Source organism: Medicago truncatula, chromosome 4, assembly GCF_003473485.1.
Source record: "Medicago truncatula cultivar Jemalong A17 chromosome 4, MtrunA17r5.0-ANR, whole genome shotgun sequence".
Taxonomy (NCBI): Eukaryota; Viridiplantae; Streptophyta; class Magnoliopsida; order Fabales; family Fabaceae; genus Medicago; species Medicago truncatula.
The window spans coordinates 34,080,424-34,224,602 of NC_053045.1; the positions used below are offsets into that span (position 1 = coordinate 34,080,424).

General features: G+C 33.2%; 15 protein-coding genes across 18 annotated transcripts in view; 6 read left to right on the plus strand and 9 right to left on the minus strand.

The window, feature by feature from the left end:
• The first annotated feature begins 8,143 nt into the window (after positions 1 to 8,143).
• Positions 8,144 to 12,331, plus strand: LOC25492714 (4-hydroxy-3-methylbut-2-enyl diphosphate reductase, chloroplastic). The gene is made up of 10 exons (XM_013600914.3): positions 8,144 to 8,460; positions 9,376 to 9,572; positions 9,905 to 10,084; positions 10,205 to 10,336; positions 10,438 to 10,512; positions 10,594 to 10,699; positions 10,803 to 10,897; positions 11,154 to 11,339; positions 11,429 to 11,515; positions 11,796 to 12,331. The coding sequence occupies exons 1-10, from the start codon at positions 8,238 to 8,240 to the stop codon at positions 11,859 to 11,861; spliced, it is 1,347 nt and encodes a 448-aa protein (XP_013456368.1). The 5' UTR covers positions 8,144 to 8,237; the 3' UTR covers positions 11,862 to 12,331.
• A 56-nt stretch (positions 12,332 to 12,387) lies between these two features.
• LOC25492715 (cytochrome c biogenesis protein CCS1, chloroplastic) lies at positions 12,388 to 16,991 on the minus strand. The gene is made up of 8 exons (XM_013600915.3): positions 16,536 to 16,991; positions 15,546 to 15,765; positions 15,349 to 15,460; positions 14,920 to 15,192; positions 14,485 to 14,750; positions 13,351 to 13,507; positions 13,171 to 13,254; positions 12,388 to 12,914 (listed from the first exon to the last, which is right to left on the minus strand). Exons 1-8 carry the CDS (start codon positions 16,912 to 16,914, stop codon positions 12,756 to 12,758), a joined length of 1,650 nt encoding a protein of 549 aa, XP_013456369.1. The 5' UTR covers positions 16,915 to 16,991; the 3' UTR covers positions 12,388 to 12,755.
• A 2,781-nt stretch (positions 16,992 to 19,772) lies between these two features.
• Positions 19,773 to 32,384, minus strand: LOC25492716 (phospholipase A-2-activating protein). Its single transcript, XM_013600916.2, has 21 exons — positions 31,996 to 32,384; positions 30,498 to 30,601; positions 30,284 to 30,352; positions 29,875 to 29,935; positions 29,629 to 29,768; positions 28,824 to 29,013; positions 28,462 to 28,523; positions 28,245 to 28,333; positions 28,060 to 28,129; positions 27,911 to 27,970; positions 26,838 to 26,984; positions 26,632 to 26,670; positions 26,483 to 26,520; positions 24,483 to 24,569; positions 23,488 to 23,653; positions 23,248 to 23,325; positions 22,502 to 22,638; positions 21,964 to 22,040; positions 21,551 to 21,620; positions 20,901 to 20,966; positions 19,773 to 20,326 (listed from the first exon to the last, which is right to left on the minus strand). The coding sequence occupies exons 1-21, from the start codon at positions 32,382 to 32,384 to the stop codon at positions 20,192 to 20,194; spliced, it is 2,274 nt and encodes a 757-aa protein (XP_013456370.1). The 3' UTR covers positions 19,773 to 20,191.
• An 11,571-nt stretch (positions 32,385 to 43,955) lies between these two features.
• LOC25492717 (AT-hook motif nuclear-localized protein 16) lies at positions 43,956 to 44,957 on the minus strand. The gene is made up of 2 exons (XM_013600917.2): positions 44,581 to 44,957; positions 43,956 to 44,052 (listed from the first exon to the last, which is right to left on the minus strand). The coding sequence occupies exons 1-2, from the start codon at positions 44,955 to 44,957 to the stop codon at positions 43,956 to 43,958; spliced, it is 474 nt and encodes a 157-aa protein (XP_013456371.2).
• Positions 44,958 to 51,709: 6,752 nt separating this feature from the next.
• Positions 51,710 to 55,329, plus strand: LOC25492718 (probable 1-acyl-sn-glycerol-3-phosphate acyltransferase 5). Its single transcript, XM_013600918.3, has 4 exons — positions 51,710 to 52,003; positions 53,216 to 54,025; positions 54,357 to 54,487; positions 54,749 to 55,329. The coding sequence occupies exons 2-4, from the start codon at positions 53,454 to 53,456 to the stop codon at positions 55,162 to 55,164; spliced, it is 1,119 nt and encodes a 372-aa protein (XP_013456372.1). The 5' UTR covers positions 51,710 to 52,003; positions 53,216 to 53,453; the 3' UTR covers positions 55,165 to 55,329.
• A 4,573-nt stretch (positions 55,330 to 59,902) lies between these two features.
• Positions 59,903 to 62,155, minus strand: LOC25492719 (UPF0496 protein At4g34320). Of its 3 annotated transcripts, none has more exons than XM_024781576.2 (2): positions 62,030 to 62,155; positions 59,903 to 61,279 (listed from the first exon to the last, which is right to left on the minus strand). In XM_024781576.2, exon 2 carries the CDS (start codon positions 61,254 to 61,256, stop codon positions 60,132 to 60,134), a length of 1,125 nt encoding a protein of 374 aa, XP_024637344.1. In that variant the 5' UTR covers positions 61,257 to 61,279; positions 62,030 to 62,155; the 3' UTR covers positions 59,903 to 60,131. The 3 variants fall into 3 exon arrangements, with proteins under 3 accessions (XP_024637344.1, XP_013456373.1, XP_024637343.1); XM_013600919.3 differs by lacking the exon at positions 62,030 to 62,155 and adding an exon at positions 61,765 to 61,959; XM_024781575.2 differs by lacking the exon at positions 62,030 to 62,155 and adding an exon at positions 61,536 to 61,671.
• Positions 62,156 to 66,294: 4,139 nt separating this feature from the next.
• Positions 66,295 to 67,073, plus strand: LOC25492720 (putative lipid-transfer protein DIR1). Its single transcript, XM_013600920.3, has one exon. It carries the CDS (start codon positions 66,451 to 66,453, stop codon positions 66,763 to 66,765), a length of 315 nt encoding a protein of 104 aa, XP_013456374.1. The 5' UTR covers positions 66,295 to 66,450; the 3' UTR covers positions 66,766 to 67,073.
• Positions 67,074 to 73,692: 6,619 nt separating this feature from the next.
• On the plus strand, positions 73,693 to 74,007 carry LOC25492721 (putative lipid-transfer protein DIR1). The gene has a single exon (XM_013600921.2). The coding sequence runs from the start codon at positions 73,693 to 73,695 to the stop codon at positions 74,005 to 74,007; it is 315 nt and encodes a 104-aa protein (XP_013456375.1).
• Positions 74,008 to 82,428: 8,421 nt separating this feature from the next.
• On the plus strand, positions 82,429 to 83,127 carry LOC25492723 (putative lipid-transfer protein DIR1). The gene has a single exon (XM_013600923.3). The coding sequence runs from the start codon at positions 82,498 to 82,500 to the stop codon at positions 82,810 to 82,812; it is 315 nt and encodes a 104-aa protein (XP_013456377.1). The 5' UTR covers positions 82,429 to 82,497; the 3' UTR covers positions 82,813 to 83,127.
• A 3,348-nt stretch (positions 83,128 to 86,475) lies between these two features.
• On the minus strand, positions 86,476 to 91,396 carry LOC25492724 (dolichyl-diphosphooligosaccharide--protein glycosyltransferase 48 kDa subunit). Its single transcript, XM_013600924.3, has 13 exons — positions 91,069 to 91,396; positions 90,766 to 90,902; positions 90,080 to 90,205; positions 89,878 to 89,931; positions 89,661 to 89,774; positions 88,952 to 89,007; positions 88,808 to 88,849; positions 88,194 to 88,269; positions 88,002 to 88,073; positions 87,781 to 87,906; positions 87,587 to 87,691; positions 87,015 to 87,098; positions 86,476 to 86,688 (listed from the first exon to the last, which is right to left on the minus strand). Exons 1-13 carry the CDS (start codon positions 91,331 to 91,333, stop codon positions 86,641 to 86,643), a joined length of 1,305 nt encoding a protein of 434 aa, XP_013456378.1. The 5' UTR covers positions 91,334 to 91,396; the 3' UTR covers positions 86,476 to 86,640.
• Positions 91,397 to 92,940: 1,544 nt separating this feature from the next.
• LOC25492725 (probable NAD(P)H dehydrogenase (quinone) FQR1-like 2) lies at positions 92,941 to 95,305 on the minus strand. Its single transcript, XM_013600925.3, has 2 exons — positions 94,544 to 95,305; positions 92,941 to 93,428 (listed from the first exon to the last, which is right to left on the minus strand). The coding sequence occupies exons 1-2, from the start codon at positions 95,068 to 95,070 to the stop codon at positions 93,197 to 93,199; spliced, it is 759 nt and encodes a 252-aa protein (XP_013456379.1). The 5' UTR covers positions 95,071 to 95,305; the 3' UTR covers positions 92,941 to 93,196.
• Positions 95,306 to 99,127: 3,822 nt separating this feature from the next.
• On the minus strand, positions 99,128 to 102,308 carry LOC25492726 (arabinosyltransferase RRA3). Its single transcript, XM_013600926.3, has 2 exons — positions 101,919 to 102,308; positions 99,128 to 100,530 (listed from the first exon to the last, which is right to left on the minus strand). The coding sequence occupies exons 1-2, from the start codon at positions 102,114 to 102,116 to the stop codon at positions 99,415 to 99,417; spliced, it is 1,314 nt and encodes a 437-aa protein (XP_013456380.2). The 5' UTR covers positions 102,117 to 102,308; the 3' UTR covers positions 99,128 to 99,414.
• Positions 102,309 to 114,129: 11,821 nt separating this feature from the next.
• On the minus strand, positions 114,130 to 125,652 carry LOC25492730 (arabinosyltransferase RRA3). Of its 2 annotated transcripts, none has more exons than XM_039833064.1 (2): positions 125,273 to 125,652; positions 114,130 to 115,567 (listed from the first exon to the last, which is right to left on the minus strand). In XM_039833064.1, the coding sequence occupies exons 1-2, from the start codon at positions 125,468 to 125,470 to the stop codon at positions 114,449 to 114,451; spliced, it is 1,317 nt and encodes a 438-aa protein (XP_039688998.1). In that variant the 5' UTR covers positions 125,471 to 125,652; the 3' UTR covers positions 114,130 to 114,448. The 2 variants fall into 2 exon arrangements, with proteins under 2 accessions (XP_039688998.1, XP_013456384.2); XM_013600930.3 differs by lacking the exon at positions 125,273 to 125,652 and adding an exon at positions 117,868 to 118,213.
• A 10,110-nt stretch (positions 125,653 to 135,762) lies between these two features.
• LOC120579964 (secreted RxLR effector protein 161-like) lies at positions 135,763 to 136,296 on the plus strand. Its single transcript, XM_039832754.1, has one exon. It carries the CDS (start codon positions 135,763 to 135,765, stop codon positions 136,294 to 136,296), a length of 534 nt encoding a protein of 177 aa, XP_039688688.1.
• Positions 136,297 to 143,738: 7,442 nt separating this feature from the next.
• Positions 143,739 to 144,179, minus strand: part of LOC25492731 (arabinosyltransferase RRA2) — a 1,764-nt gene continuing 1,323 nt past the window's right edge. The window contains exon 2 of the mRNA XM_013600931.3: positions 143,739 to 144,179. This exon is cut by the window's right edge and continues 764 nt beyond it. Coding sequence (XP_013456385.1) covers positions 143,846 to 144,179 — 334 coding nt within the window. The 3' untranslated portion in view covers positions 143,739 to 143,845.

The window sequence follows — 144,179 nt, forward strand, 5'->3', positions numbered from 1 at the left end:
CAGTGAATTTGTATCCACAAACCATTGTTGTTGTGTGGAGATCCAATGTACATCCTAGTAAAAAAAAAACTTATATTTCACTATTGCAGTTTCATAAGAGTAATTTTTTTAAGTCAATTTGTTTTTCTAATTTATAATAATTATTTGATTTTTAGCAGATAATTTTTGTTGACAACGTTATGTTATTTTGTTGTTAACCAACAATTATTAGTATTATTTTATCATCAGTAAATTTCATAAAAAAAATCATTCACTCTGCTAATATTAAATTTTTCTTAAGAATCATACAAACTTTTCAAATCTTTAAAATCTCATAAAATCCTTTGAAATCTTAAAGTTTATGTTACAAATTCATTCAAATCTTGATTTGAAATTCCTGATTGTGAAATAAAGTATTTTAAAATCTTAAAAAATCAATACAATTACACAAAGTCTTTTAAAATCTTTAAGTTTTTTTTACCAAAACAATCCTTCAAAATCTCAATTCAATACACCCCTTTAATGTGTTAATCAATCTTGCTAAATAATGTTGAAATTCAAACCTTCAAGTTCTAAGACCAGACAAGTGATGAGTTAAACGTCTTTATCACGGGCAACTCAATTGCTTGCAACCTTAATTATTGCCATTATTTATTAAATCAACAAGGTTTAGGGACTTTTTAAAAAAACAAATTTTTTATATGGGTTTATTATTTCAAAAATTTTATTTTACAAGGACAACAACTCAAACACGCTTCATTTGTAAGGACTAAAAATATATTTTAACTTAAAATAAAATGAAACGAAACAAAGATAAATGATACAACATTTTGCACTCGATCGCACGACACTTATGCCGTTAGAGAGTTTTTCAAGAAAATTGACTCTATGCATGTAAGTCTTGATATGGAGTGACAATTAACTACTGTTGAAAGTAAGTATTTTGATCTTTTTCTCATATTTGTGAGCAATTTTTTTGTGGCGAGAGCAATTTTTAAAGATACATGGCCTTGTCAGTCTTATCTACAACATTTTTATATACTATATTAACTTGCATGATACACGAGAAATCCAAGCAATTTAAGAAAATCAATACTCATTACTGATGGTATTGCGGTTGGACCCAGGTTTAAATTGTGGCGAAGGCCCCAAACAGCATTGCATATCATTTATTTTAGGCTTAATTACATTTTTGGTCCTCGTGTTTTAGCCTACTCACGAAACTGGTCCTGCCCTTTTAAAACAGAACAAAACGGTCCTTCAATTATCATTTTTGTTGCATTTTTTGTCCTGTCCCCCATTTTATTCTCCAAAAACGCAGAGAAATGACAGTTTTAGACCTACCCCATATGCTCAACCATGAAATAAACAAGGAATAAAACATGTGGGTACAAAGAATCCACTTTATTCAACACACTAACCAAAAAAACCCTAATTTATAACATATGTTTCAAATTAGGGTTTTTTTTGGTTGGTGTGCTGAATATAATAGATTCCTTGTGCCCACATGTTTTATTCCTTGTTAATTTCATGGTTGAGCATAGAGGTAGGTCTAAAACCGCATAAAACTGCCATTTCTTTGTGTTTCTGGAGTTTGAAAATAGGAGGTAGGACAAAAAATGCAACAAAAATGATAATTGAAGGACTGTTTTGTTCTGTTTTAAAAGGGCAGGACCAATTTCGTGAGTAGGCCAAAACACAAGGACCAAAAGTGTAATTAAGCCTTTATTTTAATGGTGTGGAAGGGATCAAACAATTTATGGGTTTGTATAATTAGGGAAGATAATGGGTATCCAATTGGTAGGGTACTACAATGTCCGTTCCCATACCCGTATTTATAAAAAATATCCGTATCCGTGCCTGTATCCTCGTGGACAACAACTTTAGTCCCCTTCTCCATACCATGTGGGTACTTAAGTACCCATACCCGCACCCATTACCAGCACTTTAACTATAAAAAAACAAAAAAAACATCACAAATGAAATAAAATTACGATCCCAATTTTTTAAAATTAACTCATAAAATAATATGAACCGCGGTATTTAGTCAAATAGAAAACATCCGAAATATTTCTAAAAAATTATACACCGGCATGATGGAGTTGTTATTGTATTAAGTAGTTTTTTGGTTTAAGTTTAGGTTTAGGCTTAAATAGCTAAATAAATTAATTAATTATACATAAAAAATAAATAAATAATTTATGATATTATATAAATATGTATATGCGGGTCTGGGCAGTATAGTACCCTTACCCGTGCCCATACCCATTTAATTTTGTGGGTATTACCCGTACCCGTGTCCAGACCCATAAAAGCGGAGTTTTACCCTACCCATTGTGGGTATTTTTTATGGGTATCCATTGAATCTGGGTCCAATTGCCATCCCTATGTATAATAGATGATAGATCCAATATTGCATATGCTAGAGCTATTAAAAATATCAATTATTTTATATATTTAATAGAAAATACACAAGTTCTAATACAAATTTATTATTTATAAATTCTTAAATGTCCAAAGTTTTACATATAATAGGAAAACACATAATTTTTCTAGAAATGCTAACGAGGGTAGGGATGACATGTGATTAGTTCCAACCAATAAGGAGACCCATGATACATAGGAAACGGAGCTTTTAAGGAGCCCAAGGAAGCGGTGGGTCCCCCACTAAAAAAAATAAAATAAATTTTATAGGAAGATTCCAAAATACATCTTACATTTGAAGAAAATTATTAGATTCTCCCTCACTATTAACTCTTCAATTGTGTAAAATTGTATACGACTTTTATGTTAGTATTTTTTACTCCCCTAATATTTTAGGCAAGATCTTCCACTGTCAATGATACAAGTCTGGTTACGTTACCAGAAGACCCACGGCATGATTGAATACAATAAGGAAATAAATATGGACGAAGTATATGGGCGTTTCTCTTTGATCCAAATTTTCATTTTGTTATGTTTCAGTTCCTTTGTGTAATTTTCTTTTAATATCATTTTACTTTCAAATAATTGTTACTTTATTTTAATTAAGAAGTATTGCTTGTTCTTATAAGACTTTTCAGTTTAGATAAAGAAAAATGTAGATCTAAGGAGAGATTGAAAGGAAGAAAGAAGAAAATAATCGCATGTGCTAGTTAGCATAGCTTTCACCAAATCATGATCGATGAGATTTTTGAGTGAAATATTTATATATGTAATGTATGGATGCATGCATGCATGTATGTATATGTGTTTATATATATATATATATATATATATATATATATATATTGTCTTCTCTTTTATTTCTTGTGAAGTGGAATTTATCCATGTGTTCATTTCCTGAGCTTGCATTCATTCTCTACTTGCTTTTTTTTTTTTTTTTTTTTTTTTTTTTATAAGACAACACAATAACATAAGAATGGCTCCCAATTAAGTTGGTATCCTACTCAAATCTTTTGTCAAAATGCTTATAAATATTATTAAAAAAGGAAAAAAAAAAAATACATAAAAGCTGGGGGGACATAAACCTGACCCAGCAAAACCACACAAGTGTGTAAGTCGACCCAAACAGGTGATATAAAAATTTAAAATAACACACAAGTGTATCAACTTCTAATTAACCCTAAAACTAATTAAAGGTCTTCGATCGGTGATTGAACCCTCAGTCAACACTGAAGAGGTTCATGTACCTCAACTCCCTGCAACAATGGTAGCAAGCTAAATAACCCTTTCGAGCCTCACAGTTCAAACCAAACAAATAAAGTGAATGACGAATCTTAAGCTGGTGTATGAATCGTCTGCCAACACAGATGTCATTCAAGATTCATCACCTCCCCAACCATTTACTATCAAGCTGACTTTGGAGACGTTGATGACCACGAACCCAATCTACTCCAATCAACCTTTGGCCCCAACACAAGACAACTGCGAATCTCAACAGATCCGGATAAATCAGAGATCAGGGGTTGTGAACAAACCACGTTTGACGGCGTAAGAGAGGGCGTGAACTGAAGCGGTAGAACCATCTCTGTCTTTCTTATCTCTTTCATGAAAAAATGTTGCAAAATTCTTAACTTTGTGCTCAACTCGATCCCTGTCTTTCTTCTCTCTTTCATGAAACTGTCATTTAGTGTGTCGAAGAAAACCACTCATTTTTAGAGAGTTTCTTTGGCGTGGCCTGAAAAGAGGTAAAAAGATAGCTTGGGTTGGTTGGGATGTGGTGTGTAGGCTTAAGAAGGATATTGGCCTTGGGTGTGTGATCTTCGCAAGGTTAATCGATGACATGTCATCTTACGTTATTTTCAGAATGTTTTTCGGTCATTGTAGTAGCAATTTGAGTCAATAAAGATGAGTTTTAGTGAAGTTGTTCATGGTTTAAGCGACATTTTATAATGTTTTCACCTTAGTGGATAATTTTTTAAATAAAAATCAAAGTATTTTTTAGCCCTGAGCGCAATGTTGTAATGCATTATCCAAAAAATAGATGATGATGACTACGGTGATGGAGAAGAGAGAAGCCGAGAGTGTAAGATTTGGAAGGAGAAAATAGAACTATGATAAGTGAATGTCATCTGAAAGACTAAGACTATGATCGTGTGAGTGAATTGATTTAGGCCTTGGGTTTCTATTTATATAAAAGGGGTTATAAATTGATTTTCTACATCCGAGACATGTTTGGGTATGGGTTCGGGGTGGGTACCTATCTTCCCGTTACCTGTCCCGTACCCGTGTTTTGAAATCGGGAAAAACCCAAACACATGCCCAAACCAAATCAAAGTGGGGAAAACCCATTAAATTGAGTTTAGTTCAGATGGGTACTTGTGGGTATGGATTTTATTGCCATGTCTAGTCCAGATTGTCATAAAAGCAATAAAATCATTGCACATGCATGCTTGTGTTTGTGGGACATAAAGAGCCTAAGATTGTGTTGGAAAATTGTGGCAACATACAATGCCTTCACCTTGAAGTTGAATTGGTATCCCTTGGTTATTTAAACATGTTTTTTGATTGTGTGTGGTAGAGAGACTTACAATGTATTTTGTGAAAAGAACAGAGAGAGTTATAAGAGATCGAAGCTAATAAAATATAGTTTGGCTTTGATTAGAACTACTCTTTGCTAAAAATTCAATTAATATTGTGTTTGTTTTTGTTTTGAGGGAATTGTGTTTGTTTCTTATGTTTGCAAAAGCTTAATAGCATAAGAGAATGATATGATGATGCTAAAGAGAAATGAGAAATGTCGTGATTCTCTCTTCCATATTTATTTATCGTCAGTTTATGAGGAATTCAGCCGAAAAAATAAAAAATCATGTTTAACTTTTTTTTTATGCTTATTACTTTCTAGTTAGGAATGTGTTTATTTTGTATCACAAACACTTTCGATTAAAGACGTGTCCAACATGACACCGACAAATATTACATTTTAATTATTATATTTTTCAAATTATTATCCGTATCAACGAATAAATATTGTGTCTATTAAAAATTCTTACACTTTGGTAATCTTCTTAGAAGAGGTGTTTTGTTGGGTTCGTGAGGCTCTAGCTGTGTTTTATGTGGGGTGGGGGATGAATGTGCAGATCATATTTTCGTATCTTGTAGTCATCTCATTATGTACTCTGTAGTTAGGTGGGTTTAGGTTTCTCCTATGAGTCTGGTCTAGCGCTTAGAGAGTTTTCAGGGTATGGGAGTGGAGAAGCGGATGTGTCAAGGTTCGTTTTTAGTTTGGCATGTTGTTGTGCGATCCATTTGAAACTGTCACAAACAATGTTATTTTTGTTGGTGGTTCTATCTCGGTTGAACTAGTGGTCGAGAGGGTGAAGGTCTTCTGCTGAGTGGTTCCTGGGAATTCGCCCTGCTAGCCCGTGCTCCTTCTCCGAGTGGGAGTTTCATCCATCATGTGTTGGACCCGGTAGGATTTTGTTGTGGTTTTTCAGCCTGGTTGGTGTGTGTGTGGGTGCTGTTGTATATTTTTCCATAAAATATCAATATTATGCCCTCAACAAATTAATTAGTAGCAGGTAATTCGGTACCTATAAATTTGTTATAAAAAAATCTTACGAATACAACTTAGATAATAAAAGATTTTAGAGATATTTGACATACAAAACACAAATTTAAATTCCAATATATTACTTCACTATGCTTAATGTGTGTGGGTTTTATAACACACTATATTATAATCTCGTATAATATAAAATGTCATACACTAATACGAAATTGCTCAAACAGGACTTAACTACTCTTACACAACTAGATTTTAGTCTCAACCACAAAAGTGAAAGAAACTAAATACATAACATAGCATAGTTTTCACTCAAAAAAAAAAATACATAACATAGCATAGTGTTATCCCAACAACAACAAAAAAAGCATAGTTCAAAAGGCCACAGACATCTTCAAGAGACGTTGTCCTTGCTCTTGCTTGCTCATCTGAAAAACAAAAACTATAAGGAGTGATATTAGTGAGTCCTACAAAGCTAAGCCATAATCAATCCTAAACACAATATTTGAGTCATTTAATTTAAGCTTCCTAAGCAAGTACTCATGTATGTTTGTATTAAAAACATAACTATGTTTACTCTATTTCATAACGTCAATTTTAAATTACTCCTCAATTAATATAAATTTTATTTTTCAATGATTCTTTTAAAATTTCCATGAGGAATTTTATTTATTTTAAAAAAAAAACTACTTATAAAAAAATATTTTTGAAAATATACATATTTTTTTGAGATCAAGAAAATTAATTATAATTTTTCAAAGGGTAATGATGGATGGTACGGGATGGTAACTACGAAAAGCTACGAATTCTGTTAATTGCTTACACTTTGAATGTCGTACCACCATGTATTCCGTAAAGTAAGTATTTTCAGTATTATTCAAGTGATGATTGTCAAGCTTTAATTGCCACTGCCCCATGATTTGTGTTCCGGCATACTAAATCTGATTTTTTATTCCTTTAAAACTAGACATTTGTGCATTCGTCAGTTTTCGTACGTGAAATTAACCGTACCATATAGCATTGCTCTTTTTCAAAAAAATCATCATAATTAATAAAAAAAATTAATAATTTTGAAGTTAATTATATTTATCATGATTTTTGTGGCTTAATTGATTGATAACAAAGTCTTTAAAAAGTCACTTGGTTGCAGTCTTTCTCTACAATCTAGTGGTACTCGGTTCGAGACCGGCATTAGAGGAAGGATGAGTACAATTTTCATTAAAAAAGAACAAATTAAAGTCTTTAATTATTTAACTTTTTTATTTGGTTTTAATTATTTAAGTATGAGGAGTGCTAAATCTAGCGAAGAAATGTACCACGAAAACATCCTGACAATAATGCAACCAATTATAAATCAAGGTTGGGTGGAATTCAAGGGAGGATAGAGAAATAGATGTAAGCAAAAAAAATTGCCTAATGTAATGCTGTCGCTATACTCGCGAGAATATTTTCACAATGTATAGCATTTTTCTTTAAGTATAGTTATCTTGTAGGATTAATCTTAGTTTTATTTTTCAATAGAAATTTAGGATGAAGGGATGATGCTTATTTAGAGGTAAGAAATACCTCGAGACTTAAAGAATACATATAAAGAGATTGCACCTACCCCCTTTTAAAGGCCTTCGGGTTAGGGATAGCAAAAAAATTGTATACGTTAATATCATAGATAAAATTCGTCACAGATACGAGGAGTTGAACGGATATCCACTTAACTAAATAGATATTTCACCTACTTATTAGTTAATGGATACATAAGTGAAATTCATATCCATTAGTAAATTATTAAAATTATCAAAATATCATACTATTTAAATATAAATATTATCTACATGAAAGTGACACTAATAGCTAAGGTGTCAAATTAGAATTACTAACTCTATCTCTAAATATAGGACCATTTTGACAAAATTACGGAAATGAAAAAGGTTGATAATAGTATTAAATTAGTTTGAAATCACTGTTGCTAATTTAATCATGTGCAAGACATGTATTTTTTTTATCAAATAGGTTTAATGTTTCTTTTATACAGTGGTGTGGTAGTTAAACGCAAAGATACGGTTCAAAAAGTCCACAATAGAGGCTTTGAACGAATGAGCAGCAACGGTCTTCGAATCAACCTTAAAAAATAGTAACATGCAAATACGTAACAGCTTCACCTGCTATTCTAATATTTCTACTACTTTTGAATTAAATAAACTAAAATCATCATTAAAATACACAACAAGAGAACTTAGGAGTTAGGACCGCTGTCTTGTCTTGACTGTATCTTCTAATGGCTTTCCATGCCAACTTTTGCCGTTTTCCCACCACTCGCATCGACGTTCCTTCTCCGGATAGAATCCGGTGCAGGAAAGTATTTCCGGTCCGTTGTTCAGCTGACTCTGATTTTGATCCAAAGGTGTTCCGAAAGAACCTCGCCAGGGGTGAGAATTATAACCGCAAAGGCTTTGGACGCAAGGAAGAGACTCTCAAACTCATGAATCACGAGTACACCAGTATGTTGTTATGTTTCTTCTTTGATTTTAGTCTCCTTCGCCAGTTTATAAGGAATTCAGCTGAAAAAAATAAAAAAACATGTTTAACTTCTTTTTTTATGCTTATTACTTTCTAGTTAGGAATGTGTTTATTTTGTATTACAAACACTTTCGATTAAAGACGTGTCCAACATGACACCGACACATATTACATTTTAATTATTCTATTTTTCAAATTATTATCCGTATCAACCAATAAATATTGTGTCTATCAAAAATTCTTACATTTGGTACATGTTTAGTATCAAATATTTAGACCGCATGATCGAGCTTAATTTTTAGGAGGAATTGTTCCTAGAAACGCCTGTAAAGATTATCGAGTAATCATAATAGGGTAAGGAACGGATAAGTAAGAATATCTAATCGTTGTTAAGTACCAAATTACTTGGTACAGACGATCGAGCTAATACCCCACAGGAGAAAGGTGGAGGTGGCACTAAAGTCATAACAGGTGAGGTTAAGATATCTTTGATTCTAGGTATAGGCATAACCAATTTACTTGGTCCAACCAATAAGTCTCTAACAGTTGCATAACCTTCATGCACGGAATGATACACGCGTTCCCTTTCCGCGCCTTATCTGATCATTACAAATCACGAGGGAATATTCAGTGGTGACCATGCACCCAAATTAGGGTTGGGCCTGACGCATGAAGAGGGCCTAACCCTAAAAAAGGACCTGTATAAATACTAGGTTATCCCCCAACGTTGACGGTGACCTAGACTTATGTTCTCAGACTGAACAACACATAAGATGAAAAATTTGATGGCTACATTTTTGTTATTAGATTGATTTGTGGATATGATTTTCTTCTATTTATAAGTTAGTGTGTTTGCGGTGAGTAGTGATTGTGTGTACCCTTTTTTGTGATTGCAGGTGAGATCATTGAAACATTGAAGAAAAATAGGAATGAGTATACATGGGGTAATGTCACTGTGATGCTAGCTGAAGCCTTTGGCTTTTGTTGGGGAGTTGAGAAGGCTGTTCAGATTGCTTATGAGGCCAGAAAACAGTTTCCTAATCACAAAATTTGGATTACCAATCAAATCATCCACAACCCAACTGTTAATAAGGTATATACAATTCCTATTACCTTTAATGATCTCTGAATTTTTTAATTGATTAATTTAATTCATACACAGTTTTTTTACACTGTCAATCAAACTTATTGTCAGATCATAACGACTTCTAAAGTCACATACGTAATTGACTGTGATTTGCTGACATGGTACTCTTTTTACACAGATGGTGTATCAAAACTAAACTCTTAATTTATTTGTTATATCATACAGTTGATAATGTTGGTAAAACTTGATTTGTGTTATGAACTTAATTGACCGCTGCCTTGTTTTCTTTCACATGATTAATTTCTTGTATGTTGAGCTTTGATAAATTACTGATTCAGCGCCTAGAGGAGATGAAAGTGGAGAATATTCCTATTGCAGAAGGAAAGAAACAATTTGAGGTTGTCAACAAGGGTGATGTAGTCATTTTGCCTGCTTTTGGAGCCGCAGTCGATGAGATGTTGACTTTGAGTGAGAAAAAAGTTCAAATTGTTGATACAACTTGCGAGTGGGTTTCGAAGGTATCAACATATGAGAATGGCTTTATGCTTTGCTGGTTTACATGTATTCCGTTCATATATCAAATATCAATGCACCAACAAATACTCAGATTATTTGTCTCCTATGAATTGTTTTTGAAGGTATGGAATGTTGTCGAGAAGCACAAAAAAGGAGATTATACCTCGATAATTCATGGTAAATATGCCCACGAGGAAACTGTCGCAACTGCGTCTTTTGCTGGAAAATACATAATTGTAAAAAATATGGGAGAGGTTTGTCCCAAGTTGCTGCTAGTATTTGATTTAATGTGTGTTGAATGTCTTAACTTGAAGAAATTTGTACTAACTTTTGCATAACTGACAAACTTATCCAGGCTAAATATGTTTGCGATTATATTCTTGGTGGTGAACTTAATGGATATAGCTCAACCAGAGAGGCATTTTTCGAGGTACAGCATTTGTCCTATGATCATTCTTGCTTTCAAAACCCTGTGGTATTCGACGTCGTTTATTTAATTCTTCTTGTCCAGAAATTTAAATTTGCAGTTTCTAAGGGCTTTGATCCAGACAATGACCTGATAAAGCTTGGCATTGCAAATCAGACAACAATGCTCAAGGGAGAGACTGAAGAGATTGGTTAGCTTATATATTTTTTGGAGTTAGAGGTAGAGGGATTTTCTTGTGCCCTATTCATAAATTATAATTAATAGTGATATGTATTTTGCTGATCGGATCACAGGGAAACTTGTGCAGTGGACTATGATGCGCAAATTTGGCGTGGAAAACGTTAATGAGCACTTCATAAGCTTCAACACAATTTGTAATGCTACTCAGGTGTTTTCACTTCTCTAGTCCCTTTATGTTCTTGCTTATTTTGGATATGATAAAATGTGATTGCAGTTATTGTGTAATAATTTGTACACTGGCTTGTTATGAAATCTGTTGGGTATAAAATAGTCTATTTAAATATTTTACTGATTGTGCTCTATTACTTTTGAAATAATATTCAGAAAAATATTCCCTAATTCTATGATATATATTTTAGACCGTGGCCATTGTAATCAAACATTTGTATTGAATTTCCGTTCAGGTGAGACAAGATGCTATTTACAAGCTGGTAGATAAAGATATGGATCTCATGTTAGTAGTCGGTGGCTGGAACTCGAGCAATACTTCGCACCTTCAAGAGATAGCCGAGGAACGTGGAATTCCTTCTTACTGGATTGACAGTGAGCAAAGAATTGGTCCAGGAAATAAAATAGCATACAAGTTGAATGTAAGCATCAATAAAAGAGATTTTATACATCATCTACTATTATCTCTTTTTCACTATTAATAATAATGCTTTATCTTTTCATCTTTCAGCATGGCGAGCTTGTCGAGAAAGAAAACTGGCTGCCAAAGGGTCCATTGAAGATTGGTGTAACATCAGGTGCATCCACACCAGACAAGGTATTTTCTCTTACCTTGCGCGTGAAGTAATAAAAACTTGTGACTGGCCTTCCATATTCTTGTTATTTTTTTCAGTATATTCTGCTGGTGTAATGAATATACTTTGGAAACCAACATGTTGTTGCAATTCAGATAGTTACTTTCAGAGGAAGTAACTGGTGCAAATGGCTTGTGTCGTATTTATTTAAATTTCAAATATTGTTCCTTCCTTTCAGTTTTCGATGATAATATCCAATTCAAGTTCGTTTAATGACATTTTGCATCATTGGATTTCACACAGGTAGTGGGAGATGCACTTATCAAGGTGTTTAACTTGAAAAAGGAAGAAGGATTGCAACTCCCATAAAGCAGAGCTGAATACATACATCGTTAAATGTAAAAATAACAGGAAGGATTTCAATTTCAGCATCTGTTACAGTTCGACTTGTAGATTTTATCAAAGACAAATCTTAATAAGTGCTACGGTTAAGGGACTGATTTGTGTGAGATTGATAAAGTGGGAGGTAAACTCCTACAAGTCCGTATTGACGCTGTCAGTATTCAGATGTAATTCTCATCATTCATCCTATTTGTATCAGATAAGGAGTAAATGCTGTAATGCTAATGAAGTTGCTTATGTTACATTTCCTATCATCTTATCATTCTTATGTATATTGATTAAAATGGTACTATGTAATGCCCATATTGAGGCTTGGGTTTTGAGTTATCAGAACTATTTGTACTTTCGTAAAGTGTATGACATTTGGTATGTTGGTCTTACCAACATTTTGTTTACCAAAACATCTTCAATGTGCATTTATGTTGTGTGTTGTGTAATATTCTAAACATATGAGTATTGCATTTTTAGTATCAGAATGGCTACAAGGAACAGCTCAATACAATAAAAAGAGACGTGATCTTTATATAGTTGCGACAGCAAACTGTACATTATGAACATACCAGATAGCAAAGATACTATTCATCTCCCTAAATGAGGGGCATAAATGATACAAGACATAAGAGCTTTGGTATCTGGCCCTATCAAATCAAATAAAAACAAACGAAATATACATGTAATATACTATTAGTATGTAAACAATGTCTTATAAGATGATCTGCAAAAGTTTTGGTGATTGACTCATCCATCGCATCCAATTTGTATGTCGAAGTACTCTATCATTTCTATATAATCCATATATATGCCACCATCCAATTGAAGAGTCTTTTAATTCTCACCTTGCTGTCTCAAAAGCTACAAGCTCTAGCCAACCATGCTATCAGTTTGCTTAGATAGAGATGATGATTCAACTATTTCAGGGATTTTATCAAGCAAGAGGTTCATCTCGTCTGGAAACTCTAACTTTGATCTATTAGTCTTCCCTCCAATAACGACTGTTGTCCCATCTTGTAAAGCCCATATCTTTCATTTGATCAAAAAGTAAAAGTAACATTTTAATATATAATTGAACATGGATAATGAAAACACAACTAAGCTACCAATGTTATTTTCTCAGTTTTTTTAGGCGTCGTCTAATTATGCATATGAGATTTGTCTGGACTCTGGATTCTGGAAAATCTATAAATGAAAGCAATATTGGAGAAAGAATGATACAAACAAATATGCAAATGATAATTTCATATACTTAAGTGTTAAACATGAAAATGTAGAGATTCACCTGGGAATGAGATAAATAGCTGATGCATGTAGTGAGCATGAGAGCACCAAATCCAGCATATACAACTGGCACACCAGGGTCAGTCTGCATAACATAAGCATTAGGCAATAGGTCAGCGACAACTGTAACACAACTAACTGTATCTAAAGGAAAATAACCAGACTTGGCTTAAGCTCACACCTTCAAGTCCAAGCCACTACTGCCTATTGCATCAACGACGACAATTTCTGAGCCATCGATGTTGATTGGGAGCTTTGAATTAGGTCGTCTAACTCCTGCAAATTTCCCTTCCTTGTCATAAAGGACAATTGACTGCAGGTCACGAGCAAGCATAGATCTAAAATTCGACAACAGTTAGTAAAAGAACAAGAAAAGCAGAATATCAATGTGTATGTGCCAGAATGACCTATCATCAAGTCTGTAATGGTAGTCCTTTGCACTTAATTTGTAATTTAATCTTATATACATAATTTTGAGAATATGCTAATAATAAAACAAAAATATTTTTCCTTTATTGGAACCCCAAACTATTGCAATTATCGTAAGTCTTAACCTCCGATCCTAACTACTTCAAGGGTCTTGCTATCTTGTGCCCCAAGGGCACAAGTTAAGGAATACAAAATTAGAAGCTTTCCATAGAAAACAACAAAATTTTAACTTTAAAAGGTTGAATAAAATTGAATGCACAACTTGAGACAATTATTTCTATTTTAAATTTCTTAGCATGTGCCTTTGGGGCACATGTTAGCATTTGCCCTACTTCAATTATCTGATTGTTCTCCCCCAACTATGAAGCATGGACACTCCTCGGATTAGGTGTGTCTCGGTGTCAGATGCGTCTCAATGTCCTGCACCGACACGACACCAACACCTATGAATACACAGAATTATGTCATTTTTCAAATTATTATCGGTGTCGGTGTTCATGTTGTGTCCGGTGTCTGTGTCCGTGCTTTATAGTCCCCCAATCATACACTAAGGACTCGTATGGATGAACAGCTCAATTAAGTGCTTATTAGATAAGCATTCACAATATAAGTGCATATGTACAAGTTATCATCTGTTTTCATAAGCTATCTTAGAGAACTTATCAAAATTAACTGAACAAAAGTTTATAGACATTTCATAAGTTGTTTCCACAAGCTTTCGTAAACACTCAAGTGTTTATGTTAGTAGATAAGTGCAAATAAGTTGTTTATGTCACTCCAAATACAGCCTAAAAGTCATTGAGGAAATGCTCCTAAGAACAGTTTTCAAAGCTTCCAAATATTGAAAAGAATGTTTTAGTGTGACAGTCAAAATATAAACACTTACATTCCCTTAACATCAGGAGAGTTAACATCTCCAACAGGTAGAAAGGTACCATAAAGTTTCTTATCTCCATTGATCTTTAGAGGTGCCATAGCCAAGTTATAAGGTCCTTCATTGTCCTTGAGAATTTGCAGAGCTGAAATACTCCAATCCGTCTGGTATATAGTGATACCATCGTATCTTAAAGGGTCGTTTACACTAATTGTTTTCCTCATTACTTCTTTTCCATCCATGTCCAAGAGGGAAAGATCGGTGTGGAACTGTGAAACCTGTAACATGAGTTTAAAAATAAATATTGTACATCAAAGTAGCATAATTCAACAATGATAGAAATCAAAACTGCAGAAAACTATAAATACTTTGACCTATTCCAGTTGAAATTTCATGAATACAGTTGCAAGTATCATTACTTCAATTTCATATAAAACCAACATTTACCTCCCCACTTTCATAATAATCCATAGAGAATCTGTTGACATGAATCTCTGTATTAAAAGCATCAGTTGGAAGGGAAAGAAAGCCGGTAGGACCGAGAACGTCTCCTACAACAAAATTCAGCCCCTGAGGCACAGTGACTGAACCTTTAAAGCTCCCTGCAGCACTTAAAGTTCCTCCACCCATTATCAACAGCAGTGCTATATGAACACCAACAGGAGCTAGCCGACCGGCAAGTCCACGAAAAGCATACAAAGTTGGTCCTTTCAAGAATACCTATAATCCAAAATTACATTTTGTTAACGCACACAAAAATATTCAAGTCTATTGTTGGTCAGTAACTACAAATAAGCGCTTATCATTTAAGTGTTTGTGTATAAACTATTTCTATAACAAAATAGTTAAGTGTGAATCATGGCATAGCATTATAACCTCATATCCAGCTCCCATTAATATAGTACCGACGTCTTGAATTGATGCTCTCGGCAATGATTCTGAAAATTCTTGCTTACGTATAGCCTCGGCAGAGTGGATAAACGACCATCTACGAAACAAATAAGGCCTTCAGAGATCAATAAATGTCGCAAACCAAGCATTATGAACACAGAAAACTGACAACCAAACCAAACCTTTTTGAAACCTTGATGAGTGGGAGTTGTGTTGTGTAAGTGCAGGCTATAAGGGATGCACCAAGAAGGGCCAACATTGAAAGAAATATAGGGGCTGAATACATGTGATCAAAACCAAGGAAGAAAATCCATCTCCAAGTAAAAAATCCTAACACGGGATGATCTTCAGGGTAATTCTGGAAATAAAACTCAGGTTTCTCGCCTTGGTCAATAAAAGTGCCTGCCATAGAAATTTTTCTTTAGTGCATATTGGCATTCGCTTTTGGGAGAGCTAAAATTGATTTGAGGAGTTAAAAATGACTAAGATAAGTTTGGTGGTTCTCGAGTATAATTAATTTTTGCTCAAGAATTGATTCTAACTTGAAGCTAACGTTTGTAATTGTTGCCTTTGATTGTGATTTTTAGACTCAAATTTATTGTTCACCTCACTTTCACGTAAAAATAAATTATTTTACCATAAACACACTTTTGACTAAAATCAATTAAATCAAAATCAAATTTGCAACCGTAGAAGCAAACATATACTTATCATATGGTTTTATCAAAGCAAATTTGCAGACACAAAAAATTGAAATAATTGGATGGAAAGTCAAAATAACATCTCTTTAGCCATGATATATTAAAGTTCACCCGAATTCACAAACTTGAGGAGCATTTGCATCAGAATCTATCTTCTAAATAACAAAAGTACTATGGCCTGTCTTGATAAATAGCTTAATTAACTGCTTATGTTATTTCGATATCAAAAGATAAAATAAAGTCAAATTGAGTTTTCATCAAGTTATAAGTTGTATTCATACGCTATCTCGAGAGCTTATGAACAAGTCTTAAGTTGTTTTCATAAACTCTCTCAAATAGGTGAGTAGATAAGCTCAAATGAATCAATTCAAACACTTCCTATGTAAAATATTGAGAACTATAAAGGGTGAAAAACAACTTAATAATTCATACTAAAAAAATAGAGAAAAGAAGAAAATATTAAGCACATACCTAAACCCATTAAAAAAGCAATGATGAACATTTCTCCAATAGCCAAAGGCAAATTAGAGAGAATCTGCAACACCTTTTTACTCAACTTTTTGACCACACCATAAGGACCTTTCTGGTTCTTTGAGCTTGCTGGAACATTTCCATTGTTGATATCATCATTATCCTGTGTGAGTGGTGGAGGAGAAGATTCTGATAAAACAATCTTCTGTGACAACAAGCTATTATTCTTTCCCTTGTTTTTGAGGTTGCAGCTGATGGTGAATGAGAAGGTGTTATGACGATGACTATGAATTCTGTTGTATTTGAACAAAGGATGAAAAGTGGGAACTTTGAGAAGACATTGATTCATAGGACTCCTCAAAGACATCATGTGACACATACATGCAAATTGCAATGTTTGTGTTTGTGTTTCAGTTTCAGTTTCAGTTTCAGTTTGAGGGACTGTGTTGTGTCAGCTCTCTATTAACGACCACAGTTGCAGTTACTTTATCCTTGAGTAGATAGATATTTTAATATTTTTAATACAAAAAAGATAGATATTTAATTAATAGGAAACGAAAGAGATAATAAATAAAAAGAATGTGATAATAATAATATGATACTATCTTATTATTATACTATCTTATTAATATTTATTTATAAGGAGAAAAACTAGGAATTTTATTAATTTTGTGGAATGGTTTCTTTTTAAGTAAAATTACATTTTTCATCAATTGATGGCTTTTGAGTAAAAAATCAACTAATGATTTTGAACAAAAGGACCATAGAGAAGGATAACTTTCGTAAGAAGCTGTCTGAATTAAAATCTTTGTTAAGTTAAAAAAGATTTATAATATCTCATATAAACGCTCTTAAATTAAGTTAGTACTATTTTTTTGTATGAAAACTATGTAAGTAGTTTGGTTAGTTTTCTATGAGTTTTAAAGCCTACATTAACCTTGATAAATCTTTGAATTTGAACTCATTTTAAAAAATATATTTTTATGCAATTCACCTTAACTTCTATAAAAAATCATAGATAAACTTCTTTTGTTTTTTTGAACAAACTAAAATGATATATGATATTAACAACTGTGATTTATCTCGCACAAGGCGTGTAAAAGGCAAACCACCCAACAGTATTTACAGCAACAAGGTGTAAAGCAAGCACCACCAAAACAACAAAACAGAGAAAAATAAATTACAAGTGGATGTCCATACAGAGAAGGGGATGATTCCACCACTCATGATAATTGTAACTAAATAATCCTTGTTTTGATTTCAACCATAAGAAAGAGTTTAGTTTAACCTTTGCCATTAAAGTGGCGATATTAGAAGCGACATTTTGAAAAACACGGTCATTCCAAAACGAAAACAAAGAAAATCATGAATCTCTTGTTTGTGTTGTGTCGGTGCGAAAACTCGCCTTTTTTCTTCGTTACCGACCTCTTCTTCCTCCCAACAACAACATTGTAACGACTATCTCATAGATTATAACCCATCCATAAATATAGTATAACACCTCAAACCTTTTCTCGGATAGTTTATAAAAGACATTTAAGCAATAAAGTGAAAAACAAAATAAGCAAGCAATTCATTGTTCAAAAAATATTAAAACACGGCAAAAAACATATATCCACTTTTGTACTTGCGTGAGTTAACTCATGCGGCGTCAGTGGCGGAGCCAGGAATATTGTAAAGCCCGGGCAAAAAAAAATTTGCAACACATTTATAGGGCGTACATAAGAAATTGCAAGCAAATAATAAAAAATGTAAAGAAATTGCCCAATTTATAGGAGTTTATATAAGAAATTCATAGGAATTTACACAAGAAATTGCAAAAAATTTGGCCCGGAGCCCGGGGTCGCCGGGCCTTAGAACCGCCCTTGTGCGGCGTGATTTAAGTCACGCATGTGTAAAACAAACGTAATTTTAAGTCATGTAATTTTACACTTGCATTAATTAACTAACACAGGGGTATTTTGATCAGTTTGATTAGGTGGGAGCGAAACTTGCTGGGAGAAGAGCAGAAATCCGTTTTTTCTTTTCTTTTCATTTTTATGTAGTAACTCAAAAAAATAATAACATAACTCAGAAAAATTTGAAGTTCTTTCAAAAAAAGATTAAAAATGAGGTTGAGTCCGTCAATGTGAAGTTTTTTTTTTGTCATGTCAATGTGAAGGTTTTCAAATATAAATAATTAACTTAATAAAATGTAAAATGAAAATATAAATTTTATTAGCAAAAGTGCAATTTTGTCTATCGTTAATCATAATATAGCTACACTTCTTAAGGGGTGTGTAAAACTAATATGTTTTCTCTGGTTTCAATAAGCCATTGCTAACATGCATAAGTGAGACATATAGTATATAATACTTAGGTCCCTTAAAATAAATTACACATCTTTAGATTTATTTATCGACGCACTTATATGGTGACCTCTCAAAACACATTTCTATAAGAGATAAGATAATCACTTTTTAGAAAAGGTATCAAGTGCTGCTTGTGTGATCATAATGATGAGGCAATTGATCACTTATTTGTGGGATGTGATTGGTCCAAAACAATATGGTTTGTTTCAGCCCTGAGAATTAATTTTTCTGCATATAGTCAGGCTACATACTCCTTTTGTGATAGTAAGTGTATTCTGTTAGTTATGAGATATATATGAAAGAAAAGGAACAAACGGTGCTTTGAAGGGAGTAAACTACCAAATGCTTTAACTGATTGGAACAATGCACAGAGGTCTATTACAATTTCGGATTCTGCAATTCAATGGACGACACCTAAACCAGAATTTTACAAACTTAATGTGGATGCCTATACCGCTAACGATGATGGTAAATAGGGTGTTGCTGGAGCTATTTGCAGAGGGCTGTGTTGTCGCATTAGCTTGTTGGCGGAAGAGTCGGCCTTGCTCAAGGGAAGGATATGTTGTTTTCCTCTAACGCCATCACCACTATCGATGAGTTTCAATCTTGGGAAAAATAATTGAAGACCGCATTTTTTTCATTCTTCCTAGTATAAATTGTCTAGCTAAATTTGCTATTTCTTCTTGTTCTGATTTTATTTGGTTTGAAGAAATTCACCCTTGGATTTCTATAGTGGTGGACCTGTATTTATTGTCACTAGCTGATTAATAAAATCAGACATTTAAAAAAAATAAAAAATACTTCGGCCCCAATTATCCTCAAAAGAACTTGTAGTTATTTTTTTTGGAATGACATACACATATTCTATCTGAATAACACACGTCTATATAAAGTAACAGTTAATATTGATTATTCAATGTTTGAATAAATTGCCACGAGATGGTTCCCTCTTTGTTCCTCAAACAAACTTTGTCACAAGATTGATTTTGACCGATTATCCATATAAAATTAAATTTACCAATACTAAAGAAAAATCAATATGAGGAGAAAGAATTTGGTATAAGAATCTGAAGATCATAATGCTGTACAATGCATAAATTTCCGACTCCAACCAACTCTGCATTTGATGCATTCACCTTTCCCTACAAAGATATAAAATCCACTGAATAATGAAAGGGAACCATGTGTGCACGTGTCTGATTATGGGTCAGTAATCAGTACTCAGTAACATAAGCATGAACATTCCTTTTTCTTCATTTTTTTGAAATTTGATAGAAGAGATTAATAACCCAAAAGTAATTGGATTCAGCTTTGCTTTGATACTAGCTCGATGTCAGATCCAACTTCAGCAATCTTGGAGTCCTTAGAACCCTTTGCTGCTTTTGCAATGCTCAAAACATCAAAGTCCAGTGCTATTTTTTTCACAAGACCCTCAAGCATCTGTTTGAAAAGGATTTGACAATGAAAAGTTTGATAAAACATTTTTCAGAGGTAGATATGCCTACAAGCACATGAATTTATTAACACGAAATCTGTTGAGTGTCGCATTTAGTTGAATAGTTAACCTTCATTTTTATCCTATATTGATGGACTTTGCATGTAATTATATGTAATTATGTAAATATTTGCATACAACAAACATAAGTATGTGCATTTTGATTTGATTGTTTTTTATTTTTGAATAAACAATATTATTTCATTCTTGCAGCTTTTAGTGACCAAAGGGATGTCATTCCATTCCTTATGCAAATCATGTGCACCAAAACAAAGGTGTTCCACTGACTACACTACGAAACTCTAATCAACACAGCAGTTTTTACTAATAGGCCAGCAACAGTAGACAACGGTAATAAATGAATTGGATAATCAGGCTTCACTAAAGCAGATTATAAAAAACAGGCAAAAATGAGTAGTTACAGCTATAAAAATGCAGGCCAGCTTGACTTACATACAGAAAAACTAAAAGAAATTATCTGCCCAAAAAAATTGATGAGATACAGAAACTGAAACATACCAGTGATCCAACGGCAACTAAAGCACGAAATTTGGAATCAGGTGCCACATTTTCATCCTCGACAATCTGAACAAAAACAAAATGCATATTGGTATTACTCAGAAATGTAACATCTAAAAGTACCCAAATTCAATATTTTAAATAATGTACATATACTATGCACCTCTGCTTCTTGAGGAGCTTTAGGTTTGAATAATGGCTTTTCATTAGTCACAAATTAGCAATATTTAGGGGTAAAAATTATAGATTACATATAATGGATTTTCACCACTTCCCAACACTAACAATTCAATATTAGTTTCCTTAACAAGTGTGGGGCACCTGTTAGCATTTCCCTATTAAATATGTTTATCTTTTGTTACTTTTAGTTTTAGGGATCTTATCAAGATATTGTCCTTTTTCTTCAAGTTTTGTCTATGTGCCAAACGCAACATTAAAAGTTTCATTTTATCTCAAGAGGAATACTCTTGGAATACACATTCTATGTCGATACCGAAAAATCCTTAATGAGAAATCATTTTGTTCAAAATTATTTATTGAAATTTTAGCTTTTGATACAGCCTACTGCAATTGATGGAGTCGGTTAACCAAGTGTGCTAAGTTTTGGTGATGTGTTGTTTGAACCCAGGTAAAAATAGTGCAAGACATACCTCAAGTGCTGCTGATAGAACATGAGATTGACCTTCTTGATCCTTAGATTCAATCAATAGCACTGCATAACTGGGGATCACATTAAAAGTCAAGGTTATTGCATGCTTACATTGTGGACCAATAAAATTGCAGTTCTGAGAGCAAATCACTGCAAGGATGAAAATTATGAAGCAAGAACTGATATCAAAATATCTAAAGCCACCACCACCGCTTCACTGTCTATACTTAATGCAGCTAAATACCAATAACATGTATTGGTATTTTCCAAAAAAATTATAATACGTAAATATAAATGCAAGGGCAACTTGTGAAATTCTGCAGCTAAATACCAATAACATGTATTTTCCAAAACAAAGTTGCTTCAACCTAGGTCAAGAAAAGACTTGAGTGTTCGTTAAAAAGAATGACTTACTTGAGTATCAATGTAGAGTAGGATAACTGCAAATTTTTGTTTGTAGATGAACTACAACTTGAGAAAGCATCAAGAATCTGCAACTCAGACACCATAAGTAAATGACCAAGGTCCACCACCAGAATTAACCAAAAAAAGATGGACAAATTCAATTCACGTGATTCTTCAGAAATGGTTTTTAAATAAGAAAAGGGGCATAAAATGTATAGGAGAGTTGAATTAATCTAGTTAATTAAAAGCCAATGTATATATTGAAATAAATATATATGCTAGTAATACTTGAAACCAGAGCAATGAAAAGATCTATTAATTAGAGAAAATGTCAGTTAAAGCACTTTTTAAAACAAAAATGCTTAACAACAAATTTTCTACATATATGTTGGTTTTCTAAACAATTCTTATAAACTCCTTTAAATAATCCAAGTGAAAATAATAATAATAATAATAATAATAATAATAATAATAGTAATAGTAATAATAATAGTAATGATGATGATGATGATGATGATGATGATGATGATGATGATGGGATACTGACCTCACTGCGATGTTTCTGCAACCAGTTATAGAAGCATGAATTCTTAAAGAGATTGGAGACAGCACGAATACTGGTCAACAGATTTGCAGGAATCGTTGGGTTAATGGTAACTTTCTTAATCACTTCCATTAAAATGTCTGCATGTAACGGGAGAAAATCAATGAAACATTCAGCTCATCAGCAAAGTACAAGAAGAAAGAAAGATACAACAACAACAACAACCAAGTCTTATCCCACTAGGTGAGGTTGGCTACAAGGATCAAATGGCATTGGATTGTTCTATCATGAATCATCTCTCTAGCCAAACCATTGACCTTAAAACTTTTTTTATGGTTTCTCCTACAGCTTTTCTTGGCCTTCCTCTACCTCGAGCGATTTGGCCTAACCTTCATCAAATTTTCTCTCCTTACTCAGAATCTACAAGTCTACTCCGGACATGTCCAAACCAACCAAAGTTGAGATGCAACCATCTTTTCTACAATAATAATACTATCATTTTTAATTGTATCTCGTCTAGTATTAGCACACCTCTAGCACAACATTCCGATCTACGCTACATTGATTTACTCTCGTGTTGATTTTTATGGCCAACACTTCATCTCATACAACATTGCCAATGATATCAAACAATGCCAGGAAGAAAGATAAGTTTCAAAGTAAAAAGAGTGTCTCATATTGCACAGACGGAATTAAACTTATTATTGTCATAATATTGCGTTACAACAAAATGATGGAAATGCTGATACCTTTTTCAGATTCAACATGCTTCTGAAGTGCAATAGCCCCGTCTGGGTGAAGAACTACCATCCTTGTAATATCAATGACTGCATACAGAAAGCACTACATGAAGTAAGAAAACCATTTTCCTTAAGACCAGAGAAGTGTACTGATTAAGAAGCAGGCATACTATAAAACAAATTTGATCCAATGGTTTTACAGAGATAACAGCACAACACAAGAAATAAAATTCAGAAACTTCAACTAACCAGGAAATATCATTGTGGTTGGCCATGAAGATAGCATATTCAGTAGCAAAGCTATTTCAGATTCTGCAAATTTACTGGAATGATAATATGATGTATCTTTCAGTGTTTTAACAATGGCATCCAGTCTGGCAACATCCAACTCAGTCAAAGACAACTTCTGATTTCCCTATGAGATTGACAACAGAACCAGATACTCAGAAAATTTTATTACGAATTCATATATAATCATAACAGTAAGAAAAATAATGATGCTGCACACAAGCATGCTTTCTAAAACATGCAGCTCTATTATCCATAGACAAGGAAAATCCTGGCACTAATAATATCAAACACAATTCACTTGACTAGGGTTTATAATTTATATCAAAGGGCATCATCAAATGTAGATCCCGTATATCAAACATTAAATGTAGGTCATGTGTCTAACATCAAAAGGCATATTTGTTGTATGTGAAGTTAGGATGATCAATAGGTACATTGGATTTAGAAAAGTTCCCCAGTCCTTAACATTGTAGGTGAGTTCACCATCGTAAAATTCAGGGGGTGTTTGTTTGAAGGTTATGAATTCCACTCCTGGGAATACATGGGTGGGCAATGAGTATACCCATGTTTGTTACAAGATTGAGAAAAAATTAATCCTGGGTATAACGGTTCCTGGGAATGAAATAACTTCCAATATTCCCATGAAATTATTCCCATGTTAAAGGGTGGGAAAGTGGATTCCTTCCTGTGGAATTTTATATAATTCTTTAAATAAAAATAAATAACTTCCAAATTTCCTAGGAATGTTAGAGTGTGCCAAACAGATTATTTTAGAAATACCCAGGAATCAAACTCCCGACTTTATATTCCAAGGTATGTTATTCCTGGGAATAATTTTTGTGTCCGTGAACCAAACACCCCCTAAGTTTCTACTACCAAAAGGAGCCGTTTTAACATTACATATTAATAATTAAGGGGAAAAAAGAACAAAAATAACCAATCATGTAGCCTACCTGGTCGGATAATAAGGCATTATTGAACTCGGCAATCTTTTTAAGAATCCCATCAAATTGAGCAGTATCAAAAACAAGCATCCCTTTCTGACAATGGAAGTAAAAAACTGGGCATGAGCTATCAAATTAAACAATTGCCATGAAGAATGAATAACTATGTAACTCTGCAATAAGGAGGTTTGAGCATTGGTCATTTACAAAAATACAAAAAATCACACGATTTTAAACACTAAACAATTCCACAAGTTGGATCAAACACTTGTACATTGAGCAACACTCTATAAAGATGATATATTGACCTAGGTGACTGATGACATCTCGTCATTACGTAATTTTTATATGTATTTTGATCACAATTTGGAGTTCACAAGGCAACTTATGCAGCAAAAAGAGCAGAAAACTGAAGAAAATACAAGGGAAGAAAACGTGTCACTATTTGGTAAAAACGTGACACGATTTTAGAAGACCAAAAACATGCTTCGACATTGAAGAAAACGTGTCACGATGGCAAAATCGTGACACGATTTGAGGAAACCCTAATTCAGTTATTTATCGTGACACGATTTTAGGCGAATTTATGTGCCTATTTAAGCTGGAGTCTATTCCAAAGACAAGGGTTACGATTTTGAGAGAGCAAAGTGCGATTTTGAGACTACAAGACGGCGAGAAGGGCGATTTCTTCACTCTTTTACCAGTTCATGTATGTATTGATTCCTTTAATGATTATGTTATTTGTAAACACCATTATGAGTAGCTAAATCCATTAGAGGTTAGGTCTGAGATGATTCTTTGTAACCCTAATTGACACATGTTGCTGTGGAACTCTATTTATTGTGAATGACAATCTAGTTTTTATTCAATTCAATTGTTCTTAACGCTTTTTATATCCTGATCAAATATAAACATGATTTATTGAGAACGAATGACTACTGACCCTAGCTTTCGACTTAGACCTAATTGAATTGTTCTAATAAACATGGTTAGTCTAGGAATGGATAATCCTTTATTAGTGATATTAGGCTAACGTGCTTAAACCTTCAACGGTTATTAGACCACCTAAGGAATTAGGGGCTGTAACCCTAGAAGAGGGTCCTAACTCAAGGGATTGATTAGGAATATTTTGTTAACTATCGTAGAACTAGTGAATCATTCACAAGAATAGGTGCGGTATACCAATTAGGAGAACATCGATGATTCGAAAGACCTAAACTCATCTCTCTCTTATTCTTAAAACCAATCTTTATTTTCTGTTACTTTTATGCAAACAAACCAATCTACTGCCTAGTGGCAAATCAAAAGAACTTTTATACATCCTAACTTACAACGTAGTTGAATTATTGAAATTAAAACCACTCCTTGTGGGAACGATATTTTTACTACTTCGATAGTATTTGGTACACTTGCCAAAATTCTATCAATGACCATCTTATAAAAATAACTATTGTAGTAGTAAAATTAAATTCAGACTGCAAAAAAAATGCATGCGTTGTCAAGCAATTTTCCTGAAGAAAAAACAAATTTGCAGCAAAGGTTTTACCAAGTAAGATCTACCAGAATAATTTTTTGTTATTGAGCTCCACCTAGAGCCATATTGGCCTTGAACAGAATCAATTTATCCTTACCTCTAATACACAAGAATACATAGACCACAATGATACCAAAGTACAAAATCTACAATCTCCTTTCTTTTTAACATTGAACATATCAATCAGATGCTTATATTATAAATTTTCGTAGCCCTCGTGACAAAATATAGCATGTTAGGACTAAGGACATTGCACCTTTGCGACATAACCTGGGTTTGACTAACGTATTGGGCAAAAGTAAATAACAATGCATTCCTTTATTTTATTTTCTTCAAAATAGAAAAGCATATAACTACAGTAAAAGGCACAATCAGATCATCCACATTTTTTAGGCCTTAGAACTCCTAGAGCTAAAAAGTATTCCTCCAGACGAATATATCAGCAATTTCCAAAACAAAGTGTATGAAAGCACACCTTAGGAATATGCTTGAAAGTAGGCTTCGCAGAGATATCTGTTGTTAAAACAATAAACAAGGTTAATTGGGACTGAGTTGCACAAGCACGTATTAAAACATTAATGTGATGGAATTCATGCAGGACAAAATAAGGTAAGTTTTAATTACCAGATGTGCGAGAAGGTTGACCTGGTACGTAAGCATTGGCTGAAAGAAAAAAATATGACAATAAACATCAAGTAGAAAAAGAATGATTGCAAAGATAATAGACCTCATTGATCACCGTCAATTTATTATTATTATTATTATTATTATTATTATTATTATTATTATTATATATACATATATATATATATATATAACATTGTACTTACAGCCGGTGTACGGATCACGAAATGAAGCATCAAAAGTAATATCTTTTTGTCCAGAATTTTGAAGTATGAACTGTACGACTTGCTCACGAAAAGAAAGAGGAAGACCCTCCTTAAGTAGCCATTTATCAGCAGCATCATATGCATTATCTGGAGACATTTTTTCAATTTTCTTTTTTAGTTAGCAGATTATCAGTCACATGGACAAACCTTTTGGAGCATACAAACTATGAATATTGCAAACCAAAAATTATAGGGTTATGTAACAAGGGCAAGGTTTGATTCTCGGCACATAAATACAAGATTACCAATTGTAAGTAAGAAGAAAACCAAAAGTAGAAATTGAGCAAGAAAGTAACTGATCAGACTAAATGGGTTGGTACATCAAGTATAAAGTCTTTGAAACCTAACACATCATTCCTAAGCCCTAAAAATTGAAAACACTCATAAGAAAAGGTATGATATTAATGTCACGTCGCAAGAGAATAAATGAAAATATTATGTGAATAGCTTGAAAAATTCTCCTGACAAATTTCTCTCTGCAATCTAAAGTCCTAACAAATTTCTCTCTACAATCTAAAGTACTGTGACTTAAGACGTCAAGGAATAAGCAAAAGTGAAATGCAAAAGAAACAAAAATATGAATAGTCCGCACCATGTTTTATTCACAGATAGAGCCCACTAACTACTCTCTTTTTTATTACATTGAGCAGGCAAGCATGTATGCGTACACATATGCAATTTGCCTCCTGGAAATAAAAACAGCCTAACATACCAGTTGTTGGTTGACTTGACCCAAAAGTTCATTTTTGGAATATTAATATCTACTGTAATGATTATAAGAATAAATTCATCCACTGTTTTTAGAATGAATTTGAACAATGTGAGAAACTATTGAAATAATTCAATATACAGTAACATGTTTTTAACTGACTTCCCAAAGACCGTATAAATTCATTTTTTCAACGCACATAAGTGAACAAACAGACAGTAACATCAATTGTCGTGGCCCAAGATAGTCAATCTGAACATTATTAAATCAATTAAAGTTGCAACCTCGTGGGGAAAATTTGTACCTGATCGGTTGTATGGCAACTTCCTGATAGGCATACCATCTCCAATATCCACATCAAACACTGAATAGCCAAAAGTAAACTTTATTAGAATGAGCGTAAAGAAGGTAAACAAAGCGATCAACTGTCAAGAGAAAAATAAGGAAACTGACCATAATCATACTGAACACCATCGAAGAGAGGGCGATTTGATTCTTCCGGTCCATCAACAACTTCACCAATCTTTAGGAAACGATAAATAGTTAGTAAAATTACCGACTGTAAAATCTTTTAGATTTGTCACTGCAGAACTTGAGATTGACTAAGGGAACAAAATTACAGAGGTTAAGGGAGTTACTTTATCCCATTTCTGTTCTGCCATGTTCCATGCATACGCAACTCCGTTATCTCCCTCTCTGACAACTTTTGTCTGGCCATCAGAAGTTCCTGTTCACAACGAGATGGGTGGTCGGATTATGTATAAAATTATCAACACAATACAAAAAGGAAAAAATCACTCAAACCAGATCATCAGATATCACTAGTTATGTCTTAAAAAAGAGTTCAAATCAAACCTGGGATCTTCAGTGTATCCAAGCCTGGTAACTCCTCCAATTTCAATCCTCCAACCCTCTTTCTAGCATAAATTAACAGATGAAGCTGAGTTCATCAGTAATAGCAAGACATAACGTTTTCAAGTATGAAGTAATCTATAGAATATAATTTTAAAAACAAAACAAAAACAGGAATACATATGGATCTACTTTACATGAAGTAAAAGTTCCCAAGAAAATGAAATCAGTTATTCACGGAGGACAAATGAACCACATTTTTCAGACTGAAAACTAAGGTTAAGAAATTCACAGTATGGACAGATAAGAGAAGCTGATGAAACGGGAGTAACAAGTGCACTATGACAGCCCACAAAAAACCGTACCTACTAGACTTGTATTGAGAAAGTTGCGAAGTGTATAAATCAAGCTCTAGCTGGTCAGCAAAATAATCCTGATTTACAGTCCAGATGCGTGCAATTCCATCGGAACATGCTGTCACAATATCCCCATTTTCCATAAATTTTGTATCCCAAACACAACCAGGATGCTCTATGCTCTGGACACAAACTCCATCTGAAAAATGTTTAAGACAAAAAAAATTCACAATTTCGAGCAACAAGTTCCCAAGATGTGACGAAAAAAACTAAAACTATCGGCAATGTTAAATAAAACGGATGCCTTCGAGCTGCTAAAAAGTTAAAACCCTAGATGCTTCACATGCACGGCAATTTGATCAGTGATAATGGAAGAGACAGGTCTATTCATATGATATACGAAACAAAACTTGAGACCATTTTCTTTTTCTTATAAAATAAAATAAACAAACAAACTAGCTTATATGGTTATACCTCTATAAAATAGAAATAAGATGCAATAACAGTAAATATTGGAAAAAACCAAAATGTTAATCCTGAAGCTACGGATTGTGAAAGTTGCAGCTCAGCTGTGGCCAAAAACAAAGAGAATACAATATCAAGCAGATTCTTACAACTGTTGGCCGGAATAAGGAATGGGATGACACCCCCACAACAAAAAATTCTCACATGAACTTCATGAAGACAGACCAAGATTAATTCCTAAGCTCCCTAAGGACACTAAAAAAGAACAAAAGCCATGAAACTCAACAGTATTGAGTAGCATCACTAAAGCAATATATGCAGATAATATCAAATAAAAATAAATCATCACCTTTCCATATTTTTGCAAAACGGTCTTCGCTACCGCTGACAATAAGTCCTGATGCATGTGAATCAACTGAATAAACAATTGCAGTATGGCCAACCATCTCCATTAACCCTTCACCACTTACTGCCCATAATCTCAGAGAACTGTAGTAACAGAAACAAGTCAAGCAGATTATATATATTTCCTGATGCAGAACAAGGCATTCAATATTTATTAAATCTAGAGGAGCATGTGCAGAAATGAACCCACCCATCATGGGATGCAGATAGGATTCCAAGATCAGACATCACAGCCAAGCCACGAACAGTATCTGTACATTCCTCAAAGGTTGTCAGCATTTGCAGTGTTATTAGTTTATATATTAAGAGTTAAGACACTAAAACAGCAAAAATATGTCGCAGTCCCTAGCAGCATAAAAGAATATAATATGACTGCCAAATTATGTTCACAAGGAAACATTATTGCTAAAAGAAAACAAAAAAACATTATTGCTAAGATCGAAGGCACGGATCAAAATATAAAGAAAACAAGTCTACCATTCCTCACCACTCGTAGAAATATGAGGGAAATAGACCAAACAAAAAACTATAAGTTAACCATTATAAATCGATGACAAAATAAAAAATTAAAATGTGCGTCTAAAGATGGGAAAGCAAACCTGCATGTCCTTGAAAAGTATGTAAACATGTTTTGCCCTTCCAAGTCTTTAAAGTAGTGTCACTTGAACCTAATATATGTGAGAATATAAATAAGTTAACAAACTCACTTCAGTCCAATAACATTTCAAATGTTGTGAACTTCCTAAGAGACATGACTCTGAGAGTAACCCAACAAGTGATAATGAAAAGTTGCTACTAAAAATGTATAAATACCTGTAACAAGCTCTCCTGTGGGTAGCTTTATAACTGCTTGAATCGGCCCCTTGTGAGCCTCCCAGGTCTCTATGCATTGCCCATTTCTCCACCTCCTCAAAGTGCTGCACAAGAAATTCAGGTACTACATTATTAAGACTAAAAAATCAAGATGCAAAATTTTACATATACACAACCTAACATTCAGAAGTGTATCACCATGCTTACAAAATAATGACAAAAACATCAATAACTTAGTTGATCTGCAACAGCAACAACCAAGATTTATCCCACTAAGTAGGGTCAGCTACATGGGTAAAACTGCGCTATAATACTCAATCATATATAATATCTATCCAATTCGTTAATCTCTAGATCTTTTTTAATAGTTTCTCTTATAGTTATTCAAAGTCTTCCTCTGTCTCTAGTGATTTAACTATCCTTCATCTGATCTACTCTCCTTACTAAAGAATCTAAACAACCTCTTGCTACATGCCCAAAGAACTTAAGTCAAGATTCCACCATCTTTTCTACGATAGATACTACCCCGACTCTCTCTCTCTCTCTAATGTAGTCATTTCTAATCCTACCATGTCTAGTCTTACCACACATCCATCGCAACATCCTCACCTCCACTACGCTTATTATTCTCTTGTTGGTTTTTTACTGCCCAACACTTTTATCCCATGCAAAATCGCTGATCTTACAGTTGTACAATAAAATTTTAATAATTTAGTCGATCTAAATCAAAAAAGGTTGGCTCCCCTCATGACCCGACAGTTTCCATTTTCGTATAGTGGTGACCAAGGTTTTAAAATATGGTCCGTTACCGAGAATAAGGCTGCGACAAAAAGGTATAGGTAGCGGACGTTACCGTTTTCCACCGTTTTTACATACAGAGTGAACAAAAATCACGACGAAATGCCGTTACAACCGCGACGAAACACCGTTACGGCTGCAAAAAATTGCCATTCATGACAACAGACATAGAATTCGGATATTTTTTTTCAATTGATATAGATGATAATCATATTTTTGGTACATATTTGATAATAAATTACATAAGTTATCTTCTTATCTAGTTTAGAACGTCAGATCTTTCTCTAGTTTAAGTTATGTAAGTGACTATCATTATTTAAGAGTTGTGCAATGTTGTGATTAATTCACACCGCGACAACCGCAATCCGTATAGCAACACCCATAACGGCCGAAATCGCATTCGAAATCCTATACGCGACCGCGACTGTTATTTAAAACCTTGGTGGTGACTAATCTCTGTCAGTGAACCTGTGGAGCACAGAAAGTGGATTCTCCACTCCGAAACGAATTTTAACCAAATTTTCTCCCTAAGCAAGAGTCATGATCGTCATGATCGATCACTAACCACTTACTTAAGCACCCAAATCACTAACAACTAAGACCAATTAATTGTCGATGTTTGATTCAATACATTAAATTACAAATAAAAAAAAATCAAGTAAACATAGAATTGAAACTAAAATAGAATTTCAAAACCTACCAATCCATAGAAGACGAAACAAGATCACCATCATCAACCACAATACCAGTAACCTGCAATTGATGACCTTTAAGACTCTGCACCTTCTCACCACTATTCAAGTCCCAAACCAACACAAGAGTATCCATACCACCAGAAACAACACCACCGTGTGGCAAATCAGGGTTCGGTGGAATCCATGCTATAGGTCCCACAAAGCTTGTGTGACCTACCAGAACCTTGTCCAAGACGAATTTGCGATTATCTCGAGTCCATAACCTAATCGTTTTGTCACGCGATGAGGTTGCTATTCCGCCGTTATCGCCGCCGCAGATAGTTATTCCGCGAACGTCGTCTTCGTGGCCGTGGAGTTCACAGCGTAATTGGTATTCTTTGAAATCAATGTCCATTCTAGAGAGAGCGAGAGAGAAAAAGAGATGAACAGAACTTAGCAGCTGCCTTACACTCTATATACCCAAAGTCCTTTGCTTCTTCAACCTCCTTCCCTATATATTCTCTTTTTCTTTTCTTTTATATATATATCGATCGATAGATATAGATTTTATTTTATTTTTAATACTCTACAAATTTTATATTTTGTATGCTAATTTATAAGAATATTATTTAGGATTAACACTAGTGTATTCAAGATGTGGTGTGAAAGACCATTTTATTACATGATGTATACATTTTTTACTATCTCAGTCTTGGTTTAGACACACTCATTGCGCCTCTTAGCTCATTGGATCTCTCCTCCGGAAGGACACTCAAACTCGATATTAATGGTAGCTTTCTAGAAGATTTTGGTTGTTTAGGTGGTGATGGTGTTGTTCGCAATCACGATGGAGATTGGATAGTTGGTTTTTCTCACTATGAAGCTCGAAGCCATGTGCTATTAGTTGAGTTACGTACTATCCAGATAGGTCTTGATTTTTGTAGTAAAAGAGGTTATGTCAACATTATTTGTAAGGTGAATGTTAGAAGCAGTCGATCTAATTATTTTTTTTTTTTAAACTCAGTATCCGATTCAAGAATCGACTAATTCGAGGGACCAATCCCACCGCTCACTTACGGGGGCCCGTTTAAAGCCAGAGCAAGTTCTGTATGGACTTGGCCACCGAAATTGGCACCAGGGGGAATCCAACCTCTGGGACCTTGAGAGGAGCAAACTCCAAGATCCCCAAATCAACCAGTAGGCCAACCCCAAAATGGGTTAGTTGATTTAATTATTGATGGTCGTGACTCGTGATCATACCTTACACACTTATGCCAATGACGTCCTTCATATTAGAGATGTTTTACATGGAAATGAAAATACAACATTGGTGCATGTTCTTAAGGAACAAAATATGTGTGCATATTTTATAGCTGAAGAATCACATGCAAGGTGTTCTGCTCACTAGAACTGCCCTTCGCTTGGCATGGAATCTCTCATCCCGAGAGATAAGCTTGGAACTTAATTACGACTCTCCCTCTTTTTTTTATTTTTCTTTTTGCCTCGTTACAGTGTAACACTACAAAAAAAAAAAAAAAAAAAAAAAAAAAACTTCTTTTATAAATGATCTTAGGGTCCGTTTGGTGGACATGATAAGAAGACAAAATGTTATAAAACTGGTGGGGTTTAGCATGGGAAAGGGGAGTTGTTTCCCACCATGGGAAAGTTGATATGTCCATTAGATTAAATGAGAAACAAATCTTTATCATACTCTCTCACTAGATTATTGTTTTACACTATCTTCCACCATCTCTCTTTCATGTCCCACACACTCATACCACAACCACCACTATATCAGATTCAGCAACCACCACACACCACCATGTTGCTGCTGGAAAACTCAGATATTATAAGTGCTTAATTAGGCTATTTATCCAAAGAAACTCTAGCTCTTTTTAAACTTTTGTTTAATAAAAATGATGAAATTCATTCTTTTAATCTACCATAATCAGTGGTAACTCCATGCTAAAAGTGTGATGCTTAGATTTTGTTGAGTCAAAACTTAAAAAAGGCAATCAAACTAAGAAGCAGGTATATATTTAGGATAGGACCAATGGTCTTTCCTCCACCGCCTGAGACAACGCTGCAGTTGCAGTTTTGATTTTTAAAATTAAGTTGCAACTCTTAATTCTTTTGGGCGAGAATTTTAAAGCTTGTGTTAATGAGTTTAGGAGAAGGATTTGAGAAGCTATTTTATGATTCTGAATTCAAAAAACAAGAAAGAGAGATGGTGGAAGATAGTGTAAAACAACAATCTAGTGTATGAGAGAGTAGGATAAAGATTTGTTACTCATTTAATTCAATGGACATAATCAACTTTCTCATGGTGGGAAACAACTCCCTTTTCCCATACTAAATGCCACCTATAAAACTATCATATTTTGATTCAATATGTTGTTTGGTGCACCAATAGAAGAGGATAACTTAACCTCATTTCTAATCTTATGATACTCGCCCTTTGGTATTTGTTGTATCCTTAGCTTTTGGGTAGCATAAACTATTAAACGCGTGAATCATATATTCTCATAATACCTCCTTCGACTCCCATTGCTTCTACCTTTCTTTATGTTTTGTTCTTTTTCATTTTTTTTTCCCTGATTTTCTTCTCAATCAATTTCAACTCCAACGTGATCTTGTTGTTGTTTTCAACCTGATAACAAGCTCTAGAGGTTTCAACCATGCGGATCTTGTTGTTGGAGCGTCACAATATTGTTGGATCTCCATATCATGATCTTCTTCTTCTTCTATACCCCCATTTTCATTCATCGGTCTTCACACATATCTCTTTCATTTTCAATTCAATTCCTCAAAGCATCATAGTACTGTTGGGTTTTTTATTTTAATATTTTGTTCCCAAACTGATTTAACGACATCTGTTAGCCAAAGCCCAACTCCAACTGCAGCCCAACTGAACACTAAGCCCAAAAGACTCATCAAGAAGCCAGCTCACCTCAAGGACTATGTGTGAGTGGCGGTTCAAATGCAAAGGATGGGAGAAGTCACCGCTAGCTGACAAATAATGTGTCTGATTCCATCTGTTTGTACTCTATCTTATATTTAATTGCTGGCACTAGGCCGTTAGTTGTCTCCCTAAAGCAAGGGCAGCCTTATGATCAATTGTATGACAGCCATTAGATCAATACTCTGTGGCTATAAGAACCAAATTGAATCATGAAATAAAGGGGCAAAAAATTATTCCAGTCTCTTTCTCTAAATTCTTAAAGGAGGATTCCCTTGTCCTATCCCAACAAGGAACCAAACCCTAACAAATTGGTGCTTTCATTGCCTCTACTCTATTTCCATGGCACCCACAAACTCAGAACGCCTTGATGAACTATCAGAAAAGGTCGATACCATCCTCAACCAACTCGCCATACTCACCACCACCCCATCTCCACCATCACCACCACCTCCACCACCACCAAATCCACCCCCTCCTCGTATGAAACTAGATGTACCCAGATTTGATGGCTCTGATGCAATGGGCTGGATATTCAAAATAAACCAGTTTTTTGACTACCATCAGACCTCTGAGGAAGATAGACTCACCGTTGCTTCCTTCTACATGGAAGGTCAAGCACTGAGCTGGTACCAATGGATGCATAGGAACCAACAAATCACTTCTTGGTATGGTTTGTTGCAAGCCCTTGAAACCCGTTTTGCCCCATCCTACTATGACGACCCATCCAGTGCTCTGTTCAAACTCACTCAACGTTCTTCTGTCAACCAATATCTCCATGAGTTTGAACGCCTTGCAAATCGCATCGTCGGACTCCCACAACCGTTCCTCTTGAGCTGTTTTATCTCCGGTCTCACGTCGGATATCCGCCGTGAAGTTCAGGCTCTCCGACCGATGAACCTTTCTCAGGCCACCGCCCTTGCAAAACTCCAGGAAGACAAACTCACAGACCGCCGGCACCACTTTAAGGGTAAGCTCCACAACCCCTCACCTCTTTCTGTGGTTCCTTCCTCTTCAACCTTACCACCGCTACTCCCTGCTCCAACCCCTTCATGTGTCAATTTTCGCAAACTCTCAACGGAGGAGATGGCCTCTCGTCGTGAAAAGGGACTATGTTATAACTGTGATGAAACCTTCACCCCACAACACAAGTGCAAATGCCGATTCTTCCTCCTCATTTCCGATGACGGTTTCGACACCGACCCACCTACACAAACTGACACTACTACCAATGACCAAGATATTAACCCAACCACCATTATCCCTGAACCACCAGACCAAGAGGCTCACATAAGCTTTCACGCCCTTTCTGGCGGTACCGACCCAGCCACCATTCGAATACAAGGCCACATCTCAAACCACCCAGTTACAGTCCTTATCGATGGCGGTAGTACTCACAATTTTGTGCAAACTCGTATAGCAAAATTTTTAGAGTTGCCTTCACATCCAACAAATACCCTTAAAGTCATGGTTGGTAATGGTAGCATACTGGAATGTCATAGTTTATGTTCATCCATTCCCATCTCATTACAAACACAGACCTTCAATATTGATTTTTACTCCTTACCACTTTGTGGAGCTGACGTGGTGTTAGGAGCCCCTTGGCTGAGATCTATCAGTCCAGTCCTCATGGATTATACCTCCCTCACACTTTCCTACACCTCAAATAACCAAACAGTTACCCTCACAGGAATCAAACCAACTGTGCCCAACGCAATCTCAGCCCAACAACTCAAAAGATGTGTCCAAACCCATTCAGCTTCTGAACTATTCCATATCCAAGCTGTAACCCGACCCGCGACCCAAAACTCACCCGACCCACACCCAATCTCACCAATCCAAAACCTACTCCATCGTTTCCAGACAGTTTTCACTGAACCCACCAACTTACCTCCATCACGACCCTCAGACCACCGCATCACCACACTCCCCAACTCAAAACCAATCAATGTCCGCCCATACCGCTACCCATATTTCCAGAAAAACGAAATAGAACGACAAATTCAAACCATGTTGGCCGCCCACATCATCCGACCAAGCCATAGTTCCTTCTCCTCACCGGTGCTGCTCGTAAAAAAGAAAGACGGTACATGGCGTTTCTGCGTCGATTACCGTGCACTCAACAACATCACCATCCGCGACAGATTCCCCATGCCCACCATCGACGAGTTACTCGACGAACTTGGCGGAGCTTCATGGTTCTCCAAACTAGACCTCAGACAAGGCTTTCACCAGATCCGGATGCATGAGGAAGACATCCCAAAGACAGCATTCCGCACCCACCAAGGGCACTATGAATTTCGAGTCAAGCCTTTCGGCCTCAGCAACGCACCATCCACTTTCCAAGGCACCATGAATGACCTGTTCCGTCCCTTCCTCCGCCGCTTTGTCATCGTCTTCTTCGACGATATACTAGTCTACAGCACATCCTTAAAGGAGCATCTTCAGCATTTGGAACAAGTATTCCAGACCTTAGTAAATGACAATTTCTTCTTGAAACTTTCTAAATGCCTATTTGCTCAGAGACAACTTGAATACTTGGGTCACATGGTCTCCACTGATGGCGTTTTCCCAGAACCTTCCAAAATCCAATCAATACTCAACTGGCCCCTCCCCAAGTCAGTCACTGAATTAAGAGGATTCCTTGGGTTAATTGGATTCTACAGAAAATTCGTCAAAGGTTACGCATCCATAGCACTACCCTTAACCAATCTACTTCGTAAGGACTCATTTATCTGGTCCGACGAAGCTACTGCTGCTTTCCAAGCCCTCCAGAAAGCGATGACCCAGACTCCGACCTTAGCCTTACCAAACTTCTCCAAACCATTTGTCTTGGAAACAGACGCATCCGGCCTGGCCATGGGCGCCGTACTGATGCAAGATTCTCACCCTATCGCCTTCTTCAGCAAACCCTTTTGCCCTCGCTTACGACGGTCTTCCACTTACATCAGAGAACTCCATGCCATCACCACCGCCGTAAAGAAATGGCGCCAATACTTACTTGGCCACCCCTTTGTGATTTTTACCGATCACCAAAGCCTCAAAGAGTTATTAACCCAAGTCATCCAAACACCAGAGCAGCAACTCTACTTGTCAAAACTGATGGGATATGATTACTCAATTCAATACAAGTCCGGTAAAACTAACGTCGTAGCCGATGCACTCTCCCGCCATCCAGAGACAACCTCAGGTATGAATCTCTCTCTCTCTATGCCAAACTTCACCTTCTTAGAGCATCTTAAACTAGCATTGGCTGCTAGCCAACCATTCAACACCTTGCTCACTCAAATTCAACAAAAACCCCAATCTTTTCCACACCACAAAATTCAAAATGGCCTCATTTTTTACAAAAACAGAATCTGGTTGGACCCTGACCTGCCGTTCCGTTTAACCATCTTAGAGGAATACCATGCTTCCCCCTTGGGCGGCCATATGGGTATCACTAAGACGCTTGCGAGAGTACAAGCCAATTTCTGGTGGGAGGACATGCGTAATGATGTCAAGACATTCATTACTGAGTGCTTAATTTGCCAACAGATGAAATATGAAACTAGAAAAACCCCTGGCCTTCTCCAACCCCTACCCATCCCAAATGCCATTTGGGAAGACTTATCACTAGATTTCATCACCGGCTTACCACCGTCCAATACCCACACTGCCATCTTAGTTGTCGTTGATCGCTTCTCCAAGGGCGTCCACTTAGCCCCCCTTGCACCCAACTTTACTGCTCACCGGGTTGCCACTATCTTTTTTAACAACATTTGCAAATTACATGGCATTCCCCGCAGTCTTGTCTCCGACAGGGACCCAATTTTTCTCAGCAAATTCTGGCGTGACCTGTTCTCTCTATGCGGTACTAAGCTACGCATGAGCACCTCCTATCATCCCGAATCTGATGGTCAAACAGAGGTGTACAACCGCGTCTTGGAACAATACTTATGCTCATTTGTCCACTCCAAACCGTCCCAATGGTCGAAATTTCTCTCCTTGGCAGAATGGTCCTATAATACTTCAGTGCATTCCTCAACTGGGTTCTCTCCATTCCAAATTACCTTTGGCAGAGAACCACCTTCTATTCCTAGGTACCTTCAGGGACCATCTACAATTGAAGCTGTAGATTCCATGCTGGACAACCGACAACAACTCATTGAGAAACTGCGCCGCAATCTGCTGAAGGCACAAGATAAGATGAAACACTTTGCTGACAAGAAACGCAGGGAAGTTGAATTTATTCCAGAACAGTGGGTTTATGTCCGTCTCCGCCCTTATCGTCAGAAGAGTCTCTCAGATGCTGCCTACACAAAGTTATCCAAACGCTTTTATGGACCCTTCCGCATCACGGAACGCATTGGAAAGGTTGCCTACCGTCTTGAATTACCACCACAATCCAGAATTCACCCCGTCTTCCATTGTTCTCTCCTCAAACCACATCATGGACCTGTCACATACTCCAATGACCTGCCACCTTCTGCTATTGAGAACCACCCCTTGGTTGAACCGCTTGCACTAATTAATCAAAAGCTGGACACTACTACCGATCCACCTACTCCTATGGTCTTGGTTCAATGGAAAGGGCTCGCCCCTGAGGATACTAGCTGGGAGGATTGGAACATGCTTCAACAGAAATATCACCTTGAGGACAAGGTGATTTTTCCAGACCCAGGTGATGTTAGCCAAAGCCCAACTCCAACTGCAGCCCAACTGAACACTAAGCCCAAAAGACTCATCAAGAAGCCAGCTCACCTCAAGGACTATGTGTGAGTGGCGGTTCAAATGCAAAGGATGGGAGAAGTCACCGCTAGCTGACAAATAATGTGTCTGATTCCATCTGTTTGTACTCTATCTTATATTTAATTGCTGGCACTAGGCCGTTAGTTGTCTCCCTAAAGCAAGGGCAGCCTTATGATCAATTGTATGACAGCCATTAGATCAATACTCTGTGGCTATAAGAACCAAATTGAATCATGAAATAAAGGGGCAGAAAATTATTCCAGTCTCTTTCTCTAAATTCTTAAAGGAGGATTCCCTTGTCCTATCCCAACAAGGAACCAAACCCTAACAACATCAAACATAATTTTAATTAAAGGATATGAATTTTTTGTTTCCAATCAATTTTAATTGGTATTGCACATGAATTGGGGATTGGATTGTTGCATCATAAACTATTTGTACACCGGCAACACTGGACGACAGTTGTTATGCCAGGGACAGTGGCTTCGCAGTTGGTGGGGTCAAGAGGTTAGGGTGAGGTGCTTTGTCGGGCCGGAGATGAGGTTTGTAGACGGTGCTCAAAGACAATGAAACTGGTATGATGGAATGACGAAAGGGCAGACGGTATATCGTGTCAATAACAAGTTGCATGAAACGCCATGATAAGATAAAATAATGCTATCATCTTACTTATCATGTGTATACCAAACGCATGACACGAAAAGTTTTATCACGTTACTCTCATATCTTATCATTACCCATTTTTCTAATCCTATCATATCATTATTATATCTTACGCATTAAACGAGCTCTAATTAGTGAAAAAAGAGTATAAAAAACTTAATTTTGTTACCGATTTAGCATTTGCTCTTGCACCCTTTTAAAAGAAATTAGAAATCAGTTTCAAATGAGAATCTTCTATGAGTGGTTTCTAAAAAAAGATTGTTTATAAGAGAGCGAGAGAGAATAAGATAGAGATTTTTTTTAAGTAAATAAGATAGAGATATTAAAACATATATCTTTAGAAAAAATCGTAACAACTACTTTTGGGGAGGTTTTGTTGTATTTCATGTGGTGTCGTGTCCTCCAAAGGGGAACTTTTTCAGTTTCAAGCTATTATGTTTCAGTTGGTTCCTGTTAGCCTCGTTTTTCTCTGATTATCACTCCGACTTCGCCTCTACGCTTCGCTTTCGTCGTTAGTTGTTAGGGTTTGGTTGGTTTTAGCATGTGTTGTGCTTATCTGACTTTGGTTTCCTGGTCAAAATATGTTCAAATATGCATGCATGATTCGAAGCTTACAGGTTTGCATTCTCCACGTCGGAGAATTTTGGGATGGTCTTAAATATGTTTCAATCCTTCATGATTGAATATGTTCAGATTTTCCATAAATGGCTTGATTGCTTGATGTGATTTATCAAATAGGGGTTGTTGGTATGTGAATCGGTTTGTGTTTACAGTCATACACAAGTTCGTTGGTTAGTGTGTGTGTTTTCTTCAATTACATTTAGATTACTTTTGTTGTATTTGTACTATTTGTATCTTCCTTTGGGTTGATTATGTGGTTTGATTTGGTAGGTTTATATCCCTCAATCTTATGTATCCTTATTTTATGGTTAAATTGTATTTTTTGGTCCCTTAACTATCTAGGTACTATCGCTTTGGTCTCTCAATTAAAATTCAATTTATTTTGGTCCCTTAACTTCTCTCCGTTACATATTTTGGTCTTTTCCATTAGTTTTAATTCAAAAACGTTAGGTGTTAGAAAATTATTTCTCATATGTACCCAATTTGTTTTATAAAAAAAGTTTAAAAAGTGATTTTTTTTTCTTCATGAAAATAATGGTAACAAGCATCCATTAAGTAGGAAAGTCATTGTTAGACACTCAAACATCCAATCTATCATTAGCAAGAGAGGAAAAAAAATAAAAATTGTACAACCATTTTGTGAATTTTTTTTTGATAACTCTATCTCTTATACTCACATTATGTTCTGATTTTTTCTCTCTCTTTTATTATTGACCAATAAAGATTTATAAATGTAAGTGTTGATATAAGTATTAGACAAAAACTATACTTAACTTAATTTACATATTCCTTTTATATTTTTAAAATTAATTAGTATGCATTATGAATTTGTTTAATAGCCACAACAATGGTCCCCGTGAGCTTAGCTCAGTTGTAAGGACAATGCATAATATATGCAAGGTCCGAGGTTCGAATCCCAGACACCACAAAAAAATAGCCACAACAACGAAAGAGGAGCTTGGGTCGTCTTCATTTATTGGAAAAAATAAATATATTAGAGAGAGAGACACATTTTGTTAAAATAAGTGCGTTTGATTTGTTAAAAAATAAAGGACATGACAAAACAACTTCAATTATCCAGTGTTTGATTTGTAAAACTGTTTCAGGACATGACAAATTGGAGGCAATGAACAGGACAAAAACTGAAATTTTTGTCCCTCACCAAACCATATCACAACTTTTTGTCTCACTTACAAGTTGTCTGGAACACAATTATTCAATATCATAAAAATTTGTCATGTACTATATTTTCTTGTGTTGTGTTGTTTTGTCTTGTACTTACTGTTTTGTAAACCAAACGCACCAAAAACTCTAGAGGTTTGGTCTAATTGTATAAAAAACAATAGGTTTTGAACTAAAAACAAAACATAGGTTTCGAGTTCAAATCACGTTGGTGTCTTTGAAGGAAGTAAACTTAAATTTCTTTCCAAATGATCTTTGATTTTTATTTTAAAGAATTTCAATTAGAATGTTAAAAGCTTTTGTAAAAAAAAAACTTAGAATGTTGAAAGCAACTTTTTTTAGATCCCACTAACTCGTTGCATCTAATCTAATCTAATTTGTCTAAATCTTATCTAGCTATTAAATTAATTCATTGATTACAAATCTAATTGTCATTGGATTTAAAGAAAATATCAAAATCTTGTTGTCATTGCAACACTGAATCCCGTTGTCATTGCAACATTAATCCAAGTTGTTCGATATTTGATTTTTTTTTTTTTTTTTTGATTGTCGGGTTTGAATCCTAAACCTTGCATATGTTATGCATTGTCCTACAAACTGAACTAAGTTTACGATGACATATTTGAATCTCCAAGGTCTCTCATGACATAGAGACTTTGAGGCAGTATGCTTGCAAATGTGATGTTGCAAATATGAGGCCTCATGTTTATACCGATGAGGAAGAGAGACTGCTATCAAGTATTTGAAGAGCTGCTCTACTACTACAGAGGAGCCCTTCACGGAAGTGGTGTCTAAAACCACAAAAAAAAAAAAATTGAAGAAGGGTTTCCGTGTCCATAACCACCCGCTCTAAGGGTAGGTTACCGGATTGACTCATGATCTTGGTGTTTGTTTCATTTCTTTCTCTTTTTCTTTTCCTTTTTTTTTTTATTTTTTTATCTTTTCTTCTACTCTTTGTTGGGTTTGGCGTTTTGCCCCAACTTTTTAGCTTCAGAAGGTTTTGGTCTATGTTCCACTTCTCTTTTTGTTGTTGTTTCATTTCTTCTATATATTTTTATTAGCCTAAAAAAAAGAATAGGTTCATTCCATAAAAAAAAAAAATAATAATAATAGAGTGGATAACATGGACTCTAGGAGTAAATTTAAGATTAGTTATTCCATTTTTTTTAAGGAAGATTAGTTACTTCATTTAATAACTCATTATAAATAATGATGTTTTTTATTTTTTATTTTATTGATCCAGTCATTGCTTATTATCATATCATATCATAATATATTAATGATTAATCACACAATCTATTATATGAATGAAACTTTCTTATATGTAAATACATAATATAATCATGGGTTAATATATGTTTGTCCGCTTGTAATATGAGCAAATTTTGGTTTACTTCCTTGTAAATAATTTGGATTTCAACTCTATAATATGAAAATTATTTACAAATAAACTTTGATGGCACATGATTGTACACTTAAGCTCATTTAGCGCGTTGAGTCGGCATTTTTTATTTTGTGTCACGCTCAGTCAACATTTTTTTTTATTATATGGGACGCTGAGTTGGTACTATTAATTCTTTTAACTTTATTTTAATTCCACTTACCTTTTTCATTATTAATTCACCTCTCTCTTTCTCTAATTGTCATTTCTCATCCATCACAAAGGAAAAACCAAAGACAACATTCAACTCTTTCTCTAATTTTCATTCTCATTCTCATCCCCTTTCCCGAACCACCTGCCTCTCTATGCGCTCATGAACCCGTCTCAACGCCAAACAAATTAAAAAAAGCAGAGACGTTGATATCACAAAACTAGAGATGCTGAAGTCCTTAAACGACCAAATCTTTAAATCCTTGAAACACAGTGACGAAGCAAAAACACCCAACTCTGAAACCCAAATTGCAAAGAAAATGCATAAGTTCAAGACTGAAACAACAAATCAATTTTCTCATTAAGCCAGTCAAAAAACTCACAACCATTTTTTCCTTGTAAATGAAAAAATCACAAGACATTACAATCATGAAGACAAAAAATTGAAATTGATCAAACGATGAATTGCTTCTGACAAAAAAAAAACTTCAGAAGCCATGAATTGGTGAAATGATGAAGATGAAGGTGTGACCCTAAGAAGGTTATGGTGTAAAACAAATTAGATTGAATAATAACGATTGTGCAAAAAGAAGAATACATTTTGAGATTTAGGATTTCAAATCTGGAAGAAGATTATTTGGGTTTGTAGGACCATGTTAACGAAATTAGAGGAATCATGAAATTTGATAGTAGTAATCAATGGTTCATAGCCAATGTTGTTTTTATAAATTTATCCTTACCCAAAAACATTTAGATGTGATGGTGCGGGTCTCTTCTAACTTAATCAGGATTCTGGATTCGAAAATGGAAAAAGAGGAACATGGCGGATCATTGATGGATTGGGAGGGAACATGACCGGAATACATTCCAAAAAGAGACGTCATCTCAAATGGTCCTTCCATGGGGATAACTGGGGAGCGAGATTCTGGGTGGAGAAGGGTAACATGAGAGACAAACCCATTACCCCTCAACACTGTCATGTTGACTTGACGACGTCGAGCATACTTGACTAGTGCCCCCATAATATTTCTTCCAGTTGGGATCTCAATGCAAACAATTTCCATATGTGTATTTGTGTCTTCCTTGATATTGATTGGTGGTTTGGGTCTATTGTTAGACCCCAAGGGTCTACCCCTACGTTTTTTGGTGGAAGCTCGTGCAGGTGATGGTATAAGCACCATTGGTGTATCGTTGGTTGTGGTAGTGGTGTGAGAAACCATATTTGCTCTCATGGCTCCCATCATGACAGAGGAGTTACCTGAATGTGTTGAAAATCTCACAGGGTTGTTAACTAAGGACTCATTCTTGGAGTTAGGGGAGAAAAATGAGGGAGGGGGTTTTGTTGTTTGCCATTATTAGGGATAGGTATTTGATGATGAAGAATCAAGCAATGAGAAGGTGTATTTATAGTGGTCTCTGAATTGAGTCTTTGGTTGACAATGAGAATTATTTTATGTATTTTTCATTCTAGAAGGCATCAATCAATTTTTCAATTAGTATTCTTCAGAGTGTGTGTGTGTGTGTGTGTATATATATTTAACTGTTGATGAGAATTTTGGAATGTTTAAAAATTGCAGTTCGTATGTGTGCGTATATATATAATGTAATTATGACATTGTTAAAATCTAAATATTAATTAGTCAAAGGTAATTTACTATAGAAAATACTTTTTTTTTATACATCCATATAAATAAATTTAATTTGTTTGTTTTATTTATGCAAATATAAAGAGTAAATAAATAATAATAATAATAATAAAGATTGTCCAGTAAGTCTAACTCAGATGGTCAAATATTAGAAGCCGTTTGATATATGGGCACATGAATTTGAATCCGTAGTTTTCACCTTTCAACGTTTAGTGTGTGTGAGTTTCAATACTAGACTCTTTAGAATAAAACACCTTTTTATTTTGTTTTAAATATTTAAGATTGTTGTTTAGTTTCTCACGTGGCTTTCTTCGTGGTTTGTGATGCTTGGTTACTGATGACATGTTATCTTACATTATTTTCAACATGTTTTTCAGTCATTATAATAGATAATTGAGCCAATAAAGAAGAGTTTGAGAGAAGTTTCGCATGGTTTAAGATACATTTTGTAATATTTTCAAACCGAGTCATATAATTACGTTTCTTTCCTAAACCATGCAATTTCATAGGCGTTTTTGCATCTTTTAGTGAAAAATCATGTAATTCGGCTAAGAATGACACCACATAGAGGTTTGGGAGACATGAAATGAAGATTCAAGAGGCCTCTGGAGACATTATAAGTTTGGGAAATTCTGTTCCAAGTCCCAAGACTAAAGAGGAAAAGGAAAACTTCCAAAAGACGGAGAAAATGTGAAATGGTTTATTATTTATTTAATTGTTTTATTATTTATTTAATTGTTTGATGTGTTTGAATTGTTGGGTTAATTTGTTTTTATTAGAGATAGAGGAATTAATGGTATTTTGGTATTTGTTGAGGTTAGTAGTAACTTTATGGAGTTAGTAAAATAGAGGTAAATTGTAAAAGAGGATATTAAGTGAATTAGAATGAGTAGTGCTGTTTGTTAGTAAGAATAAGACTAATCCCAATAGGAGTAAGTGAACTAAGCCCAATTGGTGTGAGTATATAAGACTAGTAAGAGTCACAAACTAGGGTTGTGAAATCATTTGTTAAGTTTACAAATTGGTGGCTAGAGAGAGAAAGGAAGAGAAGAAATAAGAGCTAAAGGGGAGAAAATAATCAAAGCTTATGAGAATCAAAGTAGAGGGAAAGATTGAATATAAGTTGTTTTGTGTTGTTGTGGAAAGAGCCTAAATGATGTGTTTGAACTCTGGGAATTGATTTTAAGCACTTTGGGTGTATAAGGGTTTTAATAAGCATTTTTGGGGTGATTTTGGAGGTAATATGAGGCTGACAATATCGTTTAAGTGCTTTTCGCAACGTTGACGCTACAACTGGGGTGCTTGGAGCCTAGTTATAGAGAGCCAATACTTGAACCTGTCAAGGTTTGCGCCAGGCGCCCTGCACAGGACAAGATTTTTCTTGTCCTGTGTTTTGGGTGTTTGTGGGATGGCTTTGCGAGTTCTTAGGCGTTCCTTCAATGATGTTTAATTGTTGTTTTGATGAATCAATGGATGATATGTAATGCTTTCTTGAGAATGAATTGATTATGTTGATTTGAGACGGAATTGAATGAAACTTGAAGCATGAAAATGGATTAATCGAAGCAGGGTTTTTATCAAGTGAAATGATGTTGTTATGCTTGCATTATTGTGATTATAAACATAGAGATATCATGTAAGGATGTATGTGAACATGTAACTTGGTTTTGGTGAAATATGTGAAAATAGACAGACTTTGATAAATGATGAATCATGCTATGTTAACTTGTGAATTACTATGTGATTATGATAAACTGATGAATAATAGTTGAATTGGTGATCGATATATACATGATATGTGTAAATGATTAGTTGTCTAAAATGTTATTTTTACTAAATGAAGAGATATTTCTTCTTTAATGTGGTAAATGTTTGATGATGATGATTACGGTGATGATGATTATTGATGATGAATATGTATACATGTATAAAATGATGATGAATACATGTATATAAAGTGGTGATATCGATGTCTTGTATGAATATATGCATTTGATGAGTCTTATGTTCATGCATTCATGAGTCGGTAGGATACTTAAGTATCCAAGGTGGTGATGATAGGATGTTTTAGCATCCAAGTGGTGATAGGATATTGCAGTACCAAGTGGTGATGTGATCAATCGGTAACATAACTCCGACATCCAAAGAATGGTACCACATGTATATAGAGTAGTGTCTAGAACACTGCATGCATGTGTTTAGTTGGTAGTCATATGTTTGATGAATTTGTGTGATGTTGTGCATATGACTAATTGTGTCCATTGATGATTGTTATTTTGGTGATGGTGATGGTGATGAAGTATATTTACTTGATTTGGTGATAAAATGGTGGTGCATAAACTTGTAATATCTTGCGTTCATGATTTGAGAATTGATATGCTTGTTTAAGTAAAAGGATATACATGAGAATACTTTCTTGAATATTGAATTGTATCATATCCGTGTTGTTGTTGCCTCGAAACTATTCCTATGTTTATGATTTCCTTTTGTCATACCCCAATTTTTAACCTAAGGTCCCACTGACACGTGTCGTTTGACGCTGATTGATCTCTGATTTTTCAGTGAAAAATTCGACAAAGAGGTATTTTAAAATACCTCATGTTTGATTCCGAGTCGAACCCTTTTCTGTCAATTTCTATTTAATTTAATTTTAGTTTCCATCTTTTATTTAAATCTTTTTTAATTAATTAAACTCTAATTCTATTTTTATTTTATTCAATTCTTTTTATTAAGTCACTTTTTCCTTTTTATTTTCTTTTTGCGTCCAAGTTCCTTTTATTTATTTTTATTTATTCGAAGTCCATAAAAATCCAAAAAAGATCAAAGTCCAATCTGTCACACGCGTTCTTCCATCCAAATCCAGGAACCAGCTTTCACTCCAATCCAAAGTGCAGATTTTCTGCATCCTCCAACAAACCCTAATCTCAAATCCCTTCTCTATAAATAGAATCTGCAGAAACACAATTGAGGGGGCCGAAATTCATAGAACCGAGAACCAAAAAAACGGCCAAATTCATCAGAAAATGTACAAAAAATTTCCAACACATAAACCTGCAACATCAGTAACACGCACAAAAATTCCCAATTTCAATAGCCAAAATTCATCGCACAATTCCATTCAGAAACATAGTTATACACATAGACCTACAAACTCAAATCAACAAGAACCTGCAACATTCGAACCAAAAATTCCAAACCCAATCCAACAACACAATCTATCCATCCAAAATCACAACCAACACACAAACCAGTAACCATTCACGAACTCAACAACAGAAACTCAGTTACAAACCCACCTACATCGAACCAACAACCCATACACCTGACAAATCCGTACCGCGTAATCAACACAAAAGAAGAGAGGAGGACGTCACAGCCGAGGCCGTACGTGAACCACCGACCCAGAGGCGTCAACATCACCTTCAAGTCCAAACCGACACAAAGGTAGTAAATTTTACTTCTTTTTTTGTAGATCTAGGGTTGTATATTTAGTCCTTGGGGATTTTAGGTTGACAATAGTGTAGAGGAGAAGAAAAGAGTGAGAAAGAGCAAATAAAATAAGAAAAAGGGTGGCTCTAGCGGCGGCGCCGCCACCTAAGGTAATCGGCCACCGCGCCAGAGCCACCTCCGACCACCATCTCTCCAATCGGAGAAGATGAAGAAGTGAAGAGAGAGAACCGAGAGAAGGAAAGCAGAGAGAGAGAAAAATATTTTGAAATGAATGAAAACGGGTCTTACACCCTATATATATCCCCTTCGAACCGGTTCGGTTCTCTGGAACCGACCCAGGGTTTGAACCGAACCGGCCCCAGCCTGTCCTCTAAGTCCAATTCCGAAATTGTTCTTCGGCCAACTCTCTGCTGTTTTATTTTCTACTTGCTGTTTGCATCTACCTGAATATTGCTGCACCCCAATCTTGTGATTGAACCCCATTTTATTTTAAGTCTTACATGCATTTTATTTTATTCTGTTAACATTGCATTTGGTTGATGTAAATAATTAGAATGTAATCTAGGGTTGATGTAAATAATTTATTTTTTTCTTGTCATTTATTTTTCCGCAGACTTTAAATGTATCATAGGCTTTTATGTAATAGTTGTAGGTGCATGGGTGCGTGTGTGGGTGTATGCTTTATTTTTATGCTTTTTAGTTTAGGGTAATGGTCTTTGTGGTGATCCAACGTCACTACAAAGTACCTACGCTTCTACCTTCTTGCTCCGTTAGTTTAATTTTGGTCCAGTATTCAAAAAATACAAAAACATGCAAATAACAAAAATCACAAAAAAAAACATTTTCATAAACAAACCTTGATCCTAAATCAAGTGATCGTCCTTTTTTATTTTCCTTCATAAATCAAAATTGCAATCAACATTAATCATATTTCAAGTCATTTTCTTTAACATAAAAAATACAAACAAATTCTTATTTGCCACTTGGCTTTTCATTTTAAAACCTTTTTCAAAACTAATAAAAAACACTCAACCAATCAAACGTCAATTCCTACCCCGAACTACGAGGTTTTGATCCTTCACGGGTACGTAGGCAAAGGACCATGTCCTTCCAAATCAATAAAAAAATGTAGATATTTAGGTCTTTATTTATCCACTTTAATTCCTTCTTTTCAAAATAAGCAAGCAAGTTATAGCACATTAATTAAATAAAATCAAGAGGTTCCCGTAGAGTACTACGGACATAAAGGGTGCTAATACCTTCCCTTTATGTAACTAACCCCCGAACCCTAAATCTTTTCAAATAGGGGTAGTTTGAACTTTTTTCCCCTTTCTCTTTAAAAATTAAATGTTCAATCGTGAAATAATTAGTGAGTCAAAAGCTAATCAAATAGCCTCGATCTCCAAAAAATAACGCGACACCTTTGTTGAGTATTTCTCACCCTTTTTTGGGTTTCCGCCTATGCCATTGTGGTATAGACGTTTAGGTTGAGGATGCGTGATCGGCGTGAGTACCCGATGATAGCTTGAGACTTCCTCGCTTTTATGCTTTTGCATCTTGGAGTCTAGTTGTAGGCTCTGATTAGAATTTTGTCGGAAGATTGTTTATTTCATCTGTTGGATTATTTTTGAGAAACCTCTGATGTTTTATGATGAAATATATTGAGATGTTGAGACGATGGTTTTATGTTGTTTACTTTATGAATTCGTTGCGACCATTTTATGATTATGAAAATGATTTATGCATGATTTTGAGTTATAGATGAAGTAACACCTTGAATATATATGATTAATTGCTTTAATTGTATTAAATATTGTATGCGAAGTTCAAGGGTGTTACATCTTTTAGTGAAAAATCATGTAATTCGGCTAAAAATGACATCTCTAAGAAGTTTGGAAGACATGAAATGAAGATTCAAGAGGTCTCTGGAGACATTACAAGTTGAGGAAATTCTGTTCTAAGTCCCAAGACTAAATAGGAGAAGGAAAACTTTGGAAAGACGAAATTGGTTGAGGAGATTAAGGCCACACGCGAGACGCGTGCCCTAGGCACGTGAAACAGAGAGAAAATGCTCATTGTTTGCTGCCACGCGCCAGGCACATGCTGTTCCGGTAAAATAGATATTTCTGTTGTATTTTCTTCGCGAGTTTGAAGAAAAAACCCAGGTTTTAAGCCCAACCCATCAGGAAATATCTATACTATATATAAAGAAAACTACCCTTTCAGCACTTTTGGGTTGACTTTTTCTTTTCAAAAATGTTCTCAATTTTCAATACAAATAGATAAGAATAAATTTAAATGTTAAAAAAATGTAACAAACACGATATGAATATATATATGTTTTATTTTTTCTAACCAAAATCAAAATTTCATTAAAAGAACATAGTTCATAATTTTCAAATTTTAGCGCAGTAAAAAGAGCGGAAAAACGGACACTTGTTGGCAAGACCCTTAAAAAAAATACCAAATTTTTTTAACCCTTTATTGATAGACATTTGTATTTTTATAATTAATTTTAATTAATATATTGCATTTATTCTCATATTTATTCAGAAGATAGAAAAACTATTTGATTAATGACAAACAATTGCACAATGTATGAATTGTATCTTCCAAAATAATTTTGTTTTGTCAAATAATTTAATGAATAGAAATTCATATCAATAAATAAGGTCTCCGAGATGCTTGTTCGAAAAAAATAAGTGAAGTGTACGAAGTTCCGACCACCATCCTACCTATATATATTATGCAACGACCTTATGCAACAATAATTAATTCATCGGAGACAATAACATATGAATAATGAAGTGTCATAGGAAAGTTAAGAATAAGAAATGACAAGTTAGTTTAACAAGTGTAACGTTACAACACAAAACATTAAACACCGTTGAAAAACATGAAACACCGTAACGCAAAAGAAGGTGCTAGTAGTTATGTTCGTGCAACTTTGAAACAGTTGTGGAGGGTACTAATACTACTACTATGACTATCATCATTATTACAGCTCAAAAAGTATCCACCAAAATCTACACCTCACTTTCTTAATTCTATCTTCTAATACACATTCACTATTCATCAAAACGAGGCTTCACTATTTTCCTTAAAAGCTCATTTTCCAATCTCTCATCAAGCTTTGTTGTTGATCTCAATGTTTGTTTGTGGCATAGAAAATGCTACAAGCTTGATCAAAGGTGATGATGCTTAACCTCATTGTATTTTATTGCTTTCTCATTGCTTTGATGAATGCTTTATTGGGGTTTTTGTTTTTTCAATGTTGTAATGTTTAAACCTTTTTTTCTGTGGTAAAGATCCAAGCTTTGAAAGTAACTATGATGTTTTTGGAAATGGGGTTTCTTCTTCCATTTTTTTTCCTTATATGGTAAACCCCAGAAAGAAAAAAAATGTTTTGTTTTGTCACAAGTGAGCATTTTTTTTTTTTTGTGATCACACTTGGAATCAGATTTCTATGCATTGCTAGGATGCTGAATGCATAGTTTTTTATATGATACATATAGAGTTATATGATGTCTTTTGGTATGGATCACTTAAAAAATGATAGGGAAAGATGTTTCCTAGTCATAAATTTGAATAGATGTTTGTAACCTATGTAGTATCGACACTTCAGATCGAAGACATATCTGGGTTTTGACATTCATCGGAGTTACATTCAATCTTTTTACTTTCTCGGATTATTATTGGTGATGTTCGGTGTTTGTGTCTGTGTTAGCGCTTACTTTGTATGTAATTCAGTTGGCAGTGAAATCCACATTCTAGTCTATCATTTCTTTAGGATATAAAAGTTCACCCCACTTAATGGAAAAGGACTTTGGTGGTTTTTATTGTTGTTGCATGTCTTTAGGATGTGGAAGAGATGTTAATTTCATGTTCCTAATAATCCAGTAAATGGTAGTATTATCTTGATTCATGATAGCAATGCTGTTTGATTCTTACTACTGGAAATCCCTTTTGAATTTTGAGGTAATGATTCCAATTTCAATACAACTCTGACACATGTTGCACAATACTCTGATCTCATGTGCCAATGTCAAACAATTGAATGATTTTAACTCAGCAGAATAAAAATGATAACTCTGACATCATTCCTCTGAATTGCAATAGCCTTGCATAGTACATAATATCGTGAAAATGATGGTTTTCTTAAGAATACCAAACAAAATTTATTCACTCTTTGATCCTTTTGGAGTTAAATTATGTTGTACCCTTTATTATAAGCAATGATACATTTTCAGTTTTCATTTGTTAGGTGCTGATATATTTGACAAATATTTTCCCCTTCTTCTCCTGTTATATATGCTTAGGCTTTCTTAAACAAATATAATATTTTGTTCAACTCTTATGTTTCATGATACTTATATCATTCAGTCCTTCCTTACATTTTTTAGGGTGACTCGTCCAGTCTACTTTACCCTAGGTGCGATCTATCGTATCAGATACAAGGACAAAGCCACTGGAAGAGTGATCAGCAGAACAAACTTGAAGGCTAGAGCAATTTTTCATAAAAGATATTCCATTCTGTCAGTTGAAAATTGTTGATATATATTGTATGTCATTCACTGAGGAGGTGAATCTTGAAGAGCCAGTGCAGTTATTTCACTTCTACGCTTGTTTCTGATAGCATATATGGCGGTTCTTACGCGTGTAACTTCAAAACTTGGAGCAAAGTATCGTACTCTAGCTCCTTTTAGATTTCTAAGGGGTTTGGTGTGTCTACTGGTGCTGGTTTCATCAGCATTTGTAACATTGGTGTTCTTTGGTTTTATTAGTTCTGTTATAATGCGATTTTTTAGCATCAGTTACAGCAGGAAAACAACGTCCTTTTTCTTTGGTACTTGGCTAACTTTGTGGCCCTTTCTATTTGAGAAAATCAACAAGACTAAAGTTGTGTTCTCTGGAGATATTGTTCCTTCAAGAGAACGGATTGTACTGATCGCAAATCACCGAACTGAAGTCGACTGGATGTACTTATGGGACATTGCGTTGCGGAAGGGATGCATTGGATACATTAAATATGTACTTAAGAGCAGCTTGATGAGACTTCCAATTTTTGGTTGGGCATTTCACATACTAGAGTTCATCCCAGTGGAAAGGAAGTGGGAAGCTGATGAGTCAAATATGCGTCGAATGCTTTCTACATTAAATGATCCCCAAGATCCTCTTTGGCTTGCTATTTTCCCTGAAGGCACCGATTTTACGTAAGTCATTTGTTGATAGATTCTCATTCTACATTGAGAAATGATTTTTATACAACCAAATTTAGACAAACTTTCATACGTTATTATCTTTGCTTATGATCATCATGATGCTGGAAAAGTAGTCAGGTTTCTTGTATTTGAGAATCATATGATTTTGTCAGGGAAATGTTAATATGATGTAAAAGAACATACTATCACCCATACTTCAAATGGTGACTTTGTCGCACAAATTTCTTTATCCTCAGTTCGATTTGATGTAGCATATGTAACCTTTTCTGTTTGTGTATTTCCTTTTGATGATTTCTAGTCATCTATCATTTTCTTCTTGTAGTGAGCAGAAGTGCCTTCGAAGTCAAAAATATGCGGCTGAACACGGGTTACCGATTCTGAAAAATGTTTTACTGCCGAAAACCAAGGGCTTTTGTACATGTTTGCAAGAGTTGCGAGGCTCTCTAAATGCAGGTTGGTTCTCTCTATCTTTGATTTCCATGTATATGTAATTATTGGTTAATTATGTCACAGTAGTTTTATCTCTTGTTAGACTTTATACTCAACCAAGGATTATGCATCATTGCATGCACTTTTATTTTTCATTTTAGAGAAAATAACATATGTAGTTTGATAATTGCAATCATATCAAATTGATAGAAGGTTAAAAAGGTAGAAATCTCAAAATTCATATTATCTTATTATTAAGATGCTTCTTTAATTTTAAATTTTCAGTTTACGACGTTACCATTGGCTACAAATACCGCTGCCCGTCTTTCTTGGACAATGTATTTGGAGTGGATCCTTCCGAAGTTCATATCCATATCTGCCGCTTTCCCATCGACTGTATCCCAACATCCGAAGATGAAATTTCCACGTGGTTGATGGATAGATTCCGATTTAAGGACAAGTTGCTTTACAATTTTCAATTTGAAGGCCAGTTTCCTGATCAAGCAAAAGAGAGGGACCTCCCTGCTATGAAGGGAATTTTAAATTGTGTGACAGTGATTATATTGACCGGCTTATGCATGTACTTCACTTTTTCCTCTGTCTGGTTTAAACTTTATGTGTCTGTAGTCATCGCTTATTTGGTTCCGGCTACATATTTCAACATTCGGCCACAACCCATTCTTCGAGTTTTTAAGATGTGATTAAATTGCACAGCTCAAATACTTGAATATATGATGAGTTTGAGATTTATGTCTGATTTTAGTTGTAGTATTAACATTGTAATAATATCTGTTCCGAAGATTGTTTCCTTAGCCCTAATGTTGGAGAATGTTTTATCAAATGTTGTGATTTTTGAATCATGCAAACTGTATGAGTTCGAGGTTAAGACTAGAAATATTGGTTGTCTCTCTATTATGCTCTACGATACTCCCCAACCGCCAAATATGAATTAGAAACAGTCAGAGTTTATTTTTCTTGTGCATTTGCATCAGTTTAGAGGAGTGTTGGAGCTTCCCAAACTTGCTTTTTATGTTGAGCTTCTAATTCTCATTGAGAAGAAATTATAAGAGTTAACTTTCCCTAAAAAAAAAAGAGTTAACTTTTCCTATAAGTTGAAAAATACACGCTAAGTGGTGTTTGGATGAGTGTTTATCTTCAACAGAAGTTTAAAAAATGCAACTTTTGGATCAGGTTTCGGTGCTGTCAAAAATCAGTGCAGTCATGAGGTTGGAAAGTTTGTGGCTGTCCGATCAAGATTAAACGGTCCAGATTTTAATTTTGGAATTTTATATTAAACAAAAATAAAAATTGTTGAACCATCCGATTTTGATCGGACGGATTCAAGATATTGGCTGCACCTGACTGCACTTAATCCAATTCCGCAGGTAATTGATTGATTCCTTATTTTCAAAAGAGTAAAGTTTAGCAGACGTCACATTCGCCTTATTCACACCTCTTCTCTCTCCTTATGTTTTGTCTTAGAGAACGGGAATGTGGAATCCACCTGAGGTGTAGAATGGAGGAATGAGGTGTCTAAATATAATTACCCTTACTAAAAACACGTAGAACTTATTTTGTAATTTATAGCTAATGCACAAGCACAAAAAGTTCAAGTAATTAGCATAAACAATAACATAGTTTATCCATGAAACAAAGAACAGAACCAGTAAGATAATACCAAGAAGACCCCACTTCTTGTTGGTTCCTCATGCAAGAGAATCTTGATTGGATGTTTCTTAAATATAGTAATGATATCTATGTTGAAGTATGTTGAGTTGGAGTAGAACTGATATCCCAAAAGAACATGTTATGTTTATCTCTCATATCTAGTTGTCACATTTTTTATGCAAGGACTATTCTTAAACTTTAGTTTATTGCAATGAAATATTTTTGTCCTAATTCTTGGCTCCTTTAAGCAGCTATAGATAATTCAGCATCAACAGAATAGATGTTTAATTGATTTATTTGCATAATTGATTACTTTCATTCAGATATATTTTTTTGAAATATGAAGAACAAGTAGCTAAAATTGTGATTTTCTACGTACACATGGTAATTGATTACTATCCCTTGGCAATATATTTGATCCACATGATAAAAGAAAAAAGTTTTAAACATGCTGAAAACATTTGGATCCTTTTAGATAGCAATTTTTTTACCATCAAATGAAGTATTTAACTTGTTTTAGACTGGTTTTTATAAATTTGAGCCTCTTGACGCTTATCATTTTGAGTAAAAATCATACAAATGATGAATTGTAATTAGTTGACGGTGTAAAATATTTTACTCTTCCTAAAAAACAATATTTTACTCAAATAGTCATCAAAATTATTCTTATTGTAAAATGTTTTTTTTTTTCAAGATCAATCAAATGAAATGTTAGGCTTTAAGTAAAGTTTGTGATACCATTATCCAAGAGGTAAGATTTAAGTAAGAAAAACATAGAAAATGTAAAACTATCGTGATGCCTAAAATGAGAGTTTGTCCTTTGGACGGTCTCCCAGCCGTCACAAGAATAGTAGAATCATCCATTTTTGTATATAGGAGTGAATTATCAACTTCATATCTGAATTTGCATGAATCGGCCAAATTTATTTTCCAATTTAACGAAATATCAAAATAGTAGTCAGGCGTCTATCAAAATGGTCCCTCGGTCCAAATACTCCGTTACATGATGTGTTGTCTTGTACACGTGTCAACAATGAAGCCACGTGTACATGGACCAATTTGATGGAAATGATGAAAATTGCAGTTTTCACTTTTCAACTTCAATTTTTTCTGTTTTTCCAATTTTACCTCTCTTTTACCCTTACCTTCTCCACCCTTAGATTTCAATCTTTTCACATCAAACACGTCCCTAACCTTTCTCCTTCCCGCCAAAACCTTCACCATCTTCACCTCTCCAAAATCATCATCATCTTCGGCGATCAACGTTGAATTTTTGAAGGAAGAATTCATATGTGGTTAAGGTAACGTCGTTCTTTTTTTTTTTTTTTTTTTTTTTTTCATTTTCTATGTTCGTTTCCACCCATTTTTTTGTCCGTTTTTTATTTCCGTTTTCAATTTTTATCATTTCGTTTTCAACTTTAAACTTCATTTGATGATTGCTTTGTTGTTTGTTTGTGAGTGTTGTGTTTTTGAGACAGTTGTTTAGATTATTCATTTTAGATTTTTCAATGTAAGACTTAAAAATTTGATTTTTTTTCTTCTTCTGGTTGGTTACTAAAATTGATGAAGATTAACTTAGTAATGAAGAAAATTACTAATTGATTAAAACAATTTCTCAAAAGAGTTTGCATTTTGATGTTGTTTTGTTTGTGATTAAAACTAATCAAAATCCGTAGGATGGAAGACAATATCACGCTAATCCTGCATCATGGTGGTGGTTTAGAGCGAGATGAGTATCAGAGGCTGCAATATGTTCGTGGTGAATTCTGTGTTTGGGAAAAAATAGATGATGATGAGTTATGTTTGTGGGACATTGCAGAGGCTACTTCAAGGATCAAATTGTTTTCTGTTTATATAATTCAAGGACTTATTTAATGATATTTTAATATAATGTATGGATCAATTTGATTGTTAGACAAATAATTCAGGGATTAATATGATGATAAAATTATTACAGAAATACTACATTTAATTTATCTTCAAGCTCTTTTCATTACAACTCTACACACTTTCATAACTCTTTTTGCCCATATGTCCAATCCCCATCATTTTGGCTTCAATTTGAACAGTTTTGCTTGAAGAAATTTTGGGGATTCTGGTTTTCGGATTCAATAAAAAAAAAAAAATCAGGGTTTGGAGTTTTTTGAATTGAGGAAGAATGTTACCACTAATTATTGGAAGAAATTTTGAGGATTTTGGAGTGTAGATTACAGATTGTAAATTTAGAGTTCCAATTTTATATATTCGGGAAAAAAAGATCCGATGGGGAAGAAAGAAAGAGCCGTTGGGGAAGGAAAGAATATTTTCTACAAATCAGTCAATTTCGTCCTTGAAAATTTTGGTCATTATCGGCCAAATTAGTCCTTACTTATGTCACATATGACATGTGAGAGGTTAACGACTACGTCAGCAATGCTAACACTCCAATTGGACGGAGGGAATAAATTGATTGACATTTTACAAATTCAGGAACTATTTTGATATTTCGTTAAATTGGGGGATAAATTTGGCCGATTCGTGCAAATTTATGGACGAAGTTGATGATTCACTCTTCTATATAGTGTGTGGAAATAATCTTTTAATAATAATAACAATACTTATAATTTTTTTCTTTACCAACAATAGATTGGTCGAACGGGTAAGGAATGGATCTATCTGGTGTACTTTTTAAGGATCTTAAAGTTTTTGTGAAATAAATATATTCAATGTTTTAGAAATTGAAATATGATTTTTCATGAATAACTTTTTAATTTAGAATCCTTAAAAAAATGATACGAGTACTCGTTAGCAATATCTTTACTATAATTATCCTTATAATATTAATAATATACAGTGGAATGATATTTTACAACAATTTTTGGAACAACCATTTCTTCCTTTTCATTTGGAACAAAAGCAAGAGAGAGAGAAATGAGAAAGAGCCAACACAAATATGAGTATAAGTAAGATAATTGTCAAAAATATTGTCACAATAAAATGACGTATAAATATCATATCTCTAATATACAACATTAATCATAAAATATAACAAAAATGAAAGATCATCATACAAAGTGACCATATGCACCTAATTTGCCAAAATTACCATCCAAATTTACCTCTTATGATACTTATACTCTGCCACCTTCATTATCACTCACCAAATTCCGTGTCACATCATTTTCTTTTCCATCTTACCATGTTTTTCTCACGGGAAGGAAGTCATAACTTACAAGTTACATGATACTGGCCAAGATTCTTCTAACTCTTAAGAATTCTTACAGGCTAAGTTTATCCACATTTGACAATAATCAATGCATTTAAGAATATAGTGATATGATAGTAACAATATAATTTTATAAATTTTTATGCGCCTCTCTAAATATTTTTAAGATTTACCTCTCCTTGATTGAGGAATTTACTTTAGAAAAATCATATGAACTGTAAATAAAATATGAATAAAGTGGATTTTATTAAATTCATATTTATCTTTATGTACATATAATAATGCCAATTGTCAAAATTTTCATCCATCTTCATAAGTGTTTACTCATGCAAAGCACTATACAATTCAACACTACTTGTTCAATTACACTACTTCATAATTAATTTCTCAACATATTTTAAGATATATTTTTTTTAACAACAAAATCTATTAGACAAATCAGAAAAATACAAACGGTACTTTATCACAATTCGGAAAAAGTATAAGAGATACGCGATCCAATGAAAGAACTAACCTCCAAATTAGTTACTCATATCCAAACCAAAACTAAAATGAAACCATAATCATAAAAAGATAAAAATGCATTAGCACACTAATATTGCTTCAAAAGAATAAATAAATTTATATAGCTGCAAGTGTCACAAGACATACCGAATATATATGTCCTATTATTATCTTAAACAACAAGAACCCATTAATGCATGGATCCATAAATAAACAAATATATCACAACACACACATAAGAAAAATATGTGTTCTCCAACCTTAACAAACAAGACCAAATACCATAATTCTTCAAATGTTAGGATGCTTAATGATTCTTTGCAGAACAACAGTCCTAGCTCTCCTAATGTCACGGCTACAGTTATCAGCTTGAACTCCTAAATCTTCAACATTCTTCATAAACACACCAAGTTTCTTCTTAATATCCTCTATAGCAATCTTCACAGCTTCTTCTTCAATTGCAAAATCAACAGTATGAAGCAAAGATTCAACCTCGATTTCAAGCCGATCGATAAGCACGCGGATGTTGTCCAAATCCTTGATGGCTACATAAGTACCAGCTTGCATTGAGCCAATAACTTCTTTCTGTCCTTTCAATGCAATTTCATAGTTTCTCCAAAGTGAATCAATCCATTTTCCCATCGAACCGATAGGGATCGATGTAGCGGCTGCTAAAGCCGCAGCAACAGGTGGAGCTGCAATAGCTGCAGCCACAACAGAACATATTAAAACAGCTGCAAATGTTGCTACAAATATCATACTTGAAACTTTCCTCCATGAATGAATTCCTTTCAGCTTCTTATCAAGCTTGTTCTTTCTGATTTGAAGCTTTTCAAGCATTGAAGTCTGTTGCTTATAAACAGATTGAAAAATTTGGAAAAATTCCTCAGTGAAAGGATCACCAGCTGTTTTAAAATTCTTCAATTCTTGCAATGTTCTTGCATAGCATTTGTCTCCTGATTCAGATTCTTCCTCGAACCGTTGAATCGCAACAAGAATAAGCAATTGGCTATCCCTAGCTCTTTTCAAGCACTTCTCCAATGCAGTGCAGAAATCCAATGTTTGCAAACTGTTTTCAAAATATTCTTCAACCAGCTCAAACAGATCTTGGCTGTTCCATATGTCTTTCTTGCAATCCAAGATTACTTTCACAACTTCTTGATTCATCTCAAGGAGACATTCTGTGACCTGTTTCAGGGATTCGAACGAAAGGGCTCGAACTTCGACGCCAGAAGCAAGAGTGTTGATGACTTGATTTGTTCTGGTTTGAAGTGTTGAATCAAATGTCTGCAAATCTGTGTCAATTTTGCAGGCTGCTTCATAGGAACTTAGCTCAGTTTTGTAGTGCAATTCTGTTGTTGTGAAGTTAACAGCAGATGAAGTTTCTTGAGTCTTTTTGCTCATATTACTCCCCATTGCAACTCCAATGGAAAAATGATCTAACAAAAAAAGGTAGTAGATAGAGTCAATTTAAATTCAGATCTACAACTTTTGTAAAATGAATAATGAACAAATTTATGATTTTTAGGAGTATAAGAAAGAAAAATAAAAATAATATCAAAGTAACAAACAAATATGTTACAACAACAATCCCAGTTAACAAAAATAAAGATACGAAAACATAAACAAAGAAACAAACAATGTTTCCTAACGAAGTTCAACCAATTATGCCTCAATTCAACTTAAGGTTTATACCATAAAACATGTATTTAAATAATATGATCCGGTAACTATGAGCCATACTCAACAGAATATCAATACAAAAACCAAAGGATGCTATGTTATGCTATTATCATAAGAATTACATGCATCAAAAACATCATCATAATCATGATCCACATAAAAAGATGGTAAGATTATATATGAAAATGAACAACTGAAAAAAAAAGAGACCCACATAAAAATTTAAGAAATTTTTTCAAACCTTTGAAAGAGATGGAACTAGATTAGGAATCCAAGACAACGACAATGATGAAAATATATATATTGGATTGAGCTAATAACTTTGTTATTTTATTTTTTGTAGAAAAGTTTGATGAAAGAATTTGAGGTGGAAGATGAATGCAGAATCTTAAAGAGAGAGTTATTAAGAAGTAAGAATAGCTTGCACGCATGAAGAAAAAATAAAATGATGCATTAAATGAAGAACGAAAAATGAACATAAGAAGCAATAAAATGAGACTTCTCACATTTGTTTTTCTCTCTAAAAAACTCAACCTCGTTTACACTGACAGTTTTAAAGCAAAAAGCAACAAAGAGTAGCCAAGAGAATGAGTTAGAAGCAACACAATGAGCACAAGCTTCGGGTTATATTTATAAGTCGTTAATGACACAACATAAGTCATAGGGCACATTTATAATATGAGATTAATTGTAGAACAAGTTTTTTTCTAAAGGGAATGAATGGATTCATTACTACAAAACACGTGTTTTCCTAGCAACAGCTGTTATATGTGTGCCTAAATTACCCAAAGTAATCATTTTTTGGGTTCTATATGAGCATGAATTTCTAGCCATATAAAATTTAACTGGTTGTTAATAAATGCTTGGGACCCACTCTAAAATGTTTGTTAGCCAGGTACCTTATGATTGATTGATATTGAAATATGAGTAAAAATGACAAATGTTTGACACTCATAAGTCATAATAACAACGTCTTAAAGAAAAGTCATAACAACTTTTTATTTTTATTTTATTCTTTAAATTTTTATTTTATTTTATTTTATACGATGTTTTATTTTATCTTTTTACCTTACTTCTAGATACATGATTCGATCTTATCTTTATTTTTTTTTACGAACAATTTGATCTTATCTAAAACTCATTAATTTCTCTATTTATAAAATATTTGACGCAGAATGGAAAAATTAATAAAATAGTTTTAGGTTTACTAAAATATATTCATAGCATATAATATTATGTAATTTTTAGAATACAAATTTAAAATATCATCATTATACAAATATTATATATTTTTAATAAATTACTATGTAAATAATATATACTTCATATTAAAGACTCTTAAAAAAGTTTCCGTGAACTTAGCTCAGTTGGTAGGGACAATGCATAATATATATAAGGTTCCGAGTTCAAACTCCGACCACAAAAAAAAAAGACGCCTTAAAAAAATAAATATTAAAGACAAATTTTTTCATGTAGCCCTTCATCCAATTTTATTATAACAAAATGTGTCTTTACTTTTCTCGTTTAAACCTTCAACTTTTAAAATATTTACGACATTTCCCTTTTTTTCCTATTTTTTTTTTTTTTGGTTAAAATGCTGATATTTGCAAGGGCGGAGCTAGCCAAACAATGCATACTACATGGCCAAAATAAAACATAATTTTGGACTGATAATATTAAAATAAATAAATTATACCTATATAAAAAGTTATATAAAATAATTTTATATATAATTTTAAACTAATACTGAAATTAGTTGTTCAACAATAATTTTAATACCACGATATAAATTTTTGGTATGTTTTAATTGACGTATAGACTGAAATAAAATATATTAATTATTTATTTAAGGGATATATGTTATTTTATTAATTTTTTTTATTCATTTTCATTCTATATGGAGGTATGGAGGTTATCTTAAAAAATGATACTGATAGCAACATGGTAGAAACTAACACAATTGGGATAATACTATTGAGTTTAGGGAAAATGGTTTGTAGCCGAAAAGGTGTTAGAAGGTGATGTGTTGGGGTCAGGACGCCGAATGAGCTCAAGACATGATTAAACATCTCAAGCCTTTGTTCACCAAAGCTTCTATCAATAACAAGATGTTTAGCCAAGTCTTTGTTGATAAGGGCACAATCGTAAATGTTATGTCGCTAATATCTCTAAACTTCATCAAAGACTCACATTTTGGATACATACTAGTGGATGTCTTCCTCTACACTTCATCAAAGACTCGTATTTTGGGTAGACGATAAGGTCAAGATTGTAGAAGCTGATAAAAATATCAACAAAAGTAAAAATGTTTGAAGCTTTCTTCACCTTACCTAAGTCCTATCAATGTTCACGAGGAATATGAAGAAGGATCATTTAAGGAACTAATGCTCGATATTAGGAGAGGAAGTTGGAAGCAAGCATTATGGATCCTAATAGCCTCGACAGATGATGTATGCTCACAAAAGGAGACACATTAATTGCTGCTATGACAACATATTGTGAGGTTGTGATGACAATAGTAGGGGGGTGAAGTTGGGGTTTGTATTAAGACATTGAATCGATTTCTTCCTTAGGATACGATAAGGTGATTTTTGAGCTGGATTGTAAAATGGTTGTGGATGATGTGCACAACAATAAGCTTAATCTCTCTCAGTATGTTCGATTCTCCAAAATTTTAGAACCTTACTTGATCACTTTAAAGACTTTGTAATTTTTTTTGTTTTATTTATGGCAGCGCTCATGCTCTTGCACGAGTAGTCTTATCCCATACTTCTCAATGTACTTATGATGTAATTCCTCCTTATATTAATACTATTATTATTGTTATGTATGAAACATCTTAAATTTACTTGTTTTTTTTTTTATTTTAAAAAAAAAACATAATCGTATATAGTAAGGTGAAGATGGGACGATTTGGTGTGATGTGTCAATGAAATTATCAAAAGTTGAAGCTTTGGTTCCTTAACAAAAATTTGAATTTGCTTAGGAGTGATGTTGAGTTTGATAACTTTATTTATAAATATTTTTTAATTAATCACTCTTTCTCATAAAAATAATTTATGTTAATAATTCATTTATCAACCAAATATACTAAAATCACCTATTACCCAAGTAATTTTCGTGCATGGCTGCTGGAAACAAGATAATGAGTTTCATTTCATCAAAATCAGCAAGTCATGGCCACACATTCCAAACCATTAATTTTTTATTCAAGTAGGGGGCTTCATCCTGCTGCCACGTAACTGAAATAACACGTGTTGGCAACTTAGTGGTTATTGCCACGAGTACGAGTTTGAAAATCAAAAGTATAGTCCACGCTACGTTACCTCACGCACTTCTCTTCTCTTACGTGATTTCTTGCTCTTGTGCCATATCACATGCACAGTTTTTTTAGTTATACACTCTTTTCAACACTCTCTTCAACATTCATTCTTTTATTGGATAAAAGTAATGTATGATCCATCACTTTAAATGAAACTCATTTTCAAAGTGTGAGACCTATTATGTTTTAAGCCAATTAGAAAGTGAGTATTGGAGAGTGTTGAAAAGAAAGTGTTACTAGCACTAATATTTATTATGGAAAAAAAAACTGAAAGACATCAATTTGATGCGTAGGATAATAAAATAAGATACGATGACAATATTATATCACACTTAAATCCATTTTTTGTTTAAGATGATACTTAAATTCGTTGTTTGATGCATCAATATGAAAAGATAACATATTAATTATCCTATTTTATTACTTTATAATTTTGATCTTGTAACCATCTATCATCAGAGGCGGAACCACGGAGGGACATGAGATGACCATCGCTCCCCCAAAATCTCAAAAATTTCATATTTAATAGGTATATATTGACATTTTAGCTAAATGTTATGTTATATATAATATCACTTGCATTATAAATCATGTATTAACAGTCCAACATAGCGGTTAAGCGCCTCACCTCCAAGCTTTTGATCCCGTGTTCGACTTCTGTTAAACAACAAATGCCATAATAATATTGCAAAACAAGCAAGTATCGATCCCTAGTTAGGGAGCGAAATAAAAGCAAATGAACTACTTAATCTATAACTTTTGGCTCCACCATTATCTATCATGCCGAAAAATATGTCCTTATTGTCTAACACTTGCACATGTATTGTATAATTGAGATTACTTCTACGTGTAATTTTTACGACCCTTATAAATAATGTTTAATCTATTTATTTATTTTGAGTGATGTGTATAAGTGTGACCCACTTAGCTACTCAAAAACGAGTATTTATATCGTGGATGCTCTTAAGGTGCCAAATTTTTAAGAAATATTAGTATTGTATTTTGGCTAGTTGATAATTGTAAAATTTGCATTGATGAAGAAGAGAAATGGCGAGAAAGAGTTTCTCATTTCTGTGAAAATAATAATACATTAATTAGATCAGTAGCTACGAGGTAATATATAAGGTTATGGTATATCAATAGCATATATAAGGTTTTTTTTTTTGAAAGGAATAACATATATAAGGTTACAATGTAATAGTAGCTATCAATTAATTATAAGTAATACTAGTGTATATATTTTTTAATTTGTTCCAACTTTTTCTAGTATATTAGATTCTCCGATCAATGCACCTTTGAAACATCACATATATTACACTTCCTAGTGTTTTTCAATAATATTATTGTTCGTATTATAGTATGTTTCATGGCTTTTCCTATTCATTAGACATTATGAAATTTTCCCCACACGGGAATCTAACAGTGAAGACGTTCATTCACTTAATTAGAGAGCATATATAACCTATAGTATTGCAAATTAGCCACCGCACACTTCATAAAAACTTATTGACTATTGCAACAATGTTCAGTTTCACATCCTATCCTATATATATAACTGTCACTTTATGACAAACACTGATTAAGAGTGAAAGTTTGAGCAAAGAGATGGAGGCATACAAGAAGATTATGATTGTGGGGATATTGTTGATCATTGCCAATACCATGTTGTTGATTGATGGTCAGTCATTATGTCAGATGACAAACAAAGGACTGAAGGCATGTGAGCCATATGTGAGTGGTGTCAAAATTGCTGCTTTTCAAATTCCAAGTGATGCTTGCTGCCATGCTACTGCCAAGGCTGATCTTGAATGTCTTTGTAGTTACAAGGATTCAGGGTTGCTTTCTTTCTATGGTATTGATCCAGATCAAGCCATGGATCTCCCAGTTAAGTGTAAGCTTGTGGACTCCTTCAACTGCTAGACAAGGGCTTCTAAATTAATAATGTAATCCATGATTTTGCTCTTGTGTTTCTCCAATTTTTGTTTTTATTTTTGGTATGCAAATGTTAGTCTTTAGCATGTTTATTTTGCTAGATGCCTAGACAAAGTTTAATCATCTTAAACCCTAGACCTTCTTCACAAATTACGGATAATGTTTATGTTTGTATCATGACATGGTATGCCTTGTTTTCTTGTGAGCTATATGTTTTTCCGGTGGTTAGAAACTTCTTTACATATGCTTGTAATTTATTCTTGGCCAAATACCATTAGTGGTTTTTAAGTTAGATATTTATCAGAAGTTAACCTTTAAGTTATTTTTGTCATAAATTGGTCTTAAATTTATTTTTAATTTCAAATTGATAATTGAAGTCATAAAATATTTATTTGTTACCCATTTGTTTAGTCAGCTTTAACATTGAAGTAGTATATCTAAAAGTGCTTATAACATCTAACATGAATACTTACATGCACATTCTTCTTATTTTTGAATTCAAGCTTAATTTTACAGATAAATATTTCATCAACAATATTATAAGTAATCGATCAATTTAATTTCAAAATCAAGACTGATAATACACATATGAACCTTAGTTGTGAGAGATGTGAAATTGAAAATACCAACTTAACATTAAACTTCCACATAAACACTTTTTAACAGAGGACCGATTTGTAAAAAAAAAAAAAAAAAAAAAAACTTAAAAAACTAACTTATTATAAACATCTAACTTAAAGGATCACAAATGATATTTGACCTTAATTCTTTCAATTAAAATCTTATGCATGTCAATAAATCGATTTGCATAACAAAATGTGAGACGGTGAAACCAAATAATTTGATTCAAGTGATTAATGAACTTCATCAAAGACATCTTTTAAGGAGAACCTAACTTCAATTCTTGAGTGGAACAAATTTTACTTACCCTCAATGCCAAACTCCAATTATCAAAGTTTTTTCCCTCTCTGAGAATCCGATGGTTAAAAAAAACCTTGACGCGGTGCAGATAGAGAATAAAATAATTCTTTGGCCATCTTAACGGGAAGCTCTTTGCAAGATTTTAATGTGAAGAAAAATGTTTGTCTTTTCACTCTTTAAGTAGGCCATGCTGAATATCAGTGTGGGCAAAATGAACAATGTTTTGTATTGTAAATTTGAGAAGAGAAAAATGAAAATGAATCAACCTTTTCTTACCGTCCAAAATGAGTAGACATGAGTCGGTATTGCCATTTAACTGAGGAGATACCTGGAACCAACATGCATGATAAATCAGCAGTACCATTATTTTCAACGCCATAAAAATGATTACATTTAATACCTATTAATATTTTCAAAATCCGTGAATTGATAAGGACAGTGCATAATATATGCAAGGTTGAGATTCGAACTCCAAACACCACAAAAAAAAAATTCAAAATACAATAAATCAAAACTTACATGCCTTCCAACGGCAATTTTGCTAGTAACACCTCCCTCTCCATTTTGAACCCACATATAAGATAAACTTGTTTGAAACTCTGAAACTCTTGGATTCCAAATGCTATTTATTCCACTAACTCCATAATAAGGACTACCGGGAATGTTTTTGAGAGAAACTTGAGCAATCTACAAATTAAAAGGGTACGTTTGCAAAATTAGTTAAGATTCATATCAAATTATTTACATATATATTTTGTGTCAACCCTAATAATATAAAGTTCAATTGAGAGAGAAAAGTAAAGTCTCACAAATGATTTTTCAGTCAGGATTCAAATTCAATTTTTCCTAAACAATTTCTTCTTGATCGAAGTCCATCGAACACTTAGTCAAATCACTTGATTTATTAAATATGATTTGTATAAATAAACCAAAAATATTTTTATTTATAACAAAAAACTTACGTGACTAACGAAACTATCTTGAGTTAATGTATGATTATACAATAAAGATTTGGCTCGAATGAGGTCATCTTATGATTCTTTAATAAAGGATGATCAAAAGCCAATTGTTTGTGAATGTCAATACAATCAACTATGTCTCCAAACTTTGTCTACAAAACCACAAAATCAAACACACAGAAACACAAATTAATCAAATAATTGCATCATATATTAATCTCAAACTAAACCACAAATCAAGGCTATATATGCATGTGTGTGTAATACATGAATACTCTTGATAGGGGACTTGTTAATTAGTTTTAGTTGTCTCTCTGACTCCAAATCTTGATTTAACGTACTATGCATACCATCAATTTTCTCGTTAAAGCAAATGACTCGAGGATAAATGTTAATTAGTCGAGTATATTGCCTATTTATAAATAGATACATCATGACAAATTTAAATATTACTATACAAAGAATATAAATATGGTAAAATATCAGGTCATTTTTTTTTTGGAGAGATATCAGGTCATTAATATGAGTTGAATACTTTTTTTTGTTTATACCTTGTGGGAGAAATATTTCTACACATATAATACATTTCCTACTATTTTTCTTCAATCTCGATCTATAATCTATTTATATATCTATGCTATATATAAAGAAAATTACCCCTTTCAACATTTTTTGGTTGGATTTTCTTTCTAAAAATACCCTCAATTTTCAATACAAATAACACATGTAACAAATAGACAAGAATAAATTTAAATAATAAAACAAATGTAACAACACGATATGAATATTTTTTGTTTTGTTTTTTTCTTTATTATTTAAAAAGTGTAACAAACTATATGAGTATATTTATACTTACTTTTTTTCATCATTCCAATTATTCCCTTAAACTACTTTTTTTTTTACAAGAAGAAACTTATTGCATTTCATTCATAATAATAGTAGAGATACAAGATGGAATCCTAATATGAATATGGAAACTAGCATGACGCAAAGCCACTCAAGCAAAACTATGAGCGACTTCGTTGGCTTGTCTCTGAATAAACCTAACATCAGAAGTTACTACATCAGAAGCTAACAGGGGTCTACAGTCATTGATTACTGTGATAAAATTAGAGACGCCACTTTTACTGCCATAAAGACTATCTACCACATTTTTGAAATCAAGCTCAAATTCCACAATACCTAGCTGGACATCACGAACCCAGTACATAGCTGATAATAAACCTAAAGTCTCACCCAAATCCACATCAAGAATCAGAGACATCCATTAAGTCTTGTCCAAAACATAACAACCTTCATCATCTCGAATGCACACACCAATGTCAACCCGATTCCGAACTTGAGAAAATGACGCATCAACATTACATTTAAATCTGTCAGGACTTGGTTTAATCTACTTCAAGTCGTTCGGGGTAGCGGGATGCTGAGGGATAGGATGACGAATAGACTGAGCATTCCTCCACGAGCACAAATAGCTTAAGCTGTTTCAGTAACATTGTTACATACTTTATAGTTTCGATGCTTCCATATAGTCCAGAGGGTCACACTGAAAACTTGCTTTTGTTGCTGGTCAAGGTGTTGTAAGATAGAAAACACATTGGTTGGAAAACTTGCATCAACATCAAAAACAACAATCAAAAGACTCCATAATCCGCTCTGCTGCCAACAAATCTTGCTTATATCACACTAAAGAATAGATGGGTACTATCATCGCCAAAATCATCATACATTGCACACCTATCAGTACACTAAACTCCTTTTGATTGCAATCAGATTCTTGTGGGCAAACAATTTCGACAAGCTCTCCATATGAAATTCTTGATCGTCGAGGGAAATTTTAAACTCCAAATACAATTTCAGTTAGCCGGCACACAGTGTTGTACAACTGCCACATCATGATTCAGAGTATCCTTGTAAACACTTTTAACTGAATAGGCACCATCCTTCTCGAATTTCCAAACAGGCACATCATGAGTTACCGAAGGAAATAACGGGGTATTATAAATATTTCTAGCAGTAGTATTGTAAAAAAAAAAAAAAAGCATTAATTAGCTCCATATTCCATTGTTTTTGGGGTGTAACCAACAAGTTAGAAACAATGATAGATGGCCACTCCAAATGATGATGAGTAGACGGTAAAATTCATGCAGCATTACTAAGCCATGGGTGATCCCAAACTGGAATGTGTTCTCCTGTGTCTATACTCCAATGAAAACTACGGCGAATCACGTCTTTGGCACTCCATATGCTACGCCAAACATAACTAGGATTATGGCCTATGCTAGCTCCAAAATAGTCACTTCGAGAAAAATATTTACCTTTGAGTAAACGAGTGAGCAGAGACTCTGGAGAAGAAACTAACTTCCAAGCCTGCTTGCCAACCATAGCCATTAAAACCCATACCGCCAAACACCTTAGGAACTGAAAGGCGTTCACAAGATAGCCAGTGCAATCCTCGAGAATTCGCAGAATTATGACCCCACCAGAAGGAGTTTAACATTTTCTCTATCTAATTAATGAGGGACCCCGGAAGAAGGAAAACACTCATCACATAGAAAGGGATAGATTGCAAAACAAACTAAACGATAACCTCCCTTAAACTACTTTTTTCTATAATAAAATTGTTGTTGGTGTCATTAAAAAAATAATTTAGATTATATTTTTTTGTTATATTGTATTATTGTCGATATCTTTGAAATTGATAATCATGGTTAGTTTGATTTTTTATAAATTGAAAGCAACAAACATTTATATATTTTATAGTTTTAATCAAAATCAATAAACATTTGTCAAGTAAACCATAAAAAATATATGCGACGTCTTAAACATGAAATTTGTAATTATTTGTTTTTTTTTTTTTGGTGTCTAGGGATCGAACAACGGACCTTGCATATATTATGCATTGTCTTTACCAATTGAACTAAACTCACAATGACAGTAATTATTTGTTTACTTAACACTACATACATCCCTTGCTAGATTTCGAATTATTTAAAATCATCAAGTGGTTGTGACAATGCATTATAATATACAAAAGTCAGATTTACAAAAGTGAATTTCTAACCACAATAATACTTACAACAAAAACAATTTTTAGATTAAACCTTTCTCAGCACGACACAATATAATCAAATTTTTTAATAGCACTGACACAATTTGTATTTTTCTTTTTTTCCTTCCATAAAACCTGTAAATAAAAGGAAATATAATATTTTTTAAACATTCAATTTGATTTTTCTCTCCATAAAACCTGTAAATAAAAGGAAATTAATATTTTCTAAACATTTAAATGAACCTTGCTATTTTCTCCATATAAGATGAACTGGCAATGTTTACAAGGAGTTTTTTTTTTTTTGAGGGACAAGGATGAATTTTTTTAACACACTCTCAATTACAATTTTTGCAATAAAAAATTACAACAAAATAACCTATCAAAGACATACATTTATCCAAGCACTTAATACACCCAAACGACTAAAGTTGTTGTGGTGAAGAAAAATTAAACTAAATTTTCGTATTTTTAATATCTCTTTATCTCTTATTTATTTCCACTACTCAATGTAAAACTTAGGTGAGTATCCACTTTGACAAAACATATCCTCCTTTTTTTATCAAAAAAAAAAAAAAACATATCCTCCTTTCATTTGAAGTCTCACATTTCTTAACCTTGTTATAAACTTCATCAGCGCAAAGTAAAAATTTTATTGCAGTTCACTCTAAATATTTCATTTCACTTGATTTTTCTTCACAATTAAGACATTGTTGGACCAAATAATTTTTGATTGTGCATTTCTATAAGGAGAAGTTCATCCTCCCATTAAACAATGAAATATTCAACTTCATAAAGTAGCCAAAACATTATATAAGAAAATTACAAATAAGATGATAGCTAACATCTCTTCAAATTACTAGTGTAGCAAACTACTCTTCTATTCACACAAGAAGCAAAAGGAAACATAAAAAACAATTTACAAAACAATAAAATATTGTATTGCTCTCAACTTGCAATTAATTACAAGGATAAAATTGCAAATCCTCTCAATTATAATTTTTGCATGTGAACATTAAAAATTGCAAACTTACTCAAAGACATTGAAATACCCAATCAATGTACACCCCTATGCCTTAGTTGTTGTGGTGGTGAAGAAAATTCATACTAACTCTCCATATTATGTTTATTTATAATAACTCTATCTCTTATTTTGTTGTGTTTATGCACTTTTTTTTTTTACAAGAAACTAAAATAATTGTCTGATGGATGTACCTTTGAGACATCACATATATTTTTTTAAATAATTGTCTGATCATGCAATATATTATATCTGTTCATAGTATAACACGTTTAATCTTGTCTTTTCCAATCCAATAACGACATTATAAAGCTTGCCCCCACAGGAATCTAACGAGTAAACTACAAAGGGCGTAGTTTTGTTTTAGACCAAACTAGAGAGTGTGAGAAAATATAAAAATATGGGTCTTCGTTAACAAGGGCATTTGTTAAGGATTCTAAAATAGAAATAATTGCTAACTTTTATGTATAAAAAGTTGCTTTTTAATATTTCAATATTTTGAATACACAAATTCCAAGATAAAGTTTTTACTTTAAATTTCTTATCAAGTGTCTTAAGGGCACTTGTTAACATTTTCCTAAAAATATTAACCACTTACACATTTATAAATATAATTATTCATTCACACTTTCATTAATCTTATTTAAAAATTCAACTTCATTACTCAAATACTCTTCATCTCATTTAATTGCATAAAATAAAGCAGACATAATATGAAGGATATTTTAATATACTGTCTTTAAATAATATAGGGTACGAAACAAATTATTTTTTATTTATGTTTTTCTACCATTTATACGTGTGAAAATTTACTACAGAGAGAATATATTTCATTCGCACCTTTTTTCTTATGGTATATTCACACACACGTTAAACAACTGAAACCTCCACCAATATTTCTACTCAAATCTTTTTTTTTTTTTGAGAATATATAATTTATTTTTTATATATAGAGAGAGAGATCGATGGATTCATACAAGAAGGTTATGATTATGGTGATGTTGTTGGCCATTGGTAATGCTAAGTTTTCCACTAGTATAACGATTTGTAACTTGACAAGAGAAGAGCGTGAGACATGTGAGCCTTACGTGAGTGGGGAAAACTCTGTTGATGCTACAAGAAAGACATTCAAAGCATGTTGTTCTGTTATGGCCAAGGCTGATCTTGAATGTTTCTGTCGTTACAAGAATTCAATATTACTTTCTTATTATGGTATTGATCCTAAACTTGCCCTAGAACTCCCAGTTAAGTGTAAGCTTAGGAAGTCCTTCAAGTGCTAGCCTATAGATCGATCTACACTAGCTATTTTTTTCTTCTTCATATTATTTAATAATAGAATATCAAAAATATCTTTCATTTTTTTTATGCAATTAAATGATATGGGTTACTAAATTAATAATCTAATTCATGATTTTTCTCTTATTTTCCTCTGAGTTTTATTTTTATTTTTGGCAAGCAAACGTTTGTTATTAGTATGTTATGTTATTGGTGCACTTGAAATCAAAATACATTTTTGTATGTTAGGCTAGCTACTATTACGTTGAGTTGGTGCTTTAATACACCTCTTGTTGAATGGCCACGTTCTCCATTACCAGAGTTTATAGAGAAAACGCATTGTGGCTTGTGATATCCATTCATTTTGTTTCTATCTGCACCCTCTCCGACGAACTTACAATGGTTGTCAAATCCATAGATTTGAGTTATTAATTGTTAAATGGTTATAGGAATGTTGAATTTGTGTTGACTTTGGTTCTCTTTGACAAATTTCAAATTTTGCCAATAATAGATGCCACCGAAGTTTTGGTAGTTTGACAAATAACCAAAATTTGTGTCGATAGATGACTCAAAATGTATAACACTCACATTTATTTCACGAAATGATGTATTTCTTGTTTTTTGTTTCACACATCACGAGTTCAATCAGAAGTCACTCACACTGATAGAGTTTTTGGTACTGAACGGGCTAAAAGAATTGTTACTAAGCCACTTTGGACTAAAAACTATGTCCTTAAGTAAATCAGGGGGGGGTTAAATCTTTATTTTATCATAGCAATGTTTGTAATAGAGGCCCAAGCCCAATTTGTATTAGGTCTAGGCATCAGCCCTAGTTACTTATAGAGGTGTGCTAACATCTCTAGAGTTATGAAATCAGCCATTTGTTATCTTTCTTTTCTTTCCTTAGTTTTTTTATCATTTGGTTTAGCTTAGAATTTGTTACTATCTGAACAAGAATCCATCACACACCTTTTAAAATTATTGGGACTATCGTTTCATCATTAGCACACTTTCAAGTGCAACTCTATAAAAATCTATCTTCCGAATGCTATTTCCTTTTGCATTTTCTTCCTCTTTGTGTTTCTTAAACTCTTTGTATTTTCTTCTTTAAAATGTTGAAGTTTTTAGCGACTCCTTTAATGTCTTCATACAAAACTTCTAAAGGTTCTTGTTCCTCAAACATAACTTTGAACGCCGATGAGAAGCCTATCGACACTAACCTGTGGGAACACGTAACTACCCATTGATGATAAAACTCCTACTAAAACTTTCTTATGACCCCACTTTGACCCAAAAAGCGTTCCTGATAAGTTCAAACCATATATATATATTTTTTGTTGTAACCATGAAGAAGTTTTTACTTCTTTACCTTCAAATTGCACCTATTACTTTACTACGAAGGAATTCACAAAAAAAAAAAAAAAAAACAGATAAAGAAAATATTAGTTTAAAAAATCATGACTAAATAACTTTTGTTATAATTTATCCATAATTTTTTTTTAAACTAATATTTTCTCTATCCGTTTTTTATCAAGTCTGCATTCATTTTTATTGCAAGACTCTGTAATATATATATTTATATAAAAATAAGGTGTTACTTGTTTCAAAAAAATAAAATAAAAAAAGGTGTTACTTTTGTGTAATTAGCTCTAAAATTAATCATATCATAAGCCCTACAAAATATTAATATAAACTCATTTTATATATTATTGATTCCAATTGCAAGATTAATGTTTTATGAACTTTTATTGGATACCATTAATCTTTACTTAAAATTAAGTTATGATATCGCAACAACAATTTTGCCTAAAAAATATTATATATGTTTTTGCTAGTATATATTTTAGGTTAGGGAGTGCTTGATGGTTATTTAACATTCATTGGTAGTTTGACGTGACTGATAGATAACATTGACCGCTTGATAAAACTGAAATGTGTAACACTCCGTTTTCTCAACGTAAAAATTTCACATATAAATCAGAGTATTTCAACATAAACGGAATGTCACACTTCTTTTCATAAAATCATAAACAGAATAAGATAACTATTTATCCTTCAAATTCAACAACATAGCATTTATTACTTCGCAGCGGAAATTATTTCAACGTTTAAAACGACCTTGGCACGAAGGCCTCAATATAAAATCTCTTAAAGTTATTCCAACAACATGTTCATGAAAGTTCATAAAAATAATACGTAAGGAACAAAAAACAACAACAAAATTCTTATCCCGTTACGTATCAGAGCACCTAAGACACACATGAGAGAAACCACTCACGATCGCAACTATTCTCGATCACTTGCAAGTTACTCATACAAAGAGCAACATTTCCAAGCAGAATGGGTGAGATTTCACAAACAATAATATTAAGCATATAATTCAACAATTAAATTTAACAACATAAACATTGTTAATTAATAATAATAATTCTTCATATAGTGCTTCATTAATAGTCCAATCCACTTCTAATCATCATTAACTCAAAACAAATATAAACAACAACATAATCATTAATATTCCATGGTTTATCTTTATCAACAACTTCAACAATTCATCAACGACAACGTCAACCTGACAACACAACTACGTGAGAGTACACCACCTCTTATAATACGACAACGTAAGAATACATCACCTCTTAAAGAATAACAACGTAAGAGTACATCACCTCTTATAAACGACAAATAAGAGTAACCACCTCTTAAAGAATAACAACGTAAGAGTACACCACCTCTTATAAACGACAAGTAAGAGTACACCACCTCTTAAAGAATAACAACGTAAGAGTACACCACCTCTTATAAACGACAAGTAAGAGTACACCACCTCTTAAAGAATAACAACGTAAGAGTACACCACCTCTTATAGAACAACATAAGAGTACACCACCTCTTATAAACAACAACGTAAGAGTACACCACCTCTCACAAAACACCTGAACATAAACAGTTACCAACAACAGCTTCAACTCCGACTTCAACAACTTAGACAACATTAACAACTTAAGATTCCAATACTTTGGAAAGACAACTTACAACTTTACAACTTAAACCAACATCTGCAACTTGATCAATATGCAACCCAGCAACAGAAACAGTACAAGCAATTCACAACATAACAATATTAATGAAGAGCATCAACAACTTAAGCATCATACATTTACATTCATATAATAATTCATCAACCATGAACAACATCATATAACATCATAAACAACAAACATATTCAATTTATCTTCTAATTAAATTCATTAATTAAGTAGCTGATGCATACAGGATGAACCTTTCAACAAGTAAATTCCAGCAAACGAATAATGAAATGTTCACAAACTTAAATCAAACAAACAAGTGGATCACTTCTATAATTTTAAGAGAACACCTAAATTTTACAAGCAGAGAACACCTGAAAAATTGAGAGAAAAATTGAGAGAGGTATTAACGTGGTGTTGCACTTCTCAATCAATGAATCGAGAAAAGCACCAAAATAATAAGAAAAATACTTCTTTGATCCATATATAACTTTGTAAATAGGCATATAAAATTAAAGCCAGAAGACAAATGTACAGATGAATGAAAACCGAATAAAATGACCCTATTAATGGATCCACGGATGAACCAAATAAAACAAAAATTCAAGATTATGTACAAGTTGTTACGATGAGTATTAACCAACAGAGTTATCGATTTCATACGTACAATTGCAGCAAAATTATAAATAAGACGAATTCGAGTTCATAAAAACAATGAATTTAGAGACAAAATCACAGCAGCAAATTACAGTACGGATTTAACATAAATTTATTAACCTAATTCATCGGATTATCTAAGGTCTGTACACAGTTTCAACATCAATTCAACAGTTTTCTCTATCATCCAATCATCAATTCTTCACTTTTAACCCTAATTCTCAAATCCTAAAAACTCAACCTACAACCATGTTAAATTCAATTTCAAAATCACATACTCAAGATTATTGAAGGTTAGTCCCACCCTTACCTTAGATTAGATGATCGGAAGGTTCTACAGGTTCTCTTCTCTGGTTCTCCTCTTCTCTTGGTTTTCTCCCCTTTTCTCCAAACACATGTTTCACTTAAAAACTTTTCTAAACCTAGTTTCCTCCTTATATCTCTCCTCAATCCACTTTATCTTATTTCCTCTATTTCCACTCAACTCTTCTAAATTCCAAAACAGCCACACATCTCAATATTTATTTTATTTTCAAATCTTATTCTAGTAAATCATAAAATAAGTCTTTAAATAAAATATCAACTCATCACATAATCATATAAAATCGCATAAATCATCAAAGTGGACTCTAAACTCTATAAAATAATTAAATAATTAAAGAGGGCGTTACAGAATGTACTATGTCCAAGGGTATATCATTATAGTAGCCCGCAAATACATCAGGCAGGAGTGGTTTCTAAGTTGATCTGGTATAAGGATGTCCTGTTGAAGGTTTCCGTTTTTGCTTGGCGCCTCCTTCAGAACAGGTTGTCTACCAAATATAATTTAGGCAGGTAGACATGTGCCTTAAGAGCACAAGTTAACATGACCTATTTTCAAATTGTAATATTTTTGGCTTTCTATGGTACCTAGTTCGTGATTGGGTGGGGCCTCGACAATTGATCCAAATTCTATAGTGGATCATTTTCATCATTATGCTTATTTGTCAGGTGGTTTGAAATAGCGACAATCTTTTATGCGCTTATTGTGTCTTACTATGGTTAGGGTGATTTGGCAAGAAAGAAATGATATAATCTTTAATAATGAGGCAAAATTCATGTTTCACTTGTTGGATAAGGTCAAATATTTATCGATGCGGGGATTGAAGAAAAATGTCGTAAATGTTTCTATTGAGTTATTTGGGTGGCAACAACATCCTTTAGATTGCTTGGACGTTGGTTAGATGTTTTTACTTTGTTTGTTCTTATTGGTGAAATGTTGTATTTAAACTTTGTTGCTTTTTCTTAGCACACCTTATGCTTAGAGGAGTATCTTTTGTCGTATAATATAAGTTCAATTTTGGCTTGATAAAAAAAATAAAAGATTAGATATTTTAGATTAGAATAAATTGTCCGATTGATGCACCTTTGAAACACCACATGCATTATATTTCGAAGTATTATATGTTTCTTGCCTTTTCCAACGACAGTATAAAGTTCGCTCAACCTGAACCTAATGAGTGAAGATGTTCATTCACATAATTAGAGAACATAGATGGCCAATGATATTTACAATTGGCCATTAAACACCACTAAATTAAATTTTATTGACTATTGCGACAATGTTCAATTTTACATCCTATATATAGTGGCCATTCTGACGACAATAGTGTAGTGGAAATTAATCGTGAAAATTTAATCAAAGATATATATATATAGAGATGGAAGCATGCAACAAAGTTATGATTGTGGGGATGTTGTTTGCCATTGCTAATGCCATGTTTGCTAATGGTGAATTGACGGTATGTAATTTAACAAGAAAAGAACGGATGGCATGTGAGTCGTATATTGTTCATCACGATCCATCCCCTACTTGCTGTTATGCTATTACCAAAGCTGATTTTCAATGCTTCTGTGAGTACAAGAAGAATGGGTGGATTGTTTTCTATGGTATTCTTCCTAGAATAACCTTGGAAATCCCAGTTAAGTGTAAGCTTGGGGACTCCTTACATTGTTAGTCATGTGTAGTAGTGGAAAGAATGCATATGCAAGGGCTACTAAATCAATAATGATGTAATCCATGATTTTGATTGTGTTCCCTGTTTTTGTTTTTGGTAATAAGATGTAGTCCTTAGTAAGTTAATATGTTATGTTAGTACAAGAGTTTAAATTCCGGACCTTCTCATATTCCTTCAGACGTTTGTGAAGTTATTGGATGTTTGTGATCGTGAATGCAATTTTATTGAGTCTAGACGTATTTTGTCAATGGACATCGTTGTGGGTCAAATATAAGATTGCACACTTGTAGTAGGAGTTGCTTACGATCCTTTGCGGAGTAGGTTATATTCCATAATCATTTGCTTAGGATATTAAGTTTGAGTTGTGTTGCTATCATATAGTTGCACGTGAAGTTTACTTGGAGTTGCATTACTCTCGTAGAGTTTGCATTTTAGACTCATTGTGCATCATCACTTTTTATATGCAGAATGTTTATCTTGATGTCATTTACATTACCATGTATGCTTGAATGTTTTGTTCTATATGTATGTTGTTTTTAGATTGTGACCCTCTACATCTACATGTGGATCTTTGGGCTATGCCCTTAGATGACTTTGAGCACGATGTTGCTGACTGTCACACTGGTGACGGTGACAACCATAGATTGGCTTGATAGAGGTATGTGTCACGTATAACGGTTTGACTCAGCCACAAACGCCATGACGTATACAAGCAGGGTGGTTCTCACTAGTCTGATAGTTGGAGAAGTGTTGCATGTGTCGAAAAGAATTGAGGAGGTTCCTTACGTGATTCCCACTGAGGTTGTGATCGAGGAGTTGAGGGGAAGAGGCTAGGGGAGCCGAGGAGTTTGCTAATGATGTGGTTGGAGGAGTGGGTTTTCCCTCAGTCGTTGGGGAAGTTCCACAATCTAGTTGTTTTGAGCGGGGAGGTCCTTCCGTTCCTGTGTCAATTGTTAAGGAGACTAGAGAGTATGTTGTCGGTAGTGGAGAGCTTGGTAGAGTCAATGGCCCTAAGGTGCCATGGTTGATATCACCTTCTAAAGTGGACGTTGTTCCCATTATGGAAAGGACACCGAGTGTAGTGGCGTCAGTGGGACAAACTTTAATGTCTCTAGCTACTTCAATGTGGATGCTCCAGTGTGGATCCTATCTTCTATGATGGACTTAATGTTCGTTAGTTACGGCGGCGTTTGTGGACTATCCTTTTGGTGAGTGCCGTAGCACCCGTGTTACTATTTAAGTTTTTTTTAGGTCAAATGCATCTAAAGGTCCTTTAAGTTTTTCGTTTTTTCCAAAGTCGTCCTTTAAGTTTCAAAAGTCCCAAACAAGTCCTTTTAGTTTTTGAATCGTTTCAAACAAGTCCTTTTAGAGGATGATGGTGATGATTTAAATGATAGCAACAAATAGCATTATCCACTATTTATCATGCCTAAAAAGATGACTAATTTTAAGTGGGTGTTAGGAGCCAGATTTGGTACCAAAGATGAGTTCAAGGAAGCAATTACCAACTATGCTATCTACAATAGGACTTGTTTGAAACGATTCAAAAACTACAAGGACTTGTTTGTGACTTTTGAAACTTAAAGGACAACTTTGGAAAAAATGAAAAACTCAAAGGACCTTTAGATGCATTTGACCTTTCTCTTCGTTGGTTGAAAGCCAAAAATGTGTGTTTTCCTTTTGGTTATCATTTATGGTGGCAGCATCCCCTTGTTTGTTTAGGGATAGGCTGAGGTTTTATTATCATTTTTAAATCTTTGTTTCGGACAAGATGTTTCTTTTGTTGTAACTTTGTTTTGCCTCTGTAAGCACTCCTTGTGCTAGGGAGCAAGACTATTTTGTCGTTAATATTATCTCATTTTGGCTTGTTCAAAAAAAATATTACCGAACATTGGACTCGTGGTGTAATGTTACAAAAAATACATTTGTGATGCTAAAAACTCGAGATGTTACATTAAACGAATGCATATTCAAGGGCTCCGTATATGTATGTTTGTGGTTGGGTCTTGGTCGATGTGTGTGTGTGAGAGAGAGAGAGAGAGAGAGAGGGAGGGAGGGAGGGAGAATATCAGGCAGGGTTCTTGACAAAGAGGCTCGACCGAATAGACACACAACAATTTGGTTCTCGTCTCCAATATAAAACGTATTTTTAAATCAGTTCGACGATTTAAAAAGTTTTAATTTTCTACATCGTTTGAATTTGAATATATAACTAAAATGTCTTTTATAACTTATTTATAAAATCTAAATTGCAGTAGTAGTGTGTAATTGTGCCAACTCATATTCAACCAAAAGCTACAACTAGTAGCTTGGCACTTACCAAACGTTCAACTGTTATTATCAAACTGTAAAAATAATTGCATTGTAGGATTGATGTGTGACTTTGAGATATCACTTATTTTGGTACATAGTAAAGTACAGTTTGTCTTTTCCTATCCATATGAACATTATGCAGTTTGCCCCACAGGAATCTAACCACGTTAATGCACATAATTAGAGAACATATATACTTAACTTATTATCCTTTTACTATATTCATATATATATAATTTGAACAACTAAAACCTCCAATGTTACTACTAAACCCAATTCCTTGAAAGTACCAAATGATCACCCGTGATACAATGGCACATAGTATTGCCAATTGGCCAGCGAGGCCATGGTCACGGGAACATTATGTACAATATAGTAATAATATCCTGCAAATTGCAATTCAACATTTTCACACTATATATATATAGTTCTCATTCTCATGGATATGACAGTGTAGTTCTGATTTTCATTCACCCTATATATATAAATTTGAGCAGAGATGGAGGCATACAACAAGGTTATGATTGTGGGCATATTGTTGATCATTGCCAATACCATGTTGTTGGTTAATGGTCAGTCGTTATGTCACATGACAAAACAAGGACTGAAGGCATGCGCGCCGTATGTTAGTGGTGACAATTCAGTTAATGGTCAAAAGCCATCTGATGTTTGCTGCTCGGCTATTGCCAAAGCCGATCTTCAATGCCTATGTCGTTATAAGGATTCAGGATTGCTTTCTTTCTATGGTATTGATCCTAACCAAGCCATGGAACTTCCTGTTAACTGTAAGCTTATGGACAACTTCCATTGCTAGTCATGTGTATCGGGACGAATGCATATGCAAGGGCTACTAAACTAATAATGTAATCCATGGTTTCGCTCTTGTTTTTTCGTTTATGTATTTTATTTTTGTAAGCAAATGTTAATTGTTAGTATGTTGTGTTACTAGCTGAACTTTGAACCCTGGATCTCTTCGTTCTTAGTCTCAGTTCAACCACTTAAGCTACGTCTTGAAGACGTTGTTTATGTTTTTTTATTTATTCCGTTGTGTTTGTTGCTAATGCTAATTTATGTCATGTTTCACTCTTTCTTGCACTAAAAGTTTTCCCAGTATGGATGATGGATCAAACCGTGAGTTGAATTAGCCTACTGTTTCGACCTAGTATGATACTATTAGATGAACTCGAGTATTATTACACGTTTTTTGCATTCACGTATTCAAAACTATATTGGTGGCCGTTGGATCAAGGTTGGACAAAGAAGAATTCAAACAAGTCTTTTTTTAAAGAAAAGAATTGCTTGAAATATACACGTCCAATCTCTATCTAACGGCCACATATGCGGTTAACTACATGAATGGAGAAAACCTACAACTGCAAAGGAATATGAATTTCCAATATTTGCTTGGAAGTCATTTTTCTCAACCCACACATATTAATAAATTAATCGACTTGCATAGCAAAACCAGAGGAGGTGGTACTAAGAAAACAACTCTCAAACTCGTACACCATACTTCTTTGTCTTGTTGCATGTCTTATTGCATTGAGGTAATTTTTTACATCCAATCATGTTAAGTCAAAATTAGATATATGCCATGCATGTGTGCTCATAAGTTAAAATATTGACTTCTATCTTAATCCACATTCATGAATTAGATCAATAGCACATGCTTGGACGTCAGTTATCTTTGCATGTAAGCATGTGTGTTGACAAACTTGTAAGGCGAGACAAGGGCGGATCCACCATATGGTATGGCGTGGCTATAGCCACATTAGAACTTTTTAAAAAAATTAGGAATTTCTTATTTAGCGACCGTAATTCCAGTTTCTAAAGCATAAAAATCGGTCGCTAAAAGGTTTAGATGCGAACAAAAACATTAAAAATCGACTTTAGATGCGAACAAAAACATCTTTCTTGTTTGTATTTCTGATCCCTTCCTGGGAACAAACAAACATACATGATGATATAGTACCTTTTTGTTTTTGTTATTCTTATTCACATAACACGGTTTTACTCTAAATCCAACATGAGCACCATATGCGAACCAATATTGATAAGCAGCACCTATATATTGTCAAATTATATATGAATCATTGGGTTTCAATCACCGTTTGAAGGTGTCATATATGACCAAACTCTCCAAATGAAAGATCCTTACAAGTGCATAGAAGAATTAAATTGGGTTAGAAAAAACAGTGGAAGCAAACTATTAATCAAGTGGTTTCTATAGCAGATTTGATACCTAATTGAACCATAAAATGTTTATTTTCATGCACTATGTGTTCAATTGGAGTTGTCATATATGTTTATTTTTTGATACCTCTCACTAGCCCCAACCCAACCTTACACTGACTTGAGAGTTTGAGTGTTTACTGATTCACCACTCCTTCCGAGACATCTAGCCACCACGTTCGACCACTTTCTGCCATGTTTGAGATACACCTCGGATCAAGAATGGTATATTGTTTTTTTTTTATTAGTATTTTCAATATATACTACTCAGTATAATGAATTGATAATTACATACAAAAACCAACTTAGAATAATTCTCAATTTATTATTCAAATTTTGATCAATATATTGCATTATGTTGTGAAAATATATTTCAATCAGTGTTATTTTGATATTCTATAATTCAATATTTCAATCAATATAACTTGGAATTCTACTATGATACACAATATATTCTCCACTCATGATGCTGCTGCTATTCTGCAATTATGCGTAAATTTGTTGATACTCGCATTTGGCAACACTCTGTGGAAGGATTGTATACTGTCAAGACCGCATACCACAACTATATGTCTCTTGCTGCCAAAACTCAGCCAGCAGCTGATCATGGAAACTGGAATATGATTTGGAAGCAACATATTACACATAAAGTCCGCTCCTTCCTATGGCGGCTAGCCCACACCTGTCTCGGTAAAGGTACGATTCTCATTCAAAAGGGGGTCCCTTGTCCAGATGCTTGTGTAACTTGTGATATTATGGGTGAAACTCATATCCACACTTTCTTTATCTGTCCCAAAGCTTCGAGTTGTTGGGAATTAGTGCAGCTAGACAAGATCATCACTGATTTGATATATAATATTAATGATTTTACCACGCTTCTGTTTGATTTCTACGACAGGTTATCTGTTCAACAACAATCTTTGGCCTCCATGATTCTTTGGGGCATTTGGAAGGGCCATAACTCTAAACTTTGGAAAGGATTGGACACACCTCTTTCAATCATTTGTTTAAAGAGAAAAAGATTCACTCAATGAGTGGCGATGTATGCAAAGAGCAAGACAACCGGGTCAGGGTACATATCTCGAAGCCAAGTGGTTGAAACTGCTGCCTCCGGCTGTGAAGTGCAACGTCAATTGCGCACTATTTAACAATAACACCATTACAGGGTATGACTTATGCGTCCGTGATTCCTCATGTCAATTAGTGTTAGGAATGTCCGACTATGCTTCCTTATCCTCTTTTCCACCTGAAGCCGAGGGATTGGGGTTGTTAGAAGCAATAAAGCTTGCTATTGAACGTGGTTTTCCATCTGTTATATTTGAGTTAGACTGCAAGCTTGTTGTTGATACGGTAAATTCTTCACAAGTTCCCCAGAATGAAGTTGGAGATATTATTAGTAGGTGTCATGATTTGTTGTCATCTCATAGTAATTTCACTGTCAGTTATGTTCAGAAGCAAGCAAATAAGATTGCGCACTCTATAACTAATACATCATTATCTCACCCTAGCCCCAATATTTTCTATCATGTACCTTCTTATTTGTACCCTCTAATTATTAGTATCTTACCTTCTTATTTGTACCCTTTAATTATTAATGATATGGCTTAGTTTTGTCTTTACACAAAAAAAAAAAAAAAGTCAGATATGGCTTTCCCGAATCAAAGGTTGACAATCACTTTCCCTCACCTTTTCAACTTTAGTTTCTCTCGCTATTTTTAGTTTGTAAATATCTCGTTTCCATTTTTTGTTGTTTCTCAATGAACATGGTTTAATCATAAAATACTCTTTGCTTTAACTTAACTAACTACCTTAGCATCTTGCTCATCTATATTAAGTCCAATTTTCCACATTTGTACAGAAGGGAAGTTTCAGAACACTCACATCACATGTGAGACATGGTGAGAAAAGCCAGGAAACTGTTGCAATGTATGAACTAACAATGGCTTATGATTAGTTTATACAGTAATGGAAGAATATACACTAACATTGAATGAAAATTCAATTAGCTATAACGAAGGTTTATGACTTGATCATTGATTATAGTTGCCACATTCATATGATTGTATGCGCCAAATGTTTGAGGTTAAAATTCAGCTTTCCAAATTTTAAGTTTATTTCAAGGTCCGGGCGTTCCAGACTATCCTTGTTTTATGGTAACGGTAAACAATCACTGCGCAACATTTCATCAATGTTGAATGACCAAAATAATGATCCTTAATGTTACCACAACTAAAATACTACGATGTTAAACTTAAAAGTCAAATGACAATATAAAAAATTACCACATCTATATTAAGTTAGAAACACACGTTTTATGATTTTTATAAATGCCTAATCAAAATTTTTGATCTCAAAATAAGTACAACTCCCCATGTTACAGACTACATTAACTTCGCACAATGGTTTAAATCTACTTGTTGTAAAGATGAACAGCACTGAAGACAAAGAAACCTGCCATCTGCATCACAATCAAAGAGTTATTACATAAAAGCCATGGAGTTCTCAAGATTCTGCTACAGAACAGAACATATATAGATCTAATTAAATCTTCCCAGCTGAAAAATAATGAACAATAGCAACCTAATAACGGCAACTTACATACAAGGAAGAAGTGGCGCTTCAGTATCTCAACAATACTTAAAGCATATCAGTTATTAAGAAAATAAATGCAATTTTCCAGGTTTTCCCTTCCCCAAGTGTTTTGAATGTATTAAAGATGACATTCAAGATCATATTTCATTTTATTGATTATTCCATCCCGATGAGAGAGATATATATTCTTACCATTGAAAATGCTGCACCGTAGTAGGGATAAGCGGCTGGGATAAATCTCTCGTATTCATTGTGTTTGAAAGGACGGACAGGAATCTACAAGGGAAGTTAAACAATACACATCATGAATTGTACTTGCAGTTTCTTTCTTATTATTATCAATAACTCCAGTGAAGAAAAAAGTTTCAAAACTACAGGTTGCCAAATATTGGAATTTAATGTGATCTTGTAACAAACTATTGTGATCTTATCCAACAAAAAACATTGAATTAGGACCCGTTTGACTATATGCATATGCAAAGCTAATAAATAATGCATAGCTATGTATCGTAGAGGTCACCATCTAAATAGAGTCAAAAGAAAGAGGAATTATAAACCCATAAAGGTGTAGGGTGTTTGTTGCTTGTATAAAGCTGCTATATTATATACAATATAGATCCCTGAAGAGAAGTTTTGATGTGATGCTACTCAAATACAAAGGAAAATCTAATGATGCAGAAAGGGGTTGAATTTTTGTGAGGAAAAATCATGTTTGGATAGAATGGTTCTTAAAAATATTGATATATTAAAGGATTGGAAATTACCTGCTTTGCTAAAGATAAGCTTGTATATCCAAGTCTATCATACTCCACTTTGAACTGGAAAACCCCATAGACATCTGGAACCTTAAACGATGTGAAATAACGACCCTGAAAGAGAACATGCAATCCCTTGAATATCAATCAAGAGTTTATTTGAGAAAAATTAAGACTCTGTTCAAATGAAAATTTCAAAGAACCTTGTTGTCATTTGATAAAGTCTTCAAGACATAGGGGCTCATCATGTAAAATTGAACTTGAACATCATCAGCTACATAAGGTTCCCATGTTGTCCCAGACCACTCATAAATCTCAACAGAGTATTCCTATAAAAAGATTTGAAAAGCGAGCATCAGCCAAAGTACATTTTTAATGAAAGAATACATGGCATACATAAGCAATGAAATAATATTCAAATTACCAAATCATCGTTGATCCTATAGATAGATGGTTCGTTAGTTTCCCCAACTTTGTGGTGTTGCACATTCACCGCCTTAATGTCAACACATTAAGCAAAATCATATCAATTAACAGTAATGAAGCTAAATGACGATGTCAAATATCAAATAAATGAACAATGAGAATAAAATTGGCTAGTGTATTTTTATCGTACCTTGAGGTGACCTCTTTCGTGGAAAACCCATTTGCTAACTTCAGTCAAGAACTGCTCATTACCTGACTTGTCGTGTCTGTTGTTCCATAAAAAAACAGAAATTACTAAAGTTTCTGTTACAGAGAGTATGTATGTTCCACAAAAAAATCATATCCTAGAGTGTGAGAGAGATATTGGCTAGTGTAAGTAGATTGGATGCAGCACAAGCATACTACAATAGCTATAAAAAAATGTATTATAGCAGGGTTGATAGCCTAAGTAGTAACTCCGGTACCTCTAAAAAAAAAAGTAGCAACTCCAGTAGTGAAGAACTTTTTGACAGCAACAACAACCAAGCCTTATCCCACTAAGTGAGGTCGGCTACATGGATAAAATTACACCATAATGTTCTATCATAAACCATGTCTCGATCCAACTCATTAATCTCTAGATCTTTCTTAATAGTTTCTCATATAGTTTTATCATAAACCATGTCTCGATCCAACTCATTAATCTCTAGATCTTTCTTAATAGTTTCTCAAAAAGTTTTACCAGGTCTTCCTCTGCCTCTAGTTTTTCTTTTATAATTTCTCGACAGAAAACAGGAAAAAGAAAATGCTTAACACTTTACTCACTTGGTTGGACTGCCAGCTTTCTGCACACCTGAATTGAAAAATCTGCCAAAAAAATCCAAGTTAATGAAAGTAAAGTGAGCTTCAGAGTTTACACATTTAACATCATAAAACCCAGGCTAAGAAGATCAAGTGAGTCTTCCATACCGGTTGCTGAACATGCTCAATGAGCCAGAGATCAATATCCGAGCATTATTTCTCGCCTGACGATTAAAATTGAAATAATAAACAAGGAATCACGACTTAGTTTCAAAATAAATCTCTTAAAAATCATAACAGCATGCAATTAACAGTAAAATGTATGCAATGTATGTCCTATAAATGGAAACAACAAAAAGATAAAGGTGAAAATAGTCAATATATACTTGACATCAGATACGCAAAAACATACTCCCTCCGTTTTTTATCTTTTGATGTTTTAGCTCTTGGCACAAGTCTTAGGGAGTAATTAAAGTATAGAAATATTTGTATGTTTTGGACTAAAATGTCCTTATTTATGATTAAATTCACATGTGATAAGCCAAAGGTCACAACTAGTTTTATGGTGTGTTTTTCAACAAGGGTAAACTTGGGAAAAAATATTAAATATACTAAAATGTCAAATATTTTGGAATATAGTTGAAGTCCTAAAACATCAAAAGAAAAAAAAATGGAGGGAGTATATATTTTTGCATGTATACTATTCCGTGAAGGAAATGGATAACTTTAAATGAAACAAAAGAGTCATTAAGAATAATTCTTCCATGCATATTTCAAAAGCGAGAGAACAATGATATGACAGCGAGAGAAGTTCAACTAGGATAGCAAAAATTACAATGGCACACATACACAGTAGGAGGATGAGATATTGACAAACCTGTATAACTGAAACTAATGAGATTGAAGATCCAAGGAGTGATGGAGGACTTGTCAACTTAGATTTCGGGTTGGCAGAAAAAGCCGTAGGAGATGCTGATAGAACTTTCAACACCTGAATTGAAATACATAAAAGAAGTGTAAACAAACTAATGCAAACTTATCAACGCAATAATGCTTGTGATGACATTTGAACTAAAATTCAGAAATATTATTACCAGGCTATTGGAAGGATTTAATGAATGTGCAATTCCCTGGAAAAGTACTGGAGCCTGTTGCACGTAATGAGAAAAGGAAATAAGCAAAAACAACTTCAAGGACTCAAAACAGTTAAGACATTGCAGAAATAAAAGTAATATCAATGCCCTGAACGTTTATCAAGCATAATGCAGTTAACTATTAAATTAACAATGCACTTGCCTCAATTTTTTTGCTTCCCAAGATCACATCAGACTTGATAAAATCATCGCTAGCAATCAATGTATGATCCCCTTCGGTAGCAGAGACTGCATATCCAGCATGATCTACAACAACGGCACCATAATCCTAGGAAAAATAAACAGAATAAAAATGCATAAGTAAAGAGGGATCTGTTCCACAAAACATGTTTCTGAGCTTATCACTTCTGGCTTATAAGCTCATATTACTAAAAAAAGATCCGTTTGATAACTGTCATTATCTCACAAGCTTACGACTTATTTTTACTAGCTTATAGCGTGTTTTGATAAACTAATTCAAGGAGCTTAGAGCTTATCATTTTTTTCTCTCAATTTAACCCTGTAATCATAATTGGAAAAAAAATAATATACCTTTTTTCCGTCATTTCATATTTATAAATTAGTTCAATTGCTAAATTTATCAAACACTACAAATTCAACCAAGAAGCCAGCTTATTAGCTATTCGCCATAAGTTCATCTGTTATAAGCTAGCTTATCAACTATTCACTGTTTTTTAACAAACAGAACCTTAATTACATAAACAACCAAAACCAACATACAAATGATAATAGTAGCCAAGCACATTGCACAACCAAAACATAAACACATAACTGAGAAAATGTTAATCTACAAAAACTCATTCACCCAATAAATTAAACTATAATCACCTCATCAAAGTCCACTCCACACTCAGTAGCAATTTCCCTGATTAAATCAGATGCATTGCTATCAGCAGCAACTATCAAATCATGACCAGAATCAACAAAAGCCAAAATAGCAGCAGCATCAATTGATCCTCCAAAACCTACACATCACAACCCAAAAAACCCATTTCCATAAAAATCGAAAATTTAACACATACATAAGCTAAAACCAACATTTTCTAAATACCCATTTCACAAAAGGTTCGAAAAACCAAGATCTAACAAACAATTAAAAATGGGGGAAATTGAAAAAATTGCGAAACTCACGTTCAATTGTTGGGGAAAACAAGACTAATGCATCGTAAAGATACTGTCCGTATCTCTGAAGCGCGATTTTGGGGTCATCGGCGAGCTTGAAATCGAGATCGAATCCACGAGATTGAAGAGATTTGAAGTAGAGAGAGTGGGAAGATTTGATGGCGAAGTCATCGAGTAAGACAAGGATGCGTCGATCTGAAGGTTTATCGGGGGTGAAGGAATTGCATAGAATTGGAATGAGAGTGAGGAAGAGAAAGATGATGAGTTTCGCCATTTTTGTGAGAGCAATGCAAGAGTGTGACTCTGTTTTGGAGTCTATGGTGTTGTTAAAGTCTTCTTCTTCTTTCTATGGTATTTTTTGTTAATTTGGTTTTGGACCCTTGAAAATTATTATTTTTAGTTTTTGACTGTTTATTGTTGAATTTGGGATGGAGTGATACCAGGGCTCGATTTGATTCAGTAAACATGAGAAAATTGTTAATTAGACTCTATAATTTAGATTATACTCCCTTTCATTAGTATTTTTTGTCAAATAATCTATAATGGTTAGATTCACACACTAAAGTGTGGACTGTTGTTGGTAGTTACCAATTAAATTACACTTGCGCAATCCTCTTTCAATAATTTAGCTTGGGAAAATGGGATAAGATTGTTGTTGAAATGTTTACATGCTATAAATTTCATTCTTAATAACGAATTTGTACCGATGATTAAATCTAACGACAATTTTATTGGATTTCACCATTGAGAGACTTAATAGAACTCTCACTATATAAGGCGGCTAACTTAAGTTTTGTTAGCTAAGAAATGAATAATGTATGCATAGAGATGAGAGTATACCTAGCCGAGTTAGCCTTAGTAAAGCATATATCTGATTTGATAAAAATAAAAAAAGAAATTAATGTGTAACTTATAGATTGTCATAAGACCTTATTTTTAGGTCTGAATTTGGCTTTTAGAAATGCATTGAGTTCTTGCTATATAAAAAAAGAAAAAAAAAAAAAAAAAAAAAAAAAGAATAATTGTATGCGTAGGAATGAGCGTTTTGAATATGGGCTTTCCGGCTTGTAGATGTGTCCATATTTTATATCAAGAATTAAAAAAAAAATATATTTAAATTTAAATAAAAAATGTGCAAGTGTTTTCAGATTTTTTTTGTCATAAACTAGTACAATGCACCTTTGATACTGGGTAGTAGAATGTGAGGGCTAAACAATAGGGGTTGATCTAGTGGGGGACGTTAAACTCTCACAGTTTAGCGAATCAATGTTTGAATCTCGATCACAAGAGTTGTCACTTTAGTGCCCCTTACTGCTTACCTATGAAAAAATAATGTGAGCTAAAAAATTTATTATTAAGAGGGCTGAAAATTTAAGATATATAATATGGTTGTACAAACTTAGTCTTGCTTTCAATTTACTTGCATTGCATGGTATATTTTAAAGGTTTTGGTAAATTGTGTTCTAGAGGCTCACTATGGACGGAGTAAGTTTTAAAATTCAAAGAATATTGATAGACATAATGATATTTACAGGTTCAACGAGAGTTGAACCTATGTTCTTACGTGGTATGAGTCAACTCCTTAACAATAAGACCAACTTACATTCTCATTTTATACTATTATTTGATATTTGATTCAACAGTAATTGATTTTTCTAGATGTAATGTTGACTTTGTTTTGTGAAAAAACGTTGTCTTGAATTGATTGAAGTTACATCACTATTGTTGATATTGTAAAAATTTGCACAGTAATGAACTAATGTTGTCTCAATGACATTACAATGAAATTGCAGAACCCCTTAAAAACTCATATGTTGTGGATATGATTACTGTTATAAACTGCAATCAATTTAAAACCTTAGGCAACATACACATTGTGGATCCTCTAAGAAATGAGCTAGTTGAAAATACCAATTAACTCCCATGAAATACATCTGTGTCATAAATTTATTATGAAGTGCACATGATTACAAAAGTATGAACTTTACAAAGTGTACATTTTTTCCCCTCAAGAAGAAAATGAATAACAAGGTTCATGATCCAACCAATCTTATACCACCAACAATAAACACAACAAGATTTCAATTTGAATATCATCATAACAATTGAATAAAACATTTTAGCTCTTCAAGAGAAACTAGCTTTTCTGGCCTAACTTCTTGACTATATTAGCCATGTATCTACCTTGATACTCAGCAAGTGCCAACTCAGCTTCAGTTGCTTGTCTTGAACCATCTCCTGCATAGGTTCCAGCACCATATGGAGTTCCACCTCTAATTGAGTCCATTTCAAACATTCCAGCACCAAAAGTATATCCAATAGGAACATACAGCATTCCATGGTGGACTAATTGTGTTATTGCTGTCCAGCTACATTTACAATAGAAATTACATAAATTAATCATATTACTATTACTAGTCACATAATAATATCTATTTATTCCTACCACATGTTGATTCATTGGCTTGTGGAAATTTTGCTACAAATTAAAATCCTCTATAATCCAAAAAAGTCCTTCAATCATACCCCACCCTTGACCTCTACCCCCAATTAATTAGTTCCTTCAGTGCCACAAATATCTAGTTGGTATGACACAAACCACAAGCACATGTGGTATTGTACAAAACTTACTCTCATTTTGATGAACTTTTATTGTTTGATTGTCTCCAACAGAATAAAGAATATTCTGTAACAAGTTTTCACTTTTAAAGCAAAACAAAGTAGTCTAACAATTAATTACAAGGCTTTATTTTCTTTTTAAATAACTGTAATCAATGTCTTCGACTCTAAAATCGCTTAGGTATTCTACAACTTTGACTCTTTGAGTTTGCCATGACACTAATCCTAAAGTCGAGGTTTAATCACACTTAACAAGTTTTTATCTCTGTTAAAGAATTCTACATCGGATAAAATATGGCATGAACATGTGTTTATAAATGGGACAATCCTCACTTCATAAGTTGATTTTGTAGGGTTGAGTTAAGTTCAACCACAATTTCTAAGATGGTATCAGATCCTTAGTTAAGATCCATTGAACCACCTGCTACGAGGTTTCGGATTTCTATGAAGCTACTCTCATGTTTGTTTTGTGGAGATCAAATTATCATCCTCTCACCCACAAGCTCAACCTGTCTTGTCAAATGGGCCACAATATTTGACTAATAACAATTTTGTTGTTGTTAGTTGAAGGAGTTAAATGTGTGACTTCCTTATCACTCCAACTTCGATATTCCTCCTTTCAAACCACCAAATCACCTTATAACTCGTGATAACAGTTTATTAATTCTAATCTAACAAGTAATAATAATGATGATCATAATATGCATATAATCTCAATGTAACAATTTATGCAAAAACTACTTTAGAACAACTTTTTCAATCTTAAGAAGAATCAATCAAATTATAATCATATAAACTTTAGAAATTGCATCAAAGAAAATTATAAAAACTTTAGGAAAATAAAAAAAATTAAAGACCCTCTTACGCTGTAGTTTCTTGGCCACCACCTTGAGTACCAGTACTAACAAAAAACCCAGCAGGAACACCAGCAAGCTTCTGTTCCTTCCACAATTGCCCCGTGGAATCGAAAAGTCCCTTCATCTGCGCCGCCATACTACCAAACCTCGTCGGAAACCCAAACAACAACCCATCAGCCTCCGCCAAATTCTCAGCAGATATCAAAGGAACCTCATCATCTTTCTCAGGTGCTTTCATTAGTTCCAACACTTCCTTTGGCAGTGTCTCTACGACACGGTACAAAAACCCTTCAACACCATCAACAGAATCAACCCCTTTTTTCAATGATCTTGCTAATGATTCCACATGACCATACATTGAGTAAAAAACAATGTAAACTTTCAGCTTTTTCACTGCTTCTGATGTTGTTGCTACATCTATGCTTCTACTTGTTGTTTCAGTTTCTGGAATTTGGCTTTCAACACTAAGAGGTTCATTCTCTTCTGTAGTTGGTGCTTTTTTCTTGCTTGGTATGCAACCTCTTCCTTTCCCCATTGAAATTTTGAAATATCAATTGGTCAAATGTATTTTGGTAAGATAGTTTCTAAATAATGTACAAATAAAGCAATGATTAGTTTCTTCTTTGTCTTTCTTGCTAAACAAGATATTATGATAGAAATTGATTAGTGAAGGTTAATTTGGATTATGTGATTAAATTTTGTGTAATGGTAATGACAAAAAGAAAAGGAAAAAGACAGATAGGTGGGTGGGTGGAAAACAATGCAACGTGAAGGTGCTTGGATTAGACTTCACTTATATGAGCTGTTTTGATTTTAATAATTTAATTAACGAAGATAAAATGAATTAGCAAATGGTTTATTCGCTGGCATGCTATCTTATGAATTAAAAAGACAACTATATATTATATATTTGTTTATTTGTGAATGAAAGTCGAAAGCACAACGTGGTGTGAGCATCTTTTTAGGATATTATTTTTTTTGGTAAATTATTTATTATGATAGATGGTAAAAATAATAAAACAAAAACACAAAAAATCTATTCACATAAGTGTAGCTCAGTTGATAAACAAATAACATAATATATATCAGGAGTCGGGGTTCGAACCTCAAACACATTACTTATTCACTCTTAATATGTGAATTTATATCTACCAAACTACTAAAAAAACACATAACATTTTCTCAAAGGAAATATAGACCTCAATGCAGATAATTAAGGGACACACATAGAAATTAAAAAAGAGTAAAAATATAACATGGGTATTTGAACTAAAGGTTAGGTGGCCTTTGAAACTTAACACTAGTAGATTAAAATTTCTTTGCCGGCTGCTTCCAGCTCAATTTTTTTCCCTATAGAGTTTCTTTATTGAGATCATCATATTCAAGATGTGTCTCATCCTAAATATGAGTACATACTTAGTCAAAATTCAAAAATTAATTTTTCATATCGTAAAAGTTTAGTTCATTTCACTATACCTAACATTTGTGGGTAGCTTTCAAGTATTATTAGATCTAAAAGTTATTGATTCCTTACAAAAAAAAAATTATTGATTTAATTCACCAAAAATGGATTAATTATATGGTGAGGAAGTAAGACAAAATTTATACGATGTTCTAGTTAGTTTCAACCATTAGATTAATAAGTTTTATTATTGGATCAAAAGTGATAAGATGTGATTTATTGATCTAAGGGTAGAAACACATTTGTGTATGATGTAAAACTAATTTACATATACACATTAGTCTAAGCTTAAAAAAAAAAGTATTGATCGCTATAAAATGATTATATTTTTTAATTTCTATATATGTTTTTTCTTTTACGGGATTTTATATATAGGTTGGACGTCGATGTTATTTTGCAATTATTGGTAAGTTACACCTAACTACTCCATCCGGTCTCATAGTGGTGGGAATGATTCCTAGAACAAAAACAAATGAACAACCTTCTAACAAATTTGATTATTATTTTTGTATGACTTGGAAAAATTAATTATTTAGTCAAATAAGCCTTCGTTTTTTTCTTCATACCTTTGTGTCACCAGTGACGTTTAATACTGATGATATTCACTGCGAATGTGGAAGATACTTGCATGATGTTGAGTTAATCCCATTAGACTCTTAATTACTTCTAAAGCAATTTTTTTACGAAATAATCTTCCTAAAAAGCACATCATGAGAAGAAAAGTATTCGAAAATAAGTGTATTTTAATATAGCATTGATACTTTATTTCAATTCTCTTCAAATTAGTATTGTGTTTCACTCACAAGAGTTATGGAAATTGGTTTGCTCTTCTAACGGTAATAACGGTTTTTGATCTGGATTGAAATCTTGAAAATATCTTATATGTTTGATTGAAATATTCTGCAACTAAGTTGGTCAAATCATGCGACTAAAGTGTGTCCTCGTGAGCCTAGTTCAGTTGATATGGACAATGCATAATATATGCAAGCTTCAGGGTTTAAACCTCAGCCACCAAAAAAAAAAAAAAAAAAAAATACGACTAAAGTGTAGCTTAAAAGGCTGCAGATGATATGTTTGGTTTTAGTTTTCGTAGGAGATAAAATTTTGATTCTAAAGATGTATAAAAATGATTTTGATATCTTTAGATGCTTAGGAACAGAATTGATTTCACTTTCATTGTAACTTGAGGTTTGAAATTGAAACTTTTACCACTGTAATTGATTTTTGTTAAATTTGGTTGTTCAATTTAGTTTTACATTTTTTTCATCGACACATTCAACTCGCTTTTAATTAAAATAAATTTATTCAAAAACAATTTTTATCACCATAAAACCAAACAAACATGTGGTTTACAACTTCAACTCATTCGTCCATCTCTAATTTCTGGTCCTTTTAAGATTTAAGTGCTCATATTAAAATGTAGATATTTTAGACTTTTTAATACTTAATTCATTTAGTGAAATTAAATTTATTTAATGCATTTTTTATTTTTTATTTTTTTATAGGTTTCCTCCACTAGAGATAATCATATTTGAGACATGTTAGAGAGAGTGTGGGCTCCTCTCTCAACCAAAATTCGATCTTTGGTTTGCCACACCGCGGGAGTTTAGACTCAACCCCCGTTGGTATGTGTGCTCGTGATTTTCGGATATCAAACCATTAATTGATTTGAATCGTCAATCTTTGAACTCTCGATTTTTATTCGTGGGAAAGGAAAAAATGAGTAAAAACCCTTGTCGAGACTTTGGATTCGGGGGTTGGTTACGCGAAGGGAAGGTGTTAGCACCCTAAGCGTCTATGGTATTCCATAGGAACCTCTTACCTAAATTATCTTGTGCTAAATTGATTTGCTTACTTGAAAATTATTACCTAAAAATCTAAGTGAAAGAATGGAGGAAGAAGAAGCATGTTTTTGGTTATTTTTATTTGATTTGGAAGGATGAGTGTCCTTGGCCTACGTACCCGTGAGAGATCAAAACCTCGTAGTTCGGGGTAGAAATTGACGTTTGATTTGTTGTGTGTTTTTTATTAGTTTTGAAAAAGATTTTAAAATGAAAAGCCAAGTGGAAAATAAGAATTTGTTTGTGTTTTTTATATTAAAAGAAAAGAGACTCAAAGTAAAATTAAATTGATTAATATTTGATTAAGAAAAAAAATAAAATGAACGATAGCTTGATTGAAAATCAAGGTTTATTATGAAAATATTTTTGTGGTTTTTGTTATTTGAATGTTTTTGTTATTTTGAATGATAAATAAAACTTAAAGCAAAAGCATGAGAATTTTGTAGTGAGGTTGGATCACCACAAAATCTCTTAACATAATCTAATTTTTTTTTGCATTTTTTATAACATAAGAGCAAAATAAAATAAAAATAAATACCTTGAAATCGAAAGTGACAGAAAGGAGCAGAAAAAGAAGAAAGACTCGTCAACACAAGTCGAAGAAGGGAGAAGAGAGGAAAAGCACATGAAACATCGACTGTGTATTTCAGGGTCCAGAATGCATTGTGTGAGCTCTCTATTTATAGAGAAATTTCACAACTAATAGGTGAGAAACTTTGGGAACAAGTAATTCATTTAGTACAAAAATATGTCAATTGTCTACCAAAATATATCATATTGAGTATAAAAATATATTATTCAGTACATAAATATGTTATTCGGTACATAAATATATATTATTGAGTATCAAAATATATTTCAGATCAAGTACTAAAATATATTAGATTGCCTATCAAAGTATTTCGGATTGTGTTCCAAAATATTCTAGATTGCATTCTAAAATATTTTAGCAAAACATGGAGACAAAGAAAAGCACTTTTTAATAATGATTAAATTAAATATTTAATTTATCATTTCCAAATAATATTTTTTCCAGTGCTTACTTCGTTCACACAATTATGTACCCCCATTATATAATCTTAAGGTCAAAAATTGGGGTATGACAGTATGTTTTTATAAGGGTGCAAAAAATAAAAAATGTATAGGGAAACCCAATGCTATAAAACTCCCAATATAAAAAATAGAGTCTAATACTTTGTTTACAAATGTGTCTGATTTTATGTATTTTCCAATGGCTTTGCCCAAAGTTCCATACCCCTAACATTGCACATAAGCTTGCTAACAATGTGTATGGATGAGATAAAAACAGTAAAATATTTAAATTTATATTAGCATACAACAAATGTTACAGAAGAAATCATATGTAAGACTAAGACCAGCTTAGAGCAAGTACCAAAAAACCACAGAGAAAATAAACAAAGAGGGAAAGGGGAAAAACTTGCAGTCTCAAAATGAGGGTAAAAGCATAATTCAAATTGCTCATAAAATGATATCTTCTTTTTACCTACACCTATGCATTATCACTAATGAAATGTACTGTGAAGCTGTTTTGAACAACTAAGACACGGAAATAAGGTTACCAATCTGAGCCATCAGGGAAAGGTTTGAGAGCATCTTGTTTCCCATTGACATAATATTCGACAACTGCTTTCATTCGCGGAAGCTTATCAGGGTGGTAATTCACGTGAACAATTACTGGTTTCAATTTACTGAGGTTAGCATCGTTCCTCACTGTCTTGAAAAGAACTTTGCTGTTCATAAAGAGATACATATCCATAGTTCTTCTAGCAGCATGAAGCCCTTCATAACCAGGGTGTGACGGATAAAATAGTTCCTCGTTGAAAACGGCTTGGTCCCATGCAACCTCCTTGGAAAGCCGTGTCGCGACACGGTCCAAAAGCTCAATTGAAGGAATGGTTGGTCTGATATAGAAGAAACCGGAATTGTAAACCCATATCCTCATGGTATGAGCGTATCGAGCCCAACCCATCGCAGGTTCGTCGAAGACATCGTTATAGCCGTAAGCTGTCATGTTATTATGGCCATCACTCATGGACTCGACATCTGAATCACGGTATAGATGATCAAAAGGATTCTGTAAATATACAATGTCAACGTCTGATAAGAGAACACCATATCCCAACTGCAAAAATTCTCTTAGAATACGAAATTTAAGCCCGGAGACAGCATGGTTCCCTCCTTGTTTTCCAATGGTGTCAATACCATCATCTGGGTCTCTTTTGTAAAATGGGACTTGATTTGTTTCACAAAATTTTGAAATCTCATCGTCTAAAGCAACAACTAGATAATTAGATATACCAACTCTCTTGATATTTGAGAACCAGACCTCTAACATCTCCTTCACATTGGAATTTGCAAGTGCTACTATGATCTCTCGTTTAACTGAGATTTTCTCCAATATCTTTGCCAATCTTGGATTCACGGATTCATCAGGAACAACAGTAGGATTGGTTCTTAATCCCTTGACAGTACCAAAAGGTCCAGCTTTTTCTTGTTTACCTAATGCAAGAAATTGTTTTTGAGCCTGGTCTTTCCCTTGCTCTGCAAGCCGAAGCCTTTCTGTCAACTCCCTCACCTGTTTTTTCAGCTCAGCGTTTTTGTCTGATACTGCCACAAACTCTGATTTCAACATGTTGACTCTATCTGATGATTCACATTCAGCTGAGTTTTCCTGCCAAAAGAATTCATGATAAAAATTACATCTGATTGCAACTGTCACAGAATGATACCTCATCATGTAAACCAAAAAACTAGGATACAAAAAAGACAAATGTTTTCCTATACAAATCAAGGCAAAAGATAGATGCCTGTGTATGCAAAAACATCACTAATAAACTATGAACGATACTGACTTTGGCATGTAGACACCGGTAATAAATTAGAGACGAATATAAGTGATTATATTTGTTAGAACAGCAACACCAGTTCAAGAGAAAATAAATACGAAAAAACGCAAACAAAGAACACGAGATTTGACCAGAGCTCGGGCAGTTGTGCCCCTACATCTCTCTCTGCTTAGCAAATGCAGTACCTTTCTATTATTCAAAGCTTATGGTTTACAAATGACAACTCGTGTTTAAATACAACGGTCCAGCTCACAACCCATGAACTGGTACCCACCCGCACAAGCAACATGCCCATTTATCAATAAACTATGAACCATACCCAACAATATGTAACCACAACTCTCAGTGTCGGAAGACAAGTCTGACATTCATACTTCTTATCTGAAATGTCGGTGCTACATAGCCTATAAACCTCTTAATGTGTGAGAAGCTTAACAATATCAACCACATCTAACAACCCAAATCTCCAACAACAACCAAACCTTATCCCACTAAGTGGGGTCGGCTACATGGATCCAATTACGCCATAGTGTTCTATCATAAACCATATTTGGATCCAACTCATTCACCTCTAAATCTTTCCTAATAGTTTCTCTTATGGTTTTCCTAGGTTTTCCTCTGCCTCTTTTAACCTGACTCTCCTCCATCTGATCTACTCTTCTTACGACGGCATTTACAGGTCTTCTCTCTATAATATCAAACCATCTAAGCCTATTTTCTACCAACTTTTCTACTATAGGTGCTACCCTCACTCTCTCTCTCTCTAATGATGTAATTCCTAATCATATTCCTACCACTCATCTCCGCTCCACTTACTTGATTCTCGTGTTGGCTCTTAACCGCCCAACACTCCGTATCATACAACAAATGTAGGAAAAATCGCCACATTGAACTATGATTCAAAAGTCAAAACTATCATCACTTTTATCCCACAATTCTAAAATTCAGAAACTTAATATATATGACTATCAAATTCTAAAATTTTCAGTCAACGAAAATCATTAAGATTAAAACACAATGACCAACAATTAGTAAACGCATCAAGATCAAACACATACACACAATTACACAAAACACAACAAAAACAGTAAACTCAGAAGCAAAAAAAATTGAGTCAACGAAAATCATGCAAGAGCTTAAAATTCAAGACAAGACCCAAAATTCAAAAATGAAAGAAAAACACAAAAGCTACAATCTTTGATGAAAATAAAACCTGGGTTTTGGATCCAACAACAGCGATGCGACGATTTGATGTAATAGATTGAGAAACAAAGAAGCCATTAGGAAAAAAGAAAGCTAAGATGCATCCAATAAGAACACCAATTACTACAGCAGTAACGATCCTTGATTTGCGTAGAGAATGAGGGTTGTTTCGCATTAAGGGTCCTTCTCTTTCTCTGCGCCCAATCATTGTAGCTACCACCACCTCAAAGACTGAGATTGAGATGGTAGTTTTGTTGTTCTTCTGGTTATGGGGTTTTGAAGAACAGAGATTTCGAAACTGGTTTTGATTGAGCTACAAGATTATCAAATATTCTTGATATCAAATTGCAAGTTGAAAAAGAATTCAATGTTAGATTGTATTTTTCGATTGAATTAAAATACCATTCCCTTTGTTTTTTTGACTAAATTAAATTATATCAACTTTTTCATTTTTATTTCTTTTTTTAAAAGAAAAAAAAAGAAAAATAAATGCTTTATCAAAAATAATTTATCAATAAGAGGATAGTTATAAATAAAATAATTTAAATAAAATGTAAAATTCAAAGAAATCAAATTTTACCTTATACTACCAAAAATAAAGTATTCTTACAAAAGTTGGTACTCCTCAAAAAATAAAAAAGTTGGTACTCCTTAATATATACAACAAAAGTAAACGGTTTGTCCTCATGAATTTAGTTTAGTTGATAGAGACAAATGCATATTATATGCAAGATTCGGAGTTTGAATCCCAAACACATCACTTCTTATAAGTTTTGACTATTATTTGACAAAAAGATAAGTGGTGTTTATTTTTTAGTAACGTATTTTTTCAATGTTGTCCGGAACACATAAGTAATAATTTTTTAAAAAAGAGATTACAGACATAATATTATTATTTGGGTTATCTAAAATAATATAAAGTATTGTTCGTATTACAACCCATAATTTATTAAATGAACTATTTACATTTACCTAAAATATAAAATAGATAAATTGTGTAAGTTGAAATAATAAGATGGACCAACCTAAGAAGAAAAAAGAAATTGTGTTAATCATCTGGTTCTCGGGAGAAAGCGGCTCTGATAATCTGGAGTTTAGTAAACAAAATTATTTCATTATATATAAAATTGATTAAAATAAATAATTTAATTTTAATCAAATAATTATTTTTTTTTTATCAATCTATGGTTTAAAAAATGAATTATCTATTAAAATTACAAAAAGGTCAGGTTAATAAAAAAATTCTCATCAAGGTCATGGCAGACCTCAAGCTACAGATCATCATTAAAGATGTCCTCACATTGACCGTGGCAATTGAATCCACAATCTTGCGTGTGACTCTACTCCTCTTATCGATTGAGTCAACCTTCATTGAAAATTAATAATTAAATTTGACAAAAGCTATTATGAGTTTAATATTATTTAAACTGAGGTTTAATGATGGATAAAACTAAAAAGCAAATAAATAATTAGAATTAAAATGTAGGATTATATTTAAAAATAAAAAATATATATGTGTATATAATCAATAATAATCATAATAATAGATTTGTCGTCCAAGAATACTTAAATGATATGATAAGGGATCTCTTCAAATTTATCCAAAGGCCATGGGTTATTGTGTTTAAGTCTAACCATATGCATGCAACAATATTAAATATCTTGAAGAGAACTTTGCCAATTATTATGGTCATATCTAGTTCGAAGGATTAGTCTGCAATTATACGCAGAGGATATCCAGTTCACGCCAAAAAAAGATCTTAAAACAAAAATTATAGTAATAATAGCAGTTATTGGGGACGACAAAAAGAAATGAGGAATGCTATTTCCCACGAAATGCAATTCCGCGAATACCACAATCAAGTACAAATTTGTTATCACAATTTTTGTTTAATATAAAAAAAAAATACACAAAAAGAGGATTTGGTGGAAAACATGGGGCGGTAGTGTTATTCGCAGGTTTCGTTTTTTTTTATTCGTAGTAAAAAGTATTTCCCAAAAGAAATATAAGCTAGTATGCGCCAATAAGATCAACCATGGGTATGAAGTGGATATTTTAAGTACCCTCTATTAATGGATACAAACATTTTTTAAAGGAGAATGCTAACCATTGTCCTTGGGGCATTGGATAAGGGGATAAAAATAGAAATATAGTATTGGAAAATGGTGAAAAGTGATAAGTTTAACTTTTTAAAAGTCAAAATATTGTTGAAGCCAATGCAAATATGCTACTTTTGGCTTCCTTAACCACTGCTCTGAGGACAATGGTTAGCAAGACCCTTTTTTAAAACATTCAAATAAAAAAAAGTTTTTATCCATTAATTGAGGGTACTTAAATTATCCACTTTACACCCATGGAAGTAATGATATCCGTACTTAAATTTCCCCTGTAATTTTTTTTTTTTTTTTAAATTTCATCCTTGTAATTTGAAGATTTTTTGGTTTTAAATTTCACTCCCTGTTAATTTGATCAAATTTTGGTTTACCCCCTGCCATAGCTTCAATTTTGTACGGTCAAAATTCATGAAGGTCCAAAACAAAAAAATCTTCAAATTACAAGGACGAAATCCAAATAATATATTTACAGTGGGTAAAACCGAAAATGACCTATATTACAGGGTAAAACACTATTAACATTAAACTCATTGAATAAAATAATATTAAAAAATTAATAATTAAACTTATTGAATCAAATTATTTTATGGTTAAAATTTGATTCCAATTATGATGCTAAAAATATAAAGAAGTGATAGCTTATTAAACCTTATTTAAAATTTAGATATAGAGATGATATCTTGAAATGTTTATGTGATTTTTTTTAACGAAAAGAGTTAGCTAGCAAAGTGCTAGGCTGTCAAAATACATAGATAGCAAGAAAGCAAACAACAAAAGGACAGGATGGGGACCAAGCCAAATCCACCCCAATGGTAAACAAACCTAAAATTAGGCAAGTCTAATATATTTTTTACATAATAAACTTTAATGCAATCTGGATCTCTAACTGAAACGCTGCAAGTGTACGGTTATATCAGTTTTAGTATAAAGAGTTGTCGAATCTACAAAGACTAATTCACAAGTACGGTTATCTGTCGTTTCTTTGTCTATCTAAGGCTAGTTCATAATAATTTTTGTTTCGCTTTGCGCGTAATTGCACTATTTAATTATGACGAGAACACAATTATTTATAGAAAAATATTAAATTAGAGATACCGTCTTGCTTTCGTAAACCGTTATCAGATTCTATCACGTAATTCCCTACTTTCGTAGATTTAATTACGCGTCTAAAATTCCTTTTTAAAATTCAATAAATTCTTGATTAATTAGAAAAAAGTGCTTTTGCTACTTTATTTAATTAATAACTTGAATTTTCCAAGTCAAATATCATTTCCGTTTCCGCTCTTTCAGACGCTTAAACGATATTTCTATATTCCTATTTTAGCAGCGAAGTATTAAATTAAAAACAGAATTTTCTGACCAACAATTTCATTCTTGTTATAATTAATCATGCATGCAATTTATTTATATGAGTTCCGTTGATACGAAGGACCGAACCATTATTCAGTTGGTAACTTTGATTTAAGAAAAGCAATCACAGCAATTAGAAAAGATTGGCACGGCACAGTGAAAATAAGCAAATGGAATTAAGCAAGGCAGTTGGAATTAAATGGCAGCGTGAATACATATAGATTGTAGTTTGAACAATTGTGGGTAACATATCCGGTGCTAATGGAAATTACAAGCACAATTGTGTGTGCTTGCGTTATGGGTAACAAATGTCTTATATGTTTGTGTTGATAGAAGCGTTAATTTAGGTTTGGTTGAGTTTTTTTAACTGTTAGTTTTTGCATGCAAGTGATTGACACTAAGGGAGGAATTATGTCCCTACCTTATGGGTTTTCTAACTTCTCCATTACGGTTGTTTTTTTATTTTGAACTACACTTAAAAATAAAGATAAAGACGGAAATGTAAAGTGATAAAAATGTGAAAAAAAAAGTTTGTTTCATTTGTTGGATGTGTTAATTACACTATATTTGTTGAGTATTTATAGTGAAACTATTTCTTATCAGACAAACGACATGGACTATAGTGCTAAACCTTTGTTCCGCTCATTTTGCGAGTAGTGTGTGAGTTTCCATTGCTCATGGGATTATGGTACCCCACATTCAACTTCAGTTTTCTTCACGGTGTGGTCTGTTGACATAATATCTATGCTCAACTCGATTATGATAGTGGCCTTATTTTCGATCTCTCAAGTGCGGCTAGTGGAGCTAGAAACATGAAATATGGGTTTCACACATCATTTACTAGTCACATTATGTTTCGACTTAGTTTGAGGCTCTTTCGATCCATGTAATGAGTTAGTGGCCTCAGGAAAGAATTGGCTTTATTCGCGCGAATGTTTTGGAATTGCCTAACCTTCGATCGGCTGGGAGTCTTAAAGATGATTATTTTTAAGTGTAAACAAATGCCACATGCATTGTATTATTGGTTAACCCTTAAGAAATGAGATGATGTGACACAAACATTAGAGTATTATGTGAACAATGTCATTACTGCACCATAAAAACTTGTTAAACCAAGGAGAAAACTACAATGAATTTTCCCGTTGAGAGGGGGAAGTGTTATCTTGACGCATGTGAGAGAACTATTGTCATGAAGATGTGCTCTTTGTGTGTTGGAGAAGAAGCGATGTTGACGTCACCCCCTGCACGGGAGAGAGGACAATGTTAGCTTGACTTTAAAGAGTATGAATCGTGGAACGAAGAGTCGTGACAATTCCAGAGCTCTCATCGACAGTTTTTTTAGCATGAGATGGACGAGAATCAACCATTGAGAACGTAACAAAAAACAATTGTGACGGAGCCGAAATAATTACGATGGTGGAATAAGAGGAATCCTAGGGTAACGATCGAGTTTCCCCTCCTTCTAGCGCCAATGTTCTTGAGTAGACCACGATAGAGATGCACTTGTGAATATGCTCGTTCTAGGGAGAGTCAAGCGCAGGAGAGGGAACATTATGGTGAAAAGGAGGTTGTTCTCCGCCGAGGGGAAAGAGACCTGCAAAACAGGTTAAGACTCCGACGTTCAAGTTAGTGAGAGAATTGAGGAGCAAAATGTGCAAAAAGTGATGAAATTGGGATCATATCTTGGGCGTTGATGACAGTCTATCATATCACATTTTTAGAATTTTTTTAATTAAGTTTTAATTCTATTTTTTATTAGTTTAGTACTTAATTTAGAGTCCTTTTAAATAAATTATCATATCTTTATTTATTGACTCAAGTCGTGAAATGAATAAAATTGGTGTTTATTATCATGATATTTGGTAACATATCAAAGAGGAGTAAATCAGGGGTGTCAAAAAGAATGGCTTTAAGAATTCATTGATAAGGCTTATGTTGGTCCAAGAGAAAAGAAACGTGTAACATGCATCAGTGAATAAAAAAAGCAATTAGATCACAAGTTATATATATGGGTGGGGATATTTTGACTCCAAGAGTAAGTGTAATATCTTACTCCAAATCTTGACCTTTAATTCTAATATTGGTTAATGACTTAAATTAATTGATATGATAGGCTTTAATTCCATTTTCTATTGTAGTGAACACTTATGACTACAAAATAACAAAACAATAAATGTCTTTTAATTGCATGATTTTTTTTTTCTTCCATTGTTTTTTTTTTTGTTTCATGCAAAAATATTTTTTTAGGGTTAAATTAAAATCCTTTCCTTGAAATAAAAATTCAACATGATTAATACATGTGTAGGTAAGTGTTCTTACATTTGTACATGTTGTCTTTATTATTTAATTTAAATTAATGATTAAAATACCTATTTTTACTTATGTTCAAATACAGGTTTATGGCCATGCTTGGATCCACAACATAGTGATTTATAAGGCATCATGAGTGGCATAATGTGTGATCAAATATACCTCTTTACGATGTTGGAATTTTTGCGAATTTGTTTTTGAATTTTTAGCTCTTGTTATGTTATGTTATGTTATGTTGGATTAACGTGTTTTTTTCTTTTTTCTTTTCTTTTTAATGTTATGTTGAATTCTTGAGCTCTTTCTCCAATAACATCTTCATCCATGTATGTCAGTGACAACAAAAACTAATTACGATGGAGATGATTATTTTAATTTTTCGTTATTTATATAAGAAAATACACAAATTTATTAATTTTTTTATGCAATTATTGTTATATAAGAAAATACACAAATTTATTTATTCTTTTATGCAATTATTGTAAATGAATTAGATACAAGAAAAGACTAGGGTTACTTCCTCTATCGTCTTTTTTTTTCGTGACAGATTAGTACAAAAATGTGTGTTTACAAAAAAATATAAGAAAAGATCAGGATTATAATGAAGAAATAAAAAAAAATATGTTGTATAAAAAATAGTAACGGAAGAAAGAATAAATATGCAAATCTTTGAATTTTACAATTGTTTTCTTTAAAAAAAATATATGCAATTTTTTTAGCGTAAAAAAGTAAAGGGAGAAGGAAAAAGAAGAAAAAAAAAATCTTTTAGCGTAAAAAAATATATTCAATTTCTTTGAAGGAATAGAATGAGTGAATCTTGAAATTTTTATTTCAAGAAAAGGATTTTAATTTAACCCTCAAAAAATATTTTAGCGTGAAACAAAAAAAAAACAATGGAAGAAGAAAAAGAAATCATGCAATTAAAAGACATTTATTGGTTTGTTATTTTGAGGTGATAAGTGTTGACTACAATAGAAAATGGAATTAAAGCCTATCATATCAATTAATCTAAGCCATTAATCAATATTAGAATTAAAGGTCAAGATTTGTAGTAAGATATTACACTTACTCTTGGAGTCAAAATATCCCCACCCTATATATATATATATATAGGCTTAATACATCCCCCGGTCCCTTAACTTATTTTAATTTCTCAGTGTGGTCCCTTAACTATTAAACGTTTCAATTTAGTCCTTATCTTTGTTTTCGTCATCGATTTGGTCCAATTTTATTAATTTTAAATCCCTAAAAAACAAGACCGTTGGATAAAGGAAGTTCATCATATCTAACCGTGTACCACCAACACCTAACTATCTGAAATTTAATTTTTTAAAAATAAAAAAATTTCTAAAAAATTGGAAAATTAATTTTCGAAAAAAAAAAAATCTAAAAATTTTGAAAAAAAATTCAGGAATTTTTTTAAAAAAAAAAAATCTGAAAAATTACTTTTAATTTGGAAAGAAAAATCTGAAATTTTTCGAAATATATTTTCTAATAATTAGTCAAAATTGATTTTTGTTAATTATAATTCAGATTTTTTTCGAAAATAAAAAGATTTTAAAAAATTCTGGAATTTAATTTTCAAAATACAAAAAAAGCAAAAATTCAAAAGTTTAAAAAAAAATGTCAGATTTTTTTCGAAAAAAAAGTTTTTAAATTTTTTTTCTACAAAATTTAAATTTTGGAAAATATTTTATTTTTTAATAATCTCGATACAAATTTAGAAAAAATTCAGATTATTTTTTTCAAAAAATTTTATTTCAGAATTATGATTATTTTATTTCAAAATTTTATTATTTTCAAAAAAATTTAGATTACTCTAAAAATCATTTTTTTACGAAATTATGAAGATTAGACGATTTTGGCTGATTCTAACAAAAAGCCATTTTGGCTAATTATTAGAAAATATATTTCGAACAAGTTCAGATTTTTCTTTTCAAATTAAAAGTAATTCTCCAGGTTTTTTTTTTATAAAAAAATCCTGATTTTTTTTTTATTTTCGAAGATTAATTTTCCAATTTTTTTATTTCTAAATTAATATAAATGAATTTATATTATTTTTAAAAATTAATTTTAGATACTTAGGTGTTGTTGGTACATGGTTAGATATGATGAACTTCCTTTATCCAACGGTCTTGTTTTTTAGGGATTTAAAATTAATAAAATTGGACCAAATCGATGAAGAAAACAAAGATAAGGACCAAATAAAAATATTTAATAGTTAATGGACTAAACTGAGAAATTAAAATAAATTAAGGGACGAGGATGTATTAAGCCATATATATATATATATATATATATATATATAAAAGAAGCTAGCCGCAAAAAAGGAATCATCGGACTTTGGCACATCACGGTTTGGGAGATCCAAAAGTTGAGGAGAAAGAAGCTACGGACTGCACAGCTAGAAGAAATAACGGCAACACAAAGATAAGAATTTGATAAACTATTATGGTATCAATGAATTTCTCTTTTGTTCTACGTTGTTTATTTTCTTTAATAATGAGTAGCTAATTTTTCAATTGGTTGAGACTTAGATGAATATGATATAATTGTATGAGAATCCTAGTTTGTTGAACTCTTTTGAATATCAATAAAAGTCTAGATTTTATTCATATTACTTTATGTTTAATGCTTTTTGTATGTTTATCATCGACTACTAACCCTAGCTTCATGAATATACAAATTGATCTTAGAGATTGAATGACCACTAACCATGACTTTTGACTCTGATCTAGGTAATATGTTTAACTTAAGTAATCAAGCTAGAGATAGACCATTATTAGGTTATGACATAGGGATTAACGTTCTATTAAAACCTCCAACGGTTTCGAATTCACTTAAGACATTAAGGGGTTGTTATTTGCAGGGAGAATTCTAGGTCAAGAGATTGGGTAGAGTTACTTTGTTAATCTATCGGGAAGCTAGATAATCATTGCTTGAATTAGGAGTGCAAATTACCATAGGAGAACTTCGGAGGATTCGAAGGTCTTAACCATGCTTCTCTCAATTTTATTTTTAAGGATTCTCTCAAATTTTCTAAAACCAACTTTTATTGTTTTTATTTCATTTATATTACAAAAATCAACTCACCTGCCTAGGGCACACCATTGAATTTTATACATTCTAAATATTAACCTTATTGCTAACTTGAGATTAACATAGTCCTCGTGGATACGAACTTATTTTTATTACTTCGATACATTTTTAGTACACTTGCTAAAAGTCTATCAAGTTTTTGACGCCGCTGTCGGGGACAAGTAACTTGATAAAGCGATAGTACCCAAAAGTTCATCTCCCTACTAGCTAAAAATGAGCTAGTTTGACTTGCTTGCATCCACCATACACAACTCCACTCAACAATTTGATAAAGGTTCACACAGTCGACATGTAGGTCTACATATTACCATGCGCTTGAAAAGTTTCTAAACGTCAATCAAAATCAATGTCATTACACACTTTGAGGTCTTTAAGGGTTATAACGGGGCTTAGGTAAAGGTGTGATATTATTTGGATAAGTAGACTACATAAAATTTGAGTTAGGCACTCCTATTGAAATTAAAGCATGGATTCAATCACTCATTCATCCCTTGAAACAACAATATGTAAAGGTACTAGAGAATATTTGTAACTTGTTGGGACAATCGAGTTTAAAGTTACTCAGATTTTTCATTGTTCGTCCCTTTTTCATTCTATATTTTTTTATACACCATTTCTTAGTGTATTTTTCATGATAATGTTCTTTGTTCTCTAGTACCCTCACCCTAAACTTAGTTGGTTGCAAATTTCAATAGCAACCCCAAACTTATTGTTTAGCAACACCTTACATAGCCTAACTCAAATATAACATTTTTGGGTTAAATCCTAAAAGTCTCTAGGCTCAATATGTCGTTTGTCACCGAACAAAAAGATCTAAACCTACCGGTTCAAATTGGCTTTCAAAAAGGATAAATTCAATCAAAATCAAGGTAGGCTTGAATAGACTCACATGACCAAGCACTTTTGCCTCAGTCTATATATGACAAAGATCAATCAACAGTAAAGAAACAATGCACGACTGACATCTGACAAGTTATTGAAAAAAAAAAAAAAAGAACTGATGTGGATTTTGATTTTTTTTTTGTCCATCTTTTCACTTTTTTTTTTTTTTGCTTTTTTTTTATTGAATAAAAATACCTGCAAAATAAAAAACATTAAAAAAAAAGGATGGGTTGCCTCCCACCAAGCGCTTTCTTTTACGTCATTGAGTTTGACGCTTCAACCACTGTTAGGGTGGCAAAAATGATAGAAAGAATATATCATCCTTCTTCTTTCTCTTGTTTGGTAGGAATTCTATGAATTTGACACAAAGAATCAGATACTCCCATGCACCCATTGTTAAACCTTTAGAATTTGAACTCTCCCACCTTAGAAAATGACATGCATCCATCTGCACACGAGTGATTTCCTTAATCCCCGTTGGTTCAAACTTCGGGAAAATATCAACACTCCTCACTTTAAGATTTTCTTCCACTACAACCTTGTGACACTCAGTCTCCATCTGAACCAACTTTCTATGAGACTCATGTGCTTTCTCAACAAAATCACCACAGTGAACATCAAACTTCTCAAATGAAACTTGATTTGACACCAAGAAATCATCTAAAATATTTTGAAGTTGAGTATTGTAATCGATGTTGATCACCTCGTGCTCTTTTTCTTTAACTATGTATTGCTCCTCGCAAAAGGTACTACAATGATAACCTCCACAAAATTCGCAACACATACTCAATCTTGTTTCCAAATCCTTTATATGTAGAGATATCATGCATTTTTCATAGCGTAGGATTTCAATCTCTTCAGAGTCTACCAGAATTCGACTATCCCACATTTCTAAAAGCTCACATAAACCTTTCAGTAGCACAGCATAAAGAAATATATTCGAAGAGCATAAATCATAATATACCTTTTTCAATATTTTTTTAATATATGAACAAAAATATAAATGACAAAAATCCTAAATAAAAAACAAAATTGTCAAGTTGAAATGATTTAACAGTCTCCGACAGCGGCGCCAAAAACTTGATAAAGATTTGGCAAGTGAACCAAAACTATCGAAATAATAAATAAATTCGTATCCACGAGGACCCCGTTGTTAACTTCTACTCAACAATTTCTTTATCAAAAAGGATGTATTAAATTCAAGGTTGCCCTAGGTAGTTGGATTGGTATTTGTAAAATAAACGGATTAAAAACAATAAAAGTTTGGTTTTAGAAAATTAGAGAGAGATGTATGGTTAAGACCTTTGAATCCTCCGAAGTTCTCCTATGGTAATTTGCACTCCTAATTCAATCAATGATTATCTAGTTCAACGACAGATTAACAAAGTAACTCTACCCAATCTCTTGACCTAGAGTTCTCCCCGCAAGTAACAACCCCTTAATCTCTTAAGTGAATTCGAAACCATTGGAGGTTTTAACAGAACGTTTATCCATATGTCATAACCTAATAATGATCAATCTCTAGCTTGATTACTTAGGTTAACCTATTACCTAGATCAGAGTCAAAAGCCAGGGTTAGTGGTCATTCAATCTCTAACATCAATTTGCATATTCATAAAGCTAGGGTTATTAGTCGATGATAAACAATACAAAAAGCATTAAACACAAAGTAATATGAATAAAAACTAGACTTTCATTGACATTCAAAGGAGTTCAACAAATCAGGGTTCCCATATGATTACATTAGATTCATCTCAGTCTCAACCACAAAGAAATTAGTTACTCATATCTAAAGTACAAGATAACTCACATAAAAACAAGGATTCATACATGTATTGGATGATTGACTATGGGTTGTGATGATCTCCCACCAAATCTACAAAGTCTCTAGGCCAATTATCTATTTTCTCTCTAAAATCGTGAACCCTTACTTTGAAAACGAACTTTTCTATTTATAAGCCTGTCAAAATCGGCCACCGAGCCCAAAATTCGGTGGTTGAATGCATTAAAATGTGTGCCCAGTCTAGCAAAATCGGTGGCCGATTTTTGTCGAATCAAAAGGGAAAAAATCAGCAGCAAATTTGGTGGCCGATTTGTAAATTCGGTTGCCGAATTCTGACTTCTTCAAACTTCAATTTCTTGTTCTTTTGTAGCTTGCAGCTCCATGAATCACAATGAATATCCTTAAAATTACATGAAAAATGTCAGAGTGTCATCAGGCGTGACGTCGATTCATGCTTTTATAGTATGAGACGTAGTAACCGTTCGCTAGAAACACAACACAAATTAAGTGCGGAAAGCCGTTAGAGATCAATTAGATGACCATGATGTGACGAGAGCGCGCCTATGCGGCAACATATATAGGAGGTCCACTGTGGAACTCTGCTACCCAAGGATTCAGGGTTAATAGGTCTACTAGTGTTGGCCGGCGAAGTGGGCTTCTGCCCAGTCCGAAACAAAATCCTTCATACAAAAAAGTCAAACCCAATGCTATAAAGCTCCCAACATAATAACAAAATATAAACATGAGTACAAGACCACTATAGTTTCGTATAAACTTTATTCCAGGTTTCATACTTTGTTTACAAATGTGTCTTATTTCATGTATTTTCCAATGCCTTTCACCCAAAGTTCCTAATTCCCTAACATTGCACATAAGCTTGCACAATGTGTTTATGAAGATGAGATAAAACACCAAAAAAATTAAATTAGCATACGACAAATGTTACAGTACCAAAATAAGGGTATATGCATAAGTCATTGTGCTCCTAAGACACAGAAACAAGGTTACCACTTTGAGCCATCAGGGAAAGGTTTGAGAGCATCTTGGTTCCCATTAACATAATATTCAACAACTGCTTTCATTCGCGGAAGCTTATCAGGGTGGTAATTCACGTGAATAATTACCGGTTTCAATTTACTGAGTTTAGCATCGTTCCTCACTGTCTTGAAAAGAACTTTACTATTCATAAAAAGGTACATATCCATAGTCCTTTTAGCAGCATGAAGCCCGTCATAACCAGGATGCGATGGATAAAAGAGTTCCTCGTTAAAAACGGCTTGGTCCCATGCTTTCTCCTTGGAAAGCCTTGCCGCCACACGATCCAAAAGCTCAATTGAAGGAATGGTTGGTCTAATATAGAAGAAACCAGAATTGTAAACCCATATCCTAGTTGTATGAACTATTCGAGACCAACCCATCACGGGCTCATCATAGATATCGTTGTAGCCATAAGCTGTCATGTTATTATGACCATCGCTCATGGACTCAACATCCGAATCACGGTATAAATGATCAAAAGGATTCTGCAAATATATAATATCGGTGTCTGATAGAAGAACGCTATATCCCAGCTGCAAAAATTCCCTTAGAATACGAAATTTAAGCCCGGAGACAGCCGTTCTCTTTCCTCTTTTTCCAACAGCATCAATACCATTATCCGGGTCTCTTTTGTAAAATGGGACTTGATTCAATTCACAAAACTTTGCAATCTCATCGTCTAAGGCAACAACTAGATAATTAGATATACCAACTCTCTTGATATTAGTGAACCAGACTTCCAGGATCTCCTTAACATTGGAGTTTGCAAGGGCAACTATGATCTCTTGTTTAACTGCGATTTTATCTAATATATTTGCCAATCTCGGGTTCACGGATTCATCAGGAGCAACATTAGGATTGGTTCTTAATGCCTTGACAGTACCAAAAGGTCCAGCTTTTTCCTGTTTACCTAATGCAAGCAACATTTTTTCTGCCTGGTCTTTTCCTTGCTCTGCAAGCTGAAGCCTTTCCGTCAACTCACTCACTTGTTTTTTCAGCTCTGCATTTTTATCTGATAAGAGCGCCACAAATTCTGATTTTAACATGTTAACTTTATCTGATGATTCAGATTCTGCTGAACTTTCCTGCCAAAAGAAAATAAAATAAAAAATCATTTGAGAAACAAAGAAGTCATTGGGAAAAAAGAAAGCTAAGATGCATCCTATAAGAACTCTCATTTTGGTGATGGTTAAATATAACAAATTTGATACTCTTGTCGATTTTTATTCTGGGTGGCTTAATCAGCTGCTATGATATGGTTTATTTATTATGTAATTTTGCTTAACTTTTTAATGGTTTTTAATCTTTTTTAACTTAACAATTTTTAATCCTTTCTAGATACTAATTGTGCTTCAAGGGGAGGTTTATTTATATGTTTTGCATTTGGCCTCTTCAAAAAATATTATATAAATGAAAAAATTGTAATTATAATGGTTTGAATAAATGGTATAATTGGAAGAAAAGTACTACACTAAAATCATGCATCCCTTTATATGTTGCAATATACTACTGGCATCAAGACATGCACATTAAAATGGTAAAAAGTAATTAAGTCTAGGGTAAAATTGAAAAAAAAAATGGTTAGACTGACACACAATATATTTTTATATAAGGTTAAAATAAGATTTTTTTTTTTTATAGTATCCAATTTTATTCCTATTATTGTGTATTGTTTGTTTCATTGTTGTGGACGGCTCATATTTTAATGGGGTTTATTTAGTTTTTTAATTGATAATTAAATAATATTATAAAAAATGGTAAAATGGGTTAAATGAAGGCAAAACTAGAACACAAAATTCAGCCCAAAAGGGTGTGTCCCATTTAAAGCTACTACCGGAGGGACGAACACTAATGTTCACCATTTATTTGTTTATTTTTTATTTTTTTTTATTTTTTATTTTTTTTATATAAAAAGATATATCAGTTTTGGCATATAGTACTCCTTCCGGTACTATTTATAAGAAATAATTGACTTTCAAGATTCATTGAATAATTGATGTATCCGGTCTAGAATATAGACCAGATACATCAGTTATTTAATGAATCTAAAAAGTGAGTTGTAATTCCTATAAATAGGATCGGAGAGAATATGATCAATCTTTTTGGTAAATAATATTAAAATAAATATTTTAAATATGGTCATATACTATTTCTATTGTAGTGGTGTTCTTCCTATTTTAATGGTTTTAAACTAAAATTTTAATTAATAATTTAAAAGGGTAAAATTGTAAATATAAAATTTTTACAATTTGATGATAGTGAATGATTAACACTCATGAAGTTGCAAGAAATCCCGTAAAAATTTGAGTTTTTAAATTATTTATTTTTGTAATTCAATTAATGTCATGTAATAATTAATTCATTTGGATGTTTTTATATCATCTTGTTGTATATCCTGTCATTTAAAATATGTCACATCATCATTTGTCAATATAAAATCTAAAGAATGGATCACTATGAGAAATGGAAGAAGCAATTCCGTGAAATAGTAAAAATACGAGTGTTAAGATTGCAATATCAAACACATTATTTTACCATGACTTTATAATATTTTGTGCTAAGACTTCGACTTTCAGGCGAATGAGACTCTGGTACTCCATAGTTTGTCTCAAAAGATTCGTCATTTGGTGGAGCTCATTAACTAGCTAACTCAATTGCTTGGTTCGTGACATTATCTATACTATTATACTATATATAAAGATATTATATGATTTTTAGTTGAGTTTTTTTACTTTCGATTATATCCTTAAACAACTATATATAAAGAGATCATATGAATTTTGGCTAATTTTTTTTACTTCCGTTTATATCCTTAAACAAACTTGCCTATAAGAATGCTATTTGTTGATGTCATTACAAAATATATGAATTTATATTATATTTGTTATATCGTTGGTGTCATTGAAAAAGATAAGAATAGTTTGTTACAATATGAAAATGTCAAAATCTATATCTATAATTTTAATTAAAATCAAAATAGTTTTAATTAAAATCAAATTCAAAAAAACTATTGTTCATAATTTATGTATATCATTTAATAAAGAGAGTGGACAAATGGAAACGGAGTGTGGACGATGGTAATAATATTATAGTATTAATTAATATAATTTTATATACAATATCACGATTCATTATCACCCAATAGAATTTGGATTAAGATCAAACACAACTCCACAATGACCCACATCATGTAGTAAAGTAAAAGCATGCAAAATCAAACACTATCACAAATGACACAAAACAAAAAAGTAAAGTAAGAAGACATAGTTAAATTTTAACTCAACAAAAATCATGCAACATGCAAGAACTTAAAATTCAAGAGAATACACAATTTAAAAATGAAAGAAAAACACGAAAGATAGTTAATCTTTGGTGAAAATGAAACCTGAGTCTTGAGTCCAGCAATAGGTAGGTGACGATTTGAGGTAATAGACTGAGAAACAAAGAAGTCTTTAGGAAAAAAGAAAACTATGATGCATCCAGTAAGAACTCCAATGATTACAGTGGTAATGATCCTTGATATGAGTAGAGATTGAGGGCTGTTCTTCATCAAAGGTCCTTCTCTTTCTCTGCGCTCAATCATTGTATCCACCACCAACTCAAAGACTGAGATTGAAATGGTAGTTTTGTTTTGTTCTGGTTATATAGGGTTTTGAAGCTTTGGAGGGTTAATTAAGAAATGGAGAATTGGGTGGTCAGTTTGAGCACATATATTCACTTCGAAACTGAATTTGATTGAATTACTAGTCTCTAATATATAGATATAGGAATGTGTGATTTTGGAGTGTTTTTTTCACTTTCAAATTTATCATTCATTTAAATTATTATATTTACAATCATAACCCTTTTATTAAATTATTAATTGTAACGGTATGAACCTAACAGGACCGACCCAATTATCTTTGGGTCGTTTGTAACGCCCTCTTTAATTATTTGATTATTTTTATAGAGTTTAGAGTTTATTATATGATTGAGGTGATTTAAATGATTATGTGATGTGTGTTATTTTATTTAAGAGGCCTTATTTTATTATTTAATAGAATAAGACTTGAAAATAAAATAAATTTTAAGATGAGGGGTTGTTTTGAGAATTTAGAGAGTTTTGTGAGAAAAGAGGAAATAAGATAAAATAGATGAGAAGAGATAAATAGGAGAAAATAGGTTTATAATTATTTTCACGTACAACCAGTTTTGGAGAAAAGGGAGAACAAGAGGAAAAGAGAATCAAGAGAGAGGCTGCCCAATCGAAATCCTAAGGTAAGGGTGGGACTAACATTCAATCTTCTTAAGCCTATGATTATGATGATTAGATTTAACATGTTGTAGGGTTAGTTTTTGAGAATTGGAAATTAGGGTTAAGAGTGATAATTGAGGATTAGATGATGGAAACTTGTAGAATTGATGTAGAAAGTGTGTACAGACCTTAGATAATCCATAGGGTGATGTTTATAATCAGTTTTAAGCTTAGAACTATGTGAATTGTTGCATTTTCGTGAAAAATTGCATTCTGTCCGAGCGGACATTCATCGCTCGCCCTCGTGAGCAGCATGCCTCCCCTCGCGAGTGATGAAGTTCATTGCTCGCCTCGCGAGTAAATGTTCTTCGCCTCACAAGTGAACCCAGATGTCACTTGCCATAGCGAGCAGATCACTCGCCATAGCGAGTTGATCAGTGAGTGAACCATGATTTTGAGAATTAACTGGTTTAGTCGAACTTTAGATGATTTTGGGTGCCTGAACATGTATAAGAATGATTAGGCAAGTTCTTAGATTGAAATTGAACATAGGGAAGTTAAAAATGAAATTTTTGAGTGAAAAATGTCAAGTTCCCGAGAGCACCCAGTTTCTGGCTCGCCAAGGCGAGCAACCTTTTTCTGAACTCGCCATAGCGAGTAGAGTGGCTCGCCTCACGAGCTGCACAGTGTCAGACAACCTTGTTTAGGGTTCTTGCGATCTTTGTCGCACATGAGGTTTTGAGTTGATCCTTGGGTTAGGAATGGAGGTTGATTATAATATTATTGATGTTCAATGAGTCTGATATAATATGATTTGATGTTGATAGTAATGTGATATATTTGTATATGCATTATGTGGATTATATAAGATGTTTAAGTGTTGTTGATTTTCATTTGATATTGTTATATCTTGAGATGTTTTTGTGCTGCCTATTTTGCTGTTGTATATTAACTAAGCTGCATGATCCGGTCTAAGATGTAAGATGTCGTTCCAAAGTGTTGGAGTCCTAAGTTGTTGATGTTGTCCAAGTTGTACACGTTACTGAGTCCATGTATACTCATTTAAGTTAGGGACTTGATGCCCTGGAGCCTTTGCTCAACACGTTGGGGGCTTGATGTCCTGTGAGCTTTTGCTCAAATAAGTTGAGGGCTTGATGCCATGAGAGTGTATTTATGCTCAAATAAGTTGGGGGCTTGATGCCCTGGATTGGTACCACATGCATGATTAAGAAGAATAAGTTGCATAGTCAAGTCGATGCATTGTCGAGTCAAGTTGTTAAGTTGATAAGTTATGTTTTTTTTAATGAAGTGTTTAACGAAGAATTATTATTATGATGTGTTGATGATGTTTATGTTGTTAAATATAATTGATGAATTATATGCTTAATATTATTGTTTGTTAAATCTCACCCCTTCTGCTTGGAAATGTTGCCCTTCGTATGGGTAACTTGCAGGTGATCAAGAGTAGTTGCTGTTAGTTGCTGTTGTGAGTGGTTTCTCTCTCACGTGTCTTAGGTGCTCTGATACGTAACGTGATGAGATTTTATTGTTGCTTTCTATTCCTTACGTATTACTTTATGAAGTTTCATGACTATGTTTATAGATTGGATTTTTATGAGATGTTTATGATGAGGCCTTCGTGCCAAAGACTGTTTTTAGATGTTGAATAAATTCCGCTGCGAAGTATTAAATATTATGTTGTTGAATTTTGAAGGATAAATAGTTATTTATTCCGTTTATGATTTTTAAGAAAAGAAGTGTGACATTCCGTTTATGTTGAAAAACTCTGATTATATGCGAAATTTTTATGTTGGGAAAACGAGGTGTTACATCGTTCATAATAAACGGGTTAAGTCAAGGTCCACAAAGGTGACTAGCTCGACAAGCCATATAAGACCGACCTTCAGCACCACCTTAAGAAAAATAGCACCTTGCAACGACGTGCTAGGCAGGGTGACAACCTTCTTCACCATCTCGTCCGCACTAAAGTGACGATATGCGCTCTGCCACCTTAAGCGTAACCATCATTTGGATAGCTATTAGGTCGTTCCTACGTAGAGGGACCTAACCTAATCCGGATAGGTGCCTCTGCCTATCTCGGATATAGTTAGACTAAACAAACCTTCAGATATAGAAGAGTTATTCCTACTTACAAGGCATTCATCTTAATCTGATAGGCACTTCCACCTATCTTAGGTATGATTATTCTAATCATCCAGATTAACCTTGTAACAAACAATATTAGAGTTAAGTAGAGAAGATATAGAAACAAACAAGGAGATCAACATCAAATCAACTACAATAAATATAGGGTCTCTCCCCTAGGTACGATCATCTCATAACTAATATCTCACTTTGTTACCTGATAGCTGATGGGTTGTTTTAGTGGCATAAAAAATAAGTATTCATATAAAATTTGTATCCATAGAGACTCGTGCGATACTAAAGCTATTCAACAATCAAATTGGTTTGATTATATAAAGTGAGTTGTTTAAACATGTATTTTGGTTTGTGCAATGTAAGTGCTAAAACCAAAATAAGTTCGTATTCTCAAAGGTTAAACATCATTAACTAATCATCTAATGTCATTCCTTACTTGATTATAGACTCATTCGATTTATGTTATACCTTCAGTTGTCCATCAACATTGTTTCCATATCTGACAAACAACTGGAGATCTATTGTATTAATTAACTTCTGGTGTTGAGAAAAATAGTTGAATAATTGATGACATGTCATCTTACGTTATTTTCAACATACTTTTCAGTCATTTTATTTAGATTTTGATCCAATTTAGAGGAGTTTTAGAACAATTGCCTATGATTTTTGGGATATTTGTAATGTTTTCCTTTCAAGTCATGTAATTCTAGTCTTCCCGAAATCAAACAGTTATTAGGTGCTTTTGATGTAATTCAATGCAAAAACATACAAATCGGCAAAGTAGAGCATCTCAAAAGGATTTGGGAAGACAATGGATGATGATTCAAGAGACCTCTAAAGACATTACAAAGAGGAGAATTCATATCCCAAGTCAAAAAAGTGTTATTTTTAATTCAAATTTTCCTTTTTTGGATTCCTTAACTAGTGCCCCGGAGGCACCGGTTAACCGGACCCTTAAAATATTACATATGTATAGTGTTTTTTTAAAAGGATATTTATAGTGTTACGTGGTTTAATTTCATACTTGTTCCTTTGGTTTGGTGGAAAAGTCATATCTTATATGACTCATTGTAATAGGTTCGATTCTTCCGAAAAATAAAAATAATTTATTGTGACTATTTTTGAGTGTGAGACAATTATAATTATTACTTTTATATTGCGTATAATTAAAAATATTTATTTTTATAATGTTATAATTTTTTTTCTAAAATATACAGAATAAATAGAAATCGAAGATACATTATTTCTATTGTGATGAAATTGTTCCTATTTTAATGAGATTTAATTTTCTTTTTTAACTAAAAATTTAAATAATATAATAAAAAGATAAAATTATTTGCAATGACAATAGTTTAAATAAATGGTATAATTGAAAGAAAAGTACTAGGTGAAAAACATGTATTATCTTTGTAAATGAATAGATAAAATAATGTGCTTTGACTTTTTTCTTTTGAAACATAAAATGAGCTTTGACTGGGTATAGCAATGCAGTGTACTCAACTTTAGAGTTGATAATATAGTATAGGGTGCAAGTCTTCAATTTGAGGGTGTGCAAGATAAAAACAAAACATAGTATAAAATAAAAAGACTTGAGACTGTGCCATATGCCAGCGTTCTTTACGTTAACTCCATCGATAAATGTTTCATGAACTCATTCTTTTGGTATTTAATATTTTTCCCTTTCTTTCGTATGCATCAACCAAAAACAAATATTCACTACCAATCAAAAACAAATATTCACTACTTCACCAAAAATAATAAATTCACTATTACGCAAGCCTCTCACATAATCTTGATAATGATGAAGAAAGGTATTATAAAATTACAAGTTGAAATCATAATTTCAGTAAAAAATTGAAATAAGAATAACTTATTAGAATTTATTTTCCAATTATTAAAATATCATTCCTTTTGTTTTGGCTAAAGTTAAAAATATCAACATTTTCATTCTTTCATTTTACTTTTACAATTAATCATCTATTTTTCGGATGTTACTTCATTTGTAGTATATGGAATCTTGTCTTTTGATCGGTCTGAATCTCTTTCATTAGTGCAACTGACATCGATGAGTAAGCTTTGTAGTTATGTGGTGCACAAATGTTATGTGGAAATAACATAATATAGATTTTCCGTAATAAAGAGTCATCATTGAATCATTTACTTTATCACATAATGCTTAACGTTTGGTGATGGTTGAAGACCAACAAACTTGACACCGTTGTCGATTTTTTAATTGATAATTTAAATAATATTGTTAAAATAATGTCCCCTTTACAATATACTACTAGCAGACATGCACATTAAAATGGTAAAAAGTAATTAAGTCTAGGGTAAAATTGACAGAAAAATGGTTACACTAACACACAATTTTAAATGGGATTTACTTAATTTTTTAATTGATAAATTAATTAATATTATAAAAATGGTCAAATGGTTTAAATGAAGGTTAAAACCGGAAAATAAATAGTAAATAAACGGACACTAATGTGCACTGTTTATCTGTTTTTCTACTGCATTTAACTGTATATAAAAAGATATAAAAGTTTTGGGATATAGTCCGATCAAATCTTTTCGGCAAATAATATTAATATAAACATTTTAAATATAAATATAATTGTTTGTTGTTTCAACTTTCAAGTTATAAGAAACAAAACTAACCATCATTATCTATTTCAATGACACTAACAATATGACAAAAAATATAATCTAATTTTTTTTAATGACACCAACAAAAATCTTTATTATAGAAAAAGTTATTTAAAAGTATAATTGGAATGATGAAAAAGTAAGTATAAATATACTCATCTAGTTTGTTACACTTTTTAAATGATAAAGGAAGAAAAAAAAAACAGACATACATATCGTGTTTGTTACATTTTGTTAATATTTAAATTTATTCTTATCTATTTGTTAAGATAAAAAGTTTAGGGCATTTTTGAAAAGAGAAAAAGCCAACTAATAAAAGTTAAAAGGGATTATTTTCTTTATATATAATATTGATGAATTTAAACTAAATTTTTAATTAATAATTTAAATTTCCATTATAGCGGTGTTGTTCCTATTTTAAAATAATGTAAAAAGGTAAAATTGTGAATATAATAATTTACAATTTGATGATAGTGAATGATTAACGATCATTAAGTTGCAAGAAAATCCCGTAAAAACTTGAGTTTCTTTTTTCTGGTTGAAGGTGAAGTTTCCATCATTTCACCTCAACTATCATGACTGGTGGCTTTCACCCTTCACTATTTTGGACATTGGTTAATTTTATGTTTGTTTGTTTCTGTTGGCGTTTCAGTGTAGTGACCTTTATAAATATTGTATAAACTCTGTTCTTGCATGTCTTATGTTAGGAAGGACTTTTTGTGATGGTAATATATTTCATTTTAGCCTCTTCAAAAAAAAAAATTAATGTCATGTAATAATTAATTCATTTGGATGATTTTATATCAACTCATCGTATATCCCGTCATTTAAAATATGTTATATCATCATTTGTCAATATAAATTTAAAAAATGGATCACGAGAAATGGGGGAACCAATCCCGTGAACAAGTAAAAATATGAGTGCAATATCAAACGTGTTATTTTACCATGACTTCATAATATTTTTGGTGTTGAAAATTTCATATCCAAGCGAATGAGACTCCGGTAATCCAAAGTTTATCTCAAAGGATTCGTCATTTGATGGAGTTCATTAACGACCTATATAACTCAATTGCTTGATTTGTCACTTTATCTACAATACTTCTATACTAGATTACATGGTTTTGGCCTGAGTTTTTCAGTTCCATATCATTAAGCAAGTTTGCCTATAAAAATGCTATTTGTTGATGTCATTAAAAAATATAAAATTTTATATTATATTTAATATATCGTTGGTGTTATTAAAAAAGATAAATATAGTTTGTTACATTATGAAATTGTAAAAAAAAAAAAAAATATATATCTATAATTTTAATTAAAATAAAAATAATTGTAATAAAAATCAAATTCATAAAAACTATTGTTCATACTTTATGCGTATTATTACAATAAAAAGAGCGGACAAACGAACATGGAGTCTGAACGTCAGGTAATAATATTTATAGTATTAATGGAAGTTTTTATACGATTCATGATTCACCCAATTCCACGTTTGGATGACTCTCTAATAATATATTAGTCTTAATAGAATATGATTTATATATCCAATTAATTAAATGTGCTTAAATTCGTTTGAGTCGACTAAATCAGTAAAATCAAACACAATTCCACAATGAACCACAAGTTGTAAAAGCAGCAAAATCAAACTCTATCATGCAACATGCAATATGCAAGAAGTTAAGAGAAGACACAATTTAAAAATGAAAGAAAAACACGAAAGATGATAGTTAATCTTTGATGAAAATGAAACCTGGGTCTTGGGTACAGCAACAGGTAGGTGACGATTTGAGGTAATAGACTGAGAAACAAAGAAGTCTTTAGGAAAAAAGAAAACTATGATGCATCCAGTAAGAACTCCAATGATTACAGTGGTAATGATCCTTGATATGAGTAGAGATTGAGGGCTGTTCTTCATCAAGGGTCCTTCTCTTTCTCTGCGCTCAATCATTGTATCCACCACCAACTCAAAGACTGAGATTGAAATGGAAGTTTTGTTTTGTTCTGGTTATATAGGGTTTTGAAGCTTTGGAGGGTTAATTAAGAAATGGAGAATTGGGTTGTCAGTTTGAGCACAGATATTCAGTACTTCGACTTTGAAACTGAATTTGATTGAACTACTAGCCTCTCAAACATATTCTTGATGGGAATATGAGAATTCATCTATACCTATATATAGAAAAAGGAATGTGTGATTTTGGAGTGATTTTTTCCTAATGACATCTTTGTTTCTCAATCTATTACCTCAATGAAAAAATTTCACTTGAGTCCATTATACGATAAAGGAACATGTGCATACGATAATTGAACATGTGCATAAAATTTCACTTGATTGGGCAAACAATTTTTTAATTATTAAAAGTATACATGGTGCAATTATACTTGAAGGTCTTTAATTTTAATCACCATATTTTCAACTGTTATGGAGATTCACAGTGGGGGCTTTACGACTATTGAGTTGATTCTATTAGAATAGTCTTTACGACTATTTCTGCAAGATATCGAACTATCGTCTGAATTTTTAATACGAGCTATCGAATTCTATGGTTCATTAAACCTAGTATTATGGGAATTTTAAAATCAGTTGAGTGACACTAAAAAAACTAACACGATATTGTAAGATGACATCTACATTTTAAAATGTGTTTTGATGCATGTTACTTACTTAACGCCATCTATACCATGCTATTCCCATACTCATACTGCTAGTATTACTCATATATTTTTTATTTTTTATTTTTTTGAAATAGAAACTAGCTGCATATTTACTTTTGCATTATCGTCAACTACTAGCATGTGAAAATTCATGAGCATGATGAATTATTAAAAGATATATATGTCCATAAATTCTTTCCAAAGGCAGTCAGTATGAAATTAATTGTATATGTCAATTTGATTGTCACGGGTTAATATTCTCATATAACCTTACGACTCATAATTCTTCAATTTGTTTTTTTGTTACCATCATAATTCTTCTTTTAATGCACATATACATGATGTATGCACCAACCTGCAATATATATATATATATATATATTTTACGAAACTCTTTGAATAGAACAAGTACAAAAATAGAGAGAAGGAGAGAGGAAGATAAAAGAACAAGAATAGAGAGAATGAGAGAGGAAGAGAAGAGAAGATCATTCTATTATTCTCTTGAGTGTATATGTATGTTACATGTGAGCTTTTAACGCTGTGTACAATTAAAGAGTGTCAATATATCATTTTCCCTTTATTTATAGAGAAATACAATAATATAACATGAAGTGAGTAGTATGATCCAATAACTCAAAAATTAATAGACACCCACTTATAATATTGATAACATTGTCTCTTGGATGTCCAATGAGGATAGACCTTAATAAAACCTTAACAGAAAAGAAATACCAACAACCCACGTAAAAACAATTATATATGAGACGAAGAAGGTCAAATAATCTTTCGTACTATAGTTATTCAAAAGATTTACTTGACAGTGTCTTTGTAGAAAGAAATGGTTTATCATTATACTCTTCTCCAAATTAGCAGTGTTTGAGATATTATCTTCATATTGAGTTGTTGCCAGGGTTTCCATAAGAAAACCACAAGTTTCTTGTATGTGTAAAATTTTAATCCTTAGTAAAAAAACATTCTCCTCTTTCTTGATGTAGTCCTAACATTTTCAAATGATGGGATGATATTGTTGTTTTTCTAAAATTCAAATTGTATACTTGACTTTGTACCAATAACTTAATGTTTAATAATAATATTGACAAAAATAAAATACCACGATATATATAATTAGGAAAATACGTTAGTACCCTCATTTGGATAGGTAGATGTTTCACTAGCTAATGCAGAAGGCAAGGTAGAAAATGTGATAGTTACGATGGACAACTTCGCATTTCCAACAAGCACAACAGTGATGGAGATGAGAGAACTTTACGAGTGTTGCTGATCAAATTGGAGGACAATTCTCCGATGCTGAATGTTGCAGGATAAGGTAAGAAACCCACATTCAAATGTCTAATAAAAGAACAAAATAACAAAGGTGAACTGGTCAGAGTTGAAGTTAGTAGAAGAGCCTGAAGAGGTAGATTTTATTCAAGATGATGAACCTATGGAGAAGTTAGTAAAAGAACAAATTAATGCAATTTATTTATTCAATTATGATTAAAGTCTTACTTTATTTTCAATTGTTATGATCATTATAATTGTTTTAAACCCTAGGTTTGACAAACCTAAATATCTATGTATGTCCTCTAGGTTAAGGTATAAGAATGAAGATCTTGCTTTAACCCGAACAAGAACAATATAAACTTTGCTTAATTATCTTTAATTAATTAGGATTAATTAGGGATTTTACAATGTGGGTAATTATCCACCATTTTTTAAATGCGATCTAGGCTTCACCAGAAAGATTTCAATATTTTCTAATGCCTTTACCAAAAGTTCCAAACACCCTAACATTGCATAAAAGCCACTATTGCATATATGAAATTATGTGACATTTGGTAGGTAACATTCATAAAAATGTTACTATTTAACAATATTTGAAACATTTAAAAAAAAATGTTATTAACACCATTACACTTTTTAGTTCATTTAAACAATATAAAAGGTGTTTCATTTGTTGTGTGTGTCTAATATATATATATATATATATAAAAGGTGTTGAGTACATGTGTCACATGTTTTTTTTTTTTTTTGCCTTTTTTCTTTCTCTCTCTAGACATTGTATTGCTCTCTCCTCTCTCTAGAAAACAAACTCTTTCGCCGCCTTACTCTTCCTACCTCAAATCCAACCTTTACTTGTCATCATGTGGGATTCGATGATGGTGGTGCGACAAGTTTCAACCTCCGTACCATCGCCGACCCCTTTTCATCTCCAGTGATCTCTTGCTCCAGATCGACCCTTTGTTCGTCGTCGTTCTTTTTAGATCGTCGTCGTACACAAGGTTTGGTTCTGTTTTGGGTTGGATATGAGGTTTTCCTTGTTGGTTGAAGGTGGAACAAGATCTGTCTTCTGGGTTCATGCTTGTTTCAATTTTGTTCCAGTTTGTTCTACAGATGCTGCAAATTGGGGTTTCTGCCTCCTCCATGCCGGAAGTTTGGGGGTTGCGGTCGTAGCTGGCACCACCGATGTTCTTCATGCGCTATTATGGGTGCCTTTTTGTCTGCAACGACTCTTTTTGTGTTTTATGTTTTTGTTTGTGTGTTGTTCTGTCTGTTTGTTTTTTGTTCTGTTTACAGGAAGATGAAGCTGGTGGAGTTTTGATCCGGATCTTGGTTCGTTGTTAGTCTTTTGATAAGTGCTCAAAAGTAACATATTTTATGTGTTAATCTAGGCATTTTAGTGACTTGTTCTGCAAGTTATCTAAGAAAAAGCTACCTAATTGTGTTATTTTACCATTTATGCTTTACATGCCTGAATTCTTCCCTTTTATGCAGGAAATGACAAGCAAGGAACAAGAAAGAGGTTGATGAACCAAAGAGCAGTACGCTTAAGCGTCCTCAGCACGCTTAAGCGTACAAGTTCTAGTAGCCAACTTCTTGTACGCTGTTGGCACGCTTCCCAGATTCAGAGAGTACGCTTAAGCTTGCAAGTTCCAGTAGCCAATATCCCTGGTCGCTATCAACACGCTTTTGGTTCGCTTGCAAGATTCAGAGAGCACGCTTAAGCGTGCAAGTCCCAATAGCAAACTTTTTGTACACTTTTGGTACGCTATCAGCACGCTCAAGCGAACTTCATCAGGATGCAAGTGGATAAGGCACACGTGGCTGCTCCCAATTGGCCAAAGGAAGATTTCTAGGAGGTACGCTTAAGCGACCTCTGTACGCTTAAGCGTGCAGGCACGAATTCTGCCTAACTTAAAGAGTTTTTCTTCTCTTTCAAAAACACTTAACATTTTCATTAGACATTTTCTAGTTTTTAGAGAGAGGTTAGGGCATTTTCTAGAGAGAGAAACACAAAGCAAGGTAGTTAGAAGTAGATTCAAGCCAAGATTTGTTGAGACATCATGGATCTTGTCATTGAATCTTCAACTCTTCTTCATCCTTTGCAAAGCTATCATAGACATATGTAGCTACATATCTACCCTTGTGGATTTTGAGGTATTCAAACAAGCTATTATGTAATCTTTTGATCATTTAATATATGGTTCTAGCTATTTATTCAATATTGTTGTTATTCTTGCTTTTATTGTTTTATTGAGATTCAAAATGATATGGACACAGACTTTTGAATCTAGAAATAGAATAACAATCTATCTTAAGTTATCACTCTAGACATGTATGTTAATATTTGATAATCACTTTTAGTCTAGAACTTAATGCTTTTGGGTAATTTAATCGATTGGGAAATCGTCGATTAAACTATCTAATCGACTTTGTGGTCGTTTAAATGTTTGAGAAATCGATGTTTTAACGATCCCTTAGAAATAACGATATCATTTGGACACGAATGATATTGTCGAGTGATTGTGATAATATCGTTTAAAAAGCTAGAATCCGTTAATCGATCGAGAGATTGCAGCTGTTATGCTTGGTTGATGTCTCTGACCCGAAGTGAAATTGCCCTATCTCTTCTCATTTTACTTTTATGTCGAACAGGAAAATAGTTTTACACAAACAAACAATTTGTTCCCAAACAATTAATGTGGCAAATATTGTGAAAATGCTTATGAAATACGCAACTCCCTGCGGAAACGATCCTATTATACTCACGTGTAAATAGTTTTAATACATGTAAGAATCTTACATCAGTCTTAAATCTGGATTTTCTATACTTAATATCTGGTTTCAAAAGTTCAGTTTCATTTGTGTGGGTTTGATTCTCCAGATGTTGCTCGATAGAGTTTGGTTCATTGTCGCTCCGTGTCGGCGGTAGTAGTCATTAATTGTACCTTCATAACTGTTTGTTCATTGATCTGGACTTCGATCAGATTGATTTGGCCCGAAAGGGCGCTTTGGCTTGCCGATGTTTTTTAGGGAGTTGTTGGACCTTGGGTCGTTTCTGTGTTGGCGGACGATTCAAATGCCTACCTTATAATACTTTGAACATTCACTCTGCGTCTTTTTTGCATTTCGGCTTCGTATCCACATGTGGGTTCGCTGCGCTATCCGTAGTAGTGTTGTTTAGAGTTGTTTTCTTTACCACTTGTGTACTGATTTGTTGTATCCCCCGTTAGGGTTTGAGTCTGTGGTTTATGGGTCAGGCAGGGGTGTAAGTGGGCCGGTTTGGGTTGGGTTTGGCCAAACCCAAAACCCATACCATATAGGGTACTCCGGTTTGGGTGAGGTAAAATGTCCACCCGTTAAACTATTGGGCCGGTTTGGGTAAACCCACTAATTTCCGGGTTGGATTGGGTTGGGTAGTGGGTTACCCGAATTAATTTTTGCTTCTTTTTTTTGTAGTATTAAACCAAATGACAAGTCATCATAATTTTTTCATAAAAATAACTCAAAAATTTAAAGACATTGCATAACATAAAATTGCATTAGAATAAAAATACTCAAAAAGCGCATCATCTTAAATTAGCTAAAGTCTTGGCAAAAGAAAACAACAAATGTTCAAGAGACAAATTGCAACAACCAAGTCAAAATAAACCAAAATCATGTCTCATCAAATACAAAAAAGAGCCCAAAACATAACAAGAAAAGAGTCTTGATGTCATCATTAACATTCCCCACAATTCAAAAGAGTCTTGACTTCATCGTTTATATTCTCCATCTCCACCAAACTGTGATAATAAAAATTAAAGCATTAGTTCATAGACTACCAATTTGGAGTTCAAAAGTATGTATGTCATAAATACTACATAAGTGATAATTCTGTCATAGATTGGAGTTCAAAAGTATGCAGCAAGAAACATATACATTTATCCATTGTGAAAATCTCAGCACTACATTACATAATAATGAGCAAGAAAAATCTGAAATGTTAATGAAAAATTAAGACAAACATGTGTAATCCCAATTCAAAAGATCACTCAATATAACCCAAGTTGCTAAACCTGCCAGGACATCATGACAGTGACAAACAACCTTCATTAATATGTAAGTCAGGCTCTAATTGAAGGCACATAAGAAAAACACATAGCAGCAGTATGCAACTAAAAAACGTAAACTTCATCAACAACAGAAAATAGACTACCCCATCAACAATAGGAACACCAATCACACAAGACAAAATTAGTATAAACATGAAACAATGGTATTAGATTTTTACCTAGTTACTCGTCAAGGGATTCAGCTGCAAACTCCTCGAGACCATTCAAATATGACATTTCTAATGACATAAAAAAATAAACAATGTAAGAATAAAACTAAAAGATAAAAGCTAAGAAACAATTAATACCTGTTTCAAATTCCAGCACATCAAATGCTTTACTTTCATCTAAAACAGACCTTGTGACAGGCTTGATCCAATTTTGAGTGCAGATCAAAGCCTCAACTGTTTCAGCTTTCAAAGAACTACGGTATGGATCAATAACACGACCTCCAGTGCTAAAGGCAGACTCAGAAGAAACAGTAGATATCGGAATCGCTAATATATCCCTAGCCATGAGAGAAAGAACAATGTACTTTGTGCTCTTACTTTTCCACCATTTCAAAAGTTCAAATCATTCATAATCATCTTCAACCTCATCTTCTAAGTATCTTACCAACTCACTTGAGTTATGTTCACTTTGCCTTCTTTTAACCCTTCTTCGGTGCAAAGCATCCATATCCACATTACCTCCAACACCGAAAGTAACAACATCACTTTGCATTGTATTAGTGGAGCTAGAGGAGGAATCACTAGAAACAAAACCAATAGGCTGCACTGACTTGTAATAATCAAACAATTTGCCTATGAGTTCATGCAGTTTAGCAATTATCATTTTAGCCTTTTCCACCCCATACATCCAACCAAAACACAAATCAAGATACTCCATCTTGTACCTAGGATCAAGATAAACAGCTACAAACAACAGATAATTGATATTCTCATCACTCCAATACTTTTCAAATTTAGCTTTCATAGTCAATGCCATGTTTTTCAACACAACATCTTCACCTTAAATCCATGATGATAGTGCAGTATGAATCTTCACCAACTTTCTAAAGAAACAGTTAGCACTTACATGTAAAGAAGAGGAAAAAGTTAGGGTAGCATCATAAAATATCTTCAGAAAATTGATAAACACACGGGCACGGTTCCAATCATACACAGTTGGAGTTCCTCCTACGACCTCAAGTTCAGACACATATGAAGGATCTTCACCCTCCAAGCGGTTGAATGCCTCTTCATATTTAGAAGCTACCTCCAACATTAAATATGTGGTATTCCATCTTGTTGCTACATCAATTACTACCTTTTGTGAGCTAGAAATGTTTGCATCTTTCACACACACTTTAAACAATGCCAATCTAGAAGGAGATGACTTAACATGCTTGCAAGCAGCCCTGATCTTAGAAATAGATGAATCTATAAGAGATAATCCATCAGAAACAATCAAATTCAAGATATGGGCACAACACCGCAGATGCATATACTCCCCTTTAAGCAAGGTATTTCCATTCCAAGCACTCATATTTCTAGTCAAATAAGATAGAGCAACATTATTAGAGCTAGCATTATCTACTGTAATTGTGCACAGTTTAGTAATTCCCCAATCTTTCAAGCATTTTTCTAAGGCTTTACCTATGGTGTCACCCCTATGGTTAGCAATTAACCTAAAGCCTAAAATCTTTTTTTGTAATTCCCACCCTTCATCAATGAAATGACCTGTCACACACATGTAATTCATGTTCTGAATTGAGGTCCACGTATCAGTGGTCAATGACACCATTTGCTGGTTGAGAGACAACAAAGATCTTAAGATCACTTTTTCTTCCTTATATAATTCCATACAATCTTTAGCAACAGTGACACGACTAGGAATTTTCAAACGAGGTTGAGCACGACTCATAAAACCTTTAAATCCAACACCTTCAACATGTTTAAAGGGAAGTTCATCAATGATAATCATCTTAGCAAGCTCCATTCTACACTCTAATTGATTAAATTCAACAAGTTTAAAAGAGACATTACTATCACCCTCTACTTGCTTCCCAAGTACAAGGGTTTTTTTGTGCCTTGTCAATTACCCTGTTTGGATTCTTGGGGCATTTCTTATAGTGTTTATTGAGATTTGTGGTTCCATGTGTATTACCTTCAGCAGCATATGTCGTATTACAGTAAATACACTTTGCCCTTTTACCGTCTGGTACAAAATGATCCCAAGGACGAGAACGTTTACGATTTTTTCCGACGTCACCTGCCGCTTCACCTTGTAAGTCATGATCAGAATCAACATCAATTGGATTTTCCACAGCATTTGTAGGAACATCATCAACATCCATGTTCTCCTGCATTAACAATCATGTACAATAGTATTAAAGTAAAAGAGAATCAAAAAATCAAACTATTAAAGTATTTTTCAATTCTAACTTATAAGTAGATACTATAAATAAACATTAAAAAATATTGATATGAAGTAGACATTTCATCAAGCACCTTTTGTGCAAACTAAAAAAAGAAATGAACATGAGTTAGATATGGTACTGTCAATTTAGCCACAAGAAGCAAGCTTACTTTGATGATGCAAAACAACTATGGATTAAGAAAAATGGTATGCTGGAACGAGAAATTATTGTTATGCAATGTGTGAAATGAATCTTTCATAAATAGTATGTTATTGCTGGAACAAATGAGTTTGATTTTGGTAGATGGGTTTACTGGTTGGTTAATGTTGGTCTCTTTATATATTGAATTGAACATTGAATTGAAAATTGGCAAAATGAAATATGTATCGGTGAACACTATTTGGAAACTGAACTTATTTATGAAATTGGAATGTGTATAGTATCAATGCTCCTTGAGAAGATTTTTTTTTTTTTTCAGTATTAACGTTTGAGAAAAATTGAAATATGTATTGATTGCTCATCTTCCGAGTTACAATGGGTTTTTGGGTTTGGGTCCGGTTTTACCCGGAACCCATTTTATTTTATGGATATATCAATTTTTAAAACCACATTCACCCATTTACCCGGCCCAACCCATTTTTTTGGTTTTCTTTGGGTGGGTTTGACCGGATTTTTCGGGTTGACCCAACCCATGTACACCCCTAGGGTCAGATTCATGCCCCCCAGTCTTGTACTTCATTTTTATTTTAATTCAATTTCTACTTTGATTATATATATATATATATATATATATATATATATATATATATATATATATATATATATATATATATAAAAGTACACATGTTACTAGTTTTTGATATCCAAAAATTAATTATCGTGTTTCCCACAATCGAATCAAGTTTTAGATTTCAAAAATCTCTTTCGCTCGTTCTCAGAGAGAAACCTCATCTCTTTTTCACGGTCAATTTTAGATCAATGGAATCTCTATGTTATAACAATTGTTCGAATGTTACAAAATTTACTTAGTAACAATTTTCTTGATCTAATAACAATTTTTTATTGTTACTAAATTTACTTAGTAACCATTTTCTTGATCTAGTAACAATTTTCAATTGTTATTAGATTTCAATTATGTTGTAATGAGCTTGCTAACAATGTGTTTATGAGAATAAGATAAAAACACCTTAAAAAAATTAAATTAGAATACAACAAACATTATAGTGTGAAAATTAGGGTAAAAGCATAAGTATACGTGTTGGTTATGTTTTTGAACAACAACTAAGACATAGAAACAAGGTTATCGATGTGTGCCATCGGGAAAAGGTTTCAGAGCATCTTAGTTCCCATTAACATAATATTCAACAACTGCTTTCATTCGCCGAAGCTTATCACGGTGGTAATTCAAGTGAATAATAACCGGTTTCAATTTACTGAGGTTAGCATCGTTCCTCACTGTCACTATCATATTTAGATATAAAGTCTGCATTTCTGAATGGACCACTTGAAGAGGATGTGTATATTACACAACCACTAGGATTTGAAGTAAGTGGGAAGGAGCATATGGTGTACAAGTTACACAAAGCCCTCTATGGCTTGAAATAAGCACCTAGAGCATGGAATAAGAGGATTAATCAGTTCCTACTTCAAATTGGATTCAGAAAATGCAAAGTAGAATATGATATATATGTTCAGAAACTAAATGATGAAAACATTACTATAATCTGCTTATATGTAGATGACTTACTAGTAACTGGAAGTAATCCAAGTGAGATTGAGAAGTTCAAACACACTATGAAGTGTGAGTTTGAAATGACTGGTTTGGGAAGATTATCTTATTTCCTTGGATTTGAGTTCACAACTAGCAAAGCAGGCATAGTGATGCATCAACAGAAGTACATTGGAGAACTGCTTGAAAGATTTCAAATGATTGATTGCAATAATGCATCAAATCCATCTGAAACAAATGCTAAACTAGATGAATGTAGTAATGAAGAAAAGGCGGAGTCTACTGAATTCAAACAGATAGTGGGATCACTAAGATACTTATGCAACAACAGACCAGATATATGCTTTGCAGTAAGTATAATCAGTAGATTCATGAATGATCCAAGGAAGTCTCATCTCACTGCAGCTAAAAGAATATTGAGATATGTGAAAGGTACATTGAAGTTTGGCCTGTTATTTCCAGCTGCAAATAAAGTAGGAGAAGCTGAATTAGAGGGATACTCTGATTCAGACTGGTGTGAAGATATAATGGATAGGAAGAGCACTTATGGCTACCTATTCAAGTTCAATGGTGTTGCAATCTCATGGTGCAAAAAGAAACAACCTGTAACGCCCTAGTCGTTAATTTATTTATTTTGAATTTATTTAGAGTCTTTTATGTGATTTTAAATAAAATTGGTGATTTATGTGGTGTGTTATATTTTATTATAAGGTTTATTTTAATAATAATTAGATTAAGTGAAAAATTAATATTATTTTGGAGTGTGGGGAGTTAATTAGAAATTATTAGAATTAAGGGGGAGTAATTGAAATAAAGGGAAGTTAAGAAGGGAGTTAAGAAAGAAAGAAAGAGTCAGAAACGTTTTACGTGAAAAACTGTCAATTTTGGGAGAAAAGGGAGAGAAGAGCAAGTAGAGCCAAGTTCATCAATTGTTGTGCATTTCTTTCAGCAATTCTAAGGTAAGGGTGAGGTTTGGTTCATTAGTATAGATTCTAAATTCTGATTTTGGGTTTAACCTAGTTCTGGTAGAAATTGGGAATTTGGGGTCTAGGTTTTGATTCTTCGAATTCTGGATGGAATGAGTGTAGGAACCATTGTTTTAGTGTTAGAATTATGTTCCGGACGATTTTAGGATTGCATAACATTACTATAACCTGTTTTGGGGTATGAATTGGGAAAAATTGGGGATTTTTGGTGAAAAATTGCAAATTCACGATTCTGGAACTGTCACAACTCGCCCTGGCGAAACCATTTTCGCCTGGCGAAATTTCGCCATTCCCTCGCCATTGGTTCGCCATGGCGAAAGTGTCCAAAAAGTTTCCAGAGAACACTGACTTAGTTCGCCATTCCTTCGCCTTTTGCTCGCCCTGGCGAAAGTGCCCAGTAGCTTTTCGCCTTTTGTTCGCCATTGGCTTGCCATGGCGAGAAGCCAATTTTCGTTGATTTCACCTGGCGAGTTTAGTAGTTCGCCTGGCGAAAGTACCTAGGATTTAACAGTGTTTTGGAGTTTTGTATACTCAGTTGTACGCATTGTTTGGTTGATACTTTTGGCTGTGCTATGATTATATATGACTATATTATTTACCAAGAGCATGATTAATTGTTGAGTGATGATTCATGTATAATTACACTTAAATAAATTATATAAATGGTTGTTGATTGAAAGGTATGCTTTATTTAATTAAGTCATACATGTTGTGAGTCATATATACATATATGTAGGGTTGAGTTGTATGTAGATATACACAAGTGGGTCAATTACATAAGCATAAAAGCGGGAGGGCTTCGGCTCTGAAACGCCTTGTCGTTCAAAGCGGTGGAACACTTTGTTGTTCAAAGCGGTGTTTAGCGGTGAGGACTCATGTCCTGAAAAAGAATGCTTTAACCATTCGATTAGCGGTGAGGGCTTCGACCCTGATTATGGTACCACATGCATTTGTAGAGGAGTCTAGTGGACGTGTCGAGTGTTGCATGAGTTGCAGTTATTGGTCTTAATTATCGAATGTTGTTGATGTGGATAACGATGATATTATATATGTTGATGAATTATTATTATGATAGGGTGTTAGATTCAACTTGATGAATTATTTATCTATATTTTTGTTGTGAATCTCACCCCTTCTGCTTGAAAATGTTGCCCTTCCTATGGGTAACTTGCAGGTGATCCTGAGTAGTAGGTGGTGGCTCAAAGTGTCTAGGGCTCTGATACGTGGGATGGGATTTTATCGCTTAACTTCTTTCCTATGTATCAAATTTTGAATATTGCTGATGTAGCCCTATGGTTGATGAATTTCCGTTGTTAGGCTTTTATGCCAAGATTATTTGTTGGAGAACGATTATGTTGGATGTTGTTATTGTTTAAGTTGAAAAATATTCCGCTGCAAATTTAATAATGATTTTGAAGGATGATTATTAAATAGATTTTATATTCTATTAAAGAAATTTTGAATTGGGAGTGTGACATGCCCGTTTGGGATTCACTCTGATGTTGAAATATTATTTATTAAATTACTTTTGGGTAACGGGGTGTTACACAACCAGTCACTGCTCTATCTTCATGTGAAGCAGAGTACATTGCTGGTACATTTGCAGCATGTCAAGCAATTTGGCTTGACAATGTTATGAAGGAACTGAATTGTGAAGTAAAGAAACCATTGAAGTTGAAGATTGGCAACAGATCAACAATAAATTTGGCCAAGAATGCAATTGCACATGCCAGAAGCAAGCATATAGAAACCAGATTTCCCTTCATCAGAGAACAAGTCACTAAAGGAATGATTGAAGTGGAACTGTCCTACTGAAGTTCAACTTGCAGATGGTTTCACAAAAGCTTTGAAGATTTAAAGGTTCACTTGCTTGAGGGACAAGTTAGGTCTCATAGAGTGTTAGGATTATGGATTAAGAGGGGTGTATTAGTTTGTGTGTTTAATCCATAATCATGCTTAACAAACACTTAAGAGTTTAGTTTGTTACTTTGGAGAAACTTCATTTTAGTTAGTTACAAGAGACTTACTCTATAAGTCATTAATATTGTATATATACTTGTTTGTAACACAATAATCATAAGTGTGAATGAAATTTTCAGTTCAATAAATTTTTTTTTCTCTCTCTCTCTAACAAACTTCAACCTCCATAACAAACTTCATCTTCTCCATTGAAACCCTAATTCAGTTTTACTTGCACTACAAGAAACCCTACGCTGCACTAATAATATATCTTCCAATATTTTTCCTTGTGTTGTGGCATTCATTCTCATTTTATCTTAAAATTCTGGTAATCAACATCAACTTTCACACTAAAGATATCAAATTTGAAGTCCATCTAACCCCTTTTTCCAAACACACCAGAGGCTCCCGACCCAGCTAGGGGGATTTGTAAAGCATAAAATCAAAAATAAAGTAAAATTGGCTTGTAGTTAATCTTACGGAAAATTGCATTTACCTTCCCTGAAGACCCTTCAAATAAAACAAATATCCCCTCTTGTTTTAAAATAGGCATTAACCTCCCATAAGTTTTCATCAAATAAATAGAAACTTCCCTTCTATGTTAACCCTGTTTGTTTCTCCCTTTTTCCGTTAAATTAAAAAAGGGAGTCTGAAACCAAGCTTCACACTCTGCATTGGAAGCATAGAAGGCAGTTTAAACCAAAAAAGAATTACTAAAACAAATCAAAAACAAACTTTGCATATTAATAAGATTAACTACAAGCCAATTTTATTTTATTTTTTGTCTAATTATTAACTACTTTGCAAATCAAAAACAAACTTTACTAAAAATTATTTGCAATGACAATAGTTTAAATAAATGGTATAATTGAAAGAAAAGTACTAGGTGAAAAACATGTATTATCTTTGTAAATGAATAGATAAAATAATGTGCTTTGACTTTTTTCTTTTGAAACATAAAATGAGCTTTGACTGGGTATAGCAATGCAGTGTACTCAACTTTAGAGTTGATAATATAGTATAGGGTGCAAGTCTTCAATTTGAGGGTGTGCAAGATAAAAACAAAACATAGTATAAAATAAAAAGACTTGAGACTGTGCCATATGCCAGCGTTCTTTACGTTAACTCCATCGATAAATGTTTCATGAACTCTTGACAAAAAAAAATTCATGAACTCATACTTATAGTATTTTTATAATATTGCAATATTTTTCCTTTTCTTTCGTATGCATCAATCAAAAACAAATATTCACTACCAATCAAAAACAAATATTCACTACTTGACCAAAAATAATAATATTCACTATTACGCATAATAGCTGCTTCATCCCATATGCCAATGAAACAATTTCACTTGAGTCCATTATACATAATTGGACATGTGCGTATCTCAAGATTGTTGAATTTCAACTATGAGTGATTATGTCCCACATTGATTAGAAATTGAGAAAATACTGAATATATAAGATAGGAGATTCTTATACCTGATCCTTTAAGATTTTAGGTGGAAAAGTGACGTCTAAGTCTCTTAAAATTTGGACGTTTACTCCTAGTCCCAGTACTCCTCAACAAACATGACACCATTAATTGATTGGCCAAACAATTTTTTAATTATTAAAAAAATATACAAGCTGCAATTATACATATTTTCAACTGTTATGGAAATTCAGTGGGGGGCTATTAGAATAGTCAACTTTACGACTATTTCAGCTAGATATCGAACTCTGTTTCATAAATCCTAGTATTATTTGTCAAAAATAAAATAAAATCCTAGTATTATAGGAATTTTAAAATCATTTGAGTGACACTATAATTAAACTAACAGGGTATTGTAAGGTTACTAACGCCATACTCATACTGCTAGTTTGCTACTTTTGCATTATTGTCAACTACTAGCATGTGAAAAATCATGATGCATGATGAATTATTAAATGATATATATATATATATCTAAAAATTATTTCCAAAGGCAGTCAGTATGAAATTAATTGTATATGTCAATTTGATTGTAAAGGGTTAATTCCCATATAACCTTAATTACGACTCATAATTCTTCCTTTGATGCATATATACATGATGTATGCACCACACCTGCAATTTATAATTTTTTTATTTTTTTTATTTTTATGAAAATCTTTGAATAGAACAAGTACAAAAATAGAGAGAAGGAAAGAGGAAGAGAATAGAACAAGAATAGAGAGAATGAGAGAGGAGAAGAGTATTCTATTATACTTTGAGTGTATAGAGAATTACAATAATATGACATATTTAACCCAAACAACTATGATTGTAATTGATTTGTCAAAAGTTTTTAAAATAGGAACTATTCTTATAAACTTTAATATTGTGGAGGAGTAAAATTATCAATAAAATTTTATCGAAACTAAAATTGAAAACTCTTAATTTTACAGGACTAAAAAATATTTAACACTAAATTTATTGATATTTCCATATGCCAAAATATAGTTCAGTATTGTTAAAGACTTAAAGTAATCAAAGACTATACCACCCGGAAAAGAAAAAAAAAAGTATTCAAAAGCTTGTTTAGTGTGAATCATTGTTATTTGACTAGTTCGTGTGATTCCTGCGAATTAAGTATCGTACCAAACAGCATTTTTCTTATAATATTCATAACAATGTATGGATGTCCAACGAGAATATGCCTTAATAAAATCTTATTAGAAAAGAAATACCAACTGCTTGAGATATTATCTTCATATTGAGTTATTTCTAGGGTTGCTATAAGAAAACAACAAGTAATTTCTTGTATGTTTAAAATTACAATCTTTAATAAAAGAGCATTCTCCACTTCCTTGACGCAGTCCTAACATTTTCAAATGATCGGTTGATATTGTTGTTTCTCTAAAATTCAAATTGTATACATGACTTTGTACCAATAACTTTATGTTTATTAATAATATTGACAAAAATAAAATACCATGATAATTATAATTAGGAAAATACGACAGTGCCCTCATTTGAACTAAGATATATACTTCAGGACCAATTTAAGTTGTTCATCATTTTCTTGAGGACATGATTTTTTACTCATAACAAGTGACATCATAATTATTCTAATACATAATAAACTAAATTTCCACATCAAAGTATTTTAACACATTTGTTTTATGGTGATAAGTTTCTTTATGCACAAAATCTCATTTAAATATTAAATTTTCAATCCAAACAAACTTTGTGCTTCCAATGTATTCCATTTCAAACCTTTTGATAATCAACATGTTTTAGAATCTTTTTAGGAGTTCTGATAATATATATACCATTCTTATGAAATCGATGATAACAAATTCATTTCTAAATCTTTAAAATTAACAAACGATATCATCTTTTCAATAGTTTTAATAGTATGTCTCACGAAAATTAAATGTTTCATATAATTATCACTATCAAGTGAGCCATACAGATACACTGTAACACATTTTTCATATAAATCATGTTTTTCAATTGGAACTAAACATAATCAAGCAATAAAAAAAATTTGTGAACTCACTTCAGACACCATGTCTCTCTTAAAAATTAATGTTAGAAATTTACACATCAATATCTAGTGAACGTATATGTTGCAGTATAGGACAAAGCCTATCCACTAATGAGTTCCAAAGGGCTCATCCCCGAAGGAGTTTAAGGGCATGTCGTTTGTAAGCAAACAAACCCATAAGAATACAACTTAAGCTACCAACAACGTAGAAGAACACAGACCAAGGCGAACAACCGACAAGGTCTGTAACACAAGAAGACACAAGCCGAGGTGAATAACCAGCATACTATGTTTCATATGAGCACCCACAAACCAAAGGTGAGAAACCAATAGGGTCTGTGGAACAAATATAGAAAAGAACAAGATCTACAACTCTCCTTTAAAGGACAACAATTGTCCTTAAAAGTACTACGATTGTCCTTCCAAGGTAGCTATCCAAGCAAGGATGTAAGGGTGTAAGACCTAAGACACTACTATTATTTGTCGGGTCAAATTAATGCAATTTCTTTATTCAGTTATGAACAAAATTATATTTTATTTTCAATTGTTCTGATCGTTATAATTCTTCTAGACCCTAGGTTTGGCAACCCTAATTATCTATTTATGTCCTCTAAGTTAAGGTATAAGAATGACGATTTTGCTTTAACTCGAATAAGAACAATATAAACTTTGCTTAATTATCTTTAAGTAATTAGGGTTAATTAGGGATTTCATAATGCGGGTAAATTACCCACCATTTTTTAAAGGCAATCTAGGCTTCACCTTCATGTATTTTCTAATGCCTTTACTCAAAGGTCCAAACCCGAACATTGCACAAAAGCCACTACTCCATATATAATAGTAAGTATTGGACTGAACAATATAATGCAGAACAACACAACACAAGGCATAACAGTACACGACAAATTTTTATGGTATTGAATAATTTCATGTTTTATATGCTTTTTGGGGGACGAAATGTTATTTTGGGTGTTTTAGACAACTTGTAAGTGGGACAAAAAGTTATGCTGTGGTTTGGTGAGGGACAAAAATTTCAGTTTTTGTCATGTCCCTTGCCTCCAGTTTGTTCTGTCCCTGAAACAATTTTACAAATCAAACACTAAACAACTGAAGTTGTTCTGTTGTCCTTCATTTTCTAACAAATTAAACGCACCCTCATCAACATTTGGTCGGTAACATACTTTAAAATGTCACTTTTTAGATATTTTTAAAACATTTTTCAAAAAAGGTTACCAACACCATTACAGTTTTTAATTGATTTTAACAATATATAAAAGGTGTTGCGTTTGTTATATATAAAAAGTTGTTGCGTGTTACAAGTTTTTGATATACATTTTAATTATGTTGTTTCCTACAATCAAATCAAATCAAGTATTTTAATTACCTTGTTTCCTACAATCAAATCAATTAGTTATATATACATTTTACAAGTCTCTTTCACTTGTTCACAGAGAGATAACTCGTATCAATGTCACGGTCAACTCTGGATCCATGAAATTTCCATCTCCTGAATTGTTACTAGATCTTAATTATGTTGTAGTGGCTTGCTAACACTGTGTTTATGAGGATGAGATAAAAACAACTTAAAACATTAAATTAGCATACAACAAACATTGGTAAAAAAAAAAAACATACAACAAACATTATAGTGTGAAAATGAGGGTAAAAGCATAAGTATACATGCTGGTTAAGTTTTAGAACAACAACTAAGACATAGAAACAAGGTTATCGAGGTGTGCCATCGGGAAAAGGTTTGAGAGCATCTTGGTTCCCATTAACATAGTATTCAACAACTGCTTTCATTCGCGGAAGCTTATCACGGTGGTAATTCACGTGAATAATAACCGGTTTCAATTTACTGAGGTTAGCATCGTTCCTCACTGTCCTGAAAAGAACTCTGCTGTTCATAAAAAGATATATATCCATAGTTCTTTTAGCAGCATGAAGCCCGTCATAACCAGGATGTGATGGATGAAAGAGTTCCTCGTTGAAAACGGCTTGGTCCCATGCATTACCCTTCGAAAGTCGTGCTGCCACACGGTCCAAAAGCTCAATTGAA

Excerpts from the sequence above, each read along its gene's own strand:
- LOC25492716 (XM_013600916.2), bottom strand. The coding sequence starts at position 32,384 with ATGGACATTGATTTCAAAGAATACCAATTACGCTGTGAACTCCACGGC. Across the intron at positions 30,602-31,995 it reads GTTTCGTCTTCTATGGATTG|CACTTTGAGGAGGTGGAGAA; the intron begins GTAGGTTTTGAA and ends TTTCTTGTGCAG. Across the intron at positions 29,014-29,628 it reads TTTTGCAAAAATATGGAAAG|ATGGAGTTTGTGTCCAGAGC; the intron begins GTGATGATTTAT and ends AACATTTTTCAG.
- LOC25492725 (XM_013600925.3), bottom strand. The coding sequence starts at position 95,070 with ATGGGGAAAGGAAGAGGTTGCATACCAAGCAAGAAAAAAGCACCAACT. Across the intron at positions 93,429-94,543 it reads GGTGGCCAAGAAACTACAGC|CTGGACAGCAATAACACAAT; the intron begins GTAAGAGGGTCT and ends TTGTAAATGTAG.
- LOC25492720 (XM_013600920.3), top strand. The coding sequence starts at position 66,451 with ATGGAGGCATACAAGAAGATTATGATTGTGGGGATATTGTTGATCATT.
- LOC25492714 (XM_013600914.3), top strand. The coding sequence starts at position 8,238 with ATGGCTTTCCATGCCAACTTTTGCCGTTTTCCCACCACTCGCATCGAC. Across the intron at positions 10,898-11,153 it reads CAATTTGTAATGCTACTCAG|GTGAGACAAGATGCTATTTA; the intron begins GTGTTTTCACTT and ends ATTTCCGTTCAG. Across the intron at positions 11,516-11,795 it reads GTGCATCCACACCAGACAAG|GTAGTGGGAGATGCACTTAT; the intron begins GTATTTTCTCTT and ends GATTTCACACAG.
- LOC25492715 (XM_013600915.3), bottom strand. The coding sequence starts at position 16,914 with ATGTGTCACATGATGTCTTTGAGGAGTCCTATGAATCAATGTCTTCTC. Across the intron at positions 15,461-15,545 it reads CTCATCAAGGTTTCAAAAAG|ATGGTCGTTTATCCACTCTG; the intron begins GTTTGGTTTGGT and ends TTTGTTTCGTAG. Across the intron at positions 13,255-13,350 it reads GTAGTGGCTTGGACTTGAAG|ACTGACCCTGGTGTGCCAGT; the intron begins GTGTGAGCTTAA and ends TATGTTATGCAG.
- LOC25492721 (XM_013600921.2), top strand. The coding sequence starts at position 73,693 with ATGGATTCATACAAGAAGGTTATGATTATGGTGATGTTGTTGGCCATT.
- LOC25492719 (XM_024781575.2), bottom strand. The coding sequence starts at position 61,581 with ATGGCTCATAGTTACCGGATCATATTATTTAAATACATGTTTTATG. Across the intron at positions 61,280-61,535 it reads ATTTAAATACATGTTTTATG|ATCATTTTTCCATTGGAGTT; the intron begins GTATAAACCTTA and ends TTTTTTTGTTAG.
- LOC25492717 (XM_013600917.2), bottom strand. The coding sequence starts at position 44,957 with ATGGGAGCCATGAGAGCAAATATGGTTTCTCACACCACTACCACAACC. Across the intron at positions 44,053-44,580 it reads ATGACGTCTCTTTTTGGAAT|TCTTGAACTTATGCATTTTC; the intron begins GTATTCCGGTCA and ends TTGTTGTTTCAG.
- LOC25492724 (XM_013600924.3), bottom strand. The coding sequence starts at position 91,333 with ATGGCGAAACTCATCATCTTTCTCTTCCTCACTCTCATTCCAATTCTA. Across the intron at positions 89,932-90,079 it reads TGGGAAGCAAAAAAATTGAG|GCTCCAGTACTTTTCCAGGG; the intron begins GCAAGTGCATTG and ends TACGTGCAACAG. Across the intron at positions 88,850-88,951 it reads TTGAGCATGTTCAGCAACCG|ATTTTTCAATTCAGGTGTGC; the intron begins GTATGGAAGACT and ends TTTTTTTGGCAG.
- LOC25492730 (XM_039833064.1), bottom strand. The coding sequence starts at position 125,470 with ATGATTGAGCGCAGAGAAAGAGAAGGACCCTTGATGAAGAACAGCCCT. Across the intron at positions 115,568-125,272 it reads TTGCTGTACCCAAGACCCAG|GAAAGTTCAGCAGAATCTGA; the intron begins GTTTCATTTTCA and ends TTCTTTTGGCAG.
- LOC25492723 (XM_013600923.3), top strand. The coding sequence starts at position 82,498 with ATGGAGGCATACAACAAGGTTATGATTGTGGGCATATTGTTGATCATT.
- LOC120579964 (XM_039832754.1), top strand. The coding sequence starts at position 135,763 with ATGACTGGTTTGGGAAGATTATCTTATTTCCTTGGATTTGAGTTCACA.
- LOC25492726 (XM_013600926.3), bottom strand. The coding sequence starts at position 102,116 with ATGATTGGGCGCAGAGAAAGAGAAGGACCCTTAATGCGAAACAACCCT. Across the intron at positions 100,531-101,918 it reads TTGTTGGATCCAAAACCCAG|GAAAACTCAGCTGAATGTGA; the intron begins GTTTTATTTTCA and ends TTCTTTTGGCAG.
- LOC25492718 (XM_013600918.3), top strand. The coding sequence starts at position 53,454 with ATGGCGGTTCTTACGCGTGTAACTTCAAAACTTGGAGCAAAGTATCGT. Across the intron at positions 54,026-54,356 it reads CCTGAAGGCACCGATTTTAC|TGAGCAGAAGTGCCTTCGAA; the intron begins GTAAGTCATTTG and ends TTCTTCTTGTAG. Across the intron at positions 54,488-54,748 it reads GCGAGGCTCTCTAAATGCAG|TTTACGACGTTACCATTGGC; the intron begins GTTGGTTCTCTC and ends TTAAATTTTCAG.